Below are 144,179 nucleotides of genomic sequence, written 5' to 3' on the forward strand. Positions count from 1 at the left end.
ATTTGAGTCTTGGATGCCACATAAGAGTGTCTTGGAACCTTCCAAATCACCTACACATATCACCAAACTCATTCCACCTTTAGGTATAAGCAAATACATGTTATTTTTCTAACTTTTAATTATAAATTCACTTTAAATACATAAAATAAATAACTTTGGAAAATGAAAATATTAACCCATATGGTAATGGAAATATAATGATAATGTGATGAAATGAGGTGACAAAATGAGGATAAAAGTGAAAATGGAGTGAAAGTGTATGCTAATTTGGTGGCCCAACATACCCCCCAACTTAAATTATTGCATGTCCTCATGCAATCTATTGCATTGATTTAATTTAATCATGATTTGATATTTTGAATTGTCTTCCTTTTTATGAACTTTGCCCGATGTTAATTCTTCTTTCATCTTTGCATAATCATTTGATAACTTTGTTCCTTTTGCAAATTGTCCTTTTGAAAAATATTTGATTGCAACATATTACTTTGGTTAGTTTTTTTGGGGCAACCAACTTTTATTAGTATTGGTTCTTGTGTAAAAATTCTTTTGTTATTTTTGTGTTGCATCAAAAGACTTTAAAAACATTTAATCAACCATTCATTCTATGATCATCATTTGCAAAACATGTAACGTTTTGAATCATAATGCAATAGTAGTTGTTTGGAAAAGTATGTTGGTTAGGATGGCATGTGTATAAAGGACATATATGACATATGAAAGGCGATAATAGAATATGAATGTGATATATATTACGAAATGTGAATATGAGATATGAACATGAATTCCCCCTCCAACTAGATATATGAAAATGTGAAAAAGGAAGTGAGGAACTTTCCAAAGTTACAAATTTAAACATTTTAAGGAATTCCATGACTAAAAATTAGAAAACCACATACCTTCACTTACCCTCAATGTACATGAGTTGTGGATGTTGAAGAGTGCTGCTGATGTTGTTGGATCATGGAGTATGTAAACAAAGGAATTTTTATCTTCTTTTGTGTTCTCTTTGCTGATGACAAGGTTTGAATCTTTATTGCTGCTATAACAAATTGCTCATGTTAAAATGATATAGTCTTCAATCATTACAATACCCAATGGTGCAATTCTAATCATGCGAATAAATGTGTCGATGTCGAGCATGAAGAGAAGTCATTGGATTATCGACCATTAATGCATGTCGTTAACCAATGTGAGGAAACTCACCATTAATGTCAACGCGTTCCAAGTTATCTAAGTACATCTTGCAAAGGGTGAATAGATGAGTTGATCTCGAGCCACTTGCAAGATCTAACGATCAAGAGACATTGGTGTATTCCCATGATTTCTGGCAAGAGAGCCTTTCATTAAGGCATACAAGCCTCAAGGTACTACTAAGGACTCTAGCCTTGAACCTAGATAATGTGCTTATGTCGATAGGCCAAGACTTGTTAGAAGGGAGGCCTTAAGGAATCCTCCATCATCTAACTCGAGCATGAAACAATAATTTTGAAGGATTATGGATGAGAAATTTTGCAGTGGATCAAGGTTTATTTGGAAAAATGAAAAGAAAATCGAATGAATCAGCTTTGTAGAGGAGCTGAATGTTTTTATTGATGGGTTACAGGTTAGTGAAAGTGAGGCAGGAAAATGACTATGAAGGAAAAATTATTGACTAAAAAAGTGAGAATGCAATGAAGGTTTTATTTACTGAAAAAGGAGGAATACAATGATGAATGTAAAGGGAAATGAGGTAAATGTTTTATTGACTAAAGAAGCATGGATGCAATGGAGACACTGGCATCTGAAAGGCTTGCAAGTGATGGATCTGATCTAACAGCATGTGCTCATGCATTGATGTTTCATATTTGTTGCTTCTTTGATCATTTTCTTATGAAAGAAATGTGTTCTTTGAGAGGCTTTTCAATGATTTGATAGATATGATGACATTCTCCTCCTTGTCTTACTCAAAAGCATGTCCTCATGCTTGAAATGGGGTCTTTAAAAGACAATGTTTTCTTGTGGTAATTTATTTATCTTCCTGGAACTTGCAAAAAATTAGTACTTTTTTCTGCAATGAAATTTAAGTTTATCATAAGAGAGAGGTGATCAATCTCTTTATTATGACATTTACAAAAAAAAACTGATAATTGGTACTAATAAAACAAATTCATGAAAAAAAACCAAAAGAATTTATCCCTGTGTCGAAACTAGTGCCTCATTTTACCTGTTATATCTTGTCAGCAATTTATTCATTATTTAAATGTTTCAAATTATGATTATATATTTCTCATTATGTATATCCCATCGATATCTTTCCAATGACGCTTGAATCGTCGAAATCCGATGTCGTATGAGAAAGTTGTGCGTATTTGAAATTTGGGTGAAATAGTGAAGATTGTCATAAGGTTCCTCAGTTGCAAGATTGTGCCCTTCTTGCATCTAAAAATATTTTCTATCTTCTTTGGCTGAACCATGACATAAAATTTTCTAGTTTGTGATGTCATTGGCTTCTATACCTGCAAGACTCGAAGAAACATGATCATATAAAAATACTTTATGAAACGAAAAAGCATGTCTACAGGATTCAATCTTCCATCTATAGGATTCTTTTCAAGGCATTTTGCAAAACAATAATCCTATAGATGAAGCACCCTTATCATTCTTCTTCTTGATCCATTTTCAATGTTAAAAATTAAGTTGGTAGCTGGAGGGTGACTGTGTAAATAGTGATGTGGCAGTGGGTGACATGAAAATGGATGATGTGACATGTTGATTATTTGACTGATGATGTGGCGATGAATGTGCAATATTGGCCAATGTTGTGATGCCATGTGGTGGTAAAATTGTTTTCTAATTAATGTTGTGTCAAAATTGTAAAATAATTAACAAATTCCAATCCCCACAAAATTTGAACTCATGACCTCCATTATGCAATTTGAATGTTTTACCAATAGATCAAAAGTCACAATGTCTTACCAATAGATCACAAGTCACAAATATGAATTTAATGGAATTTTGGAAATTTTAATTATTCTATAAATGAAAATTGAAACAACAATTTGACAAGTGGCCAATCTAAATCCAAGATTTTTAAGAAAATATGATTCCAAAATCCCCACAAAATTTGAACTCATGACCTCCATTATGCAATTTGAATGTTTTACCAATAGATCACAAGTCACAATGTCTTACCAATAGATCACACGTCACAATTATGAATTTAATGGAATTTTGGAAATTTTAATTATTCTATAAATGAAAATTGAAACAACAATTTGACAAGTGGCCAATCTAAATCCAAGATTTTTAAGAAAATATGATTCCAAAATATTTTCCAAATCATTTTTCATATCTTTTGAATTCACCATTTTCAAGATTTTTAGGAAAATGAGATTCCAAAATATTTGTCAAATTATTTTTCATATATTTTGAACTCATCTTTTTTAGCCAAGAAAGTGGATTTTTTAAACCAATTTTTATTCTATAAAAGCTTGGGAAATATTTATGATTTTTTTATAATCTTTTTTTTTGTTACAGGTTGTAAGCATGGAGAAAATATCATCTGAAAATTTCTGCAGTAAGATTTTTTTTAATAATTAATATTCTTTTTGTTATTTCATTATTAAAATTTTTATTTTTATTAATTTTTTTAAATTTATTGATTGATTTTTTTTCTCTCTGCAGCTTGGCAACACTGCTGGGTGGTTGGCCATGGCCTTAGTTGCTGGCTGCATTTAATTAAAAACCGTTTTTTTCACGCAACCTCGGAAATAAGGCTCTAGAGTACCCTGAAAATCTCTCAAACAGTTATGGATTTTGAGGAAATCTTTCGTGCTAAACATAATTAACCCCGTTCTGAAAAACCCCATGTTTTAGATTTTTGAGATTAGTTTTAATTTGGTCACAAAATACATTTTAAAAATGAAGGTTTTAACCTCTACGAATTTGGCCTTAACTGCTGGCTCAAATTAGTTTTTTTTTTTTTTTTAAATCAATGGAATGCACAACTATCTTTCATTTTTTCAAAACCACGCATAACATTTGCAGCAATTCGTTTCCTTGCATGATTTTTTTTATTTGTTTACTTTATTCTCATTTTCGTTTTTGTGTTTTTATCTATTTATATTATTTCTTCGTTTTTTTTCATGTTGTTTTGGTTTTTTTTATTTATTTCAAATTTGTTTAAATAAGCAAATATCTTTTTTTTTTTTTTTTAAAGAAACAAATAATGAAGAAGAATTTTTTTTTTAACAACAGATATACTAACATGAAATTTTTTATTTTATTTAATTTTATTTATTTTTTAATCCTCCAGGTCACACAAAGCGCAGGAGGAGAGCATACTCAAGTTTTTATTAGTTGATTCCTCTCTTAAAAATTTGGATGCAAGAAAAAAATGAAAAGAATCGATCTCTTACCTGAAACTATCATTATTCCGCCTTCACTTGTGCTTTTTGTTCACAATCTTTGTTTTATAGCAAATTTTTCTTGCCAAGGGTTAGTAAATCAGTGCTTCTTACTACACCATAAAATCGTAAATTTATCCTAAAAATCACAAAAATTTGTTTTTTATTTGTTAGTCCTATTTTATTGAAAAAGAAATCAAACATTCTCTTAAGTATAAGAGAATTTCCAATGCATGCATTTGCGCAACAAAATCATGAGTAGACTCATGTCTAAGTTTGAAAAGTAAGCCCTATTGAGTTCTTGGACATGATCATAAAGACTGACTAGTTGAAACCAAATTTGAATGTGATCTTTAGGTTTTCTATTTTCTTCAACTGTCATAGTACAAAGCTCTTCAGATCTTGTTTCTGCAATTGGATTTTTTTTTTTTTTTTTTTTAATGAATGGGGGTTCTTGATTTTAATGTTCTATGTTTTCTATATGCAAGTGCAAATAAAATGAAAAATGCCTAAATGCATCTAACCCCAAAGGAAAATTACCTTAAAAGAAAATGTTTCTTAAACAATCCTCCTAACTTAGTTACATCTAAGTTTGCTTCCATGACAACAACGCCAAAATGTTCGGTGATTTAATTGTGTGTTAAATCCCTATCATTTAATTTTTTAACCCAAGGGTTTCGTAAACTTAGAAGCAAACCAAAATATATGGGACCTTGGATGATGCTATTGTAGGAGGTTTGTTTAGAATGGAAATAAAGAATGGAAATGCATGTTAAAAATAACTTCTAAAACTAAAAAGGTTCTAGTTCAAGATGCAACGAGCAAAGGAAGAGGCTCCCAATTCGGGAGGTCCTAGTTGTCCTTCCCCACAGTACTTTCCTCAAGAAGAGAAACTAAAGAGAAGCAATATGTGATGTATAGAAAGCAAGAGAAGAGGCTTCTAACTTAGGAGGTCCTGGTTGTCCTTCCTCATAGTTATATTCCAACAACATTACCATTGCATAAACTCAAAAATAAATTGAAATAAAGAAAAGGAAATGAACTTTAATTATCGTTCAGACCAAATAGAAGGAGAGCCTAACTTAGAATCTTGGTTGTCCCCTCATATGTTGATTAGAAACTAAAATTCATTCATAAGCATCAAAAATCAAGAATTCATAAATAACTTGAAACTAGAAAAAGAGAATGAATTTCAATTATTACTCATATCAAATGGAAGAGAGCCTAACTTAGACCCTTGTTTGTCCTTTCATATGCTAATAAGATTTAAACTAAAATTCATTCATTAATAATGAAAAATCTTCAAACATCTAAGTAACTAATTGAAAATAAAATCTATAATGAAATAAAATGTTTCTTTTATCCTTTTAGAGTGAGCTCAATTCTCTTAAGAACAAAGTGAAAAACTATTCCATAAATTCATATACTACATTAGGACAGTTTATATCTAAAATTGTAGAAAGAAAACTTTATTCTATTCCATCATAAGTTAGGATAAATACTCCAAGAGTCCTCCTCTTGGAATGGAGGGGGTACTCCTATTTATACAAAAACATAAGCAACTAACTCATTAATTGAGATCCAGTAATCCCTCCTAGATCCACAAATCCTTCATATGGTTACAACCAATATGAGACACATATTCTTTTATCCATGATTTTTCTCCATGAGATATGCTTGACCCCTATCCCAAATCTCCAAATTTTCAAGAGAATTCGAATTTGAGTCTTGGATGCTACATGAGAGTGTCTTGGAACCTTCCAAATCACCTGCACATGTCACCAAACTCATTCCACCTTTAGGTATAGGAAAATACATGTTATTTTTCTAACTTTTAATCATAAATTCACTTTAGATACATAAACTAAATAAATTTGGAAAATGAATATATGAACCCATATGGTGATGGAAATATAATGATAATGTGATGAAATGAGGATAAAGGTGAAAATGGAGTGAAAGTGTATGCTAATTTGGCAGCCCAACAACACCCCTTCTACTAGCCAGTCAAAAGGTGATTATCAAAAGGAGACTTCTAAAAAACAGGATCTAAATATCAAATAAATAGATAAACCTCAAAAATATTTTATTATTGAAAATGAATTGGCCAAGGTGAAAATTTCTATTCCTCTCACTGAATTAATTAACAAGAATGCATATATATCTCAAGTCATGAAAGCTCTAAAGATAGGGGAAGGGACAGACACAGTGAACTTAACTGATGACCAACCTCAGTTGTAGTTTGGACCTGAAGTTGAAGGGAAGTCTCAGAACTATAGTGTGCCACCTTTTTATATCAATTTAAAAATTCATGACAAAATTATGTACAATGCAATACTTGATTCTGATGCTTCTCACAATCTGATGCCCAGAGCTATCATGGAAAAACTGGGTTTAGACATCACAAGACCTTATAAAGATTTGTACTCTTTTGATTCCAACAAAGTAAGATGCCTAGGTCTCATCAAAGACTTATGTGTCACTCTGGCCCAAATACCAGCAAAGAGTCTAGTCATGGACATTGTAGTAGCAGACATACCTCCCAAGTATGGAATGTTACTATCAAGATCATGGGGAGAAAAGTTACAAGGTACTTTGCAGATGGATATGACCTATGCTACCATTCCCGTTTTTGGTCATCAGAGAAAGTTATATAGGGAATCATTAATGAAATATATTGTTAGTAGTCAATACAAACTAAATAGTTACTCCCCTTACTCTGTGAGTTCAGATATGGACTCCTTTACTTTTTATAATGATGAATGTGTAGAGGAGGAAGTGTCACACTTGGAAGTTGAATTGAGTAAGACAGAGGATATAAAATTAGATACTGAGAAACAAGATGAAGAGGGAGAAGCCCTTTGGAATATGGATTTTGATGGGGTTGTGAGCAAGGAAGGAGTAGGGGCAGGTGTTTTCATCTCAAACACACAAACAAATATAGCAAAGGACATGTTTACAAGCTTAATTTCCAATGTACAAATAATATAGATGAATATGAAGCACTAATTTTGGGACTGCAAATTTTGAAGAGGTTGGGAGCTAAAATAATTTTTGTACATAAGGATTCTAAACTCATCATTAACCAAATTAAAGGCGAGTACTCAACTAAACACCCTAGACTAAGAGCTTACAAAAATGCAATCCTAGATTTTCTGCAATGTTTTCCTGAATATCAATTGTTTGTTATCCCTAGAGGGGAAAATAGCTTAGCTGATGCTTTTGCTACTTCAATGTTGGGTCCCTATAATACTAGTGATTGCCCCATTACTATTGTAGTTGTACCCCTTATTAATATTGTTGTGCCCCTATTGTCCCCATATTGTTATTACTGTTCCCCATAGAATCCCTCTATTGTTATTTTTGTAGCTTTATATTATTATTGTTAGGTCGGATGGGTTATATTGTGACTCCTTAAACTCCTATATATAGAAAGGAGGTTTTGTCATTTGAATCATCCAAGAATTGTTCATTTATGTAATGTGAAGGAGGTTTCCCCCTCGAAGAGGCTGAATTTTAAGGCGTTGATCTATCTTTTATATCTTTTTCTTGAGCTGGTTTCATAACATTTGGTATCAGAGCTTTGGATTCTAGGGTTTCGCTGCTCCAAACAGGTCATCGTGGCATTTCCGCTATAACTTTTTTTCTGCGACGCTTTAGAAGCGAAAATAAAAATCCATTTGAGGCAAAATCGCACTGAACCTTGGGTCTGAATTTCAGAGCTTTTCACGCTATATTTGCGGAGATATGATCTGAGGAAGTTGGTCTTGTTGCAGACTCCTGAATTACATTCCAAACAGGTGACCTCGGGAAAATCATCATAACTTTCTCTCTCAGCATCAGATTGAAATTTTGTAAGAAGGTACAGAAAGAGGACGGACTGTAGTTTCTTGTATATATTTTTCAGAGCCAAAGGTCAAAATAGGGACACGTGGCACGTCGTACAAGTTTGCTCTACTGAATTAGTCTATAATCATGTCACTGTGGGAGATTTGACATAACTCTTCATTGGAGAATCCAATTGGTGTCAGACTGGTGGCATTGGAAAGAGGACACAGAGGGCTACCAAAGGTCGCAATTTCAGAACTGGATGATCTGAAATTATAGAGATACATCAGAGGCAATATCGAGCTCCTTCAAAGTGAAAAAAGGTGTGTGGAGTTTTTAAATTTTTTCTTAAGCTTGGTTTAAAAAATTATTTTGAAGGAATTCAAAGGGCATAGTAGAGCATTAGTATCGGTAACTGATGCCCCAAGGAAAGAAAATGCAAACACCTAGTAAGCAATCAGAAAGCTCTAGCATGACTCATGAAGAAGAGGAAGAAATGCTACATGATATATCAAAATTACGAGACCAAGTGCAAAAAATTTCACTCTCACAAAAGCTAACAGAAGCTACGATAAATGGCGTGGAATCTAAGATAAAGGGCGTGGAAGCCAAGATTGATGATTTGAAGATAGATTTGAAGGCAGATTTGACAAATTTTCTACAAGAAATAATTACTAATAGTGAAAGGGGAGTAAAGGAAACTCATGATGCGAACAAAGGAAATGTTAATCATGATTTCATAGACTCTAATTTTGGATCAAAGATGCACCATATTCCAAAAATAGATATGAGGAAGTTTGATGGCAAGGATCCCGCAACATGGATATTACAGATGGAGCAATTTTTCGATCTCAATAATGTGAAAAACACACAAAAGGTATGTATTGAAACTTTATATTTGGAACCAAATAAGTTTGTATGGTATCAATGGCTTTGCTCTCGTAAACAATTTATCACTTGGGCAATTTTTACGGAAGAATTGATAGCACATTATGAGGATACAAAAAGAAACACTTTTTGTAGCCAATTGATAAGTCTCAAACAAAAGGGTTCAATAATGGAGCACATGAGGAGTTCCAAAAATTGAACATAAGGGTAAAAAATATTCTAGAGGAGCATAGGATTGATGTGTTCATAGGGTCTTTAAAGGATAATATCCAACATTATGTTAGCCTTTGGGAACCTGATTCATTAGAGAAGGCATTTAGGTTAGCAAGAAAAATGGAAAGCAAAATTATGGCAACCAGGAAGCATACCACTCACAACTATAAAGACGAAAGTGTTGTTGCCGCTAGTCTTCCACAACCTATAAGGTTGACACCACAACAATTGGAAGAAAAAAGAGCAAAAGGGCTTTGTTATAGTTGTGATAACAAATACACTAAAGGTCATAAGTGTGCTGAGAAGAAATTATTCTACATAGATTGTGAAGAGGAAGAAGAAAAGGAGCAAGAAAGGTCCAAAGAAGAGGATATACTCTAGGAACAAAGCCTAGATGAAGAACAAATGAATCTGACCATATCTTGTAATGCATTGGCGGGAATTACCACTCCTCAAACCATCAAGATAGAAGGACAAACCAAGAAGAAAAAGGTAATAGTGTTGATTGATTCAGGAAGTAGCCACAATTTTATTCATTGTAAGGTAGCAAAAGAATTGAATTGCTTCTTATATCCAGCACCAGAGTGTCAAGTGATGGTTACAAATGGAGGAACAATAAATTGCTCTGGAAAGTGCCATAATATCAAGCTATCCATGGGAGAATATGCATTGACTAGCCCAATGCTTTCCATTCCAATGGGAGGTGCTAATGTTGTATTAGGAGTCCAATGGCTACAATCCTTGGGTACAATAGCTTTTAATTTTCAAGAACTTTTCATGAAATTTTCTATGGAAGGAAAGGAAGTTGAATTAAGGGGTATTGCAGGGAAACTGGGAAAGATAATCAGCTCTAACGGTATGAAAAACCTTCTAAAAAAGGAACAAAAAGGTGTAATTACACAATTATGTTCGCTAGATGTTTCCACATTGGAATCATCTATTTCTCTAGATCTCCAAAAAGTCTTGGACAATCATTCCAAGGTATTTGAGACTCCCAAAGGTCTCTCACCTATTCGTGATCATGATCATGCTATTCATCTGATTCCAGGAAGTGTTCCTCCAAACATCAGGCTGTACAGATATCCCTATGCCCAAAAGAGTGAAATTGAATGTATGGTTACAGAAATGCTAGAGGCTAGTATAATTCAACCAAGTCAAAGTTCTTTCTCTGCTCCAGTAGTATTGGTGCACAAGAAGGATGGATCATGGCGCATGTGTCCGGATTATAGGGAGCTCAACAAGCTCACTATTAAAGATAAGTTTCCCATTCCTGTCATTAATGAATTACTAGATGAATTGCATGGATCAATTTACTTCACCAAGTTGGATCTTCGTTCAGGATATCATCAAATCAGAATGAAGACTGAAGACATTTCGAAAACAACATTTAGAACTCATGAGGGTCATTATGAATTTTTGGTCATGCCTTTTGGCCTTACCAATGCACCTTCAACATTTCAAGGTTTGATGAATTCAATTTTCAAACCATTCCTAAGAAAATTTGTGTTAGTATTTTTTGATGATATACTAATCTACAACAAGTCTTGGGAGGATCATGTTGAACATGTTGACAGGGTGCTACAACTATTGGAAGAGAAACAATTATATGCAAAAAGATCCAAATGTTTCTTTGGAGTACAAGAGGTGGAATATCTGGGTCATATTGTATCTCATGAAGGAGTTAAGGTAGACCCTAGCAAAATTAAAGCTATTAAGGAATGGAAAATCCCCACATCCATAAAGCATTTGCGAGGGTTTCTTGGGTTGACATGGTATTATCGCAAGTTTGTTAAGAATTATGGGAGAATAGCAGCACCTCTAACAACACTATTGAAGAAAGATGCATTTTCATGGACTCCAGAAGCAACAAAGGCCTTTGAACATCTTAAAGAGGCAATGTGCCAAGCACTTGTCTTAGCTACACCGGACTTCACAAAAACTTTTATTGTGGAATGTGATGCTTCAGGAAATGGAATTGGTGCTGTTTTAATGCAAGATGAAAGACCCATTGCTTTTGAAAGTCGTCCAATCAAGAGAAAGTTTTTACACAAAGCTATTTATGAGAAGGAAATGTTGGCAATACTCCATGCACTTAAGAAATGGCGACCCTACCTAATGGGAAGACACTTCAAGGTAAAAACGGATCATGATATAGTTAAATACTTTTTAGAGCAAAGATTATCCTCTGAAGAGCAACAAAAGTGGGTCACAAAGATGTTGGGTTATGACTTTGAAATAATCTACAAAAAAGGGAAGCAAAATGTGGTGGCAGATGCACTCTCAATAAAGTATGAGTATGTGGAAGCATTGTTGTGCGCCATTTCTATTATCCAACCGGATTGGATAAACGAAGCAAGGGGGGAATGGAAGAATGACGAAGAAGTGTGGGCACTTATTCAAAAGTTACAACAAGATTCCAGTATGTCAGATACATTTAGCTGGAAAAATGATTCGTTATGGTACAAAGATCACTTATACCTCTGTAAGAATTCCCAGCTAAAACAAAAGATTCTTATGGAATTGCACACATCTCCCTTAGGAGGGCACTCAGGATTTTTAAAAACTTACCACAGGGTTAAGAAGGAATTTTTTTGGGATGGCCTTAAATCAGATATTCAAAAGTTTGTGGCGGAATGTTTGGTTTGCCAACAAAATAAAGTTGAAACAATTAAGACACCGGGTCTATTACAACCTTTATCCATTCCCAGCCAACGTTGGGAGGAGGTTTCAATGGATTTTATCACAGGTTTACCCAAGTCTGAGAGAAAGAGTGTCATCATGGTGGTAGTTGGCAGACTTACCAAGTATGCACACTTTTGTGCATTATCACATCCATTCAAAGCCAATATAGTTTCTACTGCATTTATGGAAGCAATTCAAAAGCTACATGGAAACCCAAAGATTATTTTAAGTGACAGAGATCCCATTTTCACTGGAAATTTTTGGACAAAATTATTTTCTTGTCTTGGTACTCAGTTAGCTCATAGCTCATCTTATCATCCTCAATCTGATGGGAAAATTGAGATAGTAAACAAATGTTTGGAAGGATATCTTCGTTGCTTTGTATCTGATAAACAGACATAATGGGTCAAATGGATGCCTCTAGCTGAATGGTGGTATAACACTTCCTTCCATACAGCAACAAAAATGACCCCATTTATGGCACTTTATGGGTATCAGCCACCATCCATCACATCATATTTAAGAGAAAATTCTAAGGTTCAAGCAGTGGAACATCACATTGAACATCAACAAGAAGTCCTCCAACTCTTAAAGGATAACCTCGTGTTGGCACAGAATAGAATGAAACAACAGGCAGATCAACATCGCAGCGAAAGAAGTTTTGATGTAGGTGATTGGGTATTCCTACGGCTACAACCATATAAGCAAATGTCCCTCAAGCAAGCTAAGAAGGATAATAAATTATCACCAAAATATTATGGTCCGTACAAGGTGTTGCAAAGGATTGGTACTATGGCATACAAATTGGAGCTCCCTGCAGCTTCTCGATTGCACCCAGTTTTCCATGTTTCATGTTTAAAGAAGGTTATAGGCAATAAGCTCCCAGTTCAAACAATATTGCCAGAACTTGACGAGGAAGGAAAAATTATATTGGAACCAGAAGTAGTCACAAAAACAAGAACTTGATATCTATGAAATCGATCAATTTCAGAGTATCTTATCAAGCGGAAGAACTTATCTACTGAAGATTCCACATGGGAGGATGAGAATTTTATACAGAAGCATCCAGAACTACTCAAGCATTGAGGACAACACTTTTTTGAAGGAGAGGGGCATGTTGGGTCCCTATAATACTAGTGATTGCCCCATTACTATTGTAGTTGTACCCCTTATTAATATTGTTGTGCCCCTATTGTCCCCATATTGTTATTATTGTGCCCCATAGAATCCCTCTATTGTTATTTTTGTGGCTTTATATTAGTATTGTTAGGTCGGCTGGGTTATATAGTGACTCCTTAGACTCCTATATATAGAAATGAGGTTTTTCATTTGAATCATCCAATAATTGTTCATTTATGTATTGTAAAGGAGGTTTCCCCCTCGAAGAGGCTGAATTTTAAGGCGTTGATCTATCTTTTCTATCTTTTTCTTGAGCTGGTTTCATAACATTCAACCAGTACTTGTAAAATTCCATTCCATCCCAATAGAAAATATGAAGTGGAAGTGAAACATAGGCCAGTTGTTCTAGATAAGGTGAGATATTGGCAGGATTTTGGTAGTGATAAACATGTAGAACTTTTTTTACAGTTGAAAGATGAATTTCAGTATGTACATATTGATTTAGATAATGATGTAGATGAAAGTAAAAAGGAAATAGTGTTAAATGAAACCGATGAAAATCCAAAAGAACTTGAGGTTCTGTAGCTAAAATACAATGTGCTGCCAAGAGGATTGGTGCCATTGGAAGAGATTTTTGATTTTAACGATGTAGCCAAAAATAAAAAAATAGAACCGGTAGGAGCTCAGTGGAGGAATGTAATATAGGTACTGAGGAAAGTCCTAAAATTATAAAGCTATCCACGTCCTTGCCTCCTAAAGAAAAGCATAAATACATTGAGCTATTAAAGGAATTTTCGGATGTGTTTGCTTAGAGCTATGAGGATTTGAAGTCATATGATACTAGTATCATACAACATATCATTCCCATCAAAGACGATTAGAAACGAAAATTGAGGAGAGTAAATCTAGTCCTATTACTTTTGATAGGAGACTATATATATACTATATATATATATATATATATATATATATATATATATATATATATATATATATATATATATATATATACTATATATATATATATATATATATAGTATATATATATATATATATATATATATATATATATATATATATATATATATATATATATATATATATATATATATATATATATATATATATATATATATATATTTTTTTTTTTTAATGCAAAAATCATTGTGCCCCTAAGATTTTCAAAATGGGTCTCTAAACTAGTACCAACACAAAAGAAAACAGGAGAAATAAGGTTCTGTGTAGATTTTAGGAATCTAAATAAAGTTTCTCTCGAGGACAACTACCCTCAGACCAAAATGGATCATATCCTATAGAAAGTAGTTGGTTCCAACATAATTTCTTTGCTGGATGGTTTCTCAGGTTACAACCAAATTCTGGTTCACCCTGATGATCAACATAAAACAACTTTTACTATACCTCGGGGAACCTTTATGTACGTGAAAATTCCCTTTGGCCTTATGAATGCAGAGGCCACTTTCCAGAGAGAAATAGATATTGCATTTTTTGATGAGAAAGATAGGTTCATGGTAATTTACCTACATGATATTACTATATTTTCAAAAACAGATGAAGAGCACCTATTACACTTGAGAAAGGCTTTTGAAAAATGCAGAAAATATGGTATCTACTTGAACCCCAAGTAAACTCTTTTTGGTTTAGAGGAAGGAAAAATATGTGGTCACATTATTTCGAAAGAAGGCATTAGAATAGACCCCAATAGAGTTGAAGCCATAATGAAAATTGACCCTCCCAGGAACAAGAAATAAATTCAATCTTTCATTGGTAGGATAAATTTCCTTAGAAGATTTATTCCAAACCTAGCCGAGATCTTGAGAGCCATTACAAACATGATAAAAAAAGATATTGAAATAAAATGGAATAATGAAGCCAAAAAATATTTTAGTCAAGTAAAGTTAGCTTTGACAACTGCTCCTGTTTTAATTAGCCTTGACTTTACAAAGGATTTCATGATTTTTTCTTTTGCATATGAACATACTATTGCAACAATTTTGTTGCAGAAAAATAGTGAAGGACATGAACAGCCTATAGCTTTCTTCAATAGAGCTTTAAGGGATGCCTCATTAAAGTATAATATCATGGAGAAACAAGCCTTTTCTTTAGTGAAGGCACTGAAAGATTTTAGAGTTTACATTCTGCATTCCCATATTATTGCATTTGTCCCAAGTGTTGTAGTAAAATATATCCTTACACAAACTGATCCAGATGGGAAAAGAGGCAAATGGATTGCAATTATTCTAGAATATGACATTGAGATAAGACCTACTAAGCTCATCAAAGGTTAGGGATTGGCTAAGCTAATGGCTAAGTCCAATTTCCATGCACTAGATATAAATTTCATAGCTACACTTGATGAACAGGAAGAGTTGGCGACTCCACAGGTATCAGAAGCCTTTGCTACTTCTCCTTGGTATGCAGATATTATCTTTGTGTTACAAAATTTACAAGCTCCTCCTGGTTTAACCAAGACAAAATATATATTTCTCAAGTTAAAAGCTATGAAATTTTGCATTTTAGATTAGAATGTGTATTGGAAAGATGTTGGGGGTATTTTGCTAAATTGTTTATTGAAGGATGAAGCAGACAAGGCTATGGAATAATTTCATCAAGGAGACTATGGAGGACATTTGTACTGGAAAACCACAGCTAACAAAATCCTGAGAGCTGGTTTTTACTGGCCTACCTTGTTTGCAGATGTTTATAAGAGAGTTTCAACATGCCATCAATGCCAAATATTTGAAGGCAAGAGAAAACTTTTTCCCTTACCTTTAAAGCCTATTTCAATTGAGGTTCCTTTCCAACAACGGGCCCTAGATTTCATTGGAGAAATCCATCCAAGCTCTTTAGCTCAACATAGATGGATTTTGACAGCCATTGACTACTTCACTAAGTGGATTGAGGATATTCCAACCAGACAAGCTACAAGCACTATAATCATTCAGTTTTTAGAAGGTAATATTCTTTCAAGATTTGGAAGTCCACATAAGATCATCACTGACAATGTTGCTGCTTTCAATTCAAAGAGAATGATTGATTTTTGCCATAAGTATAACATAAAGTTAGGACACTCTACTTATTATCCACAAGGGAATGGGTTACCCGAGTCTTCTAATACGAGTTTATTCAGCATTATTAAGAAACTATTGCAGGAAAATAAAAAATCCTGGCACAAGAAGTTGGTTAATGCTCTGTGAGCTGAAAGAATTAGCACAAAGAATTCTATTGGAATGTATCCTTTCCAATTAGTATATGGAGCGGATGCAATTTCCTGCTTCCCCGGGAATCCTTATGCTAAAATTATTGTAGAAATCACAAGTCAATCCAAATGATGTACATATAAGGATAAATTAAACAATACAGTTGCAACAAACTAAGGAGGAAGTCTACAACAAAACTTAGATAATTCAGGACAAAATAAAAAGATCCATGATAGAAGAACCAAATAAGATGACTTCCAACTAGATGAACTTGTGTTGAGATGGGAAATGAAGAAAAATGTAAACATGGGAAATTTGATAGTTTGTGGAGAGGACCCTATAAAATTGAAGCTTTCCGAGGAAAAAATGCATTCTTTCTGAAAGACTTGACTGGAGAAGGACTACCAGGAGGACTTGTCAATGGCAGACTACTCAAGAACTATTTTCTTCCAAAATAGATAAGTTTCTCATTCAAGTCATTGTAAATATCATTTTACTATTTTAATGCAAGAGTGGGTGGCTAACATCAGGAATTGAAGCCCGAAGAGAAGGCCATAAGCTTCTCGTGAGTTGTTGCCAGTATTTATAATAACAACATGTAATCAATTCATATGCATGATAAAGACAAAATACCCAGTCGATAAAGGCTACTGATCTACAATGTTTTTGACACATCACAAGGAGGAGGTCATCCCCATTGGAGCCACTGTTAGGGTCCTATATTTTATAAGATAAATTGATGATTGTCTGTTGATTTTTATATTAGATATTGTATATAATGTTTCATCCTACAAATTATTTCCAAGAAAAAGAAAAAAGAAAAAATAGAAAAGAAAAAAATAATGAAAGGGCATACAAAAAAAGGATATATATATATATATATATGTGTGTGTGTGTGTGTGTGTGGAAAAATAAAAGAAATAAAAAATAAATATGAAAAAATGAAAATAGCCCCAATAAGTGAGCCAGTTGAAATGCCACTTCATTTCAAAAAATAAAAATATGATGAGAAAAATCTTTAGAAAAATAAAAAAAATAATGTGCATTTAGTTTAAATGCGCATTACATTCAACTAAATAGGTTTAATTATTTAATCACACCATTTAAGTGCGATTAGATTGGTCGAATAAAATGTGTTTAGTTAAATAAGTAAATTAGTATGATCGCACAGTATAAGCACAATTAGATTATCTTTAATAAAGTTATTTAAATTAGTTAATTGCATTGTATAAATTGTGATTAGTGGTGTTAATAAATCTATTTTGATACAACAAATTTTTTGTTTGTAATAAGTGCTGAGCAGCAATGAAGGGTCATGATCTCACCCGCCCATATCAATAATGGGTGATGACTTCGGAACCCCCTCGCCGCCCCTCCGACAGTTAACCAAGCGGGGGGGGGGGAGGGGGGGGGCAGGGGGCAGGGGTCTGAAAAGATGTTTCCCCACATCCCGTTTGTGCAACTTGTCACCCCCAAGCCGACTTTGGAACCCCCCTCTGAAATCCACCTTTTCCACCTCCCACCTAAAATGACCGTTGACCCCGCGCTCCCTCGCTCTACTCCTATGCCGCCAAGTGGCACTTCCCGTCCCCACTCCACTTCATCCCATCCCACCACATGACACCTCCTCATCCACTTCTCGTCCACTCCACTCCCTCCACTGTCACATCCCTTCGCGCTCCACTTCAACTCACTCCCACCACATGGCACGTCTCTGCACTCGTCATATAATTGTTTCATCCTATATTAACAGACATGTTCTATTAAATAGATAAGACATTAATGGTAAGTGATTTTTTTTATAAATAAAGCTGAAAACCATTCTGTTGCTTTACTGTTCAAACACATTTAAAGATGAAACCTCTTATAACAACACATCAACAAGCAAACTGCCATTGTAACTAGTCTTCGTCCACACAATTCCTGGGTAATTTCAATTTTCCAGTTCGTTTCTTTCTAGCATGGCTCCTAAAGTTAAATCTGAATCTACTCAAGAAAACCCCCTTTTTCTCCCCATAATTGAGTTGGACCACTAGCCCCTGGTAGATCAAGAATATAAAATTATTGAAACCAATTGTGAGTTTGACCTCTACGAACTCCACAATTGGTTAAGACAAAAGTTTATTGATCTCAGTGATGAATTGGGTTTGTGGGACTCCTTCCTACCCAAATTCATTTTTCCTCAGACCCACCATTTCCCTGAATTCATTTCATGGTGCCACTTCTGGTGCATTCCCAGTCAGAGGGAAATTGTAGCCCAAAATAATGATATCCTTTTCATAATTACCTCTAATTCCATTTCCCAAATGCTGTAGATTCAGAATTCTGCCTCTCTGAAACCTTTTTTAGTAGATTCCCTCATGGAACTCTACAAGAACCTCACTTTCCCTCATAGAGAAAAGATATTTGAAACATTTCTCCCCGAGGATTCCCAATTGCCTAAGAAAAACCCCCCTTATTCATCCTCCATGTTCCTTGAAATGACAAAGCATATTATCTCCATAGTTTCTTGCTTTCTAGGCTATCAATCTGATCAATGGGTTGATGAGGCCATCATAGTATTTTTATCAGTGTTTTCAATAGGTGAAAAACCCTCAATCATCTTCAACTATAGTGAGTTCCTGGTAGATGCCATCCATGAACAATTCCTAAAGTTTTCTACAGAAGGGACCTTTAAGTATGCTTCAATTCTAGTCTATTTGTTTTTATTCCATCAGGCATACATGTTTCAGTTTCCATTACAAAATTTGGATGAGAAAGGGAATGCCAAATTTGTGATTCATTGGACTTCCTTGGTAAGGAAGCATACCAATGAATTCGACTTTAGTGAGTATATCGACCAATTCTTTTATAAAACTGCATGCATATTGAATAGTGATGCTGAACCAAGGATATGACCCAAGGTAAAAATATTTCTACACCTCAGTGAGCAAACTAAGACAAGTGACTAGTACTTGTATCAAAATTACACTGAGATTAGAGTGTAAGGATGCAAATTTCCTCCATAAAAGTTGCCCAATTTGTTCCTATGAGAATTTTTTCACTAGAATATATTAGACAAATGATTAATGTGGATGAGCGACACTTTGTGTCAGCCAAGAAGAAATATCAATTCAAGATTAAAACACAGGTTGGGCCTTTTATTTGCAATACTAGGACAACAACCAAAGAAGCAGATCTTCTCCTCAAGAAAATGAATTTTAAACTCAACTTCACCTAGTCATATGATCATTTGGAAATAATTTCAATACTAAGAGTATAGCAGAAGACTACTCCCTACACTCACACTTGAGGCCAGAGATAGAAAATTATATGAATAAGGACCATTGACAGGGGAATACTTTCCAGGATGCAGAAGAATAGGTACTCCCAACAACAACATTACTCCAACACCATAAGAGAAGAAGGACAAGAGGCCAAGGGAGGATGTTTCCCCTCCAGTCACAGAAATTTAGGGGAAAGAGTTTTATATTTACAAGAAGAGACAAAAGACCAACCTAACAGAAGAATCCTTTCAAGAGGAAAATATATAGTCCACTATATTGCTGATAGACCCCCATACTTCTACTAGGAGTGAAGATATGTTTATAGGATCTCCATCATCTTTGGCCTACCAAGAGCCACTAGATACATCTAAGTCAGGGTAATTGGTTCATGACCAAGATGAACCAAATATATTTTCCAAGTATAAAGAAATTAAGAAGAAGAATGAGTTGCTAAAAGCTACAACTTATACATAATTTTGGAAGCAGACAACATCCTCATAGCATAGGCTTCTCTTTGCCTTTGACACAGAGAAAGGAAAGATGCGGACAACTTTCCTCCAGGCTGAGGTTCCTTTTCCAAAAACTCCAAATGATTACAAGAAATCTATCTTTTCTTTCATTGTTTATCAAATACATCCCATTGATCAGATGGACTTACATAAACAAACAGGTGAGATGATGTATTCAACCTTAACAAACTCAACAATGGAAGATTCCAGGTTGCAAACTTCGGTCAACAACATTCAGTTCCAACTCAAACTAGAAAATATATCTTCTTTAGCTAAAGACACTAAGATTAAGTCTTTAGAGGATCTAGTAATCAAATTGGGATATGATCCCAGTAATGTGAATGCTGTAGATAAATTTTTTAGAAGAAAGAATGCTAACATTGCAGCTCTAAAGAAGAAACTCAAGCTTCCATCCACTGAAGATCCACAGACCAAGGAAGTTGGACAACTAGAGAAAGAGAAAGAAGACATGTTCAATATTATCGTTGAATAGAATGGGCAAATTAAAGAGATGGAGACTAAAATGGAAAAACTGCTAAAGGAGAAAGAACAATCAACATAGTTAGCAGTCATTCCACTCACAACAGTTCCAATTGTAGGTACATCGACAACAGGAACTTCCACTTCAACAACCATCACAGTAGAGGGACAGTCTATAGACTCATCAACAGATTTATTCGAATCTATGGAGTACTTGTCTATCAGAGGGCAGGAGATTGAAAATATGAAATCTCAGATAAACAATCTCCAAGAACAAAAATTAAAGATTGATAATGTACATAACAGAGCTTCAAATGACTCATAGGTTAACCCAAATAATTGAATAGTTAGAGAATGAATCTGCCATGGTCTAGATAATTTCATAGGCAAAGGATAACATTTGAGTGGAAATCAATGAAGCTATGACTGAAATTTGGCCTTCCATTGAAATAATTTTTGAGTAGGAGGAATTAGTGTAGATATCAAAAGACGTTATTTAAGGAATAAAAGAAAGTGTGGGACATGAACCAGGTGAAGCCACTAGCATAATAAGGATTCTAAATTCAAATACAAAGGAGGAACTAGAAGAATTTGAGATTGCATACAAGACAAAAACAATCCTTGAGGTGAGAAGAGTCCTTACAAAAAGGAACTTTATGTTACATTTGGAGAACAAATGCCATAACTTGGAGGCTAGCATCCATAAATTCCACAGAAAATTCAATGTACTGAATCAAAAGGGTCTGCCATGTTTGAAAGAAATGGGAGATAAGTTGGTAAAGTTAGATGATTATTAGCATAAGTTGTATACCATAGCTAGAGATAAGTTAAGGTTTTCCTCCATCAAGGGAATCATCATAGGAAAATCTTTCATGGAGGGTTTGAAATTCGATTTACTTATCAAACATGAGATAAAACAGTTTTTTGTAATTAAGCCCACCTTCCAGAAGTATACTGAGGTGGATGAAACCTGTAGGAAGCTAATTAATTTCTCCACCGCAGATGAATAAAGATGGGATCAACTATGCCAATTACTTGAGTAAAACAAGTGTTGATCTTCAACAACAAAGCAACAAATTTTCAGGCCAAGTCAGCACTGAAATCCTCGAATATAGTGCCAGAAAGATATAACAATTTCATTTGCCTATATTTCTGTACTATTTTTGTAAACAGACTTTTAGGATATTTTGTAAAAATCTTGATTTTTCAAATCAAGATATTTTGATAATTTTTGTATAAATACTTCATAATTCAAAGTACAAAGGGTTGGAACTTGTACCAAAAAAGAAAACCTTTGATGTAAAGCAGTGTACTGAGCTAAAGTGATCATTTCATTAATATAGAAAGTTGTTTCATGATTCATGTGTCAGGCAAATTGGTGATGTTTTTCCTCTTGTATGTTTGGTATTTCTCTATTTCTCCATATGTTTTTCCTATCTATATTGTTTAAAGAAAATTAAGGGCTGAGCTTGTTTAATTACACTCTTCTCTACCTTATAAACAATATCCGTGTTTTCAAACTGAGATTAAATATAGAATTCATTCTAAAATTCTCTATATTTAATTGAATCTACATATTTTCCTCCCTTTCATTCCACCAAAGCTCCAAAGATCAAATAGCCTACCTACCTTGCCATGTTACAATGTGTTCTGTTATTTATGTATATGATCACCCTAATACCTTTTGACTCCATTTCCCAATGGCCTTTCCTCGCAGCTTCAACCAAACATTTGAAAAAACCAAACTCTAAATCTAATATTGAGCATAAAATCTCAAAACCAAATCTAAATCCAATAGAGAGATTCCTCTCTAAGTTTAGAAGGGCTAGCTTCTAAGCTTACAAGTGGTTTTGTGCTTACCTCTGGATTTCTTTTACAACCTTAGTAAATTACGGAGTGATAACAATTACTTATGAAATCAACACTTCACTTTCACTTTCATCCTCATTCTTGTTATGTGTTCTGTAATATCCTTTTTTCATGTTTACAAATAATTAGATTAGGATTTGAAATGTATGGATTATGCTTTCTTAAAAAAAATATGTGTGTTTTCTTAAGATCATGTTTTTTATATTACTATCAAGAAGATGTACATAAATAAGTATTATAAGTTATTGGTCTACCACTTGGGAAACTAAATCCCTAGCATGAGTTCACAATTTGATAATTTCATATCTCTAGGATATTAGACTATCTTTCAAACTATAAAAAGAACTAAAAAATAAACTAAAACAAAAGATAATATTCATGAAGATGGTAGTGCCATCGTAAAAAATTTGTTTAAAACATATTTCTTTCTTGATCATTATCTTGTGGGAGAATCCACTGAGATTGGTGGTTGTAGCTTGTTGTCATCGTCCAAGGATGAAAAATCAAAGTTTGCCAATTTCTTGGAAAGAACAAAACTTTATTTTCTAATATATCCACTTTGTCCATTAGTTCAACCATATAGCTCGTAATTTCTTGTTGAGTGTGTTAATTTGGTAGCTCAGTGACAAATTCCAACCATGGGATGAGATTCCTATTTTCAAGAGGACTAATTTTGATTCTTGAAGCACTCAATTTGGATAATGGAAAGTGTATTTTGGAATTAAAGCCCACATGTGCACATTTGATCAGGTCGACCCTAAAGAAAATTAGAAACTCTTAGAAGTCTATAAATACAAGTGACCATAACCTCATTTGGAAATGATCATGAAGCATTCTTCTATTCTCTTCTTTTGTTTTGGCTCACACAAGTCTAAGGTAGTTTGAGAATTTTGGCTCGCACAGGTCTGAGGTAGTTCATGAAGATTGGCTCGCATAGGTCTGAAATTGCAAGGTCCAAAGCTCGCATGTGTAATTTAGGGTTTTGGTTTCCGGCCGCAAGCTTGTAACAAACAATTTTTGGTTATAACCATAGGCACACAAGATCATGCATGCGGTTGGAGGGTTTCAACCACACACACATCACTCTTTGCATGTTGTTGGGACCTAGGGTTTGATTTGATCAGTTGACCACAAATTTCCTTAGTTAACCGCATTGTTCAGCTATTGACTGCAGGCTTCTGAAGCTGGGTTTTGATTATTAACTTTGTTGGGTTCATCTCATGAATGTTGTTTAGCTAATTTTACTAGTTAGGACTATGGATGAAGATATGGATCATTGTAATCTCTTTTGCTAAATCATTAAATGATAATCTAATAAGAAGAAAAATTTGAAAGGGTTTTCCCTGTAATGGGTTTTTCCCTAGTCTCTAACAAATCCTAATGTCTCTATTTGTGAATGATTTTCTTCTCTTGTTCCTTTATGTTTCACTTCATTAATGATGATATTGTTCATTCTTTATAATTCAATATGCTATTGAATAATGATGTAAATATGAATAATGTTATGATGCTGTGGGGTGAATATAATATGTAAATAATGAAATGCAATTATCAAAGCAAAGAACAATATAGCCCTAAGAAAATTTAACATGGTATTAGAGCTGGACTGAAGAAAACTCATTGAAGATCACCCCTATGAAGACACCTTTGATGGAAGAAAGAGAAGATGGAGGAGACCTAAAAGAATATTAGGGTTTAAAGGAAACCCTAGGGAATCCAATTATAAGAGTTTGATGTATATTATGAGGTTAGGGTTTGGAAGAAACCCTAGTTTATGACAAAGATTTGAGATATGCAATATAGAAACCATAAAATGATTAGTGTAAATATGTTTTGAGCACTTATGACAGGTTTCATGTAGCCTAAGATGGGATAATCTATATTACATTTGGTTGTTGATAAAGTTGGTTGAAATATTTAAGGAAACAATATTATATGGACAATGGACAGTCAAGACTCTTGAATACTGGTTCAAGAGGGAGATGATCACCTCTCATTGAAGATAAGTACTTTTATATTTATGTTTCTTCTTTATGTATTTACATTTGATTATATTTATTGATATGATCATTGATTATTCTTCCTACATGTTTATTTGAGTATTTGGATACTTCTAATCTCCTGATGAGATGTAATAAGTGGACCCTTCTTGAGGATCATCTGAGGTGCAAGAAAGATGGTTGGTGCAGGAAGGAAAGAGCTATAGTTTCCTGCGACAAGTAAAGTGATACAAATTGCAAAGGTATCTGAATGTTACAAGGCATGATGAGAATATCACCTTCTCAAATGGCTTATGCATCCATATAAAAGTAATTTTGATTTATGGTATATGTGATATATTGGTGCACTTGACATTTGACAAGTATCTTATGTTTTAGACATCATGGATTTCTTGATTTTATGAAGCAAGCTAGATATATTGATTTTTGATATACGGTGACTTGATACTATTGTTAATGCTTGTGATAAGCATGGTAACCTTAATTTTAAAAGTGTAACAATAAGATTATTTCTCAATATCTCCTTGTTGACCTTGGCTTAGTAATTTTGACAATGTAGTAAATCTATATGCCCTCACTTGATGGATTTAATTATGTGATAAAGAAGTGATGTTGTGTTCATGATTATTGAAGTATAATCCCATTAGCTGTTCTAATTATTTGAATTTAACTCTTGATGAAATTTTGTGTGATGATGAAGTAGTTGATGCTGATATGTTTTGACCATGACGAATATATGTGCTAGAACATGATACAATTAGATTTCATGATCTAAGAATTTTGTTGATACATGACATTATTATGATAGAAAGGTTCAAGTTTTGAATGGTGATGACTGAAGTGGCTTCCCATTTAGAGGGAGAAACTCTCCATAATATCCATACACCTATTATCATTTGCATTAAATATATAGAATATTCTTTATTGTTGAAGTAAGATTGTTTACATAAATATATAAATATCTGGTATTTTTGGTTTGCAACAAATTTTGGTATGAGAAGGGAGGGTTTCTCTTAGTCTGAGCCCCAACTATTGGGAGAGAGGCTTAAGAGTGCTATTATAGGCCTCCCAACCACACAAAAGAAGGCCTATGGGTTAGGTTGTGCCTGTAGGACACAAAAACGGAAGCCTTATGCATGAGATCAAGAGTGCACTAGAAGTATGACAGTCCTACGCATGTGGAGCAGACAATTAAAACTCCTATGAGAAAGAAAGTTTGAATGTTTGAATTACTATAGAGAATGTGAATGTGTTGACTAAAACTATCTTTGCAGGGGACCAAAATATGCATATCAGTATGTCATTTTGATTTGATCATTGAAGCTAGTATATGATAGTAATTGATAACAATTGCAAGGATTTGATAAGATTTGGCTTACTAGTTTTGATATAGATGAGCAATATTGGAGTTTTGACATGATGCTTGATAGTTCATAAATATTTTTGGGTTATGGATTGATTGAAATCACAACGATAACAAATTAGGGTTTTGACTTGATAACTAATGATTTGCCTTGATGATAGTGCTATGTGGGCATAATGACATTCAGTGACTAATATTGGTATTCATTAGAGATTTTGTATTAGAATCATTGACTTTGACACATTGGTTGTGACTTATCTGGTATATGCATTTGCATCTAGTGACAAAAATAATTCATATTATGATTATGTGGATGACCTGACGGAATTTGATATTTGCTTAATAAAAATTTGTTGAAATGAAAATAAATGAATTCATGACCTAGAGTTTGGATGTGAGCTCTACTTGACACTTGGTCCAAAGAGTTTTTGATAGGGATATTGGCAGAAACTTCTAGGAGTTTGATATTGGTTTTGATCTGACATCTAAGGCTTGATAAACTGACTTAGTTGATTAAACAATGTTGGTTTATGCAAGGTTGAGTATATTGGTTTGATGAGTATAATGTTTTTTATGGTTTGAAGCAAGCTTCCCGATCCTGGTATGTATACATTGATAGTTACCTGATGAAGCCAGGAAGATGTGCCAATCCAAACCTCTGCTTCAAAAGTGGCCCAAGGTATGACTTTGATTTTGGTTTTATATGCTAATGGTATGCTATTGATAGTAATGAGCCTCTGATGATCAAAGTAGGAGGGGCTTAATCTCTGAAGTTCAAAATTTTGAATCAAGGCATGATGAATTACTTTTTGAAGTTTGGAAAAGAAAATATATACTGTGAAGCAATTGAAAAGATTTTGAAAAGTGGAAATTCAAATCCTCGGACACTCCGATTGAATTTCAAGAAGTTATGAAGAGATATTGTTGAACTTGACTTGGAAAACGATAGTTGATTGAAGCATTGATGTTCTATGTAAACATCCATCCATATATTTATATGTTTTGCATAGAATATGAGTCAATTCATGATTGAGCCTCTTCATACACATTCAGTTTTCATCGAGCACCCTTTGAGGTATTTGCATGGGATGATCAATTTTTGGTTTGGGATATTTTTCTTATGATATGTGAATGATGTACTGATGTTGTTTGGGATCGTTATTGATAAGATGAGAACATCTGGGTGCTACGTTAGTACAAGATTTTCCATGAGAAGTCTGCGTTGGGTGTGGAGACTGATTATCTTCCTAATCATTCAGAGGTTTTTTGTTTCACTTGCATTGGATCCATGTTCCTAATGGGGCGGCAATACTGCCCATTTAATCACCATCAAGGTAGTCCAGGGGGGAAAACGACAAATTTTATGAGCCCCCCTCTAGTAGGGGTTTGGGAGCAGTGCCCCCGAAGCTAAAAACAGATTAAAAATTTCTTGTAAAATATTGTAATTTCGTAGTCAATCTAGGTCGTTCATTAGGCAAATGAAAAGATGGTAGAAGTTATGCTAATTTATGGTTTTTATCCCTATAAGGAAACCCTTGATTTATATGAGGGAATTGTATTGTGAATGTGTATTATTATTCTTAGAGAGAGAGAGAGAGAGAGAGAGAGAGGAGGTTGTGTGAGAGAAAATAGGAAATTATAGTAGATCTGTTGTAGGTTGTATCTCTTCATTTTGATTGATAATATAAAATGAAGGACTGGTTGTTTCTCTGTGGACGTAGCCAAAATTGGGTGAACCACGTATATCTATGTCTCTCTTGTTCTATGCATTTCTGTATTTATGTTTCCGCAATATTTTATGTATTTCCTTGCTCCGTTAATTAATTTCTAACAACTGGTATCAGAGCCAAAGGTTTATTTGGCTGACAAACTCATAGGAGAGAAGGGTTCCTGGTTTGAGTGGGAGTAATGGCAGAATATGGTAGGTTTATGGTCAAGAAATTTAACGGCCAAAACTACCAGATGTGGAAGATGCAAATGGAATATTACATGTATAAGAAATATCTATACCTACCATTATTAGAAGGAAAAAACAAGGAAATGATGAGTATGCCGGGATGCAGAACGGGAGGTTCTTGACAGAAAGGCACTAGGAAAAATATGGTTGTGTCTCGCAATGTTAGTGGCATTCAACATTTCAAAGGCGATGACAAGAGAAGGTTTAATGACGACATTGGAAAAACTATATGAAAAACCCTCAACCTCAAATAAGGTATTTATTATGAAGCATATATTTAATATGAAAACGTCAAAGGGTGGATCTATTGCTAATCATTTAAATGAATTTAACATGGTTACTAGTCAGTTAAGTTTTGTAGGGGTGAATTTTGATGATGAATTTAAGGCTTTGTTGTTTCTATGCTCATTGCTAGAAAGTTAGAATGACTTAGTTATGACTATGAGCAACTCTGTATATGGATCTAGTACTTTAAATTTTGATGTTGTTGTTGGTGCTATCCTTAGCGATGAAATGCGACATAAAAGCTTAGGTGAGACATCAGTTAATTCTTTGACTGTAGAGACTACACGAAGAAAAATGGAAAGAGGAAGGAGCCTAGGAAATTGCAGTTAATCAAGAAAAGGCATAGCCAAATCCAGATTAGGAATAGTGTGCTAGATATGTGGGAAGAAAGGACTCCTAGAGAAAGACTGCAAATCTCATAAGGGAAAAGAAGGGGATGGAAAACAACAGAACAATCACGAAGAAAATGTGACAAGTGATGTGTTTCAAGATTCTTTGATTCTTTCAATAGAGAATATTATTGATTCTTGGGTGGTAGATTCAGGGGTCTCATTCCATGCCACACTTGATAGGAAACATTTTCATGACTATGTTCGTTTGGGTCATGATAAACCCAGTAAAATCTTTAGAATGGGTAAGGTTTTTATAAAGCAACATAATAGAAACCAATGGTTATTGAAAGAGGTAAGGCATGTTTCAAATTTAAAGAAAAATCTAATTTCAACAGAGCAGTTGGGAGGTGAAGGTTGCATTAGGGGAATTTTGAGGTCTAAAATGGGCCTCCTAAGAAAAATGTACAACCAAAATAAAAATTTATAAGAAGAAATAGGATTCAAGATGATGATGTCAACCATGGGGAATGATTCACCATTTTTGGAGATAAAAAGTAAAAAGATTAAAAAATAATAAAATAATAAAACTACTTTTTCAACTCATATTTTCAACTTATGTCCCTAAGGTTTTACTCAAATTTCGAGCGGGAGTACTCATTGGATGCAAAATTTCGTTCCTCATCCAAGGAGTATCCATGTTGTATACTTTCGATGGACCCTATAACATGAAAAATCAAAAATACATGAAAAAACGTGATTGCAATCACACTTTTCAAGTATTTCTCAATTCGTCATGTAGCAGGGTCCATCGAAAGTATGCAACATGGGTACTCCTTGGATGAGGAATTAAATTATGCATCCAATGAGTGTTATCGCTCGAAATTTGAGTAAACCCATAGGGAGATAAGTTGAAAATAAGAATTGAAAAACTAGTTTTTTCTTTTTTCCCTCTAAAATTTGATGATGTAATCTAATCTTATTTTATTATTTCCACTAGTATTTTATAACTTCCTTAGGAGGCCCATTTTAGACCTAAAAATTCCCCTAATGTGTAATTGAAAAACCTAGAAGGTCACTAAAGGAGCCATGGTAATAATAAAAGGAGAAAAGTTAGTACATTGTATCTATTCAATAGTATTTATAATTCTATTAATGCTTTAACCTCCACAGGAGTAGATACGACACTTTGGCATCATAGGCTTGGGCACATGAGTGAGAAGGGGATTTAGATTCTTCACTCAATATTTTTTTTGCAAGGTTTGAAACATGTTGATTTGGATTTCTATGAGAATTGTGTTTACAGAAAACAAAAGATAGTCAGATTGATCAGAGTTGGGAAGGAAAAGAATAAAGAACAATTAGAGCTTATGCATACAAATGTATGGGGACTAGCTTAGGTATAATATCTTGGTGGATATCACTATTATGCTACTTTTATTGATGATGCAACTAGAAAAACCTAGATTTATTGTATTCAGAATAACTATGATGTATTTGATACTTTAAAAAAATGAAAATCTTTGGTTGAGAATGAGATAGGAAAGAAGTTGAAGTGTCTGAGATCAGACAATGGAGGTGAATACTGCAGCAAATATTTTGATAACTACTGTTCAGAACATGGAATTCACAGAGAGAAGATAGTTCCAGGAACACCATAGGAAAATGGTGTGTCAGAAAGGATGAACATGACAATCATGGAACATGCAAGGTGCATGAGATTTCATGTAGGTTTTCCCTTACAATTTTGGGCAGATGTTGTAGATACTATAGTTTATCTAATAAACAGAGGGCCTTTAACTTCCTTGGATGGTGGTATTCTAGAGGAGGCATGGACATGTAAAAAGGTAAACCACTCATTTTTAAAGACTTTTGGTTGTGAAGACTTAGTCCACATTAATAAAGAAAATAGAAAAAAGCCTGAGGAAAAATCAAAGAAATGTACCTTTATTCGATATGGTGTTAACAATTTTGGTTATCGCTTATATGATTATGAAAATCACAAAATAATTAGGATCAGAGATGTCATATTCAATGAAAAGGTCTTGTATAAATATCAAATGCATGAAAAGAAATAGGAAAAGGAAAACAAAGAATATGCAGTGTGTGATGAGATCACAGAAAAAGTAGAGGTTCCTGAAAATCATAATGATCAATAGACACAACAACAATAAGCACAACAAAAAAAACACCTCAAACACCTAAAAGTGGTGTTAGAAGATCTACTGGGACAAGTAGATCCCCTGAATGATACTCTCCTTCATTATATTATGTATTATTGACTGATTCTGGTGAATTAGAAAGATATGAATAAGCAATGCAGGTAGAAACTAGGAAGAAGTGGGAGCAATCCATGGAAGAAGAGATGGACTCCTTGATGCATAAGCAAACTTGGGACTTAGTCAAGTTTCTTGGAGGTAAATTTCAGAATAGATGGGTTGACAGGTTGAAGGAAGAAGATGGAGAATAATAGAGGTATAAGGCTAGAATTGTGGTGAAGGGGTTTTCACAAAAGAAAGGTATATATTTTGATGAAATTTTTTCTCCTGTTGTTAAAATAAATTCAATCAGAAGTATTTTAATTCTAGTGGCGGCAAAATACTTGCATCTTGAGTAGTTAGATGTAAAGACAACGTTTCTCCATGAGGATTTGGAGGAAGAAATATATAAGAAACAACCAAAAGGGTATCAGGTCAAAGGGAAGGAGAAGGTTATAGTGTGCAAATTAAATAAGAGCTTGTATGGCTTAAAATGGGCTCCAAGACAGTGGTATCTAAAATTTGATAGGTTTATGTCTAAACAAGGTTATACTAGATGTCAGTATGACCATTGTGTTTATCTTAAAAAGAAAAATTATGGCAACTATATTATATTGTTATTGTATGTAGATGACATGCTTGTTGCATGGTCTAATATGTAGGAAATAAATGTGCTCAAAGGAAAATTGGCAAATTCATTTGCAATGAAGGACTTGGGCACTGCAAAACAAATCGTTGGTATGCGAATAAGTAAAGATAGGAAAAATTAAAAATTAACATTGTCTCAGAAAAGGTGTTGGAAAGATTTAATCTGAGGAATGAAAAACCAATTAGTACACCTTTGGCTTGCCATGTTGTTGATGGTGCTAGACCCACCAACATTCAGGGGATCACCCTGGTATGAAGTCCCAACTAGACCTCACATCGTTTGGTGTGGGAGTCCCATTTGGTATTATGACTCAGTTGCCATTGTCTCAAGGATTTTCCTCAACTCTTGCTTATCATCACAGGAGAGTGGCCTGCTTTATCTTCGAGAAGTGAGGTTCGCGTGCCTAGTGAGTGTAAGTGTACTTGTGTCAATGGTTCTTTCACTGTGAAGGGGAAGAGGGTGAAGATGAGTTCTAGGTTGGATGGGATCAGTCCCAACTCAGCTAGGAACACACAACACAACAGGACATGCACAACTCCGGTGGAGCAGTCCACATGGATGCGGCCATCACAACATACAAGGTAAGATAACACGTACAACACTCATGGATCAGTCTGAACGAGTGCAACGGTTGTTACAACAAGCTTCATGTTAAAGGTCTGCCTAATGTCTGGGAGAGAAGTCTACATGAACAAGGTAACGTTAAAAAAATATACAACACATTTCCATTAATAGATTATGCATTACAACAAATGAAACAGTTCATATGTAGAACACAGGTTAAAGAAACATGCATTACAAATGTTAAAGATCAGTCTTACAACAAATACAATACATGTGTGAAGACGTGATGGCATATTAGCAGGCTTTTGAATTAAGTGAAAGTTCTAAGACACATCGTTATACCATAGATCACTAACCCCCGAGTGCGGGGCATTGGAGCCACTACTTAGTCCTCAAAGAAAATATTACAGACTCTCTTGGCTATGTGGGAGGAGCTGAGGTGAAAAAGTATTTTGCATGTACAAATGAGGGGGTATTTATAATCAAGGGTGAAACTGACCCTTGTGGTTGTTTGACTACCCTCATGACCATTTGAATTCCATGAATTTTTGACTTACATGACTCTTTGGTCAAAAAGTGGGTCTCTTGGACTTCCATGTTACATCACATTCATTGGCAACAAGCCCATAGTGGAGATGTGGATGACATGACTTGACATGACAATGTTGGTACATTGTGTTGCTGCTAGAGTGCATGCTGAGCTACAGTGCTACTGGGTGATGGATGTCTTCATGGTGTATGATAGCTTCACCTCCGTATGGCGAAGTGCGTAGAGTCTTCGATGGTGCTTGGTTCGCTTGATGAAGCTTTAACATGTTGTTCCTTGTTGCATGCTGGAAGGCTTGATAGGTTCATCTGTTCATGAAGGTGCATGTTCGTTGCATTCATCCGCTTTGCATGCTTTGTTCGTTTGTCTATTGGTGAACCTATCCTTCTGCATGTGCTCCCTTCATTCATCCCATTCGTCGTCTTGCCATGTTTGTTGGCGTACCTGTACCTATAGTCACTCACGATGAGACGACATCAAATCCAAAACCTCCTAGTATACCATGACACATGATCATTTTAGATGCCGGTGACCGAGAGAGGAAGCAAGGTTGTGAAGTGGGATGATGGATCCAGGCACTGTTGATGAAAACTGTGCAAGAGTCACTGAGTGATGGAGACAGGAAATCTGAGTTGACAGTGACTGTTTGCAAGGTCTGGCTTGGCTGGGAGGAAAAGTCTGGGCTGCAGGAAGGCATTCCCTGCGCATTTTTTGGAACGAGTATTCAACAGGGCTAGGTAGTCATATTTGTGCAATTTTCCAGAGGAATGGGTTAGGTTGCATCAAGGGTCAACAGGCAGGTATTACACAATTTTTTGGGGGAACTGCCCGTGAGTCTAGCAACCAAAACTGCGCAATTCCCAGAGGGAACTCCCAGTTGGCTACTGGGGTCACTGGCAGCAGAAACTGCAATTCCCAGAGGGAATTAGCAGTCTGCTATTAGGGGCTGTTGGAAAGCAAAAATGCACTGAGGTCGGGAGGCCGGCTTACTATCATCTTTGTGCAATTTCTGAGCTGAGTTGACTGATGGGTAGTGGAAGGTCTGCTGATGAACACTGCACAATTTTCGAGATGAATGACGGGTCGACTGTCCAGATGACTGATTGGGAAAACTGCACAATTTTCTGAAGGAGACAGGGATGGGCACTTGGTGTCTGTCTGGCCTGTCTGTGCAATTTCCTCAGTTAGTTGAGTGAGTAAGGTTAGTGGCCTCTATGCGATTTTGGAGGGGAGTCAGTCTTGGGGTGATTGCTGGGTCCGACTCTCCAGGTGGCCAACATGAGAGTTGAATGAATTGCTTGTGGACAACGCAACTTGATAATACTAGCTTGGTGCTTCTGCGCTGTTTTGGTTGACAGTCGATCGAGCCGATGGCAAGGTGATGGTTCGGCTGTGAGAGGAGACTCTGGTTGTCAGAACTTTAGCAGAATGACTAAGTGTGTGAACAATCAAAAGATACATAGTTGATCATGCAAACACACACTCACACGACTTGACGAAAAAACGACCGAAACCATCCAGACAAAGATGTTCAACATGATTGATCGACTGTGCAAGTGACAAGCGCGACACTTGTGATTGATCGTTAATTGATCGAGATGATGCTTGCGTGACAGTAAATGTGACTCCATGTGTGAGTGCGACAAATGCTTTCATAGCGAACACAACAAACACATATGAAGCAAAGACTTTGACCATAACCAGAACATGGTCATAAGCATTACTTAGGCGTTAACATGCAGAGACTTGAATGCAATGAACAAGAAAGGCGGATGTAAAGACTCACACGGGCTCACTGTTAAGTTATGGTATGTTCTATGCTTAGAGCAGTTTACTTATCTTTCTTATTATTATCTACTAATTAACAATCACATGTACATTAAGTAAAGTGCAGATAGAACATTTAAACGACCAATAGAAAACAAGGCGAGACAAGAGACACAAGATGTGGTGGCTAGCCAGGGACAAACCCCAATATGGGGAAACCCTTTGATCAAATATTATTTTATCTTCAATAATTCAGCAGAGAGAAATAGTACAAAGATCTGATTTATATCAGCGGCAACAAACCCTAGATCAAACTCGTCAAGTCTTCAATGGTGAGTCGTTCACCATGCACCAGTCAAAGACTTCGCCGTGCACCAGTCCAAGACTTTGCCATGCATCAGTCCAAGACATCGTCGTGCACCAGTCCAAGACTTCGCCATGCACCAGTTCAAGACTTCGTCAAGCACCTGTCCAAGAATTTTCCATGCACTAGTTCAAGACTTCGTCATGCACCAGTTCAAGATTTTTCCGTGCACCAGTCCAAGACTTCGAACGACCTGTTTTGGCTCAGGTGAGAGAGAGAGCGTTTTTGTGCAGGAGAGAGAAGAGACTCTTTTTCTGCACAGCAGAGAGAGAGATATGATGAGAAGTGAGTAACCAAATGAGGAGGAGTCATATTGTATTTATATCCAAATGTTGAAGGTGAACAGAAGTGTCTGTTGGGCGTCTGAGCCTACATAAGTTGCTGGCCGACTTTGATAATTTGTCAATAATTAAAATAAATCCATATCTCCATAAATACTTATCGGAATCGGATGATCTTTAGATCAATCCTACACCTCTTGACGAGAGGAATATATGAATAGTATTATTAGCCATGAATAATGTCGCCCACATGGATTTTGGCCCTAGTTTCCAAATTTAACACTCCCTCTCAACTAGGGAGAATTCCATCTGCAATTGGTCTGACCGTCGCTACTATTCATCCATCAAATGCACTGCCTTGTACAACTTGACCTCTGCTCTGCTTTGGTTTTCTTTGTTCTGTTCTGCTCTGCTTGAACTATGAAGAAGAAGAAGTGATCGAGGATGTCTCATACCATCCTCCACTGACCCAACGTTAGTCTGGAGTGTGTACACCTTTCCTTGGTCCTAGACCAGTCCTCTACTAACCCGAAGTCAATTTCAGAGAGTGTACCACTCTTACTGGTCCCAGACTAGTATCATTGATCCAAGATCAATGGAGGTCATCCTAACATAAGGAGTATGGTAGATACAACGATCCGTCCATTGATAGAACTACTATGGTCCCTATCCTCGTTTCCCTGGTCATTGATCAAATGAGAGGTACTTCCCATGAGTTCCAGACTGCATGGGTAGGATGCCTTGACAGGAGAACTAATCATCCTATCCATAGGAGAACAAATCATCGTGTCCAGTGGATGCCACAGAGAACTAATCATCTTGGCCTACAGGAGAACGAATCATCCTATTCCACAATCGCCATGGAGAATGAATCATCCTGGCCCACAGGAGAACTAATCATCCCGTTCCATAGTCGCCATGGGGTGTCAGGGGAAGGTTGAACCTTTTACCCTATACAAAGTGCACCAATAGGGGATGGTGAGTAACCCTGTGGTCATATGTTGCTCCAAGAAGTACCCCACGCTCCCTTGGAGCTCCTAGAGCTTAGTACATCATACTTGACCCTCAAAAGAGGGTCTCTGAATGACTCCAAGTCGTTCTCAGAAAGTCAGAAATTTGACCTGTCCTAGGGGTTTTGTCAAAATGTCGGCGAACTGTTCATCTGTACTGATATGTTGGAGCCTTATAGCTCCCCGCTTCACCATGTCAAGAATGTAGTGGTACCTGATATTGATATGCTTGGAGTGATCATGGAATACGGGATTCTCTGATAAATGAATCCTTCTCTGGTTGTCACATAGGATCACGGTGGTATCCAATGTAAATCCAAATATCTCACTGAAGAGCTTTCGTAACCCGACTACCTCAAAGGAGGCCATGCTAGTAGCAATTTACTCTGCCTCGGCAATGCTCAAAGACATCGACTTCTACTTCCTGCTCATCCAGGATATCGAAGTAGATCCCAAGGAGAAACAACACCCAGAAGTGCTCTTACGGTCCACCACATTGCCTGCCCAATCAACATCAGTATATCCAAGTAGTCTCACATTTCCGGCAGTGTATCTTAACCCATAAGTAATTGTGCCACAAAGATATCTCAGCAGATTCTTGGCACCAATCCAATGTATGTTGTGAGGTTCAACCATGTGTTGACTCAACGTGTTGACTGCAAAGCATATATCTAGATGGGAGTTCACTAGGAACATCAATGCTCCGATGAGTTGACGATACTCGGTAGTATTTCGTAAAATAGGTCCAGTAGCACTACCACTTAACTCTTGAAGTCAAGCTCCATCGGGGTGGTTACGGGCTTGCAGTCCACCATGCCAAATCTCTCCAATATTTTCACCACATATTTTCCTTGAGATGGGAAAATCTCCCCTGGTTTCTACCAGACTTCCAGTCGTAGGAAATAGTGCATAAGTCCTAGGTCTTTCATCTTGAACTTAGAAGCTAGCCCCCTCTTACATTCGTGAATGAGAGGGTCTGCACCTGTTAGAAATAGGTCATCAACATATAGCACCAGTATGAGAGGCTTGTCATCTATAACCTTAAAGTAAAGGTTGGGGTTGACTTCACTCCTAGTGAATCCCAGCTTCATCAAGTAGCTATCGATCCTCTCATACCATGCTCGAGGTGCTTGTTTTAGCCCATAGAGGGCCTTCTTCAACCTACACACATGAGATTCTCAATCATGAATCTCAAATCCTTCGGGTTGCTCCACATAGACCTATTGTTTGATTGAACCATGTAAGCACGCAGTCTTGACATCCATCTGATGTAGGTTCCATCCTTGCAAAGCAGCAAGGGATATGATCGAGTGGATGGTGGTATATTGGGCAACAAGCGTAAATATCTCGTCATTGTCTATACCTTCCTTCTGGGAGAAGCCATGAGTGACAAAACAAGCCTTATACTTTTCCACACTTTCATCAACTGCATGCTTTATCTTGTAAAGCCATTTTCAAGTGACAATTGCCTTGTCCTGGGGTCTGGGGACTACATCCCAAACATCATTCTTCATAATAAGCTCATATTCTTCGGTCATAGCTTCCTTACATACTTGATTCTTGATGACATCTGTGAATGATGAAGGCTTATTTTGGATGATTATGCTCATGATGGTCAGGTATCCTTGATACCTGTTCGGTTTCTTACTTTCACAGAAGGTTCCTCGAGGTGCTGTGTGTCCTTCAGCATCATCAAGTGTGCCCCTAAGCCATGAAGGCCTCTTCCTTGAAGAGGAGGGCTCAGGCGGAGGAGGATCAATAGGATCCAGGGGTTCTTCCACATCGGGCATTGTCTCCTCTTATTTTTCTTTCGGTTCCCTGGTGTCAGCATCTTGAGTGTTCCTCAAAGTAGGAAGATTTTCCACCTTGCTAAGGGCCATATCTTCATCAAAGGTGACATCATGACTAATCTTGACTTCCCTTTGTCTAGCTACATAGATTCTATAGCCCTTAGTATTTTCACTATAACCCACAAAGATTCCTTTCTTTCCAGATGCACCCAATTTATTCCTTTTCTCTTTCAGCACATCAAAATATATCGGGCTTCCAAAAATTCTAAAATGAGATACATCAGGTTTCTTACTAGTGAACATTTCTTCAGGAGTTTTGGAACCCAATGCTTGATGAGGGCATTGGTTTTGTGCATATACAGCTGTGTTTGTAGCTTCGACCCATAGAAACTTCGGAAGTCTTTGATCATGGAGCATAGCATGGACAGCTTCCACAATTTTAATGGTTCTTCCTTTCCACCACACCATTCTGCTTAGGAGTATAGGGTGTAGTGGTATCCCTCTTAATGCGAGCCTCTTTGTAAAAGTCATGAAACTCATTGGATCCATATTCATCCCAATTATCAATCCTTAGGATCTTGATCTTCTTTTCGGTTTGATTCTTGATCAAGGCTTTGAATAATTCGGACTGAAGAGATGTGTCACAAGTCATGACACCCAACAGACTTCCTTCAACCTGATATAATGAATCAACTCGAAACCCAAGAGTAAAAGCATCTTTAAAGTTCTTTTTCCATACACGTACCTTGCCATCGTTGAAAGCCACCTTGTAGCCTTTGTCTTCCACTGCCAAAATGGACACCAGGTTCTTTTTGAGATCAAGTACATATAATACATCTTGTAAGTAGATGGTATTACCCTAAATTAGTTGAAAAGTGACATTTTCTATGCCTTTCACGGGATATTTTGAATTGTCTCCAAGAACAATTTCCAGGTTGGTTTCTTTCTCTACCAGATTATAGAGAGCTTCTTTGTAACTAGTGAAGTGCCTTAAGGCACCACTATCAATAAGCCAATTTCCCAGTGAGTCCGGGGGAGCAGTAGTAGATAGAGCATCTGGTAGATAATATTCATCTTGCTTATTGTCAATAGTGTTAGATTCATACCTGGAATTTCTTGCCTTCTTAAATGGTTTTCCTCTTCCTTGATTTTCGACACTTCTTTTACCTCTGCCATTTGACTTGCCATTCCTTTGATTGCTTAGAGAGGGATTTTGATCATTGTCTCGATGTGAGTCCCTTTTATTAGGGCACTCCCTTGCATAGTGACCCGATTTATTACAATTGTAACATCGTCCTTTTCTTCCACCCTTTGGTCCAGCCTTTCCTTTGAATTTAGCCCCGGAATTGTTTCTTCTTTTAGTATGAGAAGAAAAGGCAGAGGGATGACCTTTAAGTATGGGTATTTCTTGCTCTTCCATGCTTTTTTCTTCTTTAATGCATCTGGCCATTAACTCCTCAAATCCAGGAATTACGTTATTGTTGAGAACAGTAGTCCTAAATATATACCATTCAGATGGTAGTCCTCTAATAGTGGTGAGTGTCATTTCCTTGTCAGGCATTACTTCCCCAATAGATAGGAGATCGTTCTTGATCTCGGTGACTCTTAATAAGTATGATTGCATACTCTCATATTTTCCCTTAATTTCCTTCAACTTATTTCTAAGAAACAAGACCTGATTTGCATCATTAACTTTAAATAAACTCACCAGTCTATCGTGTATTTCCTTGGAGGTGTTCAGCTCAGAAACATAGGCCACCAAGCATTTGTTGATAGAGTCCTAGATGATCTTCTTTGCTTGGTCCATTTTTTCCTAGCAGCAGCGGATGCATTTGATGGAGGCTCAACAATTCCGCCTCTCACATGGTCCAACACTTCCTGTTCTTCTAACGTTAGATTGAGAGACATCTTCCATCTGTGATAGTCAGACTTCTCACAGAGTTTGTCTTCAGCAGGGAAGTGTGTTGAGGACCCAATGATTTCTTTCATATAGCCTTGCCAACCTTCTCTCAGTGATTGCTCTTTCTCTTACTTGGTTTTTGTCTTCACCTCAACTCTGATACCATGTTAATTTATGGTATGTTCTATGCTTAGAGAAGTTTACTTATCTTTCTTATTATTATCCACTGATTAACAATCACATGTACATTAAGTAAAGTGTAGATAGAACATTTAAACGATCAACAGAAAACAAGCCAAGACAAGAGACACAAGATGTGGCGGCTATCCAGGGACAAACCCCAGTATGTGGAAACCCTTTGATCAAATCTTCTTTTATCTTCAATAATTCAGCAAAGAGAAATAGTAAAAAGATCTGATTTATATCAGCAGCAACAAACCCTAAATCAAACTCGTCAAGTCTCCACCGGTGAGTTGTTCACTGTGCACTAGTCCAAGACTTTGCTGTGCACTAGTCCAAGACTTCGCCGCGCATCAGTCCAAGACTTTGCTGTGCACTAGTCCAAGACTTCGCCGTGCACCAGTCCAAGACTTCATCGTGCACCAGTTCAAGACTTCGCATTGCACCAGTCCAAGACTTTGTTGTGCACCAGTTCAAGACTTCACCGTGCACCAGTTCAAGATTTCACCGTGCACCAGTCCAAGACTTCGAACGACCTGATTTGGCTTAGGTGAGAGAGAGAGCCTTTCTGCGCAAGAGAGAGAAGAGACTCTTTTTCTTCATAGGAGAGAGAGAGAGAGAGAGATATGATGAGAAGTGAGTAACCAAATGAGGAGGAGTCATATTGTATTTATATCCAAATGTTGAAGATGAATAGATGTGTCTGTTGGGCGTCTGAGCCTACATAAGTTGCTGGCCAACTTTGATAATTTGTCAATAATCAAAATAAATTCATATCTCCATAAATACTTATCGGAATCAGATGATATTTAGATCAATCCTACACCTCTCAACGAGAGGAATCTAGGAAAAATATTATCAACCATGAATAAGGTGACCCACATGGAGTTTGGCCCTAGTTGCCAATTTTAACACTCACGGAGTGAACTCGAGTGTGTACAGTCATCAAGTGAAACTCTTTAAGGGAGGCTCTGGAATTGGTGCAAGCCAAAATTTTGGAGGTGGTTGTAGCCGCTACAACACTTGGCGACACACTAGTAGAACTCCAACTTCTCTATTTCGGTTCATTGCTACCATAAGGCATTAGTCTTTCCAAGAGTATTGAATCATTGTGCGGGTTACTTTTGTTTCCCACTTACCCCGTGGACATACATGGTTCAACCTTTTCCAACTCAGTCAAACACAATTGTTGTAGCGGCTACAACTGCCCTCCAAAATTTTTCCTTAGCTTGTTTTGGAGCCTCCCTACCAACCTTCAGATTAGCTTGCCTTGCTTCGTCAAGTCCTCAGGATTTAGTGTCTTTCTCTCTTAAAGGAAGCCTGTCGATCACAGTTTGATCTTTCCCTTCACAGGCTGCTCACCCAGACTTGATCCAACTATAGGCTGAGCAGCTTCCCCTTGAAAGTTGCGCACTTCTAGAGGGAAACCAACCTTCCCTCCAAAAATTGCGTAATCCTCTCTAACAGCTTGTTGGGCTCCAGGATTGCGCAATCTTGCCAGCCAACCCTCCCAGCAGGATTTGCACAAATTTTCCCAGCAAAAATCTGTTCAGCCCAGGATTTACACAAATCTGGGTAGTAGTCAACTGCTCAGACTAGAAATTGTGCAAATCTCCTGGGCAGCCAGCCCAGCTCCCAGCCAGAAATGCGCATTTTTCTCCAGCAGTCAAGTAGTCTCTTGCATGTTCAGCTGAGTTGACCATTTCTCTCCGGGACTGAGAAAAATAGACTTGCATGCATGGGTTGTTTCTCCCAAGGTAGCATGCAAAGTCATCCCTTGTTGCAGGGATCTATGTTTAGTAGTTGGGGGTTACATGCAAGGAACAATTCAGAAACCTCCCACTAAGTGTCACTTCCCCTAGATTTGTGGCATGTGCATCACAACCTCGATGTTATCAAAACTCATCAACTAGATGCTGCAGAGCTCATTCCTCACATCAACCTTGTAGCTCTGGCATCCCACATCACATCTAGGAGTAGTTGGCACATTCAGCTCAGTTGTTTTGGGGTAATCTCGCTTCCCATGCCTTGTGCTACATTTCTGTCACTTTTTGTGTTTTCGCTTGTGGGAGTACTGTTTTCTTGAATTCTTTGAATGCTTGTTGTCTTTTACATGTGTACTAGCTTGTCCTAGCTCTGTTTCAGTTTTCATTGCTATCTCACTGCTATCGCATGCATGAAACTGTTTTACATGGACGTTCCCCCAACTGACAAACTGCCTCACCCACATGCATGATTTATCTGTTTGCCAAATATTTCATTCATGTTTTTCATACACTATTGATCACTTCTTCTATCACTTAGTGTCTACATGCATTCACTCACTTACTTGCTTTCAATTGCCCGTAGGCGAGTCGGTCCAACCTTGGCCCGAGCTCTGCTTTCACCAAGGCTACATTGCGCAATCTGGGAAAGGAAGGCTCGTCTTCCTCTCTAGATTTGCGCATTCCTACCCAAGACTAGCCTCCAGGACTGTTTTGCACATTTCTGGAGGAAAATGACTACTTGGCTCAAGGAATTGTTCAAATATGTCCCTGAGCCAGTAGTCCTTCTGTTATAGACATTTTTGTGCCTTGCAGCTCCAAGCATGAAATGTCCATAAACCAAGGGCTCCTAAGTCCCTAAAAGTGTTGTTCCAACCCCTAAAGGAACAAGGTCAACAAATTACAGCTTCTCCCAGAAGTTCTCCACCAGAAATTACTCAGAATAAGTCAAAACATGATCATTTCAGCTGCTCCACTGGCTAGCTGCGTTGCATAGCACCTAAATACACTAGCTGGGTGCATTGAAACGCACCTAAATGCACTATCAGGGTGCGTTGAGCGGGAAATGACAAATGGCAGTGCCATTCCACGAGGTGGAAAGACAATGGAAGCTTCTAGAATCTTTTCCTATGACACTTGCCTCACTGAATTCGACCAAGGATGAGTAAGAGGCTTTCAGTCTCCAAGTGGAAGCAAGAACTGACAGAGAGAAGACACTAATCAAATCATAAGCTGACTCATCCTCCTTGCATACATCTATATATGGATCCCTCATCCCAGAGATCCAGAGGCTGGAATTTTGTACATTGCAAGGAATTGCTGTTGGTTTTGAGATAGATATCAAAGTATTGGGTGATTTATGCTTTGTTGGAGGTGAAGAAGGGGCTTCTTTGCTGGGAGTTTGATGCTGGGTCAGGAATCATCGGTTGTAACTCCTCCTAGATCTTCTTGTATATCAATAAAAACTACTTGAAATTCTCCTACATGCTTGTGTATCATTGATGCTTGTTACATTTGTATGTTTAGCTTAAATCTGATCCTAAGCTGTTTATGAATATAGATCCATGTCTTTGTATAGTTTTCTTCTTCTGTGATCTTACAGGAACCTGGTGAAGCTGGGAAAGTAAGGAAGCAGGTAGCTGGAAGCTGTCAAAGAAGAGAGGGATTGGATCAAAGGATCAGCGCAAGACACAGGTCGGTTCTTTCTATCCCCCTCTATCTTTAATTCATAAAGGAAATACAAAAGTAGTTTTCTCTGTTTGTTTCTAAGGTAGCTGTCACACCTTAGTGGGATAGAGCAGTTCTAAATAGACACTTTTCCCGGTAACACCTTCCTAGCTGGAATTGCACAATGTGCAATCCCAGCAGTCAGCAACCAGACTAGACTGTGCATTGCGCAGTTCCAATAGTCAGTCTCTCAACAACCTAGAGTATGCCTTATGTAGTCTTAGGAGTCGGTCTCCTGACCTTTTTGGCCCAAATTGTGCAACCTTCATGATCATTCACCTAGGTATGTTGCAAGTCATTTCTCATGTTCATTCTGGTTTTTGACTGACAAATTGCTTGCTATGAGTGTTTCCATGTCTCTAGGTATCATAGGTGTTCATCTGCCTCTCAGCGGTACATGTACAATGTCTTCCAAGAGAGTAGAGATGAAGAAATTGTTCATAGCATGCTTAAAGATGCAGTCGATCAAGTGTCTATGAGATTTCCTACTCACGAAGACATCAAGTTGTTCGTGGACAAGGACATCAAGTAGCAACATCATAGTGAGCAGCATCATGAAAAGCAGTTGAAGGCAGCATACCAAATGCAATGAACGCAACAAATGAAGCAAACACAATGAATGTAAGAGGAAGGTTGTTGAAAACATAAAGGGGGAGAAAACTTGCAAGATCAAGCAAATCCACTGATAATGAAAGGAACTTTGGAGACTTAGGCTATGAAGTGACAGTGTGACATGAAGATCGCGCAAAGGCAGAAGATGGAACAAAGAAGGAGTTGCATGTGCTGAAGTAGCAACTCAAGAAGAACATGAAGCTGCACAGATAGTCCAATGAGTTACAGTAGGAACAGGAACATCAGTGGGCGCAACATGCACTCACGGATGAAATTGTGCTAGTACAAGTTAAGGATCCATCCTAGCAGCTAACATAGAGCAAACATGGTGAGAAGTGTTGTTGATCACATGCAAAGGATCCAACAGCATGCATGTCATTAAGTGCACGCATGCAATCCAACCCATTCAACACACTCACCAAGGCAAATACAAGAAGCAAGTCCAACTGGAGCTAAACATGTACTTCAGCAAGTTGATGCGCATGACCACCAGCACACACTTGAATATTAGCATGGACACTATGCATCAGTGTGTTTCTAGTTCAACCATACCCAAGAAGACCATGCACATGTTAGCAGATGAATTGGATGAAAGGGGCCGAACCAATGCACCAGTTGCAATGGAGGCAAGAGTCCATGACCATGAGGTGCATGCACACCATCACGGACGAGCAAGCTTGGCCTCAGCTCACCACCTTCACTATCACAAGCATGTCAAAGAGTTGGTCTCATCACAGTGGGCCGAGTTTTAGTGATGTCTTGTAAGGCTTGCTCAAGCCATCTTGTCTCACATGAGTACATGTGCATTGTAATGTTGAGTCATGTCAAGTGTAAGTCAAGTGTAAGTCAAGTGTCAATGGTTGGATGTAACAATCATAGAGTAGGTGAAGAGTCATGAGGGTAGTTGAACTGTTAGAAAGGGAAATGTCAAGGGTCACCCCACCCTTGGCTATAAATAGTCCCTCATAACTCATTGTAAGGGCTTTTGGTCAGCTAAGCTTCTACTAAGACTATTTTCAAGTAGGCCTGGACAATATTGTAACACACCTTGGCTTCTCCACTGCATGGAGCTAGTACATCTATTTGGAGGAGCAGGCAGATGTGGCTGTAACATTCCACTGTTGGGGCTAGCAGGTTTACATGCATGATCGAGGAGAATCTCGTCAGATCAATTGCACAGGTTCATTGTCAGTGTTCAGTGTCGTCGTCAACATTTCAGTCCGCTGCCATCAGTTCCACTAGGATTTGGTCATCAACATGTGTTTGTCGTCCTCCTCATAGGATTTGGTGTCGATATGGGTTTGTCGTCGAGTAAGGTTTGGTTGTTGTCATGGTGTTAATGACTAAATGCCATATTGTGACAAAGATGTCTGTAATAAGTGGAACTAAACCTAAGCTAGGTGGCAAGAACTTTTGTAATGGCCCTAAGCCTAACCTAAGACCTAGCACTGAAGCTATGGTGAAAAAATGTTTAAAAACCTAATGCAAACCTAAAACATATAAATCTAACTCATTGTATTAAATCTATGCTAAAAGTCCTATGCAACAAACCATGGTGAAAAATCTAAAGTCTAAACCTAATCCATACACATTAACCTAACACCTAAGCTCTAAAACCTTCAGACCTCATTGCATTGCAAACTATGGCATTAAAACGTAAACCTATGTGTCAAACCCTAAGCAATACTCTCAGACTATTACACATTACAAAACATTGCAAATAAAACAACACAGTCCTAACTGCAGGTTCCTAGCCACATCGGAACCATGGCAATTATAGTGTTCACATTAGCGGATACAAGGATAAACAATCTAGTGTAACCATTGCAGCCTAACCACACGGGCATCTCGACCTCTGTCATGCAACATGTGAACGAGTTTGCAGTTAAACTGCAACCGGGATAGCAGTCAGGCAGAGGCCATTGCGAAATAAGTCGCTAGGCTTGGAAAACACGGGCATGTGAACATGTTAGCAGTTCACCACAACAGTTGAATGTAACCGCAATGGATTGACTGCCGGAACCATAGGGATAAACTATGCATGTGGCTGCCAAGGGTTAGACCGCTTGGTCACATGCCAATGGACCACCCAATTCGCGCTGACAGTAACTGTTAACGGGTTCATAGTTAACCCAAAGTTATTTATGGATTTTTATAATTAAGTTTTGGTTATTCTAATTCAAGGACCTTGTAACGAATGCCTAAGGTGGAAAACTTTGATAAGACCCTAACTCCAAGAACCCATATTAGAACTAATTCATTCCTAAACTCATTGGAGGAAGTTTGAGTGCATCTGGTGGGTGTTAAAAGGAAGTTTTGCTCATTGATGCGGGAAGAGAGTGATTTTGGTTTTTGTACACAGATTCTAGAGGTTAGAGGTTGTTTTTGTTTTCAGTGTAATAGGAGAATTTGGAGTTGGAATTAGGAACCATGATAGGCGTTGGAAAGCTGGTTCAAAGAGCTATCCTTTGACAGTGACCAGAAGTGCCTATGAGCACATTCAATTTGGTCAAATCTCTGTGTAATCGACCTCTTATATTTCAATCCTAATAAAGTGGTCGCCCATCTTGAAATCAGACCCGGAGATGTAGTCCATGAGGGACAAACTCCATAATCAATTTTGTTGTCTGGTATCGCTGTGTTTTTATTTTTTCACTTCTGTTATGCATCTTACTTATGTTTAATCAGCTGTCATAAATTCTTTCTTCTCAAGCAATTCTCTCGATTTCTGCACTTTTAGTTAACAATCAATTCAATAATGGCTAATCAATTCTACATCAGTTTTAACATATGATCATTTCAGATCAATGGATGTATTGTATGATTGTGACTTACACTTCTTTATATAATAAGTGCCAACACATTTTCATGCATATGTTGTTATTGTAGTTGGACTTCTCTGGTTGCTTTAATGATATGTGTTGTTTAACTTACGTACTTGTGTATGAACTGATTCACATGAAATTATATGAATCTTGTTGTTAATGTGTTGCATATGTTGTTAATGTTGTCACCGTCCATGTCGACTGCTCTGCCGGACATCAGATAGACCTTTCACTTGAACATTACTATATAAGCTATCACACTCGTCTCAGACAAATCTGTGAGTTTTGTTCGTGTTATCTTACCTTGTATGTTGTGACTGCTGCATTCGAGTGGACTGCTTCGCCAGAAGTTGTGCATGTCCTTTGTGTGGTGTGTTCCTAGCCGAGCTGGGATTGATCCCTTTCAATCTGGAACTCACTTTCACCTTCCTCTCCTTTTGAAGTGTTGGAACCTCTCATACACTTTCCTTGACTCACTGCATCAGTCACACCCTTGCTACTGACAGAGATATCTTACTTGCCTATGTGAAAAATCGCGGTCAAGGCATTACCTTACGACCCACTGCTACGACTCCTACACTAAATGGTATGAGGTCTAATTGGGACTTCTTACCAGGGAGATCCCCTTGACATGTTAGAGGGTCCAGCGCAGTCAAAATTTATGGCACTAGAAGGAGGGCCTGATGACAAGAAGTGTCCTCTCATCCAGTTTTGAAACTTTGCATAACTTTCATGGAGTCTTTCACTATTCTTCCCCCTAGGTGTTTTTTGAATCGTGAAGATGTCTCCATCTTGGGGAAGCTTTCTAATCTCTTGTCCACTCACACTTATGATGGTGAAGGTGAAGTGGCCTAGCCTAAACACTTACATACCTTTCTTTCCATGATTTATGAGGAAGATGTGTTTACTGACGAACATGTCAGTTTGCTGCTTACATACACACTTCAGGAATCTCCATTTCGTTGGTTGCTCAGCGTACTGGCTGACACCATGCACTCATGTGAGCACTTCTGTGATCTTATTGAAGACATTTTCTATCATTTTGATCCATACCATCTTGATTGGAAACTGTTATAGCAACGGAGGGCTCCGCATGAATCTATTATTGATTTTTGGCAGTGCTTCCGTGACTTGCAGTTTCAAGCTTCGAGGAGCCAAATGAAGTTTTCTTATCTCTGGGACCGGTTCGAGTATTACCTGAAGAAATCTGCCTGTCCCAAGAGGAAGCTTAAGATCAAGCTTCGCTCAACCTTATTCATTGATGGAACTGCGAAATCTCATGTGGGAGAAGGCACTGTCTCAACGGACTGTCCGCCTCCCTCTCATTCAACAGTTCCACCATCGCCCTGTGATGTTGAGGATCATGTTCACACACCTGTTCATCCTTCACACTCTCCCAACATCACTCCACTCAATTTTCACACAGATTTGGTTGTGATTCCTTCAAGTTATCATATGCATTCTTTTCTTTGACCTCCGTCTTTGCACTCGGGTATTCCTCCGGATGATGCTATCTTCCGGACTCTTCACTTGTTGTGAATGAGGAGCAACCCACTGACGGAGTTGGTGTTGCACAACCAACATGCGCTATCATTCATGAAGAGTATGAGTGGGAGCTTGAGGATCAACACTCGGTGAAGGATGACTCCCTTCCGTACAAGCTTCCTCCGTTCTTTCCTAACATCATTGGTGAACTTTCCATCCATGATTTTGCATGTGTGTCTTCATCCACGGATGCACCCATTGTTGATCTTTCGCCGGATACACCGTATGTTACCCCATCATCCAATAATGGAGAGGACCAGTCATTCATTGAAAATCCACTTGGTCTTTCATCTGCTCTTTCCAGAAACATAGAGGGTGAACATCCTTCCTTCTCATCTACCCCTCTGTGTGATTCATCAAACCATGTGGATTCCGACCAACATCCTGAATTTTCTGATCTTGGTTGTTGTGATCTCTTCACCTCATCATCTGATCACGATGTTGATTCACTCGTTGTTAATCTGTCTAAGCTACTGGTCTACAAAGATCCATCTATCAATGAAGTCAAAACCCCACAGACCATTGAGGCAGTTCATCCTGAGCTGATGGTTATGTCAGACCCTCGCTATCTTGAGGTTGGTTTCACTCCCATCAGGAAATTTTTCAATCACCCAAGGCTCCTCATCGCTCATCTGTATGCATTGAATATCCATCTCACACACAGATCACACTTCCTCCACTCGAACTGCATGATCCCATTGCTCATGCATCAGAGGAGTCTTACATTGCGAGAACTCGTGTGCTACACAAATTATCTTTATTTCTTTCATTTTCTTGCTTGTCTCAGTGAAGAGTGTGCTTATGCTTCAAAGTTGCACATAGCGTCACACAACACCACGATAAGTCCTCAGACTACCCGTCATGCACATGCACTCACTTATGTCCCATGGACACTTTGAAACACAAAGTGTGGTTGTCTTCATTGTTATATCTTTCTTGGTTGCTGAACCGCACAATTGGGTTGCTCGTGGACCAAGCCTTCACCAACATGGGTCTACCAATGCGCTAGTGCCTGCATTGGAAGTATCACTTCACGTGATTAGGCCCATGCACTGTTAGTGTAGGAGTAGGATTAGTGTTTGCTTACATTTGTTTGCTTGCATGCTTGTTTTCTTACATGCTTCGTTTTCTTGTTTGTTTACTTGCTTCACCTTCACTTTTGTTTCTACCCTTGCTTTGCTTTGTTGATTTTTAGTTCGTTCGCTTGTTTCGTTCGTAGGTTAGTTTGCATGAAATCATGTATGACTCATGAAATGAGCTTTAGTGACTACTTGGTTATATGTCATCTTGCCTCTGTTTCTTGTTCGTAGGTTAGTTTGCATGAAATCATGTATGACTCATGAAATGAGCTGGGTAAAGTAAAAGAGGGCTTGTACAATTATGACTACTTGGTTATATGTCATCTTGCCTCTGACTTAGACTTTGACTAGTATACTACTTATGCACTTATATACCCCTCAACCCCAATTGAAACAAATGTGTTGCCTTGGCTTGGAATTTGTGTCAATCAACCAAGAGTCTCACAGATGCTACATCTTACAATCAAGCTAATGTGAAGCCAAGAAGAGTTGAGAGTTGAACAATACTTCCGGAGGTGTTAGACTTTCTTTTCACGAACAAGGTCCATTCAGAGAGCTGGAGTTCTACCATTGTGTCGCCAAGTGTTGTAGCGGCTACAACCACCCTCCAAAACTTTTCCTTAGCCTGTTTTGGACCCTACTTACCAACCTTCAAAGTAGCTTGCCTTTCTTCGTCAAGTCTTCAAGCTTTAGTGTCTTTCTCTCTCAAAGGAAGCTTGTCGATCACAGTTTGATCTTTTCCCTTCACAGGTTGCTCACCCGGACTTGGTCCAGTTGTAGGTTGAGTAGCTTCCCCTTGAAAATTGCGCATTTTTGGTGGGAAACCAACCTTCCCTCCAAAAATTGTGAAATCCTCTCTCATAGCCTGCTAGGCTGCAGGATTGCACATTCCTGCAGCCAACCCTCCTAGCAGGATTTGTGCAAATTTTCCCAGTAGCAGGCTATTCAGCCCAGGATTTGCGCAAATCTAGGTAGCAGTTAGCTTCTCAGCCCATAAATTGTGCAAATATGCTAGGGAACTAGACCAACTCCCAGCCAGAAATGCACATTTTTCTGCAGCAATCAAGTAGTCTCTTGCATGTGCAGCTGAGTTGACCAGTTCCCTCCGGGACTGAGAAAAACAAACTTGCATGCATGGGTTGTTTCTCCTAAGGCAACATGCAAAGGCATCCCTTTTTTTAGGGATCTATGTTTAGCAGTTGGAGGTTACATGTAAGGAACAATTCAGAAACCTCCCTCCAAGTGTCACTTCCCCTAGATTTGTGGCATGCGGGTCATAACCTCGATGTTATCAAAACTCATCAACCGGACATTGCAAAGCTCATTCCTCACATCAACCTTGTAGCTCTGACATCCCACATCACATTTAGGAGTAGTCGGCACATTCAACTCAGCTTTTTTGCGGTAAGCTCGCTTCCCATGCCTTATGTTGCATTTCTGTCGCTTTTTGTGTTTTCGCTTGTGGGAGCACTGTTGCTTGATTTCTTTGAACACTTGTTGTAGTTTACATGTATACTAGCTTGTCCTAGCTCTTTTTCAATTTTCGTTACTATCTCACTATTGTTGCATGCATGAAATTGTTTTGCACGGACGTTCGCCCAACCGACGAGCTGTCTCACCCACATGCATGATTAATATGTTTGCTGAATCTTTCATTCATGTTTTTCGTACACTATTGATCACTTCTGATATCACTTAGTGTCGCCATGCATTCACTGACTTACTTGCTTTCAGTTTCCCATTGGCAAGTCGAGCCAACCGTGGCCTGGGCTCTGCTTTCACCAAGGCTTCATTGCGCAATCTGGGAAAGGAAGACTCACTTTCCTCTCCACATTTGCACATTCCTACCCAACACTGGCCTTTAAGACTATTTTGTGCATTTTTGGAGGACAGTGGCTGCTTGGCTCAAGAAATTGCGCAAATCTGTCCCTGGGCCAGCAGTCCCTCCCAGCTGGAATTGTGTAATGCGCAATCCCAGCAGTCAACAGCTAGACTAAATTGTGCATTGCATAGTTCCAAAAGTCAATCAGTCTCTTAGCAACCCGGACTGTGTCTTGTGCAGTCTTGGGAGTCGATCTCCCGACCTCCCGGCTGAAATTGCACAACCTTCATGATCATTCACCCAGGTTTGTTACAAGTCAGTTCTCATGTTCATTCTAGTTTTTGATTGACAAATTTCTTGCTATGAGTGTTTCCATGTCTCTAGGTATCACAGGTGTTCATTTGCCTCTTAGCAGTACAGGTACAATGGCTTCTAGGAGAGCAGAGACAAAGAAACCATTCAGAGCACACCTGGGGATGCAGTCGATCAAGTGTCTATGAGCTTGCCTACTCACAAAGACATCAAGTTGTTCATGGACAAGGATATCAAGAAACAACATCACAATGAGAAGCATCATGAACAACGACTAAAGGCATCATACTGAATGCAGCGAACGCAACAAATGAAGCGAATGTAGCAAATGCAAGAGGAAGTTTGTTGACAACATAGAGGTGGAGCAAAGTTGCAAGGTCAAGCAGATCCACTGATAATGAAAGAAACTTTGGAGACTCAGGCTATGAAGTGACGGTGCGACATGAAGATCACACGAAGGTAGAAGATGGAACAAAGAAGGAGTTGGATGTGCTAAAGCAGAAACTCAGGAAGAATAGAGGAACATGAAGCTGCATAGACAGTCCAATGAGTTGCAGCAGGAATAAGAACAACAGTGAGCGCCACATGCACTCATAGATGAAACTGTGCCAGTACAAGTTAAGGATCCATCCCAGCAACTGACATAGAGCAAACATGGTGAGAAATGTTGTTGATCACATGCAAAGGATCCAACAACATGAATGTCATTAAGCGCACACATGCAATCCAACCCATTCAACACAATCGCCAAGGCGAAGACAAGAAGCAAGTCCAACTGGGGCTAAACATGTACTTCGGCAAGTTGATGTGCATGACCACCAACACACACTTGAAGATCAACATAGATACTATGCATCAGTGTGTTTCTGGTTCAACCGTACTGTTGGACCTTAGAATTACTCTCTCCTTGACAACTTTTCTCACTTCTTTCTCTTGTTTTCCATAAAAGACAAATCCCCATTACTGATAAATGATAGATTTTGTCTCAAGGAGGACATTAAATGATTGACATGTTATACTTTTATGTTTTTGCTATTTGAAATAATTTTTTGCAAATTAGATATGGAACACAGCCTATTCTATAGCTAACTATGTGTTCTATAGCTACTTCCATGGTTGAACAGGTTATAGGTGTCAAATGAAGAAACCGACCACATGGGCATGTCTGCAACCGTCTCGACATGGATCATATCCTAGTCACCCAGCCTAGATCGATAAAAAAGCCAGCTCAAGACCATAGTCAAAGGTGGAGTCAAACGTATGAAACCCAGAAGCAATAGGACTCTTTGTCTACCCTTTCGTGGTTAATTAATAAATCCAACAAATTTGTTGAAGCATTAACTCGGATCTGCCACCTATGTCAACGGTTATGTGCAACCACCTTGTTTGAATTCAAGTCACCTGTAGCTGATCAAACATTTACGCAGATTGGTTGTAATACATGTAGACCACCTGTAGCTAATTTTCCTCAAAACACAGTTATGAATATTTTCTTTTAAATACCAGCTGAACAAAACCGGAGGGAGTTCGAAGCTTTTGATATATTAAGTTTAACCTTATCAGCTCTGTAGTTTTGGACTTTTGTTCCTGTTTTATAATACAAAACCGTGTGTTGACTGATGATCATTTGAAGGAGCATTTTGAATTAACTTAGCAGCTCAACCTAGTCAGTTGTAGAGGGCCCCTGCGCTGAATGAGGTTTTCTTTTCATTTGTTTTCTTCTTTCTGTTCAGTTTTAAATTCCTCATTTACTTTTAGCAGTGTTTATAACTTAGGTTGATTTCTTGTAGTTTGATTTCTTTTAGTTTTAATCAATAGCATAATGTTAGAATTCAATTGTGCAGTCTTGTTTCCCCAATCCATTTCATAAAGGAAATGACTTTGTTTCTAAATAGAGTAAGATTGAAAGTAATGAGGATGCACTGTTGATTAGCTTACTCACTGTTCTTGTTATTTATTTCTTAGTTCAGGTTGTCAATGCACTGTATTAATGAATGTTTTTGGTCACCATTTCAAGCTGATATCCATCCTAAACTAAATGGTTGAGCATTCACTTTACATAAGGGTTGAAACCAATCAGTTACCTTCTACATGTTTTTATTTAGTTTTTACTAGATCATGAAGTACAAAAGTTGCTTGAATTCCATCTCAAGGAGGTTATCTTTCAAAATTGAAGGTTAGAGTAACTAGAAGTACTTTAGTTAATTTCATTCTCTGTATTTATTCCAACATGACTTACAACTTTACCTTCTAGTTTTAAGAATTATTCATGAATTAGGATTAGATGAGAAGATAGGACAGATGCTCTGTTTTTCCTTCTTTTAACTTAGATTTTGACTAGTTTTAAGCTCTTGGTTCACCTTTAGGAAATTTAGATTTAGTTTCTCATAGTTCAAATTGTACATCATTAGGAATCAAAGAACAGAAACCCCCAAAACAATATAAAATACAAAACAACGAAGTAAGAAGGGTTAACTAGCACATACAATGCACTACACTTCATCAGCTTACGAGCCTCAGTTGATAATTTATGCAAAGCAATTTAGGACACTAAATTGACTAAACATTTTGGCATCGTTGCCGAGGAAGTGTAACTATGTAACCTTATCTCTTATATTAAAAAAAAATGATATGCATAGAGAAAGAAACTCTAGGGGTAGATTTATAGCTAGAGGCAGGAGTTCAATTCCTACAACACCACCTACTCCACCAAGAACAAGAAAAGATACACCTCCACCTCAAGCTCATACACCTAGACATAGAACTCCTGAAATTATAGGGGCAGAAATCCAATCAAAAGAATCTCCTACTTCATCTACCAAGGCAATCCTAGAGGAGAAAAATCTTGGGTCTCCAACAGCAGGAGTAGCCTTTTTCACCTCCACAGGGGAGCACATTTTAGTTGAAGAATTAGGAATACTTGGTGAGGAAGAAGAAGTAGAACCTCTCTCCCATATCCAATTAATAGAAGAACCAGAGGAAGAAAAATTAACCTTGCATGTTGAACCTTATACTGACTTTGAAGAAACTATAATGGAAGAAGAAGGTGAGGATGGAGAATTCACACTGTTTGGGGAGGTTGTAGAGGAAGAGGTAGACGAAATAATGGAGGAGGTAGAGGAAATAATGGAGGAGGCAGAGGCAATCGGGAATAGATAATTCTTTTGGATTCCCTATAGTGGATGAAGACACAAATGCCACAATGAAAAATATCTCACCTTCTGTCTTCCCAACTTTCCATGGGTTAAAAAGTGAGGATCCTAAAACAATTTTATTTGAGTTTGAAGTGTTGTGTAGAAGCTATGATTATCTGGAAGACTCTCAAAAACTTAAGTTGTTCCCTTCAACACTGAAAGGAGCTGCTTTGAAGTGGTTCATGGGGTTAGTCATTCAGTCCATTAGAACATGGAATGACATGAAAAAACTGTTTTTGGAAAGGTATTTGGATTATTGCATTCCTACCAATCACAAAGATGAAGTTTTCAAAAAGGATGCAAAGAAAGGATGAAAATTTAGAGGATTTGATTGAGAGATTTAACCATAATTTGAAAAGAGAAAAGATGGACAATTTAGATGAAGATAATTTAAAATCTCTTTTATTAAAATCCATTAGAGATGAGTGGATAGATATACTTAACATGATGGGGAAGGGAGATATCTCTCAACTCCCATTAAATGACATAGGAGAATTATGTGTTCATCTCTCAAGAGGGAAATCCGAAACTGGGAAATTTCCAAGAGATCCTTCTTTTGTTAGAGTAAATAAATCTACAACTGGATTAGTGAGTAGGGAAAAAATTGGTAATATGCTTGAAGAATTCAAAACAAATATTCTAGGGAGTCTTAATGAGCAAATAGACACCCTTAAGTTGCAAAACAAGCAGAAAACCGAGGCTGATGCTTTAGCTATTTTTTGTCCAAAATGCAGAAAAAAAACATGCTCTAAGAGAATGCCCTTTGGATGCAAAAATTATAGAGACTTTTATTATTTGCTCAAAGGATCATGAGACCAAAGGTTGTCCTTCGATTCTAGGTCTTAAGGTTGTTTTTCAAGAAGAAACAGTTCCAAATTTAACAGAACCTCTTTGCTTTGTCTCTAGAAGGGCCACAAAATCAAGGATTTAACAATCAAATGTATCTTCAGCCCCCACCAAATTGGAATTCTTGGCAGCAACCTTTGCCTCAACCTCATCTCAACCTTGGCCTCAACGTCAATCTCAATCTCAACCTTGGGCACAAGGAGTACAAAATCCATATGGATATTTTCTCAATATTATCAATATCCTCCATGATATCAAAATTATCCTCCCTCACACATTTCACAACAAAATCAATAGCCACAACTTCAAAATCAGAACCCTCAACTTTCATTACCATTTCCACAACAAAGTCCACAACAAAACCAAAATCCTCAACTCTTACTGCCATTTCAACAGAGACCAAATCAACTACCTGCCCAACCATTACCAAACCCCAACAATAAAAATCCTCAGAATACTTACATGGTGGAAGGACAATAATTTCCAACTTATATGATCACTCCTCTAGATCTCAATGATTTTCAACTAAGATCTCGTAGGGTATTAGAAAAGGAAAGGCCTTATGTAGTTATTCAGGAACAAGACAATTCCGAGGAAGATTCTCTACAGCCCAATAAAAGTTTGAGGGAACATCTCTCCAAAACCAAAATACTGAAAATGAAAAATAGAAAGAACCAGTGAACTCAATTCCTATCATTGAGCAGCTAGTATCTACTTCTGCACCTCCTTTTCCTGAAAGATTACAAGTTGATAGAGGAGTAGAAAAGCAGATCATGTTGCCTAATTATGATTTTCTAGATGAATTAAAAAATGTCTGTATCAAAATTCCTTTGTTACAAGCCATTAAGGAGATTCCAATCCTAGCTAAAACAATAAAGGAGTTGAGCATAAAGAAACTAGGAAGAAAAACAAAAGAAACAAAAAGAATTCACCTGGTGGAAAAAATAGCAGATATAATGATGGGAAAAATTGGCATACAAAAATATGTAGATCCAGGAAGTCCAATTGTGAAAACGCATATCAATGGAGTTGAAATTCCAAATACATTGATTGATTTAGGGGAAGCAATAAACATCACGAACAAACAAACCATGGAACACCTTAAGCTTCATAATCTTCTTTACACACCTACATTACTGCAATTAGTGGATAGATCTGTAATCAAACTAGATGGAGTGTTAGAAGACATTTCAGTATCCTTAGATTCTTGGGAATATCCTGTTGATTTTATGATCTTGACCCCCAAGAACAATCTAGGAGGACATCCACTCATATTAGGAAGACCTTGGATGGCCACAACTAATGCCTTCATTAGTTGTAGATTTGGTGATATGTATATTTCTGATGGGAATTCAACAAGAAATTCACTCTATATCCTCCAGCAAGAACAATCACAGAAATAGATGACAAAAAATGGATTGATGATGAAAATGACATTCAGCCTCTCTTTACTATTTCAGATATTAGTGAAGATAGTCAAATCTTAAATACAATGGAAAATTTTGAATCATCTCCAGAATATGAACATGATCAATTTCAAGAAAAATCCAATATTGAATATTTGTCATCTAGGCAGATGTCTCTTTATTCTATGGCAGAGTTTGGTAGCTATACAATTGAAATCTTTCCAGGGAGAACATTGAACATAAACAATAACTTGGAGAAATTACAACAGGAAAAGCTAATCAAGACATTACAACAACATTCTGCTGCATATGCATGGGAATATACTGACATGAAAGGAATTAGTCCTAAGACTTGTATACATCACATCTACATTGAGGAAAATTGTAGACCTATCAGACAACCTCAGAGAAGGATGAATCCAAATCTTAGGGAAATTGTGAAAGAAGAGCTGCAAAAACTGTTGAATGTAAACTTCATTTACCCAATTTCAGACAGTCAATGGGTTCCCCTTTAGTGATTGTGCCTAAAAATAATGGGAAATGGAGGGTGTGCATTGATTATCGAGAATTGAATAAAGCTACACTCAAAGATCATTTTCCTTTACCCTTTATAGATCAAGTGTTAGATATATTAGCAAGTAAGAAGTATTTCTCATTCTTGGATGGTTTTAGTGGTTATAATCAGATTCAGGTGGCACCTAAAGATCAAGATAAAACCACATTTACTTGTCCATGGGGAACCTATGCCTACCAAGTACTTCCTTTTGGGTTATGTAATGCACCTACAACATTCCAAAGAGCAGTACTAGGAATTTTTTCTGATCTAATACATGATTGTGTAGAGGTATATATGGATGACTTTACAGTCTATGGGAATACATTTGAAGAAGCTTTGGAAAATTTGGAAAAAGTTCTTAAAAGATGTAAGGAAGCAAACCTTTCATTAAGACATGAAAAATGTTTTATGATGTTTACAGAAGGCATTGTTTTAGGGCATCACATTTCAGGAGATGGGATTAAAGTCGATAAATCTAAAGTTGAAGTCATCTCTAAATTATCAATTCCAAATTGCCAAAAGGATGTTCCAAGTTTTTGATGTATTAAGTTTAAGCTTATCAGCTCTGTAATTTTGGACTTTTGTTCCTGTTTTACAATACAAAGCCATGTGTTGATTGATGATCATTTGAAGGAGCATTTTTAATTAAGTTAGCAACTCAACCTAGTCAGTTGTAGAGGGCCCCTGCACTGAAGGAGGTTTTCTTTTCATTTGTTTTCTTCTTTCTGTTCAGTTTTAAATTCCTCATTTACTTTTAGCAGTGTTTATAACTTAGGTTGATTTCTTGTAGTTTGATTTCTTTTAGTTTTAATCAATAGCATAATGTTAGAATTAAATTGTGCAGTCTTGTTTCCCCAATCCATTTCATAAAGGAAACGAATTTGTTTCTAAACAGAGTAAGATTGAAAGTAATGAGGATGCACTGTTGATTAGCTTACTCACTGTTCTTGTTATTTATTTCTTAGTTCAGGTTGTCAATGCACTGTATTAATGAATGTTTTTGGTCACCATTTCAAGCTGATATCCATCCTAAACTAAATGGTTGAGCATTCACTTTACATAAGGGTTGAAACCAATCAGTTACCTTCTGCATGTTTTTATTTAGTTTTTACTAGATCATGAAGTACAGAAGTTGCTTGAATTCCATCTCAAGGAGGTTATCTTTCAAAATTGAAGGTTAGAGTAACTAGAAGTACTTCGGTTAATTTCATTCTCTGTATTTATTCTAACATGACTTAGAACTTTACCTTCTAGTTTTGAAAATTATTCATGGATTAGGATTAGATGAGAAGATAGGACAAATGCTCTGTTTTTCCTTCTTTTAACTTAGATTTTGACTAGTTTTAAGCTGTCGGTTCACCTTTAGGAAATTTAGATTTAGTTTCTCATAGTTCAAATTGTACATCATTAGGAATCAAAGAACAGAAACCACCAAAACAATATAAAATACAAAACAACGAAGTAAGAAGGGTTAACTAGCACATACAGTGCACTACACTTCATCAGATTATGAGCCTCGGTTGATAATTTATGCAAAGCAATTTAGGACACTAAATTGATGAAACACGTACCCAAGAAGACCATGTGAATGTTGGCAGACGAGTTGGATGAAAGGGGCCGATCCAATGCACCGGTTGCAACAGAGGTGTAGTGTAATGTCCCTTAATAATAAATGACAAATAATAAATAATAAAAATAATAAATATTAAATAATAAATAATAAACAATAAATAAAACAATAAATAATAAATAAATAAATAAAATAAATAAATAATAATAAATTAATTACATGCTTTAAATAAATAAAACAAGAAAAATAGTAAAAATCAGTAAAACTATAAAAAAGTAAAAACAAAAGAATAAAACAAGAAAGTAGTAAGTTGCATGTTGACACATGGAGTGTGTGCATGTGGTTCCCCTTCTAATGTTTGCTCTATTTAAAAGATGCTGAGGAAGATGAGAGGCATTCCATCATTCCAAGACTCTATCATTCATTCTCTTGGGAGAATAGTGTTCTAAGACAGAGGAGTCATTGGCAGTAGTACGTTGAATGAGGGCTTGGGGGTGGCTAGTTGTAACAAGTCCTTGCGCAATTGAACCTACGATTGGGTGGAGAGTCGTCCCCAAAAACCTTGTTGTGGTAAGCAGACTTCAACCACAGGTAAGTGCTACTCATAATTTGAACTTGATGTTAATTAATTGATCAATTACATGTTTATTTTGGGCTGTTACATATGGCATCAGAGCTTAGGTTCAACCCTTAGGGCTATGGGCATCTTGAAAAAAAAAAAAATTATTTTGTTTTGTGTTGGGATTTTTAACTCGACTTGTTTTGAAAGTCACAGGATCTTTACTTCTAGGAGGCCGCATGTCTTTTATGGTTATTCCATTCCTCTTTTTTGGTATTTTAACCTTTTTCCAAGCTATGGTTTTATTGAGATGGACGTTTCATAACTATCAGATTATCTCAAATTTTTAAAGAAGGTAATGCTTGTTCTATTTTCAGCCTAATTGTATTTTGTCAGGAAATTGTGTGTGTGTATAAAAAGATTATATCTGCTGAGAAACAACGCAGGAAGAAACGCCTTACTTTGCAATTTAATTTGTATTTGTCAAGTTACTTGATCAGGCCATATTTTCTTTTATCAAACTAATGGGACAGCAAGGGTTTTAGAGCATTCAAGTTTATTTTGTGAAACCGTCCCGTCCTTTCAAGGCCGCAGGGTTTTCTGGCATTCACTTAGTAGGCCGCAAGAAATTTTGGGCCGCTCCTTTGAATTTTGCATTTAATACACTAACCCTTGTATTTTTCTAGAGATCATAGTTGTATTTGCAGGGGTTTACATCTTGGAAATTGCCAAGGAGTTACAAATTGAAGCATTGATCTGAAAAGTGATTTTTTTAAGCAATGCCGAAAGGGTTTTGGATTTTTTTTCCTAACCGAGAGCCTGAAAGAAGTCGTCCTCTTCTCTGGTGTGAAATCCCTCTGCTAGCTTGGATGTCTTGGGTTGGGGTTTAAAATTTAAAGAAGTTAATCATAAAAAAATTTGCGTAAAATTCAAATTTAATTTCTTGCGCAGAATTTAGCAGTCCCTTGATGAATTTCTCATCCAGAATCTAGCATTCTGTTTATTAATGGTTTTTTTTTACCTCATTCCCATCTACCGGGCAATCCTCCATTACATCCACTTCTCAAGCTGCTGGCTGCATTGCAGGCTCCATATATTTTCCCTCTATTTCAAATTTTTTTGGTTGATTGTTGTTGGTATTCGATTGCTGTCCATGACTACTACTTTTTGCCTATATAACAATAGTCTCCTTACTGTTTCTAATTCTATTGGATAAGGCTCTATTTCAGCTAACATAATATCATATGGAGTGCAATTTTTTTAATCCTCAGGAACCCTGTTCTCATTTGCCGATTCTACTCTCTCTAGCTGAGACCATCTGTTCTTCATTGTAGTGGGGCCATACTTGATAACCGTAAAGGAGTATGTGTATGGTTAGTGCTTGGAGTAATGTGCATAGCATGTTCCAGTTCCATATCTCCGCTGCTCTACATCTCGTCTAAAATAAGAGGGCTCCTCTCCAATCCCTTGGAGCCTTTTCCTTATGCACATATCCCAACTTATAGAATTCCAAAGTAAGATATTGCTATTGGGGTCAGTGAGGCTGGAACCCTTGACCATGTAAACCAAATTTCTGCACTCACCATTAAGCCAACAACTCATGGTTCATTCATGCTCCTAGTTATCTCATGAGTATGATTGATTCAAGTATCTGTGGAGTCGTTTGTCACTTCTTCAGCTTTGTCAACTTGTCATTTGAAACGTGGATTTCGAGCGAACTATAATCATTTGTAAGACACTTGGGCATTTTAAAATTGTACTCATTACCGCAAATCGAAAGTTCAACCTTTATGTCGATTTTTCAAATTTTCATTTACAGTTCAGATTATAATTTTGGTTCATGGCAGAATCTACCTAAATTCTGAGCGATCTCAAATTTAGGTATAAGATTGCTATATTCTGTTGTGTATTATATTATATAAAACACACTTGGTGATTTAATAGATGCATCCTTACAATTGACGTCAATTGCTTGAGTTTTTTTTATTTTTTTATTTAGAGGAAAATCAATTTCCTTTGGGAGAAAGGTTATCATTTTAATTTTTATAAAATCATTGTAAATAATTTTTCTCATTAATATTTTGAGGGGTATTTAGAGAAGATGTTTCTTTGCTAATATGCTATCCTCTTAAAACAAGAATACTGAAAATTTGACATGTCCTGAGATGAAGATGCTTCTCTCTCTGCGTGCCAGTCTTAGAATCAACTCCAGATCCAATTTTCATTGAATTTTAGTGACAATAAAATCTCGGTCAATTACCTTTCTTTCATTATACTTGGTATAGGGTGGATTACAATCACTACTGTTATAAATTAATTATAGAAAGTATGTATATCACACAGAAGGTGAATCAAAATTTGAGGGTTCATGGTAATTACCGTGATAAAGCTGCCAAGATCATGCACTTTTATGCTTGAATGCAACAAAACGAAAATGTTCAAGGCATTTTCCTAAACATCATTTCCAATCTAAACAATAGTGCATGTATTATGCATGTAAATCAAATTCTCCTAGAAGATTGATGTGTAGTTAAATTTAATCCAGCCGTACAATGTTTTAAGTTCGAATGGCAGTTGGGACTCGCGAGTCTTTGTGTTCTTTAAAGTCGATAACTAGATCGAAGATCCTGCATAACAGGTGCCAAGATAAAATGATCATAAGCACAATGAAGAAAACAAGTGGCGTGAAATACAGATATAGTTCCTTGAAGCAAGAACGACCATTGATTATGCAAAAGAGCATACTGAGTTCTTTAATACAAAAGTTCATATGTTGTGTAATTTTTTCAGGCATATTCACACCTGCCTGATGTGAGAAGAGTGTTTGAATAATGAAATGAAGTCTCCATTGGCTTTTAAAAGCGGTTTGCATGATCTTGCTGGGTGTTTAGCTTCATGGAATATTTCACCCGGTGGGAAAAGCTTTGGAATTTAGGTTTTGTGAATCTCCTTGTGTAGCATCCAGGTTACAACCATTTGCAGATAAATATGATCCACAAGGTTACCTCAAATGAAGTGCATATCTGTTCAAAGTCCAAGCACCAAAAGAAGCTCCTTCTCTCATCAAGAATTCAAAGCGCTAAAATCATTATAGCTAAAATGTATTGTAGCCAATAGGTTTATTCAGAGTTTCCTGGTTTTGTTTCGATCTTTATGTTGTAATTAATTAATGTAAAACCCGGTAGCTATTAAAGCTTTGCTAAGGGTTTGATATGGTGTTGCCTTCGCGGGTGCGCTTGCAGGCGGGCCATCTTATTAATAAAATGATTTTATTTTGTGTTTTGGGGAGGGATAACCTTCCCAGTCATCCGATCCGGTTTTGGGTTGGGTGGTGGTGTCTCTTCTTGTTTATGGTGTGTTTCTGTTGGAATATTTCTTTGGTTGTTTGATTTCTTAAAACCCTTAGAGTAATCATTTAATGGCCATAAGAATCTCAAGATACATAAATTTGTTAATGATTTATTTTGTTAAAGGCATTCCATTTAATTTTTATAACATCTTTCTTCTAACATAAGTTATGATTGCTTAAACAGATACTCAAAATATTTCACTCTACAACACAGAATTTCAATTTATCCTAGCACATAAGGTCATGAATCTGTAGACTTAATATTGGTGTGACATATAATTTCAAAAGTCATGGTGAATAAATTTTCTTTCAGAATTCAAGTACCTTCTTAAAACAATAATGCCACCAACATTCTTAAGCTTTACTCATTTGAATTTTGATTTTATGTTGAGACAATTCTCTAAGTTTTATTCAGACATCATTATTACTTTCCAACTCATGTTTTCCATGATTTAATACTACAAAATTAGTGATTATTAATAATTTGCATGATCAATCAAACAGTTTCAAATTTGGCAATGGTCTGATTGCATGCCGTGCAGTAGGGGAAAAATATACAAAACAGTAGATTGAAATGAATCAAGAATCTTCAAAACTTTGTTAGGGTTAATACATATCTGGTTAAAAATTCACTGCATAATTATCACAACAATAATCTAAGTATCTTGGCTCTTATTTAATGGTTCTTCAGTGATGAATATTGTTATTGAGTGATTGATAATATTATTACAATGTTTGGTTGCATTATTCCAGTGGTGTTTTTATTTCTCATACAAGGTCTCTATATCAACCTTCTTTTCTTTTTTTACAGTTCATCAACTTTCTTTTTCATCACATTTTGATAATTGATCTGGCTTTGGTAGACTGATATACTTGTTAAACTAGCTACAACCAGCTTATTTCTTTAGAATCATTACAAAAGTTTGATATTAAATTATGGAAGTGAGACCTGAAATTCCAGGGGTATCACCATTTGTTTTGGAGGATCAACTGTAAGTGTTTGGCTGGTATAAGTTAAAGTTTGGTGCACTCATTAGTTCCTCATTGGTTTTCTCATGCATCATTATAGACAACAGATTGATATTTTCATTAGTATTGGAATGAGCCTCCTTTCTTATTTCTTCTTTGGTTTGGATACCAACCCTTTCCTCTGTGGTTCTCTGCTCTCATTAGAATCTCATTGCATGGTGAAACCACTGATAGAAATCTCATTTTCTTGAGTTGTTTGTGCTTGCATCCTCTTACCATTTTCTAAATGCTATCTCATAAAATGAAAAGTGCTATAATCAACTACAACAGTTAAAGGTGTGACAGTGCTTCACTAATCTAAAAGTTTATTAATCCAAGGTGTTGTTCACATAGCTCTCTCCATTACAACCATATAACAAAGCGAAATTCTAAATGAGTCACATGATTAAAGGTATATAGTTTTGTTATGACTCATTGATTCATTGGAAAAGTTTTTTTTGTAATCTAGTAATCTTGGATGGTGATAATCTACCCATAATTGATGATGTATCCTAAACATTCATTTCTTGTGATTGAACAATACGCCAACTAACATGATTCGATCCACATTGGATGGCATCTTCTTTAAAAATTTTGAGCACTATTGATATGGTATACTGGCATGTTTTTGTGGAGGAACAAATCTTTAATGTTGGTGTAACTACTCACCACTAGTTCATTTTACAACACAGTTTACATAGCGCTTGAAGTATTTGGATAATTGATGTTGAAATTTGTCACCAATTGAAGTGCTTTAAAATAGTGAAATCTGTTCCAATTCACAATGGATAAACTCTAATATCTTATTACCTTTAGATGATCATTGTTCACTTGCATCTATTCATTATTTTATGGTTCAATCTGATCTAAAAACATAGAGATAACATTCCTTGAATGCTGATCATATTATTCACTAATTATTTGGGTTGGATTGTTGTTCTCATTGTCCTTTAGCGATAACAGTTGCTTGGCATTTCTCTGGTCTATTATTGCAAGAACACAACTCTTTGAATATGATCTTCTAACGATGACAACAAATCCTTGATGATTAAGATGTTGTGAACTAATTAGGAGTGCTTACTTAGCTAAGACAGACTAAATCATGTTTTATTGTTTGAACATTATGATCATACACTATGATTTCAATTTAGTTTAATTAACTATTATGATGTTGAGTATAATGTTACATGAGGTTTTGTGATTCAAGGTTAATTGCATATAGTGGATAAAGTTGTCTAAGAAGAAATGGAAAGGAGAAACTTGCAAATTTTCTAATGATGATAACTAATGATAGCTCATGTGATTATGGCCAACTTGGATCAGATGCTTAAGGTGGTAGAGAAGAAGTGTCACAACAAGGGTAAGAAATCAGTAAGAAGAGGCAACCTATTTTAGAACATAATGGAAGAGTTTGGTATAATCATAACTTGGTACTCTAAAGGTATCACTATAAGGTCTATCTAAGGATGATGCACATAAAGAAGAAAATATTGGCAATCAACTAATGAAGTTGAAAAATCATGGTAATAATGAAGGTCATAGAATGATTGGAGAAGATAAGTTGTGTGCATAACAACATCTATAACAATGGGAGAGCCACATTGTAAAGTTTTCCATAGGTGACTAACTATATGAATGAATTATGGATAACAAGATGAAGGATCAGGCAATTTTATTATGTTGATGTCTTAAAACAGGAAATGATAAGCGAATTACATTTGGTAGCCATCATAATGAATTTATTTATCAGGTATTACCCAAGTTGGAAAATAGTAACAACATTTCCAAAGTATATCAGTGCTATGTTTTTAAGAGAGGAGAAATTAAAGTCAATTTAATAAAATAGAATGAAGTGAAGAAACTTCCATTTTTGAAGCTAGTAGACATGGAATAGTAGGAAATTAAGACTAGGAGAAAAATAAAAATATATCTATGAATATCTGGTAGGAGGAAATGAAGGGATGTTCTATCAAGAAGAAAGTTCTTTTAAGGGTATTGATGAGCAGAGCAAGAAACATGATTGCTAATGGTCATAATGATGATCTACATATTTTAAAAATGTGAAGATATGAAGTTGAGAATGTTTCTAGAAATTTTATAAGGATACCTTGAGAAGGATTGTGTACATAGTGACAAAAGAAGTGAAAGTCAATTAATAGAGGTTGTACTTCACTGATTTGCACTCATTGTTTCATGAGTAGGACTTCCCACAACGTTAAAAAAGGTTGTTTCCACATAACACCTCACATTTAAATTTTTCATGGACAATGATGGTAGTAGTGTTTCCAACTATTTCAAAATCTAAAATAATCATACTATTTAATGAGAAAGAGTCTTTTGTCCAACTTGATGAAGGGTGAATTTATGATAAGGCAATCAAGTGGTATTGAGATAGGAACTTGACGAGATAAGAAAATATTTTGGTGGATGAAAATGATAATTATTAAGTGATGTATGTATAAGTCAACATGGATCAACAAACCCTCGTGCAAGTAAATTAAGCATGATATAAAATTAAATCATGATGGCCTATTGTTTGCATATAGTGATATTGGAATTGGTAAGCCAAAGGGTAAATGGATGTAAAACCAAGGGATTTTAAGTTTGATATAGATGATTTAAATAATGATTGTATAACTAGTAATATCTTAACAATGAATTTCACGAGAATTTTCTTGGGGAAGGAAGAATATATAACGTGAGATTAAGACTCAAGATGATGAGGCTCATGTGAAATTTAATGATGTACTTAGATGATTATACCTATGGTGTAAATGGTCAACTTCCAAGTGAAAGAAGTGGAAATGATTATTGAAAAAGTAATTGGTATCTTGGTGAAAACATAACACTAATAACATTGATCGATGTTGAATAATCTTAATTCATAGTGGAATGTTTGTAAAGTAAACGAAATTGATTTTTCTGATGAATCATGATAGAGTATTATTCTATATTTGATAAGTATTGAGATGCTTCTCATATTGATGATGTTTAATGATATGATGGTATGAGGGTGATCATGCACATGTGGTTCATATTTATATAGTTGTTTCAATAGTGATGATGTATCCTTATGATGATGATGATATGCATAGGCATTATGATGTTATGTCAAGGTATATTGACATATTCATCTACTATGTGATAGGTATTTTTTAACTCATGATGGATATGATATGCATAATGTGGCATATGAATTATGATGCTATAATATGAGGTTTATTGACATGTGGTTCATTTATTATGTGAAGTCATGATATGTCTATGATGCAAATATGTTGATGGTATTTCATGAGGTGAAGCATGTGATAGTTGCGTACAAATTTATGACATGCATGAGCATGCAGTTCGTTATTATTCATAATGTTGAGGTTAACAATGACGAATGTTACATAATGACATGCAAGACTTGGCATGTGGATTATTTTCTATGATACTATGATGGTATAACTAATGCATAGGTTGCATGTTGAGGTGTGATGATTCACAGGACCCCACAAATGGGTCGAGAGGGCCGGTTTATTTGATGATCTCGTACGAGCCCATACACACAAAGGAGAATAAGTAACACCATATGGGTTGGGGACAAACTCAATCAACACTACATATGCCAATGGTTCCTTTGTCTTGTATAGCTCTTGATGGATAGATCTTGTAGGGCTATGGGACCATCTTAAGGAGGCCAAGTGCCTGATGTTCTAGGCTAGGTGCCTAGTATTGTATTGGGATGCTAAAGTCTAGTTGGGGTGTAAGGACTTCAATGCCTGGGGTTGTGCACCTTAGTGAGTTGTGGAGGGAGTGGGCCAACCTTGCGAGATGCCCCGTGACATTGAGCACTGTACCGAATGCCTGCCTTGGGGCAGATGAGGTCTGAGTCAGGCGCGAGCCTTGGGGCTAGCCTTGGACTAGGATACAAACTGAGGAGGCTTATGCCTGATTTGGAAAGTGGGAAAAAGGACAGAGATTCCTTGGGATTTCCCAGGTGTTGTGAAACTTTCAGTGCCTGCTGGTTATACTAGTTCAGCAGAGGGTGCCGGGACCGTTACATGACGTAATAAATAACAAAATAAATGTAATGTCCCTTAATAATAATTAATAAATAATAAAAATAATAAATAATAATAATAAATAAATAATAAAATAATAAATAATAATATAATAAATAATAAATAATAATAATATAATAAATAAAATAATAATAAATTAATTACATGATTTAAATAAATAAAAGAAATAAAACAAGAAAAATAGTAAAAATTAGTAAAACTATCAAAAAGTAAAAACAAAAGAATAAAATAAGAAAGCAGTAAGTTGCATGTTGACACATGGAGTGTGTGCATGTGGTTCCCCTTCTAATGTTTGCTCTATTTAATAGATGGTGAGGAAGATGAGAGGTATTCCATCATTCCAAGACTCTATCATTCATTCTCTTGGGAGAATAGTGTTCTAAGACAGAGGAGTCACTGGCAATAGTACGTTGATTGAGGGCTTGGGGGTGGCTAGTTGTAGCAAGTCCTTGCATAATTGAGCCTATGGTTGGGTGGAGAGTCGTCGTAAAAAACCTTGTTGCGATAAGAAGACTTCAACCACAGGTAAGTGCTACTCATAGTTTGAACTTAATGTTAATTAGTTGATTAATTACATGTTTATTTTAGGTTGTTACAAGAGGCAAGAGTTTGCTTCAGCAAGATGTCACCATGAGGTGCATGCACACCATCACAGACGAGCAAGCTTGGCATCAACTCACCACCTTCACTATCACAAGCATGTCAAAGAGTTGGTCTCATCACAATGGACCGAGTGTTAGTTATGTCTTGCAAGGCTTGCTCAAGCCATGTTGTCTCACATGAGTACATGTGTATTGTAATGTTAAGTCATGTCAAGTGTAAGTCAAGTGTCAATGGTTGGATGTAACAGTCATAGAGTAGGTGAAGAGTCATGAGGGTAATTGAACTGCCATAAATGGGAATGTCAAGGGTCACCCCACCCTTTGCTATAAATAGTCCCTCATAACTCATTGTAAGGGCTTTTAGTCAGCCAAGCTTCTACTAAAACTATTTTGAAGAAGGCTTGGACTATATTGTAATGTGCCTTGGCTTCTCCACTGCACGAAGCTAGTACATCTCTTTGGAGGATCAGGCGGATGTGGCTGTAGTGTTCTACCACTGGGGCTAGCCGATTTACATGGATGTATTGTATGATTGTGACTTACACTTCTTTATATAATAAGAGCCAACACATTTTCATCCATATGTTGTTATTGTAGTTGGACTACTCTGGTTGCTTTAATGATATGTGCTGTTTAACTAATTACGTACTTGTGTATGAATTGATTCACATGAAATTATATGAATCTTGTTGTTAATGTGTTGCATATGTTGTTAATGTTGTCACCATCTGTTGTGGGGAAAAGTATCCAACACGGAATGACCCTATCCCACTCTAAGGGTGATAGTTCCTTAGCAACAGCTGAAGCAAAGCTATCTAAAGTTACTTCTTTATGACATGCAAGAGATGAAAGGAAGAGATCCACTTACCGATGTCTTGCGCAAATGGTCGATCCAATCTCCTCTATTTGCCGCTCGCTCCCAGCTCCAAGTCTTCTCACGGGCCCAGCTACACGAGATCCTGCGAACAAGACAAGAAAAGGAAACTACAAGAAGCATGCATTCATAATTGATTCAAGGATTAGCATAAATCAAATACGCAAGTAAGACAATACACCATTGAAACACATGCGAATAGAAGAACCTCAAATGCTTTATTAATATAAGGAAGTAAGGTTCAGGCGGTGATACAACCGTGAGAGGTCCAATCCAGCATCACCTTCCCGACGGAAAGAAATCTCCTCTTCACCTCCCTCAAGCAATCATCCAATACTCACAACTGTAAACCAACAGCAATTCTTTGCACAAAATTCCGGCCTCCAGATCCCATGGGATGAGATCCTTATATAGAGTTTTGGAGTGAAGATAAGTCAGCTTGATGTGTGACTTGTTGTCCTCTTCAACTCCAGTTGTTCTTCAGTCCTTGAGTCCACTCGGAGTTTCTACCTTCCACTTGGAGTTTTAGAACCTCTTTACTCATCATTAGGCGAATCTTCTGATCCAAGTGTCATTTTGGAAGCTTCCTGGGCACTGGCACATTGAGAAAAGATTCCTCCACATGTCAAAGTACGCCCAGCGCAGGTAGCCTTTGTTGCACTTGCTATGCAGCGCAGGTACACCATAGAGCTTTTGACATTCAGCGCAGATGCTTAGTGGAGCAGCTGCTTTGATCCAAAATTGACCTGTTTTTGAGTGTTTTTCAGTGGAGAACTGATTTGCAGTGCTGTGGTTTGCTGACCTTGTTCCTCTAAGGGTAAGAACAACATGTTTAGGGACTTTGGATCCCTCAGATTATTGACATTTCATGCTCCATGCTGTAAGGCACAAAAATGTCTATAACAGTTGCCCCCTAAAGTATGAGGTCATTTATCGGGTGAAATGCTTTATTAGGAGGATCCGAAGTTCATTCAATCGTCGGGAGGTGACCTGTAACAAAATACAATACAATACATTATCTTTTCATACTTTCTTTTCATGATCTAGCTGATGCGGGCATTTCCCATGCTCAGCTTTATAAATACATTTGCTGTACATAAACAGACGATCGTCTGATAATAGACTGATAATTCTCTGCTTTTAATTATCATCCTTTTAGTAGGATGATCATCTGCTGCACATGTCTATGTTTTTATCTCCTGAATATATATCGCAGCCCGGATGGATGAAACTAGATCCGGGGTCTTCAAAATTGTCCGATCTTCACTCTAGTACAAGTCGATCCATGTGAGAATTTCTTGAAGTCGAACATGGAAAGACATCGCTTGATTACCAGTCAATAATGTAAACTGTTAACAAGCGCGAGAGGAATCACCGATAATGATGATGACCCTCAAGGTACTGCAGCACAATTCACGTGGCGTGAATATAGGATCTGACGTCGAACACCACGCAAAGTCTCCTGGTCGAAGGTCATTAATGTATACCTATTGCCGGAAGTGAGAAACTTGCCATTGAGGCATGCAAGCTTCAAAGTACTGAGGGGGTGTTCCTAGATCAACTTCTTGGATAGTGAGCTGATGTCGACAAGAAGCGATCCGTCAAAGGAGGGCCTTAATGAATCCCACATCAGTGACACGGAACGGAGCTAGTGATGATGGTGAAAACGATCTGTGAAATATGATTCAGGGTGGCGGTCATGGAAGGACGAAAGATGATGTATGGTAGTGGATGGGACCCGGTTGACACTTTCTGAATGACATCTCTTGAACATATAACGACACTGATGTGATGGATCGGTAGCATTACCCCATGTATGGATGGTATGGCGAGACCATGGTGAAGGGACCGGTGAATGATAATAACCCAACCCGATATTTACGGAGGCAAAAGTGTCATGTTCAAGAGCGACTTGCTACCATTAAGCTTTGAGGTTCTTCCCAATTTTTCCCCAGTCATTTCTGACCAGTACCTCTTTATTTTTGTCAAGCTTGAGGAGGATAACATATGCTTGTTCTATAACCTACCCTTCGGGCAAGCCCATCGCTATGTTTTAACGAGCCTAGCGATAGGGAAACTCGTTCTCGTCTAAAGACAAGTTTGTCGCTAGTTAATATTTTTAACGAGCCCAGCGAAAAAGACAACTCGGTCCTTTTCATCTTTAGAGAGTCTGAAAAGGGTACATAAAGTGGACTCCAGGGGTCCTTTTTCGTCATCTAATCCCTTAAGTCCGAAAAAGTATAAAACAATACAGAAGGGATGAATGTTCGATATCTTTATCGAGCCGAACTAGACAAGCGCTCGATCTTTTTGTGCAATAATCCCTCAGGTCCAAAAAGATTAAAATCTAGAGGAGGGATAGCTCTTCCGGTCCTTTTAACGAGCTGGAAGGCCAAAACTCGGCAAACTTTTCATATTTTACGAGTCAGTGAAAAGAGCTCAAAGAAGACTCATATTTTGAGGAACGAGTGATAAACAAGGATAGCAGCAGATTCCAGGTACAGGTTGGAATTTTCCAATCATGGCAGTGTCATAAGGATGGCTAGGTGAAATCACTCTTCACAGCTGTTCCTCAAAATAGGTAAACAATCAAGTGGAGGTGAATGATCGGCCAAATGAAAAGTGGAGGTGACGGTGCAAACACGACCAAGGCTTTTATGGCTGATGGATTTACGGTCTCAAATGGTCATTTACCGGTTCATTTTTTCTGGATGAGCTTGAACTCTGGGGGAAGCTTGCTCACGGGTTATGTTTATTTTTTAACGAGCATGAACTATGCGCTAAAACTGCTCGGTTTTGCGTTTATTTTTTAACGAGCATGAACTTTGCCAAAACTGCTCGTTTTTGCATGCCCCCAGCATCATAATAACGCATGTCAAAGGAGGGTGCCCCCCAAGCTTCACTGCATTCAACTTGGTGGTTGGAATGAAGGTTTACCTTTGAATTTTGAAAAGGGGATTTGTTTCATTTTTTAATGAGGTTGACACAGTAAAAGAACTATCCTCATGACTCCTTGTTTCATTTTTTAACGAGGTTGACACGAGATAAGAACCGTCCTCGGGGCCCACTATATTTACAGTATTTCCATTAGGGCGATGATCCATGTTGACAAAATATTTAGGAATCTTCCGAATCCGTTGGATATAGAAGATTTCATATTGTAGGTTTCCACTGTGGCTACTTCCGCCAGATTACCCGCCGGCGGCAGGGCAAAAGTACCCATTAAGGCAGGGTCTTTTAGGAGACCTACTCCAATATTTTGGAGCGACTGATTACTTTCATGGATCATTGTGCTGCTTCCCGTAACTTGGGAACTGTTGGGGAGAAATGTTTGTTGGTCGACGATTGTAATTTTTCCTTGAAAAGGAAATACAATCCTCCTGAAGTAGGTCGACACAACTGCAGCCATGGCATATATCCAAGGCCTTCCCAGTAGGATGTTGTAATCGAGGTTTCCGTCGATTACTTCAACATCAACTTCTACTGTTTTGCCCCCCAGTTCAACTTGCAAGTTACTTAAAATCCCGTATGGAGTGTATGATCGTCCATCAAATGCTTTTAAGGTCGTTGACGATTTCGACAAGGGTGGTGAGCCTAAACTTTTCCAGCAACTTCTCGACATAAGGCATGTAGATGCCCCCTCATCAATAATTGTTCGATGAACAGTTTTGTTGAGGGCTTTCACTAGAATAAGGAAAGCTAGTTGAGCTGGTAACTGAGGGTCATATCCTTTATGATCAAAGGCCACAAGATTGGAATCCATTGGGCCAATCCCACTTATCGCTGCTAGTAAAGCTTGCTCTTGGGAGGGGCAATTTTGCGGTACCTCAAGTGTCGACATAGCGGACGGCGATTGGGCCAGGTCCTCTATTATATTATAATTCTGTGCTATTTTTGCACGAGGATTAAATGTCGATTTGTGTACTACTCCCTTTGGCGACTTTATCATTGGTTTAGGAATGATGGGTGGCATGACTTTGGTCAAAGTTGTTGTTGAACTACTAGGTTGTTTATTTGCCTTTTTGTTCAACTGCTTTGGATTCCTGTAATCTTTATTCCTTGTCAAAGCATTATTCTGCTGTTTTGAGGTAGACAACATAAGCACTTGGGATCGGGAAGCATTTTGATTAGCAACCAGATTTTGTCTTGGATTAGGAAACGGATCAGTCAATACTGCTGGGGTTTTTGAACTCTTGAAGAGTTTCTTAACTTCAGCTATATGTGGACAATCTTTCGTGCAATGATCCTCATCGCATATATGACACCCTGTCGGGGGTTTCCCTTTCCTTTTCTTTTTCTTCTTGCCCCCTGGTTGCTTCAGTTGTTTGCTCTTGTCGGTCGACATGGCATTTACTTCTGAGGCAAGAAGTTCCTCATTTGCATTTTGACTAGAGATTTTGCGTTTGCCAGTCACGCCATTACTGGCGTGAGAGTTAGTATTCGATTTAGGAGGGGGAGGAATTGAAAATTTAGGTCTAGGGGCATCAGGTATTTTGTCGTAGAGCGTGCCGGACTGAGTATATACTAAGTCTAAATATTGAGCGCGAGCAATGACTTGCTCCTCTGTTACGACTCCTCCCTTGGCCACATCTTCCGTTATAGCCGGAAGTAACGACTTTATAAACCATTCAGCTAATAGCTGATCAGGAACGTATGTTTTCACCATCCTACGACGACGACGCCACTCATGTATATGATCGGATATGTGAGTAGCTGTCGTCTGTTTGAAGTTGGTCAATATTTCGGTTCCTGTTTCATACCTGATTGGTAATTGAAAATGGGTTAAGAAAGTCGTGGCTAAGGAGCTGAAATTGTCGAAAGAGGCTCTTGGCAATTCAATGTACCATTTAGCCGCTGGACCTGTCAATGTCCTCTGGAAGAGGCGAAGTCTTATCGAATCATCGTTTAGAGTGTTCGATGAACACCACAGATGAAAAGTCATGACGTGATTCGACGGGTCTTCACCCGGATTTCCATTGAATTTAGGAATGTCCGACGGAAGTTTATGCGGAATCGCTGGCCACCAAGGGGCATAAGCAATTGGATCATTCGTCAGCCGGTTTAGATCTGGTAATTCTAGAGTTGCTACAAAAGGCAACTGTTGGTTCAGATTAGGCGAAGCATACCCAGGATAAGATGGGATCGCCTGAGCAATGGGTCTTTGTAAACCAGCATAATGCTGGCAACTTTGACAAGGTTGATGGGCATAGCCACTATAGTATGGTTGCCCATTACTTACAAAGACTTGTTGCTCAGGTCCTTGATATGATTGCTGGAATGGCGGTTGTTGAGATTGAACCAGCTCTGGTTGTTGGACCATTTGCTGTTGACCAATACTGGATGATTGACCAAGATGAGGAGTCACAATACTTGTTTGAGCCTGAGTCGCTCCAGATAAGGAGGCACTACCCTGAGATTGTGATTGAGCTGCTGAGACAAGAGGTTGTTGTATTACAACAGGTAGCGCTTGTACTTGCGACGCATTCGCCATAGCAGGTGTGGTGGTAATATTCGACGCAGGGTGTACTGGTTGTATTGAATATACAACTCCTGGTTGTTGGGGCAATATTGGTACCCAACCGCTGGACGTAATTCCAGTTTGACCTGAACCTTGTTGTAAACTCCCATATGGTTGTTCTCCGGGAGGGAACAATGAAAGAGCATACTGCCCTCCATATGGTGGAAATCCAGTACTTAAAGGGTAAATTGGCCTTTGAAGACACATTGGATCAGTTTGTTGAGTTTCAACATAAGAAGTACCAGATGATAATCCGGATGAAGAAATAGGAACTAACCATATTGTCGCCCCCGATTGGACTCCGGCTTGTTGTTGACAATTTGCCGGGACAGATGGTATACCAGCGAACATCGTTGGAGTAGCAGCAGGAGGTTCTGCTGTTGCTGTGTCAGACGACACAGTCCTAGATGTCGACGGTTGTTCAGACATATCTAGTCTATCCAAAAGATTTCTTAGCGATTCTACAAGAACTTACAATGCCAAAAGACTAACTTCGAAGATCAACGCAGGAATAGGGGTGATTATGTTCCATTTAGAATGAATTTTATATGACGACGCTTTAGACACAACTTGCTTTTTCACTTTTTAAGAGTCGAGAAAAAGCTAAAGATGACTCTAGTCTCCTTCGATGTATTAACGAGCCCGAAGTGACAAATGCTCGGATGGACTTTTTCAGTTATAGAGTTTGAAAAAGGCCAAAAGAAACTACTCTAGAGTTCTAGGCAGAGGGTGTGCCAAACCTTTCGCGAAACCACAGAATACGTTTTACGGTACGAGTGGTCGATCTTCGTGAATGCTGTGTTCACTGCATCGCGATCAGTAGGGCGGCCGACACGACTTCCTATGGATAAAGGCTTTGTTCCTATAGGGGTCCCCCAATATACGCGACGGTACGCGGGGGCACAAGTCCGTATTAGTGCTATCGTCCCTCAGGAGGAATCACCCACCTTCGTAGAGATCGACGGTCACTATGTTTAACGACGCCGGAACACGTCTCTACCTAGACCTCTACTGTGTTTCGTTATGTTTCAAAGTGTTGTTAGATAAATTCAGTTCTTTTTAGGTTGATCTTGCTTAGCAGTTTGCCTTTATGGATCACCACGTGATGTATGATACAACTCCTAAATGCAGTCTAAGAATGATAAGCAAGCTTTTTCAATTCTTTCAACTTATGAAAATCTTAACTACTGAGGGAAAAGAAAGACATCATCTTTTCAAACAGATCGTAGAGCACACACTGATGCACTTTTCCTAAATCGACATGCAAACTGTCAAAATGCACATGCACAATGCAAGTATTTCTTTTCTTCTTCCTTAATGTTGATGTATTACAAAAAGAAAGCTGTTGTATAATTTCGAATTCAATTTCAAGTGAAAGAAAACAAGTTTTTGTCCAATAATCAAAAGAACACCTTAAGATTCACTCGTTTCAACACAAGAAATACTGAAATTCGAACCATATAACGAAAGCAAATGTTCAAGCAGCTATGAACAGTAATAAACTAGCTCTTAGAATCACAACGACACTTTCTTACAGGCCTAGATCCAAGAGGTCACAGCAAGACTAGTTCACTTTCGCTACGGGAAACTGTGAATGAAAGCAAGAAATACAATAAGAACAATCACGGTTTCTTCATACAACTGAGGCGGAATGAAGGCAAAGAAAGGTAGTTTCAGCTGGGTATACAGGTTGACAACAGGCTGCAAAAACAATATTGAAAACTGGGCAATAGACAGTAGGGAACCCCAGTTGCACAAGGCAAGACTGGATCAGTGCAGGTACTGCACTGTCAATCTGACATGCAGCGCGGGTAGCCCCTTCGGGACCTGCGTTGCAGCGCAGGTAGCCTTTGCTGCAGCTGCACTGAAGAGACAACTCTCGTCTCTCTCAGATTCCGGGTCACAGTTTTCTCAAAAATCAATGGTTTTTGGCCAAATCAGAGACTATCAGCCAAGTATACACTAGAGGATGATTAAGGAAGATGAACACTATCACAAAGAGCTAAAAAGAGTCCTTGTGGATCAGCTCTTCAAATCATAAACATGCCCAGCACTGAGCTAGAGTAGCTGCCCTCTACTTTGCATTCGAAGGATTCGAATGCAGTTCGATTCGGTACTCCCTTTGTTTAGGAAATGAATAGCAAGAAACACAAGCTACCAACAAGACACGGCCCCCAGCGGAGTCGCCAGTCTGTTGTGGGGAAAAGTATCCAACACGGAATGACCCTATCCCACTCTAAGGGTGATAATTCCTTTGCAACAGCTGAAGCAAAGCTATCTAAAGTTACTTCTTTATGACATGCAAGAGATGAAAGGAAGAGATCCACTTACCGATGTCTTGCGCAAATGGTCAATCCAATCTCCTCTATTTGCCGCTCGCTCCCAGCTCCAAGTCTTCTCACGGGCCCAGCTACACGAGATCCTACGAACAAGACAAGAAAAGGAAACTACAAGAAACATGCATTCATAATTGATTCAAGGATTAGCATAAATCAAATACGCAAGTAAGACAATACACCATTGAAACACATGCGAATAGAAGAACCTCAAATGCTTTATTAATATAAGGAAGTAAGGTTCAGGCGGTGATACAACCGTGAGAGGTCCAATCCAGCATCACCTTCCCGACGGAAAGAAATCTCCTCTTCATCTCCCTCAAGCAATCATCCAATACTCACAACTGTAAACCAACAGCAATTCTTTGCACAAAATTCCGGCCTCCAGATCCCATGGGATGAGATCCTTATATAGAGTTTTGGAGTGAAGATAAGTCAGCTTGATGTGTGACTTGTTGTCCTCTTCAACTCCAGTTGTTCTTCAGTCCTTGAGTCCACTCGGAGTTTCTACCTTCCACTTGGAGTTTTAGAACCTCTTTACTCATCATTAGGCGAATCTTCTGATCCAAGTGTCATTTTGGAAGCTTCCTGGGCACTGGCACATTGAGAAAAGATTCCTCCACATGTCAAAGTACGCCCAGCGCAGGTAGCCTTTGTTGCACTTGCTATGCAACGCAGGTACACCATAGAGCTTTTGACATTCAGCGCAGATGCTTAGTGGAGCAGCTGCTTTGATCCAAAATTGACCTGTTTTTGAGTGTTTTTCAGTGGAGAACTGATTTGCAGTGCTGTGGTTTGCTGACCTTGTTCCTCTAAGGGTAAGAAAAACATGTTTAGGGACTTTGGATCCCTCAGATTATTGACATTTCATGCTCCATGCTGTAAGGCACAAAAATGTCTATAACACCATCCGTGTTAACTTCTTTGTCGGACATCATACATATATTTCACTTGAATGTTTCTATATAAACTATCACACTCGTCTCAGACTGATCCATAAGTGTTGTTTGTGTTATCTTACCTTGCATGTTGTGTCTGCCACATCTGAGTGGACTGCTCCACCGAAAGTTGTGCATGTCCTTTGTGTGTTGTGTTCCTAGCCGAGTTGGGACTGATCCCTTTCAACTTCGAACTCACTTTCACCTTGCTCTCCCTTCGAAGTGTTGGAACCTCTCATACACCTTCCTTGACTCACTGCATCAGTCACAACCTTGCTAATGACAGAGTTATCTTACTTGCCTCTATGCGACATCATGGTCAAGGCATTACCTTACGACCCACTACTGGGACTCCTACACCAAACGGTCTGAGGTTTAATCGGGACTTCTTTCCGAGGAGATCCCCTTGACATGTTGGCGGGTCCAACACCGTTAACAATAATCAAAATTTCAGCTTAGATCTTGTTGTTTCGAATCTGGAAAGGGTAGTTTAGCTCGTGAGTTGAAGATTTTCAAAGTATAATTTTTCATCTTTGGTGTTGCTCTGATGCCAACAGGCCTAAAAAGTACCCTGGTGGACTCACGTAGGATCACACACATTGCTCCATTGCCAACGAGCTTGGTCAGTACCCCGGTGGAGTTGCATGCTTCACCTCTCTGCGCAGGAAGCCTTTCTCTTCTTTTTCCTTTGTATTTTTCAATAGGACTATGCATAAACACTTATTTACTTTTGGGGCAGAAGAGGGATCCTGACTTATTGAGAGCATAAGAGGTTGTTCCTTTGGAGAAGCATGTAAGAGCTCTGACATATGTTTTCTCATTTAGATTTTCCACTTCTCTATTTCAACTAGTTGGATGATCTTGAACACACAAAGTAGAAGGCTGAGTATAGGCATGGGGCTTCCTAGTGTGGACACAGGTTCATGGTTGGACTGAAACTTCCCTTGCAGACGGTTCATATTTTTCGTCAGGACTTCATCGACCAAAATTTATAACCAAGCATAGAGAAGGCGGACATAAGATTGGCCAAGCGCTCTAGTGTCATGAGTTTCCTCAAATTTCAGCCACATACTCTATTCAAAATCCAAGGCTTAATAGCTAGCAGCACTTATTTCCGGAAACAAAAATAGTAAGCAGAATCAAGCAAAGCAAAAACAAAAGCTAATAATAAAAACTAACACAATGAAAACAACAAGTAGCAAGAAGACTATGTACATGGCACAAGTGCGCCCGTCCTACTGAAAATAATTCTTGAGATCTTGGTCATTGACAAGAAGGTTGTTAATCCTCTTGTCGAGTGATCACAAATGATATGTGTATGGGCCAAACTTCTCATGAACGGTGTATGAGCCAATCCAAAGGGACTAGAACTTCATATGTTTGCCTTTGTCTTCATGGGGCTTATCCCATTTCAGAACTAAGTCACCCATATCGAAGCTAGCTTTCCTTGAAGACTTCTCATTGAAACACCTCTTGATGTGGTTCTGGTGGAGTGTGAATTTTTCTTTTGCTTTCATCCTTTCTTCCTGAAGCTTATGGAGAGCATCCATCCTACACCGAACTAGCTGGCAAGGCTCGCCTTGGGATTCCTGGGAAAGTTGAAGAGCAGGCAAGTAGATATTTGGCAAGAGGCTGGCTTCTTTACCATAAACTAGGAAGTACATTGAGGTATTCAGAGAGGGTTTAGGTGTTACATGGTCAGCCCATAGTGCATTTGTCAGGGCGGTATGCCAATTACACTACTCAGAGAAAACCGTCTTCTTGATTATACAGATGAGGTTTTTATTCGTAGACTCTGAAAGACCGTTTCCTTGCGGATAGTAATTTGATGAATGCTTTAGCACAATACCATTATGTAATGTGAAGTCATAGAGTTTCAAGGATGAAAAATAACTTTCATTATTAAAAACAAGTGATACTGGAACGCCGAAGCATGAGATGATATTCTGTTGGAGGACGCTAATGACCTCCTGGTCATTCACTTGTTTTAGCAAAACTGCTTTTGTCCATCGTGTAAAGTAGTCAATTATTGTTAGGATATAGCGGTGTTGTTTTGACGAATGAGATAAAATTTCCCCAACAATGTCCAGGTCCCACTGTTGGAATGGTTTAGTCACTGCAACAAGGTGTAGTGGGGTTGCTGATCTTCGTTTTCTATCGGCACATTGTTGACAGACCGAGCACTTGCGGGCATAGGCATGCGCATCTTTGAACAACGTGGGCTAGTAAAAATCGGCTCGCATAACCTTGTGTGCAGTGGTATTTCCCGCAAAGTGACCCCCGACAAGTCCGTCATGCAGATATTGAAGTACCTTCTTTGATTCCTGTGCCTCCAGGAACCTGAGAAACACTCCATTACTGTGCTTTCTGTAAAGCACTCCATGCACCAACTGATATGCTAAGGCTTTTAGGAACGATGCCCTCTTCTGTCTAATATAAAATTGAGAGGGTATGGTGCCATGCTCAAGGTACTGGCATACATCTGTGTACAAAGAGGTTTCGTTTTCCATGGGTGTTGCCCACCTTATGTCATACAGTTCAATCTCTTGCTCCCAACCAGCAAGCTCTTCTTCATTCTCTGGAGCATGCACTGCTTCAGCTACATGTCTACAGAGCCCATGTCCTTTGATCATGTGCACTAGATTGATTTCAAGATCATATTCATGCAAACCTATAATCTAGTTTGCATGTCATTCTCCCATCTCTTGTTGTACTAGCAATGTACGGACTGCTGGGTGGGGGATGAAGACTATGCAATGGTTCTTCAGCAAGTAGGGCCTGAAGTGTTTTACCACCTTGTAAACTGCATAAGCTTGTTTGTTAATGGTGGGATAGTTAAGCTCTGGTCCCTACATGCTTGCACTCATGAAAGAGATGGGACATTCATCATTAGCTTTGTCTTTCTGAGTGAGTACTGCAGCTAGTGCGTTATCGGAAGCAAAGGTGTATAGCAGGAAATCCTTTTTGAAGTCTAGGCTGTAAAGTGCAGGCACTTCAACAATGGCCTGCTTAATCTGGGCAAGTGCATGCTTTTCTTTCTTACCCCAGGTGTACACTACATCTTTCTTGACATGTCCTGCATGGGCTTGACTATTTGCGCATAATCCAAGATGAATTTCTGGAGGAATTTTATCTTGCCCAAAAAGGAATGCATGGCCTTCTTATGGACTGGGTGAGGAATCTGTGTGATGGCTTGGACCCTGTTTGGATCCACCTTGATCCCACTCTTGGAAACGATGTGTCCGAGGAGGTTCCCCTCCGACATGGCAAATACGCTCTTGTTGGGATTCAAGGAAATCCCGTATCTGTGGCATCACTAATTTTTTTTCTTTAGATGGCATATGTGGTCTTCTCGTCTTCTGGAGAAAATAGTCACATCATCGAGGTATACCACCACACTCTACCCAATGAGTTCGCGAAAGGTGATGCCCATAGTGCACTGAAATGTTGTGTGTGCGTTTACAAGCCCAAATGACATTCGTCTGTAAGCGAATGTACCCCATTTGGTACTGAAAGTGGTTTTGAGTCTTTTAGTTTCTGCTACCAGAACCTGATTGTATCCTGAGAAATCGTCAAGGAGAGAGAACATTTTTGCCCTAGATGTTGTTTGCAAAATATGGTCCATAGACGACACAAGGTAGTTTTCTTTGTCCGAGGATTCCGGAAATCGACACACAAGCGGATTTCCCCAGGCTTCTTTCGTACAGGCATAAGGCTGGAGACCCAAGTGGAATACCGAACTTTATATATGATCCATGCATCCAACAATTTAGTAAGCTCTTTTTGTATGAGGGGTTCAAGCAACAGATGTACCTTTCTCAACTTTTGTTGATATGACTTGACCCTTCCTTGATTGGAATGATATGTTGGATGATGCGCACGTCATAAGTTTTCAGGTCATTGTACGTCCACGCGAACACATATCGGTACTGTTTAAACAAGAAGATGAAGGCTTGTTGTTCTTGTTGTGCACAACATGTACCAATATTGACAAACTTCATATCCTTTTCTGTTACCAGGTTTATCAGTTCATGTCTCATGGTGGAATTGTGGGTCTTGATGTTCCTTGGCCCTTGGAACCATTCTTGCAAGTCATATAGCTTTTCTAGTGATGCCACACCTTTTGTGATAATGTGGCCTTTCATGTCACCAGTTTCTTCTTGCAGAGAGTGCTCGTGCTCATCATAGTCTATTAGTGCATCTTTGAAAGCGTCAACGTTGGTTTTAAAATGTAGTATCTGTTGATCATCATTAAACACGCATAAGTTAGTTATGTTGTCCGGGATAGATGGTTTGTACAAAATTTCAATAGTAAATCTATCCCTAATTGGTGACATTCTTGAGGCTGCATTTGCCAGTGCATTGGTAGTTGCATTACGCATACATGGTACAACAATGATATTAAATGCTTGGAAGTTTGAGATTAGTTGCCATACCTCTTCTTGGTAACTTTTGAGATGCGGTGATAAGCAGTGAATGGCGTTACATACCTGATGTACCATTATCTTTGAATCACCTACCACTTTGAGCATTACCACATTGAGGCTGATGGCTTTCTGCAAGCCCAATATGAGTGCTTCATATTCTGCTACATTGTTCGTGCACTCAAACTCCAAGCGTCTTCACACCAGATGCTTCCTGTTGCAAGGGTCGATCAGAACACACCCAGCTCCAGAGCCATCTTGTGTTTTTGATCCGTCGAAGTACGTAGTCCACAACTCATCTATACATGGACCGCTTGATGTGCTAGTACTGTTGCTACTACTGTCGCTTCTAATACTACTACTATTAGTACAGTTGTCCAAGTTTCAGTACCATCAGTTGGGCAAGGAAGGAGTCCCAACTGTGCATCTAGTGGGGTTGGAGCTGGCCATGCAGGATAACACCCCAACGTTGTCTCAAGGAAGCAGTTTCTGAACATGAGTTCTGCGAGAGCCAACGGTTCATTCTCACCATTGATGGGAGTGACATTATGCTTCATGTACCTCTCAGATTCTACCCAGATTTGGTTGCACTTGCCCTTGTGTGGAAGCCACATGTGAGACCAATCTGTAGAAAAATATCCATCCAACTTGCTGGACCAATCCCTACTGAGTAATAGACCATATGCTTCCAGGATGTCCACAACCACTATGTTGATGCATTGGTGGACTTGATGGTCATGAGATAGTCAAATGATCATGTCTCGTAATTCACCAACGGCTGGTACCGATTTTCGATCAAGTTGGATGATTCATGCAGACGTCTCGCTCCACTGTGCATTGATCCTTTTAGTGGTGGAGAGTAGCATGATGTTGGTTGCCACATCGAAGTCAACCAAACAGTTTTGAACATTGTAGTTGAAAATTTCAAAAGGTAGCAGGAATGGAGGGCAACCTGAGTTTTCTTCTTCCATCCGGAGTGTATTTAGCACAGTTGAAAGTGATCGAGGAGGTGTGTTTGCTCCCTTGCTAGTAGAGGCTACGTTGTCTATCGTTGTCTATCTCAATGCGCGTAGCAGGATATCTCGCTGACTCTGGATCTTAGCCAACTTGAGCAGACTAATGTTTGCTCCAGTTTTCTTCATGTCATCAACAATGTTGTAATCCAGAGGCGGCAGAATCACGGAGTTGTCTGGGGTGAAATGAGCATATGTATTATCCGACGGAGTGTTTTGCAGCTTGCTGCTCATGGATGTGTTTTTGTCCGCTGCTGTCCTCCCAGACTTGCTTTGTGTTTTCTACTTTGGGTCGGCCAGTGGATCAGTCTTCCTTATCAGTAGCTTGATCTTTTCTTGCATATCCCCAAGTGTGGGGGGAGTCCCTTTACTTCTAATATTATAATAGTCAGTTTGCTTTCGAGGTTGCTTCTCGGTGTTCATATTTTCCATTGTTTATGAGCACTGATACATGTTCACCACATGCTTAGAGCTTGATGGCTCATCAGGTGCAACCTCTTCGTCATTGTCCATGTCTTCTGGTTGCTCCTGCATATTGCTCCCCGCCTTGAGTGTATGACTACAAAAATAATTTGTGACTTTCTTCCAGCCCGAACAAGAGTTCTTGGGATAATGTTCTTTGTGGAAAAAGCATAATTTTGGATCTGCACACTGTTCGAGCTGGAACACAGGCTTCTGCACAGTTTTTGGAATGAACTGGCTGCTTCTTGATGCGTTGCTTACCTGTCTCTGCCTAGGTGGGTGACTACTTGCAAATGTGTCTGATCTACATTGTTTGAGTTCAGGCATTTCAGTGGACAAGCTCTTGACAAGACGAGTGAGGGGCTCAATGTGAGTTGCTTCCTTGTCTCTACCCTTGTTCGCCATTTCTTGGGACTTCCTGCTCACATCCTTGGAGTGCTTCATCGATTTACCATCCTTGATGACTCCTATTGAATGCAAGTCTTTCTCAATAGTGATAGCCTCTTCATAGTTTTCCAATAGTGTTGGTTTTGCAGCTCGCTTGAAAAACTGCGCGATGTTGGTTGGTAGTGCGGACATGTAGTAATCAGTGGTGATGGAGTCATGAGGCTTAGTGTCTGCTGTGAACTTGTTCAAGATACGTGTAAACCTCTGATTGAAATATTTTACTTTCTCTTTTCGCTCCATATTGAGGCTTCCCAACTCTTTGAGTAGCATGGCTGTGGTCTTGTCATCAACGAACTTCTCAAGGAACATGCATTTGAATGCAACCCAATTGTGTATAGAGTTTGGTGGAAGGTTGTGATACCAAGCAGCTGCGTGACCAACCAAGGTACATGGGAACAATCTACATGTGACATCATCATAACGTACCTCAAGGGTCTGCAGCTGTAGGTAGAAGTTATCTAAGTGGTCTTCCGCCTTTACCGTGTTGTTAGGGTCAAAGTTGACATTCATTCTCTCTGCTCGCCTCGGCATCTTGTGAAAGATGGCCAGGAGAGCCAATGGTCCCTGAGTCATCCATTCAAGTTTTGGGTCAGCCATTTATTCATCTTCTTTGTCCTCTTCCTCTCCTTCGAAGTCTGATGGTTTTGACTCTGAGTCTGTTGGTTCTTCTCTGCCTCCACCTCCTCCATTGCCTCCCCTTTGCCTCCTACACCAAAGTCTGATCCCAAGATCACAAGAGTACCTTGTTCACCTTGCCAAAGGATTGAAGGTTCCTTTCCATCTTCAATAGCTTCTTCCAAGCCTTCAAGAGTAGCAAGGACTGCTTCTTCCATCGATGATACAAAAACTCTTGTGGGAGTGGATTTTGGCTTCCTTGCTGTGCGTGGAAGATGTTGTCTGTCAAGGATCAGTCTGACTACTTTCGCGAGCTGGTGAGTGATGGGACGAATGGAGCGAAGGTGTTGATATGAAATCTCATGCTTAGCACTGGGAGTTGAGGAGCAAACAACCGCAGAGTTACGTGTGGGTGAAAGGGAGTGAAAATTACTGCCTTAACTAGATGTTTGTTGAATGAGTGTGAGAGGAATTTTAGCCATGTACAACTGGCTTCCCTCCTTCTAGCGCCATAAATGTTAACAATGCTGGACCCGCCAAAATTCAGGGGATCACCTCGGTATGAATTCCCAACTAGACCTCACACAGTTTGGTGTGGGAGTCCCATCCGGTATGATGGCCTAGTTGCCATTGTTTTAAGGATTTGCCTCAACTCTTGCTTGTCAGCACGGGAGAGTGGTTTGCTTTGTCTTCGGGAAGTGAGGTTCGCTTGCCTCATGAATGTAAGTGTACTTTTGTCAATTATTCTTTCACTATGAAGGGGAGGAGGGTGAAGGTGAGTTCCAGGTTGGATGGGATCAGTCCCAACTCGGCTAGGAACACACAACACAACATGACATGCATAACTACCAGTGGAACAGTCCACACAGATGTGGCAATCACAACAAACAAGGTAAGATAACATGCACAACACTCACAGATCAGTCCAAATGAGTGCAATGGTTTTTACAACAAGCTTCATGTGAAAGGTTTGCCTGATGTCTGGGAAAGCAGTCTACATTGGTGAGGCAGCGTTAACAAGATATACAACACATTTCCATTAACATATTATTTATTACAACAAATGAAATAGTTCAGATGTAGAACACAGGTTAAAGAAACATGCATTACAAATGTTAAAGATCAGTCTTACAACAGATACAATACATGTGTGAAAATGTGTTGGCCTGTTAGCAAGCTTCTGAATTAAGCAAAAGTTCCAAGACACATCGTTACACCATACATCACTAACCTCGAGTGTGGGGCATTGGAGCCACTGCGTACTCCTCAAAGAAAATATTACAGACTCTCTTGGCTATGTGGGAGGAGCTGAGGTGAAAAAGTATTTTGCATGTACAAACGAGGGGATATTTATAGCCAAGGGTGAAACTGACCCTTGTGGCTATTCGAATACCCTCATGACCATTTGACTTCCATGACTTTTCGATTTACATGACTCTTTGTTCAACAAGTGGGTTTCTTGGACTTCCACGTTACATCACATTGATTGATAACAAGCCCATAGTGGAGATGTGGGTGACATGACTCATGACATGAATCGACATGACTTGACATGACAATGCTAGTACATTTAGGTTGCTCCTAGAGTGCATGTCAAGCAACAGTGCTGCTAGGTGATGTATGTATTCATGGTGTATCATAGCTTCACCTCCGGATGGCAAAGTGTGCGGAGTCTTCGATGGTGCTTGGTTCGCTTGATGAAGCTATATCATGTTGCTCCTTACTTGCATACCGGAAGGCTTGCCAGACTCATCTGTTCGTGAAGGTACATGTTCGTCACGTTTGTTTGCTTCACATGTGTAGTGTTCCGCTCTAGTTGACTGACAGTGATATGAGATTAACATTTATTTAGCCCTAAGGCCCACACTTTATTACTTGAGGACCTCATGTTGAGGATCCGGACACATGATTCTATTATTATCGGTTGTGATTTTAGTGGTTGTGATGTTTATGTATGATCTCCATTGATATTATGATGAAGATAACATTAAGGGTTATGCATGTTCTCTATTGATATTATCATTATTGTGGCATAAATGGTTATGTTTGTTATCTATTTGATGTTGTGATGTTGATAGCTTTGATGGATATGTATGCTTCAATTGATGTTATGATGATGATAGCCATGATGGATGTGTCCCCTATGTTACCTACTTGCATTAGTTCTGGTTCACAATGAACAATGATGTGAATGACTAGGTGATGGTAATGATGCTATTATGACGATGACCAACATTGAGAAACCTTGTTACTGATTATTATTGAGTATGGAAGGAAACCACCAGAGGCACTCACACATGACGAGTTGACAACACTTGGTTTGATGAGAAATTTATATTATTTCATCTTTGAAATTCTAAGCCAATTTTGAAACATGCTATATATGTCTATCTATATTCTGATGATATGTTAGTGGTTGCAGGCATAGATTAGTTGCTTGGCTGAATGACTCACATATGGGTGATGGGGTTGTACAATTGGATGGAACTGCATGGGAGGGGTGGGACAGTGTCCCTGATCTCTCCCACTAGCACTCTCACTGTGACTTGGGCTGGAAAGGTTGAAACACCTTCAACTTGAAGATCACGATATCATGAGGGCAGGTCCCAAATTTGGGTCGCTCATGAGGATTTTAGCGGGGGGCATGCATCAAGGCAGATTCCTTAATCCCTGACACCATTAGTCTCACTATAGCAGGCAACATAAGCGATGATAGTGGTCTCTGTCATTGCACCTATACCTTCCCCTCATAGCCGTTGAATGCTTGAATGGCAAGTGGTGTGGCACCCTTGGAACTTCAAGGAAATTTATTGAAGGGCACGAACAACTTGGCACCCTTGGCATCACAAATAAACTATTAGGAATGGCACCCTCGCAACTTCAACGAAAGTTCCTGAAGGGCACGACCAAACATGGCACCCTTGGAAACATTAAAAATAAAAAAATTAATAAATATAAAAAATAATAGAAAACCAAGTAAATTCACATTAAAGGTAAATGATGTTAGAAATCGAGGTAATTAAATTGAGAATAAAACTTGGGTTAAGAGGATCATAGGAAGAAATAAAATATTTTACCTTAAAAACTCTACCCTTCCCATGTTGGAAAATATTAGGTAAATAATGTAGTTTAATTAGGTAAAAAGGGGAAAGAGGGACATAAATGTAAGAATAAATATTAAACCTAAAATAGTTAAAACTAATTAAGAGAAGATGATGGTGAATTAAAACAAGATTAATAAATTAAAGTTTAGAGAAATATAGAAAACCTCCATGTGGCAACAACCAACATAAGAATATCCATCTAAGAGATAACTTGAGTTAAATTAGGGAGTATATAGGGGATCAAATCTTGACTCATCAATTGACTTTAGTAATGAACACAAATTAAGGATTAAGAAAGGGGGATCAAGAGACAACTAGGAGAAGAAATAGGAATCGTGTTGAGGTGAGGAAAAATATTATTTTTAAATTAAAATTTAAGTAAATAATATTGGAGATCCTTGATGAGAGAGTAACACACGGGTGGGTGAATAATAAAACTATTGAATTATCAAAAATAATTAACGATCCATGAAATGCCAAGTGTCACCTATGAGGACTCCTATAAAAGAAGGGGCAAGCCATGGGAGAAGGGACTTTTTGGACCCTAATGTTGGATGGATGAGACTATGCCAGAGTAGTGACTACGAGCTATAGTGAATTTGGTGAGGTAGAGGACTTTAGAGAGGGGACTCTTGAGCCAAGGAGTGCTCTCCTCTAACAGTTAATTACATTCCTCCATTGTAAAACCCCATTGTAGCTCGGGGGCCTGTGGGGAAGGAGAGTACCCAACGAATAGACTGGGAGGTCAACCGGTGGGTCATTGCATTTGGATTAAGCACGTCGACATTCACACTTGGAGGTGACCGACAACGAAGGAAGGAAAATAGTGGTAAGTGAAGTTTGAATCTCATCTCCTGGTGAACGGTACTTATGTTGTTATAGTATTCTTTTGTATGAATTCATTATGGTCTTAGTTAACAACATGTAAATTTAATGATATGTTCAATAAAGAGAATTTCCGGAAAGTTTTACATATTGTTTAAATCATTTTTGAATTCCTAATGCTATATCTCTTATGGATGTATTTTAGTATTAAAAAAAAACAATTATAGGGTGGTCCCTACACTTGGTATTAGAGCTATGTTGAACCCTTGAGACCTATGGGCCCATGCATGCATGACTAGTTTTGTTAAATATCTAATACATTCTACATAAAGGGATTTGGAGAAATGACCAAAAGTGGAGGAAGCTTTATAAAGTTAGAGACGAGAAGAAGCCTGCCAAGTTAGTGAAGTTTATCGGAAAAGGTGAAGTAGGAAAAACAGCCTGTACCTTGATTATTGCTCAGGTTCCCCATTCCGCCTTCTCTTCCATTGTCATTTTAAATATGAGGGAAATTTGTTTTTTTGTTTTTCATTTTTCACTGATGGTGACATAGGCATCTCTGATAAAATGCATATATTTCGTCTAAACTTGTAGTAGCATGTAGTTTGGTCTGTTCGGATTGGAAATATATTTTAGATAATATGCATTTCCTGTCATCTTTGTTCAGCCATTGTCAGTGGGCACTCTTGTGTATTTGGCTCAAGTCTTTAATTCCATTAAAAAGGGGTACAAATGGTAGTACAAAAATTGAATATCAGATAGGATGTTGGCACAGACACTGTTCAAGAGTTAAAGCACTACGCTAAAAATCGAAAATGAGACTCCTATGAACCACCCTCCCGTAGATCCCCGTGACAAACAAGATATGGGGGAACAAAAGAGATACAAAATAGATTTACTTCCCTTTATTAATCTGTCGACCTTCATTCAAGTGCGCTGCATGAGCCTCGAAAATCCACCATAGAGCATGATTTTCAAGCAACTTGGAAGACCAAGAAATCTGTCCAATTTAAAATCCATGCTGGTCAAAAATATTTTCCTAAATTATTATTTATGAATATATTTGTGGATATACTGGTTTTCCACTCTTGAAGACGATCCAAATCCATGATGTGGTTTCGTTTTATTTTAATTGTGGTTTGATTGCTCTAAGATTCACAGTATGTCTATTGATTATGTTTTCGTCATTCCTGTGGCTCGATTATACACCTGAAGCTTGCAATTTTATGGCATGGTATATAATTTGCGTTGGTTGGGGTTCAGATATCCTGTAGCTCAGATCTTCCATTTGTACTCTTGTTCAGTTGCTCAATTATAATTTGTACTCTTGTTTAGTAGCTCAGTTCTAATTTCAGTTGTTTGTATACGGCTCGCTTTCTGTTCTATGCAGCAATATATCACTTGTTGAATTGAGGCTTCTGTGATCCATATCAAGTATAAAAGAGTTTCTTCGGCGTAAATCACAAGAAATTTCATTTGACGACACGTTTCGAACCAACAAGTGTGGTTCATCATAAGGACAAGCTGAATGAGCAGATCAGGCTTAGAATGATTAAATAGATAGAGCAGAAACTCAAATGGCTGTATTCAAAGACCAGATAATGGCTATAATGACAACGACTAGATTTGACTGGATTAGGGGAATAACCAATATTTAAAAAATTGACTTGGTTAGTTAGATTCTTAAAAGTGAATGGACACTTATCAATTAAAATAAACCCAAATTAATTTATATTAGTAATTAGTTATCAAAGATTTTGTATCTAAAAAATTAGAGTAATTAATAGTTAAGTACTCTAGCTTTTTAGATACAAAATATTTGATAACTAATTACTAATGTAAATTAATTTGGGTTTATTTTAATTGATAAGGGTCTATTCACTTTTAAGAATCTAACTAACCAAGTCAATTTTTTAAATATTGGTTATTCCCTTAATCCAGTCAATTCTAGCCGTTATCATTATAGCCGTTACCTGGTCTTTGAATACAACCGTTGGAGTTTCTGCTCTATGTATTTAATCATTCTAAGCCTAATCTGCTCATTCAACTTGTCCTGATGATGAACCACACTTGTTGGTTCGAAACGCGTCAACAAATGAAATTTCTTGTGATTTACGCCGAAGAAACTCTCTTATACAAGATATCACTTATAATCTTTGACATTGTATTTTTCTGAAGAGTGGCATCGATATATCATATGGTATATATTCAATGGCTATTCGATATTTACTGACATTGTTTCCAATGGTATCACTATGTTACCTTTTAAATGGCTTGCAATTGTTTCTTATTTGGATTGTTCTACTATTTGTACTGATCTGTGATCTTGGATCGTTAAGGGATCCTTCTAACTCAACCATCACAAAATCGATTTTCTTGAAGGGTTTCAAGGTATAGACGTGAGGGTTTTGAAGATAGCTGTGAAGATTAGATTTTTCTTCTTTGTGGGTTTTCCCATCATTTTCTGGCCAAAAGAATTGACCATTTGAAACATATTTTCTTAAGATAAACTCAAGCGAATTTCTGAAGAATTTGAAATACGAAATTCTACATTTTTCATAGACGTCTACTTTGGGGGCTCAATTTTTTTTTAGGGCTGAAAACGCCACAGGGCTGCTCTAGCTTCATACTGAGGGTTTCACAAGTTTTTTTTTATTTTCATTTTGTGGCACATTAATATATTCATTGAAGGCTCTTTCTCTCTGGAAGATTTATGAGATAGCTGCAAGGCCATAGAGAAATTGTTTTTCTTTTATTAAAAAAAAATCATCTAATCCTCCACGGCAATTTCTTCCAATCACCTAGAAAGATTGCGCTCGATCTCTGCAATGCCTCAACGGGCTTCGTCCAAAACCTCGTGATCCGACCGATCTCCAAGGCACTGTAGAATGGATTTGGTCTGCGCAACATCGGAAACAGTGTCGGTTATTTTAGCCACAAGCTTCGGCTGTAGAAGCTTAGGCATCTCTCTAACTAGAGCCTCGCCATGCCGCTCATTGGCTTCTAGATCCACTTCAATGGCATTCGAATTTTCTTTTTGCAATTAATCCATTTCATTATGTTTTCCGCCTTCAGTGTCTTTCATTTATTTTGATGTCATCTTTTTTCTTTATAACTTTGCCTCTACAAAATGTTGTCCACTACTGAAGCCTAATATTGTCAATATAACAATGGAAATTTCCTTCAAATTGAAAAGCATAAATAATACTTTTCTTCAAGCTGGAGAAAGATAATTTTGTTATGAACCAAATTGTTGTTATAAAAAGCCATCATAAATAAAAGGACACGTAGCACGTCTAATCCACAAGGATAAAAATATATATATACATTAATTAGGCCGATAGGCCTTTCTTTGAAAGGGACCCTTTCATCGTTCCTTTCACTGTAAGGTTGACACCTGGCTACTTTTGAATCAGTTGGTTGCCTACGGTCGTCTACGCTTTTGTTTTCCACGGTACATCTGTCACTACTGCTTTAATTTTCCACCGTTAACTTGTCACTACTACTTTGGTTTTCCGCCGTTAACTTGTCAAACAACGTGCGGGAAAACCTCCGAGATGGCTCTGCCAGAATTGTCGACACCCTCTCTCCATCATCGGGGCAGAGTCCTACGCAGAAAAGTTTGGAGCAGAGCCCACAAAATCAGGGTAGGTTTTTAATATTAATTAATCTTTTGATAATTTGTCTCTCTTCGATCTTCTGAAATCCACCGATTGGGCAGAACGTTGTGCGATCATGGCATATAACGCTTGTTTTGCTCGGCCAAATTTCAATAACGGAGGTGGTGGGAGATTTTAACGGAGGTATATAGTCGTTATCTGGAATGAATGACCGTAATGTTTGAATAATGAATGTCGAAGTGGGCAGGGCAGTTGGTGGCACTTATAACACCAACCACCATGCATGGAATTGAAGATACTACAATTTTTTCGCAAACTCGGGATCTACCTACATCCCACTATATAAATCATCGCATCCCGTCTTTCTCTAGCTACCGTTCTTTCCACCCAAATCTTGTCACAGTTTTAACCAGTCAGGGCGATCTGGTAAAAACGTAATTTTGTCACTGTTCTACCCAGTCAGAGTGATCTGGTAAAAATCTGATTCTGTTAGTGCGATCTGGTAAAATTTTATGTGTGTTATTGATTGCTCTGGTTCTGTACCGCAAAATGGCCGAGGGAGGAGGCAGTGTGGCGCTTTTCACAATGGGAATGCTGCCCCTTTGTTTGATGATTTAGTCTGCACTTCTTGTTGAAGGCGCCACCTACGCGGTTGGGGATCGCATGGGTGGGGTTTTCAAACCGACCCGTCTCGCTGGGTTGGCGGGAAGAAATTCAAGGCCAGTGACACTCTCTGTAAGTTTAATGTGTTTTGAAGGCATGCATCTGGTTGATGAACAAGGCTGTTTTATGTGGCTGATGGGGCCATCTTTATCATTGTCCATTTCTGGAATATTTTGAGTTTTGTTTCTGATGGTTAATGAACCTTCTTTATTATTGTAAATGTATAGAATATTTCCTTAGTAAAACAATCTTTATTATTGTAAATTTCCAGAATATTTGGTAGAGAGGTAGTGAATTCAATTTATTCATCTCACTCCGGTTATCCTATTTTAAAATATTTTTGAAATTGATAATGCAATTAGGTTTAGCTAGAGAGAAGTGAAAGAGTTTAATTTCTTGACCTCACTCTTTTAAATCCCATTTTAAAATATTCTTGAAATCCATTGAATTAAATTCAAGTAATTATACGTGCAATATTCAACTATTACCTGAGATTTCATTGCCTGGTGGTGGCAGACGCGAACGGTTATAAAACCCGTACTGCAGGGAATTCAAAACGCTACGACACTGGCAACGACATGGTTACTCTGAATAAGGGTCCTAACTACTTTATTTGCAGTTTTCCTCGGCACTTCTCTCTGGCTGGGAAAAGACTCGCAGTCACCGCCGATTAGACATACGTGTGATAATTGTCACTCGCATCTGATCGAATATACATCGCTGCGCTCTGGCCGTTTCTCCAAGGATGTAATCCTCATTTTTTGGTCCCTATATATGATTATATAACCATATCTATATATCTATATATTTATTTATAGCTGCTACTTATGTTTTGTTCATTATGTTTGCGATGATCAGCACTACTTGTTTGTATTCCCTGAATATAAATATTGTAAAGCTGAGCATCTCGCTTATCTATGTTTATAACGCAAGCAAATGATGATAGATATCAGCACTACTTCTTCTTATTCCCTGAATAGAAATATTGTAAAGCTGAGCATCTCCCTTATCTATGTTTATAACCCAAGGAAATGATTATAGAACCGGATAGTCGCTGTAAATCACAGTTACCAAGATTCGCTTGAATTGGGGTAAAAAGTTTGGAAATATATTAATTCGATTGGAACAACGAATGGTTCGATTTGGTTCATTTATTTGAGCCCGTCTTTAAAGAGAGCAATATTTTAACATAATAGTGTTTTCAAGGAGTTAGGATGCCATGCAAGTTAGGAGGGTTGGCTTTGACTTTTTGTTAGGAAATAAAATTGTGTGGCTGTATGATTTGTAGACATATAATAAGATTTTACCACATAAATAATTGTATTTTTACAAAAAGAAAACTAGAGAAAAGAGAAATAATTGTGAAATTAAGAAAATTTTTATTTTTCAATTTCATTATTAGTTTGAAGAGTTGGAAAGCCAGATAAAAAAAATGTAAACATATAATGTCAAGGTTCCAATACATATATATAATTGTGTGTATTTAGAAAAAGAAAAGGAAGGAAAATAAAAACAATTGTCAAATTGGAAAAATTTCATTTTTCAAAATATTCTTTCTTTGGTGGGCGCGAAAGCCAATAAAACAAGAAAAAAAAGAATGTACATTGTGACTCATTTTCTAAATATATTTTTATTTTGAACTCTACATAAATCAGTTTAAAATGGTGATTTTCTAAATATGTATTTATTTATTGGATAAGAATTTTTGACAAATAAGTTAAAAGTCTAATGAGTGAAAGTACATTATTACTCATTTTCTAAATATATTTTTTGGATAATAATTTTTGACTTGAAAATTTTCATGGGAAATTTATAGATTCGAATTCAAAATTGGTAACTATGTTGTAAATTAAGATGAAAATAATAATGGTTTTTCAAGAAAAACTTTTAAAATTGTTTAATAAGTTGATTTATACTAAGCAGGCTTGTGAAGGTGCAAGAATTGCAGGAGTTGCTCGAATAATTGGAATCGATTTCAATAATGAGAGATATGAACGAGGTAATTGTATATTTCCCACTTCCATTATTGGAAAACCTGTGTACATATGTTGATATGTTGACTTGTAGAATTGCCTTTTTAACCCTTTTTTGTAATCTTTCCTTTCTCAGCAAAACAATTTGGAGTAACGGAATTTATAAACCCTAAAGAGTACGAAAAACCTATTCAGCAGGTACGTTGAGCTGCCCAAAATGATCATCAAACTCTCTCCCAGATCAGAGTATTGGTTGCTTTTGACTAGTGTGGTACTTTAGTACTTAGGTGGGGGAGATTTTAAGTTTTCGCATGGAGTGCACTCATTCACCATCCATTCAAAGCAGTGTAGACTCTTAATTTCCAAACACTTATAAAAAATGTTTACAGGTAATTGCGGAAAAAATTGATGGAGGGGTGGACTGCAGCGTCGAATGCACAGGGAGTATTGAGGCCATGGTTCAAGCTTTGGAATGCTGCCATGATGTACTAGCTCTTGGTTTCCTTTGGTTTAAGATACATCAATCATTTCAATTCTAAGCTGTAGCTTTAAAGTTTAAACTGATTGCTTCGATTTAATTAAGAAAATGCAGGCAATGCATATGTTTGATATTAGAGTTCTGTTTTTGCAGGGTTGGGGTGTAGCCGTTTTAACAGGGGTCCCTCGTTCAGACGCATTCTTTAAAACGAATCCTGTAAACTTTCTGAGCGAGAAAACGTTGAAAGGAACCTTCTTTGGAAATTACAAGTCTCGAACTGATTTGCCAGGCCTTGTAGAGATGTATTTGAATGGGGTAAGACTTCATAACATAGTTGTAACAGCTTATTCAAACCATAATTGTAGATAATACTGTGTGGTCATATTTCCCAGTTGTTTTTTTTTTGTCCGTACCATGCCGGGAGCAATCTATGCTTATCATATCTAATTAGAGTTATAATTACGGTTTTAATCTTTCCTTCCTTGATTGTTAAATTTGCAGGAGCTTGAACTGGATAAATTTGTTACAGACAAGGTTTCTTTTGCTGACATCAACAAGGCATTTGATCACATGCTTAAAGGAGAGGGTCTGAGAACTGTAATTAAAGTCATCCAGGATTAGTGACAAATATGAACACAGTTGGAATATCTCCAATGTTATGAAGGCATGCTGAACTATTTCAAACTGTTATGTGATTAATGTCGTGGCTTTTATGTGTAACTATGGTATGCAATTAAAGTCCTGGAAAGCATGTAAACAGTTATAATAATTTTAGGGTAAGTATGATGTTTAAGTTTTGACACTGCTTCCAAAACAGCCATCCAAAAGGTCATTACTATAATAGCTTGATTAGAAATAGATTGAATGAGAAGGTCCAGATGGGGTATTCAATCATCTCCATCCATCTGTTCTGCATCCTCAGTGCTTACTTGAACAATATATCAGCCTTCATATTTATCCTTTGCAGACATGCTGAAAAGATAATGACATGGAATTTTTCCTTGCTTCTCTGATTCCGTCCAATGATGGGCCAGCTGCAAATTTTCCTGATTGAAATTTCCATTTGACCTCTCTGCAATGTGTTTGGAATCTCTTATCACATGTAGACAATCTAAACCTTTCTCTATTGCTATTTTCAGAATCTACCAAAAAGCATAAAGTTCTGCTCTGTTGTTTGATCCATCTCCTACAGCTCTGCTTTGAAACTGATCTCGTAATTGTCTCTTAAAGTAATGCCTCATGATCCACAATAGCTGGGATTACCTTGACAAGCCTCGTTGAAATAACTCCACACTATTGTTATATATATATCTGGGGATCTTAGTATTATTTGTTTCTTTTCCTTTAAAAGTGGTTGTGTACCTTAATATGCATATCTATTCTTGTGTCAAACTTGATTAGGAATAACATCTTTGTTTTGAATTCTTTTCATTTCTTGCTATCCAAATAGATTAAGTCACTATACAAGGACAGTCTGATGCCCACATGTAGCTAATACAGAATGTATTTTGAAAACTAGGATTTAACTTTGTAGTGCTTGAATCATCATTTCATGTTGGTTTTCATTTGTTAGTAGCCAGATCATTTCTCTTACAATATGATTGTAATATCTTTTGTTTCTCTTACAATATGATTGTAATATCTTTTGTTTCTCTTCTGTGGGAAATTTTGTACAGGAGTTCAAACAATGTATATAAATAGAAAGATGCATAAAATGATAGTCAAATTTTGTACTCAGAATTATGACAAGAAAGCCCCTGCTGGGTTTGTGAGGAAAGAGAGCTTCAACAACAGTTCTGTCTCCAACCGCCAAGATGATCAGTACGCTACTAACATGTTTAGTGAAGAATTTATGCTATTCTCTTGTAATCTATAGGCCCCCAAAGCTCCTCATAGATGAGAATATTTGCAGGATGTTAATATTGTTGTAAGTTTGTAGTAGTTGTGGAATGACTTACTTTTGTGCTGCTTCTCATCTTCAACAACAAGAGCTTCTGTGGTGAATAAGCAGAATCCATGTCCTGCCTTGTGAAGCAGCTCTCCACTGTGATAGCGTTCTTTGTAATGTCTCTGATAAATCCTTTAGACTTCTATTTCATTCTGTAATATGATGGGATTCACTCTACAAGATTAGGGGATTCACTCTACAGAGTCCATGTCATACCTTCTGAATCAACTCTCCACTTATGTTAATTTTCTCTGTAATGACCCTAATAAATCCTATATAATGAGATTTCATTTTGTAATATGATGGGATTTCACTCTACAAGATTGGTTTCAGTTTTACTTGTATTGTGGTATATGAAATTTCTTAGTTTTACTTGTAATAGGATGGGATTTCATTCTATAATATCATGGAATTTCCCTCTGCAATATTTGCTACTAAATTTTACAATTCCAAATTAATAATCCTATCGGCCTATGCCACACCAACCCTTAACATGGATAGATTTTTCCCACCGAGTACCGATGACCTTCACATCACAAAGTGCCTTAACAATACTCTCCATCACCATCTATTCTACGTCCCATCGAGAAAGACTAGACAATTTTAGTTCATGTTAATATTGAATATTTTCTTTCAAAATGATTAGTAAAAAATTCTCTCTCTATATATAAATGTAATATTTTAACAACACTATTAGTTAGATTTATCTTAGACCATTAAGAAAAATGATTACTATGCTCTCCACCCAAATTCAATACATACAAGCCACATATTAAATTTTATTATAATAGCTTAAAACCTTATTATTGAAACTAACCCATCCATCAAAACCGAAACATGTATACTCCATATATATATCTTAACCCAAAATCTATCAAGCGTTGAGAGGGATCCAATCTCTCAAGGTGCAAACCTATGTTTTGAGTGCGAAACTTCAGAAAGGATTGCATCTCGAGAGATTTGATCCCTCTCGATGCTTGATAGATCTGGGGTTAAGATGGATCTAGGATGGTTATATAGTATAATATAATATCTATATTTGTATCTATGTGTCTCTTTCTTATTCCCTCTCTCTATCTCGCCACCCAAACATACACATTCTCTCTCTATATTTATTTATCTCTCCCTCTCTCTCTCTTCCTTTCTGCTCTCCTCTATCACTCTCTCTCCACTACTCCATTGTCACTCCCTCTCTCTGTCCACCTTTCTCCCTATATGTATTTTTTCTTCCTTGTCTCTCTCTCCCCCTCCAACTCTGGATCTCTCTCCTTTTCTCTCTCTCTTCCTTCCTCTCTCTCCCTTTCTCTTCCACCTCCCTCTATCTCTCCCCCCATATCTCTCTTTTCCCTTCAATTCTGTCACTATCTCCCTCTCTCTCTCTTTCTCTCTCTCCCCTCCATCTTTGTGTCTCCCTCTCTCTCTCTTCCCTCCAACTCTGTCACTATCTCCCCATCTCTCTCTTCCCTCCATCTTTGTGCATCCCTCTCTCTTCCCCTTCTCTCCCTATCTCTTTCCTCTCCCCTTCCTTGTCTCTCCCCCTCTCCTCTCTACCTCACTCTCTCTCCATCTCTCCCTTTTCACTCCCTCTCTCTATATCATGCCACCCCCCATCCCCCCCTCCCCCTGCCCTTAAATTTGATCCCATTATATTGTGTTTAGGAAAGTATCTAAAAAAAAAAAAAAAACTTAATTGGTTGTAAAATATTGAACCTATATTTTGGATCAATCATGACAACTAAAATACAATAATGAAATACTTAAAAAAAGCATGCGCTCTCTTTCCTCTATTATCATTAGTCACTTTGCTTGCTCTCATCACTCCCTTAAATTTGATCCCATTGTATTGTGTTTAGGAAAGTATCTAAAAAAAAAAAATTAATTTGTTGTAAAATATTGAACCTATATTTTGGATCAATCATGTAAACTAAAATACAATAATGAAATACCTAAAAAAATCATGTGCTTTCTTTCCTCTATTATCATTAGTCACTTTGCTTGCTCTCATCAATCCATTAAATTTGATTCCATTGTATTGTGTTTAGGAAAGTATCTATAAAAAAAAAAACCTAATTGGTTGTAAAATATTGAACCTATATTTTGGATCAATCATGTCATCTAAAATACAATAATGAAATACTTAAAAAAATCGTCCCCTCTTTCCTCTATTATCATTAGTCACTTTGCTTGCTCTCATCACTTAGATCGTTAGTTAGGATGGATTTACACTAGTTTTTAATAATTTTGTTTATATTATATAAATTTCACGTCTTTATATATAAAAGTATTCTCATTTTTAAATTTATTAAAAATGTAATTTAATTTCTATGGGAATAATTTTAGTAGTCGTGAGGATACAAGGTTTAGATATATCTCAAAAGTAATTATAACTTTTCCTTTTTAAATTCAATTTAAAAAATGTTATAAAATTAACTTAAAAGAAATAATAATAATAATAATAATAATTATTATTATTATTATTATTTATTGTGAAATCGTTAGAATTGGATATCAAAGAAACCTGTTAACCTATTGCGAATGAGTGATGCATAAGCAGTGTTAAGTGGGGGCAATTGGTGTGTGACCAATGTTCTGTGTGAACTGGCGATCATTGGGAGTTGTTATCTGGAGACACAGATTAAAGTATAACTGAAAATTTTGGTTGAGACTATTTCCATTTTTGGAAAGCCAAATTGTAAAATGCCCTTTAAAGGAAGGATGTGTATAACACTGGGGGCAATTGGTGTGTGACCAATGTTTTGTGTGAACTGGCGATCATTGGGAGTTGTTATCTGGAGACACAGATTAAAGTATAATTGAAAATTTTGGTTGAGACTGTTTCCATTTTTGGAAAGCCAAATTGTAAAATGCCCTTTAAAGGAAGGATGTGTAGGGATTGCAGAAATTTCCAGAATCAAATTCTTGATGTAAATTTTTAAAAATTCACCTTATATTAAAGGTTTCTAATTTTTTTGAGAGCGCTCTTTCTTCTTTTTAAACCCCTTAAAGGTGGGGTGGGGATGTAAGATATATATTTTATTTGTAGAAATTCAGACAAGTAAATAGAACATTTAAAATATTTGCACTGTTTTGCCTCTTAAAATGCTTGAAAATGAAAGTTTGAATTGTATCTTGGACAGAGCATAGATTAATAAGTGTTAAAAGCTTGCTTTGAGGGCCAGAGAAATACATATTGTTTTGAATGGTGGGTTTGCCAAAATGGAATCTAAAACCACTATATTTGAGGACTTAAGTATGTAAAACAAAATACTTTGAAAAATACAATACATGAATTTAAAATCGGTTTCAATTTTGAATGGTGGGTTTGCCAAAATGGAATCTAAAACCACTATATTTGAGGACTTAAGTATGTAAAACAAAATACTTTGAAAATAGCAACAACCAAAATTTTCAGTTATACTTTAATCTGTGTCTCCAGATAACAACTCCCAATGATCGCCAGTTCACACAGAACATTGGTCACACACCAATTGCCCCCACTTAACACTGCTTATGCATCACTCATTCGCAATAGGTTAACAGGTTTCTTTGATATCCAATTCTAACAATAGTTTTAGACCATATTTGTGTTTTGCTTCCTCACATAATCTATGTCTCCAGATATTTTTCCTTCTACACTCCCATACTCCCATACACTCGTTTTCTTTGTACTCGGACCAATCATCTTCAACTTTGATTTCAAACCAAGAAAGGGGTTCAAGGTTTCTACAATTTCAAATTCAATTAAAATGATTTCAGTTTCTTGGAATTTTCTCGGGAGCAATCTTTGCTGCCTCAAAACTGTTTATACCCTTTTCCATAAGTAGGATACATACACAACGACATTTTTCACTCAAACCCTGAAAAAGAACAAGCCTTCAGGGAATTTCGTCTGGATCTTTTATCATTAATGTAAACGAAGAAACACAATCTATAAATTCCCACTGTTTTCTTGACTATTTACCTTTATATATGCTTGACTATCTATAGAACTTTCTTCCTTTCACTATTTACCTTTATATATGCTTGACTATCTATAGAACTTTCTTCCTTTCACTAATCCTATCGGCCTCTCTTTGTACCTTTTGGGACAATTGCTAGTTGATATTAATGAATGATGATTACATGTGAACACTGTGATCACTTTATATTAGTGCTGAAAAGATTAGTCATGCTGAATGGTCGTAATTAATAATAATTATGAATTATATATATTATATAGATAAGATTCATTACATGTCACCCTTCCTTGAAATGCTTCATCCTCGAGCAATTGAAGAAAGGAGAAGAAGAGATCTTCTGAGTTTTGAATAATTTTGTTGCATTGTAGAAGGACCAATCCATCCTTGGTCAATTTTGTCTAGGATTCTCTTTTGATAAGACTCTTAAATGAAACTTCTTTCATTATGAATCTAAGCATGTTTTTATTTTGACTCCATGTTATATTGAAATTTTGATTCTTCAGATTGTAAATAGAGTGTCATATTTTGTTAGATAAATGTAAACGCTAATAAATTCATTGGTTATTGGGACTGTTTTTGTGATAAGGACAATGATAAAGTGCCTTTATGGATTGTTGCTTCTTGATCTCCACTTGTCATTCTCGAATCACTTTTTGGTATTTAAGTTTTTGTTAGATACTCAAATTATCTGTTGATTGATAAAAAAATTCGATAATTCCAAAATGATTTTTAATTTGACTTGATTATGTTTCTTGTGATCAATAAAGTTTTTGTCCACAACTTGCAGTTAAATTTTTGAAAACATATTTAACTTAGTTTGGTTGGCAGATGTCTCTTGGTAGACAACTTGAACTTTGACTTTTGGAAGTAACATTTCCTTTGAATTTAGTAGTTTGACTTTGGTAAGCAAGGTTTGCCTTTGATGTATTGGATGAGTAATTTCCTTGTCTTTTATAATAATAATAAAAAAATTATTGATATTTCTCCATTTGTTTTCATGAACCACTTATTTTTGCTTATCTTCTTGTTGTGATTCCTGTCCATATTGGAGCATCACATCTTTTAGAATTGGTGTTTGATCCTTAAATTGGAAATTATAAAACATTGCCTTGATCCTCATGATTATATTTTAAATCTATTTAATTTGAATTTATGATGAGTTGTAGTTACATTCTTCTTTGGTAATATTGAATAGGCATTGGACATGCCTTAAGGAGTTATTGTTGTAGAAAATTATGCTCTGCTGTAGCCTAAGCCAGTTTTCAAGTTTTTCATGGTTTAATGCCCAAACCTATCATAAAACATGACTGATACATCTATTAATTTTGCATTTAGCTTGAAACAAAAATGGCTACTCTACCATTTTACTTTTCCAAAAAAACTGATACAAGAGAAAAATTGTAAGCACACACATAAATTTAACAACCTTGTCTTTGGTCCAATGGCTCTGGAAAATCCCACAAGGGGAAACCAGTCTTCAAGGAGAATTTTATTTGCTTCTTTAGAAAATTTCTACAAAAAAAGTACCAACTTATCTCTTCCCCTGAAGAAGCACCTCAAAGGTCCTCTTTCAAGTAAGTTCTGAACTGATATTTTAACACACAGTTAGCTCTCCTTTAGCAGAAATGTCGACCTCATTTAACAAATCCTTTGGAAATGACCTCTGTGTAGAAATTCCATAAAATTCTGCAACTGCTTATGTGAACAATCTGAAATCTAACTTATTTTCATAAAGACACATAATGTCTGTACTAATTGCAATGGAATAGGAACACATAACACATACACGCAATATAAAAAACACAATTTTTCTAGGGAACCCAACAAGTAAAACCTCCCTACACTTCTTGTTCTTTGTTTAGAGCTCGGTAATGGGGCTTGCTGTCTTCGAAAACCCTTCGACAGATCTATGATGATACCCTGTCATGCCCATGAAACTTTGTATTTCATGGACATTTGTTGGTGTTGGCCATTCCATGATGGCCTCGATCTTTACCGGGTCTATTGCGATAACATCCCTAGAGATAATGTGTCCAAGATAATGAATCTTGGTTTGGTAAAAGGAACACTTTGACAACTTCCCGTATAACTGGTTTTCTCTAAGACATTGAAGAACTATCCTCAAGTGTTTGTCATGCCCTTCTGGGGTCTTTGAGTAGATCAAAATGTCATCGATAAAGACTTGTAAAAACTTGTCAAAGTACTCTTGAAATATTTCGTTCCTCAAACTCATGAAAACACCCGGGGCATTTGTCATTCCAAAGGGTAAAACTGCAAATTCATTTGGACTAAAAAATGTGAAGAGGCATTCCAAAGGTTAAAGGTGTTATTAATGACAACACCAACTTTGAAGGTGCCGGATATGGAACAAGAATTTTTGGGTTGCACTGATGCCTCCAAGGAAGGGCTAGGTTGTGTGTTGATGCAAGAAGGAAGAGTAATAGCTTATGCAACAAGGAAACTTAAAACCCACGAAGAAAACTACGCAACCCATGATCTAGAAATGGTAGCAATTATTTATGCACTAAAGATTTGGAGACACTACCTTCTTGGAAGGAAGTTTGATCTTAGGACTGATCATTGTGGGATACAACACATATTCACTCAAGACCACTTAAATGCAAGACAAAGATGATGGTCTGAGCTAATTAGTGAATATGATTTTGATCTCACTTACATAAAAGGAATAGTAAATAGGGTGGCTGATGCTTTAAGTAGGATGTCTATGATATTTTCAGTGAGTCCCTTAAAGACAAATTTGAGGGAGAAACTGCTTGATTTTACAATCTAAGGACACCTGGTTTCAAGAGGTTAGAAAAGGTTTGAGAGAGGATGAAATGCAGATCCCAAAATATGAAGAATACTCCCTTGATAACGATGGGCTACTACGATTTCAAGGAAGGATATATGTACCACCGAATGAAGATATACACCAGTTAATCTTGAATGAAACACATCATGTAGTATACATGGCACACCCTAGTGTTAAGAAGATGAGTGTGGACCTGAAACCACTCTTCTTTTGGAAAGGGATGAAGAAGGACATCGTAAACTTGGTAGCAAGATGCTTAGAGTGTCAACGAGTAAAAGCTGAACACAGACATCTAGCAACATTATTGCAACCCCATGAGATACCAAAATCAAAATGGGAAGTTATGTCAATGGAATTCATTTTGGGACTACCAATGACCTCAAGAAGACATGATTCCATATTTGTAGTGGTGGACACATTGACCAAGAGCACCCATTTCATACCAGTTAAGACTACATATAAGGCACCAGAAATAACCATAGTTTTTGTTGATGAGATTATGAGATTACATGGATTGCCTAGGAAGATCATATCTGATAGGGGAGCAGTGTTTACAGGAAGGTTTTGGACCAGTTTCCAAGAAACATTGGGAACCCAGTTGAACTTCAAAACTACTTTTCACCCTGAGATAGATGGGCAGACACATAAAGGACTAATCAAATCCTCGAAGACATGCTTCGGAGGTATGTGATGGACCAACAAAAGAGATGGGAGGAGTTTTTACCCTCGTGGAATTTGCTTACAATAATAGTTATCAGAGTTCCATTTAGATGGATCCATTTGAGTTCTTATACGGAAGACCTTGCAGAACATCTCTTAGTTGGGACCGACTAGAGGACTGAGTATTAATAGGACAGAAAGTGGTGCAAGAGATGGAAGAACAAATGACTATGATTAGAGGAAGGCTAAAAGAAGCACAAGACCGACAAAAGAGCTATGTTGATGCTCATCGGGTAGACTGAAGTTATGAAGTGGGAGATAGGGTATTCCTGAGAGTAAGCCCCCCCAAAAAAAAGATCTACAAGATTCGGAAAGGGAGAAAAATTGTCTCCACAGTTTGTGGGACCTTTTGAAATCTTAAAAAAGAAAGGGCCAATGGCATATAGGCTTGCCTTACCTCCATCTTTAGCATGTGTGCATGATATGTTTCATATTTATGTTTTGCGTCATTATATTTCAGATCCTTCGCATGTTATTGACTTTGGTCATTTGCAGGTTTTGGTAGAGGGAAGAGTAATGGTCGAACCAGTTCGCATACTGGACCAGCGAACTTTGCAAATTAGATGATGGTTAGTGGACCAAGTTAAGGTCTAGTGGCACAATTATAGTCGTAGTTTAGCTATTTTGGAGGACGGCGAGGAGATGCGTCACCATTTTCCTTAACTATTCCAAGGACTTTGAGATGAATTCTATTATTAAGAAGGGGTGTATGTAGTGCCCCGCTCTAGTTGACTGACAGTGATATGAGACTAGCATTTATTTAGCCCTAAGGCCCACACTTTATTACTTGAGGACCTCAGGTTGAGGATCCGGATACATGACTCTGTTATTATTGGTTGTGATATTAGTGGTTGTTATGTTTATGTATGATCTCCATTGATATTATGACGAAGATAACATTAATGGTTATGCATGTTCTCTATTGATATTATGATGATTGTGGCATAAATGGTTATGTTTGTTATCTATTTGATGTTATGATGTTGATATCTTTAATGGATATGTATGCTTCCATGGATGTTATGGTGATGATAGCCATGATGGATGTGTCCCCTATGTTACCTACTTGCATTAGTTTTGGTTCACAATGAACAATGATGTGAATGACCGAGTGATGGTAATGATGCTATTATGACGATGACTAACAATGAGAAATCTTGTTACTGATTACTATTGAGCATGGTAGGAAACCGCTAGAGGCAATCACACATGAAGAGTTGACGACACCTGGTTTGATGAAAATTTATATTATTTTATCTTTGAAATTCTAATTCGATTTTAAAACCTGCTATATATGTCTATCTATATTTTGATGATATGTTAGTGTTTGCAGGCACATATTAGTTGCTTGGCCGAATGACTCACATATGGGTGATGGGGTTGTACAATTGGATGGAACTAAATGGGAGGGGTGGGACAGTGTTCTTGATCTCACCCACTAGCACGCTCGCTGTGACTTGGGCTGGAAAGGTTGAAACACCTTCGCCTTGAAGATCACGATGTCATGAGGGCACGTCCCAAAGTTGGGTCTCTCATGAGGATTTTACCAAGGGGCGCGCACCCTTGGAACTTCAAGGGAGGTTCATGAGGGCACGACCAAACATGGCACCCTTGGAATCATTAAAAATAAATAAATTAATAAATATAATTAAGAAATGAAAACCAGGTAAATTCACATCAAGGGTAAATGATGTTAGAAACCGAGGTAATTAAATCAAGAATAAATCTTGGGTTAAGAGGATCATAGGAAGAAATAAAATATTTTACCTTAAAAAATCTACCCTTCCCATGTTGGAAAACATTAGCTAGATAATGTAGTTTAATTAGGTAAAAAGGGGAAAGAGGGACATAAATGTAAGAATAAATATTAATCCTAAAATAGTTAAACCTAATTAAGAGAAGAGGATGGTGAATTAAAATAATATTAATAAATTAAATTTTAGAGAAATATAGGAAACCTCCATGTGGCAACAACCAACATAAGAATATCCATCTAAGAGATAACTTGAGTTAAATTAGGGAGTATATAGGGGATCAATTCTTGAGTCATCAATTGACTTTAGTAATGAACACAAATTAAGGATTAAAAAAGGGGGATCAAGAGACAAATAGGAGAAGAAATAGGAATCGTGTTGAGATGAGGAAAAATATTATTTTTAAATTAAAATTTAAGTAAATAATCTTGGAGATCCTTGATGAGAGAGTGTTGTGGGGAAAAGTATCCAACACGGAATGACCCTATCCCACTCTAAGGGTGATAGTTCCTTAGCAACAGCTGAAGCAAAGCTATCTAAAGTTACTTCTTTATGACATGCAAGAGATGAAAGGAAGAGATCCACTTACCGATGTCTTGCGCAAATGGTCGATCCAATCTCCTCTATTTTCCGCTCGCTCCCAGCTCCAAGTCTTCTCACGGGCCCAGCTACACGAGATCCTGCGAACAAGACAAGAAAAGGAAACTACAAGAAGCATGCATTCATAATTGATTCAAGGATTAGCATAAATCAAATACGCAAGTAAGACAATACACCATTGAAACACATGCGAATAGAAGAACCTCAAATGCTTTATTAATATAAGGAAGTAAGGTTCAGGCGGTGATACAACCGTGAGAGGTCCAATCCAGCATCACCTTCCCGACGGAAAGAAATCTCCTCTTCACCTCCCTCAAGCAATCACCCAATACTCACAACTGTAAACCAACAGCAATTCTTTGCACAAAATTCCGACCTCTTGATCCCATGGGATGAGATCCTTATATAGAGTTTTGGAGTGAAGATAAGTCAGCTTGATGTGTGACTTGTTGTCCTCTTCAACTCCAGTTGTTCTTCAGTCCTTGAGTCCACTCGGAGTTTCTACCTTCCACTTGGAGTTTTAGAACCTCTTTACTCATCATTAGGCGAATCTTCTGATCCAAGTGTCATTTTGGAAGCTTCCTGGGCACTGGCACATTGAGAAAAGATTCCTCCACATGTCAAAGTACGCCCAGCGCAGGTAGCCTTTGTTGCACTTGCTATGCAGCGCAGGTACACCATGGAGCTTTTGACATTCAGCGCAGATGCTTAGTGGAGCAGCTGCTTTGATCCAAAATTGACCTGTTTTTGAGTGTTTTTCAGTGGAGAACTGATCTGAAGTGCTGTGGTTTGCTGACCTTGTTCCTCTAGGGGTAGGAACAACATGTTTAGGGACTTTGGATCCCTCAGATTATTGACATTTCATGCTCCATTCTGTAAGGCACAAAAATGTCTATAACAGTTGCCCCCTAAAGTATGAGGTCGTTTATCGGGTGAAATGCTTTATTAGGAGGATCCGAAGTTCATTCAATCGTCGGGAGGTGACCTGTAACAAAATACAATACAATACATTATCTTTTCATACTTTCTTTTCATGATCTAGCTGATGCGGGCATTTCCCATGCTCAGCTTTATAAATACATTTGCTGTACATAAACAGACGATCGTCTGATAATAGACTGATAATTCTCTGCTTTTAATTATCATCCTTTTAGTAGGATGATCATCTGCTGCACATGTCTATGTTTTTATCTCCTGAATATATATCGCAGCCCGGATGGATGAAACTAGATCCGGGGTCTTCAAACTTGTCCGATCTTCACTCTAGTACAAGTCGATCCATGTGAGAATTTCTTGAAGTCGAACATGGAAAGACATCGCTTGATTACCAGTCAATAATGTAAACTGTTAACAAGCGCGAGAGGAATCACCGATAATGATGATGACCCTCAAGGTACTGCAGCACAATTCACGTGGCGTGAATATAGGATCTGACGTCGAACACCACGCAAAGTCTCCCGGTCGAAGGTCATTAATGTATACCTATCGCCGGAAGTGAGAAACTTGCCATTGAGGCATGCAAGCTTCAAAGTACTGAGGGGGTGTTCCTAGATCAACTTCTTGGATAATGAGCTGATGTCGACAAGAAGTGATCCGTCAAAGGAGGGCCTTAATGAATCCCACATCAGTGACACGGAACGGAGCTAGTGATGATGGTGAAAACGATCTGTGAAATATGATTCAGGGTGGCGGTCATGGAAGGATGAAAGATGATGTATGGTAGTGGATGGGACCCGGTTGACACTTTCTGAATGACATCTCTTGAACATATAACGACACTGATGTGATGGATCGGTAGCATTACCCCATGTATGGATGGTATGGCGAGACCATGGTGAAGGGACCGGTGAATGATAATAACCCAACCCGATATTTACGGAGGCAAAAGTGTCATGTTCAAGAGCGACTTGCTACCATTAAGCTTTGAGGTTCTTCCCAATTTTTCCCCAGTCATTTCTGACCAGTACCTCTTTATTTTTGTCAAGCTTGAGGAGGATAACATATGCTTGTTCTATAACCTGCCCTTCGGGCAAGCCCATCGCTATGTTTTAACGAGCTTAACGATAGGGAAACTCGTTCTCGTCTAAAGACAAGTTTGTCGCTATCTAATATTTTTAACGAGCCCAGCGACAAAGACAACTCGGTCCTTTTCATCTTTAGAGAGTCTGAAAAGGGTACATAAAGTGGACTCCAGGGGTCCTTTTTCGTCATCTAATCCCTTAAGTCCGAAAAAGTATAAAACAATACAGAAGGGATGAATGTTCGATATCTTTATCGAGCCGAACTAGACAAGCGCTCGATCTTTTTGTGCAATAATCCCTCAGGTCCAAAAAGATTAAAATCTAGAGGAGGGATAGCTCTTCCGGTCCTTTTAACGAGCTGGAAGGCCAAAACTCGGCAAACTTTTCATATTTTACGAGTCAGTGAAAAGAGCTCAAAGAAGACTCGTATTTTGAGGAACGAGTGATAAACAGGGATAGCAGCAGATTCCAGGTACAGGTTGGAATTTTCCAATCACGGCAGTGTCACAAGGATGGCTAGGTGAAATCACTCTTCGCAGCTGTTCCTCAAAATAGGTAAACAATCAAGTGGATGTGAATGATCGGCCAAATGAAAAGTGGAGGTGACGGTGCACAAACACGACCAAGGCTTTTATGGCTGATGAATTTACGGTCTCAAATGGTTATTTACCAGTTCATTTTTTCTGGATGAGCTTGAACTCTGGGGGGAAGCCTGCTCACATGCTTATGTTTATTTTTTAACGAGCATGAAGTCCGCGTTAAAACTGCTCGGATCTTGCGTTTATTTTTTAACGAGCATGAACTTTGCCAAAACTGCTCGTGTTTGATAAGGTCAAATTCATATTTTACCATGACTAGTTTTTCTTTTCCAGAGATAGTACTGTTTCATCAATTGCTGCAACAAACTTGTTAGAAACGGATAACATGAAGTAAAAATACTAATATTTCACTTTGAACTACGTAAAAAGCAATTAAAAGATGTTTTTACCTCTCATTTTACCATTTCATGTGCATTTGGTTTGTTGGAGCTTTGGAGGTGCCTCTTCCTCTCGATTTTTCACCAGCTGATTTCGGGAGATTCTGTGGACGATTTTCAGCGCCGTTTCCACCAGGTAGGAGCTAAACCCTAGCTCTATCTTTTCATGGTCTTATTTCTCAGTTTTATGCTTGTTTTCCTGCCCCCATGAGCCCCTGGGGTTTCACTAGGGCGCTCTGCCATCAGCGCAGGTGCCCCATTCGAAACCTGCGTTGGGGTTCTCATTTTCAAAGGCAGTTTGTCTCCCAACGCAGGTGAGACCCTTCCCCACCTGCGTTGGGCGCAGAAAACTTCTTGGTTGCACTCTTTTTCATGAGAATTTTGCCATTTTCTTTACCGAGTCAGGGATCTTACTCCTCCTCTTGTTTGTTTTGCAGAGTTTATTGGAGCAGAATGACTCTTACGTGGCGAGAACGAGAGCATGAAGAGGAGGACATGATTGCCCTCCATGATCCTGTTACCGTGAGCGCGTTGCGGAACTGTGGCTTGCTAAAATTCTTCCGCATATCTAGCATGAGGGCACAGATACGTTTACTGCAGTACCTGCTTGATGCTTGGGATCCTGTTAACCAAGTGTTCCAGATTAGGGGCAAGTCCATCCCTTTGACCATAGTGGACATTTACTTCTTGACTGGGTTGTCAAGGCGGGGTGCCCCCATTTCCTTGTCCGGTTCGGCCCGAGGGAGCGATTCCGTGAAAGATTATATCCGTCAGTATTGTAGGGAGGGATCCCAGCCGAGCAGAGACGGCAAGGTTTCTATCCGTGATATCACTGACAGGTCTCTCAGGTCTATTCTGTACACGATTTGTAGGATGGCCGGCAGCGCATCCCCTCATGTTGCCAACAGGTCTTATGTGCAGCACGCCCTGGAGTGTCTTCAGCCGAAAGTTTTTAACTGGTGTGATGCAGTACTGGTTCAGATGAAAAACCAGTTGACCAAAGTAAAGGACGGGAAACTGAAGAATTTTGGCTTCGGTTCAGTTTTGACTGCCTTCGCTTTGGAGAAGATACCCCTGATGCAACCTCAGTATATTGTTCTCGACTTGCCATCTCCTACTGAGCCACGCATGCAGAGGTGGGTTGACCACATGTCCAGACATGCAGGTCAATCTCAGATTACTTTTACTGATGCCTTCTTTAGGTGGTTCGAGCGGCAGGATATGGCTTTTTCCGAGTATCCATATATTGGCATGGATTTCCGAGGTGATCCGGATTTGGTGCTACCGGATGGCGAGCAGTGGGGTGATCTTGGTAAATATTTTGACCTTATCACTGTTTACTGTCTTTTATTTATAATGTCCTTGTGCTTTACTCTTTCAAGACTCTAATCAAACTCATGTGTGCATGCAGATGTGGGCCCCGTCCGTCCAGCAGTTCGTCCGAGAGTTCCGGCCGCTGCCCCAGCAGGGGAGGCTCCTGGGAGAGCTATTCTCCGTGACCTTGACTTGGCCGAGACTCTTGCAGCTGTGCAGGAACAGGTCGAGGGTCTTACCCTTGGGATTCCGGATGTACGGATCGATGAGTTGCCTCTACGATTGCAGCGACATACTGCTGGTGTTCCTAGACGATGGTCTCGTCTTCTGCGCATGATCGCACAGGCCGTGGCATGTTATCATGAGCATCACTAGGCTAGGGTGCCCCCCAGCCATTTTTGAGTTTTGGGGTCGTATGACCGATTTTGTCTTGGTTACAGAACATTATATGTAAACCGTAAACAGTTATATATATTTTTGATTTTCGGGGTTTATTCCAGTTTTTATGTGATCCATGTATGAAACATCGATGATGCTTCTCTTTTTATCAATTTTGCAAATGTCTATCTAACACATAGTTTGCTAATGAGTCGGTTAATGTGTTTAAGTTTCTGGAAATGTGTTGATATTGGATAAAATCAAACTGTCTTTCCAAGATTTTAACTCTTAGGAACTTGCGATAAATAGCTGGATTTCGGACAGAGTAGGTACCATTGAGCTGTAGTACCACGAGCTGTGAGTCTAGCCTGACGACTAGCCGGCGTATGCCATGGGTGATGGCATCAGAGAGGAGCTCTATCAACGCGCTATACTCAGCGATATTATTTGTTGATTGACCAATACATACCCCCCTGAAACTCACTAACTCGCCGCTTGGGTCAAAAATGGCCCATGCTGCAGAGGATAGGTTCCTCGAACTACGACTCGCTCCGTCAGCATATCCAACCCACGGTTCCAATGGATTTGACATCTGCAATAAGTGTAAAAAGCGGATTACTTAAACCGGAACAAACGCTTTAGCGAAAACAAAAATGTAACAAAAGCATACAGGTTACTATTAGGCATAGTAACGCTTAAGGTACAACCCGTTGCGGGGTTGCGCCAGTGGAACTCCGTCATAATCTACCAACTCGTAGGCACCTTTTGCTAACACACTTTTAACAATATAAGGGCCCATCCATAAGGACTTGAATTTCCCAGCTCCCAATTTATCGGATTCTTGGTCATAAAGCAAGACCAAATCACCTTCCGAGAAGACACGGGGTTTGACATTTTTGTCGAACTGCGCTTTGACTCGTTTCTTATGGGCTTCGTTGGCCAAGGCGGCATCACGACGGGTTTCATCCAACTGGATTAATTCCAAGAAACGAGCTTCTTCTTCCGAGGTTCCGGGGAGGAGATCAATTGCGAGTTTAAGGGACGAAATTTCACACTGGATTGGTAGGATCGCCTCTAGGCCATACACCAGTTGAAACGGTGTGAACCCAGTGGCATTCCTTACCGATGTTCGGTAGGCCCACAAAGCCGAGTACAGGATCAAATGCCATCTTCTTTTGTGAACCCCCACCATCCTTTGCAGCATGCGCTTCAGGACCTTGTTGATCGCTTCAACTTGTCCGTTAGCTTGCGGATAGTACGGAGTAGAGCTGTCGTGAGACAATGTGATTGCGAAAATGCGATCCATGATCTGTTACTATGGCCTGTGGTACGCCGAATCTAGCGAATACATGATTAAAAAAGAATAGGGCTGCTGTTTCACCAGTGTTATCCAATGTAGGCATCGCCTCGGCCCATTTGGTAAAATAGTCAACTGCGACTATAATATACCCATGCCCCCGGTCGAGGTGGGGTTACATTGCATGAAATCGATGCCCCACTTGGCGAAAGGCCCCACAGCTATTATTGGCTGTAAAGGAGCGGGGGGTCTTCTGGTTTTGCTATCAAAAATCTGACATGCATGGCAACTTCTAACTGCGGTTATGCAATCTTTGAACATGGTTGGCCAGAAGTATCCTGCTCGTAAGATTCTTTGTGCTGTAGCATATCCAGATTGATGCCCCCCACAGGTGCCTGAATGACATTCATTCAGGGCTTTTTCGGCCTCCTCATGGGTGACACCTTCTCAGACCGTATCGACACCACGACGGTAAAGCGTATCACCGACGATCATGTAGTCTTTTGCTTGGTATCGAATGCGTTTTTGTTCTGAGTGAGAGGTGTCTGGCCGAAACTTTTGGGTTTGGAGATAAACTATTATATCTCCATACCACTCATCACTTGCTGATATCAGAAACAAACTTTCGTCCACGATCGATTCTTTGGACGTTTCATCGTTGGACGATGATGGGAGATCGCATAATAATTCTGCGAAAACTAAAGCTTTCTTTGATTTGGATTTCACAAATTCCAGATCAAACTCTTGAAGGATAGCTATCCACTTTGAATATTTGCCCCCAAGCAACTGTCGCGACAGTATATAAGTCATGGGGTTGCAATCTGACAATACGGTGGTCTTCCTGAAGAGGACATAATGCCGAAATCTTTGTATCGCTTGAACAGCAGCAAGTGCTAGCTTTTCAACATGAGAATATTTACTTTCTGTATCATTTAAGTTTTTACTTAAATAATATATAGGGTGTTCAATTCCGTCGACTTCTTGAACTAAAACCATTGCAATGGTCGTATCTGCTGCAGCCAGATACAGGTTAAAGTCTCTTTGATAGTCCGGGGCGTACATTAATGATGCTTTTACTAGCGCTTCTTTCAGAGCATCAAAGGAAGCTTGCGCAACCTGGTCCCAGACGAAAGGTACATCCTTTTTCAAGAGACGGGTATAACCTTTAGCAAGTTCTGCGTAATTTGGAATGAACCTCCTCAGAAAGTTTGCTTTCCCTTGGAGTTTCTGAATCTGAAGCAAGTTCGAAGGTGGAGGCAAATTAATGATTGCCTGCACCTTGCAAGGGTCGAGACGAATTCCATCCTTGGAGACTATAAAGCCAAGTAAACGACCAGAACCGACGCAAAACACACATTTGTGCGGATTGAGTCTTATCTTGTAGTGTCGGCAACGTAGAAATATCGCTCTTAAATGCTGCGGATGATCAGTCCGCTTTTGCGAATGAGCCGGAAGATCGTCGAGATAAGGTTGAACGATGTTCTTGATGTCATGGAAAGCATAATTCATTGCTCTCTGAAACGTCGCTCCTGCGTTCTTTAAACCAAAGGGTAATTTTCGATAAGCGAATGTGCCCCACGGACAAATAAATGCAGTCTTTGACTGGTCCTGTGGGCGGATATTAATTTGATTATACCCCGAAAATCCGTCCATAAACGAAAAGATTTCACATCCGGCGCATTCATCAATTATCTGGTCGATGAAGGGTGTAGGGTAGTTGTCCTTTGGACAGGCTTGATTTACATCCCTATAATCGACGCACACTCGTATTGTTCCTTGTTTTTTCATAACAGGGACAATATTCGATACCCAATCGGTTAGAGGAACCGGGTAGATGAAACCAGCATGGAGAAGTTTCTCAACTTCCGCTTTAATGGCAGCGGCCTTCTTGGGGTGTACCTGCCGAAGCCGTTGTCTTACTGGTTTGACATCAGGATACATCTTAATTTCATGTTCAACGATACTCGAGTCAATGCCTGGCATTTCATCATATGACCAGGCAAAGACATCTCTAAATTCGCGGAAAAGAGCTTTATATATTTCTTGTTCTGAAGGGGAACAACCTTTGCCGACATAAATATTCTCTACAATGTCTGTTTTGGTCGAGATATTTATGGCTATAGTTTCTTCTATATTGGATAGGTTTCTCTCGGAGTCCACCGTATTTACAGTATTCGTTAGGAATTCAAATACTGAGGGGTGATACAGGTCGCCTTGAGTATCTTCCTTAGGAAGGGAACGATGGTGGTTATCATCCCATGGTGCCCCCTCAATCCACATTGATTGCAGGATTCCTTCGTCACTTGCATGCACTCGTGACCAAGGATCCAAAGGGGTACCACATTCTCCTGACCTATCTACCCAAACGCTTGACGAGCATTGATTTGGGCTCGCCTCCCATGCCTGAAACATTGATTGCTACAATATTTCGATTGGGCTCGGGTGCAAGACCATTGCCCGATCCATGATGACTTTGTCTTTTGCGACCTTCGTGGAAGATATCATGTTGCAGGTAGCCACCAATGGTACATTTCCTATGTACATATGATTTGGTAGCGAGAAAGTCCCCATCATCGTGGGGTCTTTCAACAGGCCTACTCCTATATCTTGAATTGAATGGTCGCTTTCATGGATCATGGGAATGCTTCCCGTAACTTGTGAACCATTAAGGAGGAAGTTCTGTTGGTCGACGACCGTAATCCCTCCTTCAAACGGGAATGCGATCTTCCTAAAATAAGTCGACACGACAGCTGCCATGGCATAAATCCATGGTCTTCCCAGTAGGATGTTGTAATCCAGATTTCCATCTATGACTTCAACATCAATCTCTACTGTTTTTCCACCTAGTTCAACTTTCAAGTTACTTAGGATACCGTAGGGGGTATATGTCCTACCGTCGAAAGCCTTTAGTGTTGTCGAAGATCTCGACAAGGTTGGTGACCCTAGCGTTTTCCAGCAGCTCATCGACATAATACATGTAGATGCCCCCTCGTCAATAATTGTTCTGTGAACAGTTTTGTTGAGGGCCTTCACTTGAATAAGGAAAGCTAGTTGAGCTGGTAACTGAGGGTCATACCCTTTGTGATCAAAGGACACAAGATTGGAATCCTTAGGATCAACCCCCCTATTGCCGATAACAATGCCTGCCTTTGGGATGGACAATTTTGTAGTACTTCTAGAGTCGACATAGCGGATGGCGATTGAGCCAAATCTTCTACTATGTTATAATGCTGCGCCGCTCTGGCACGAGGATTAAAAGTCGACTTGTGTACTACACCCTTAGGTGGTTTTATCGTTAATTCTGGCATTATGGGTGGGACAACTTCTGTCGAAGTTGTTGTCGAACTACTAGGTTGATCTTTACCTTTTTCGTTTGACAGTTGCGGATTCCCGTAATCTTTGTTCCTTGTCGAAATCAAAGCATCATTCTGCTGCTTGGAGATCGATAACATCAGCACTTGCGACGGGGAAGCATTTCCACTATCAACCATATTTTGACCTGGATTGGGAAATGGATCTGTCAACACAGCTGGGTTCTTTGGACTTTTAAAGAATCTCTTGAGCTCAGCTTTGTATGGACAATCTGATGTCTTGTGATCTTCGTCACATATCATACAGGGCCATTTCTTTTTCCCTTTCTCAGGAGAGTTCGAAGAAGTTTTTTCAGGTGACGGATCATCCTGTTGCTTCTTCTTCCCTTTGTTTTGCTTCTTCTTGCTTCCTGGTTGATTGGTTTCTTTGCCTTTATCTGCTGATATGGCATTTACTTCCGAAGCAAGAATCTCTTCATGGGCATTTCGATCTGAAGTCTTACGGGCTTTCTGAGGTGAAGCCTTTTTCGACTTCGCGCTTGCAGTGCCAATCACGCCATCTCCGGCATGAGAGTCAATATTCGATTTAGGAGGGGGAGGAATTGAAAATTCAGGTCTGGGGGCATCAGGTATTTTGTCGTAGAGCGTGCCAGACTGAGTATATACCAAGTCTAAATATTGAGCACGAGCAATCACTTGCTCCTCTGTTACGACCCCCCCCTTGGCCACATCTTCCGTTATAGCCGGAAGTAATGACTTTATAAACCATTCGGCTAATAGCTGATCAGGAACGTATGTTTTCACCATCCTACGACGGCGACGCCACTCATGTATGTGATCAGATATGTGAGTAGCTGTCGTCTGTTTGAAGTTGGTCAGTATCTCGGTTCCTGTTTCATACCTAATAGGTAATTGAAAATGGGTTAGGAAAGTCGTGGCTAAGGAGCTGAAATTGTCGAAAGAGGTTCTTGGCAATTCTATATACCATTTAGCCGCCGGACCTGTCAATGTCCTCTGGAAGAGGCGAAGTCTTATCGAATCATCGTTCAGAGTGTTCGATGAACACCATAGATGAAAGGTCATGACGTGATTCGACGGGTCTTCACCTGGATTTCCATTGAATTTAGGAATGTCGGAGGGAAGTTTGTGAGGAATCGCTGGCCACCAAGGGGCATAAGCAATCGGATCGTTCGTCAACCGATGTAAATCGGGTAACTCTAGAGTTGCCACGAATGGCAGCTGTTGACTCAGATTAGGCGAAGCGTACCCAGGATACGAAGGGATCGCCTGAGCAGTTGGTCTTTGCATACCGGCATAATGTATTTGATGCTGGTATGATTGATACGGTTGGTGGACTACCCCACTGTAAAGTGGTTGGTTTTGACCGTATTGTAGGTACGGTTGTCCATTGTTCGCAAAAATCTGCTGCTCGGTACCTTGGTACACTTGCTGGAACTGCGGTTGTTGATACTGCACCAACCATGGTTGTGATACCATTGGTTGTTGTGCGATGCTTACCACTGGGCCAAGATGAGGGGTAAGGGTACCCGTTTGTGCTTGTGTCGCCCTGCCAGTCGGCGATTGTGGTTGGGTTGCAGGGTCAAAGGGTTGTTGCATTACAACCTGAGAAAACTGAGGTTGACATGCAACAGGTATTGTTTGAACTTGCGACACAGTCACAATTGCTGGTGTCGTCGGGATGTTCGTCACAGGCATCTGTTGTTGCATAGAATACACAACTCTTGGTTGCTGGGGTAGCATAGGTATCCAACCACTTGTAGTTATTCCAGTATAACCTGAGTATGGTTGTGAGCTCCCGTATGGGTAACCTCCCGGAGGGGGTAATGAAAAAGCATATTGCCCCCCATACGGTGGTGGTCCGGAACCGAGAGGATTTATTACACCTCGAGGACCGGATTGCCCAAACTGATTTCCGAAAGGATCAATTTGTTGAGTTCCAACATAGGAGTTACCGGGTATTATCCCGGGAGAACAAACAGGAACAGACCATACTGTCGTCATGGCCCCCGAAGGGACCCCCTCCAGCTGTTGAGAGTTAGGGACAGATGGTATGCCGGCGAACATTGTCGGAATGACTGCAGGGAGTTCTGCTGTCGCTGTGTCATTTGGCACAGTCCTAGATGTTGACGGTTGTTCAGACATTTTGAGTCTATCCAGTAGATTGCCTAGTGATTCTTCAGGAACTTCTCTGGGTGATAGGCTAGCTTCTGATGCAGTAGGAAGTAGAGTGATCCCTGCTCCAAAATGTGTTGGAGTAGTTGCTTGCGGATCTTCTACAATTTCTTCTATTGCGATCAGAACGGGTGGAAGAGGAAGACCGTCAGGTCCGTAGAATATTTCTGGTGCCGAAGAAGGGGTTGTTTCGACAGCGACAGTTGTTTGAGGAGCAAGACTCTCTGAACCGATCACTGATGGAACTGATTCAGTAACACAAGTATTTGCTCTCAGACTAGGATCAGTGTTACTGTCCTTCTGGGGCTGTTGAACTTCTTCAATAGGGGCAGGGTTTCCAGAAATGTTTGGAGTAACCGGAACCTCAGATGTCGTCGGAACACTTGTTCTAACTTTGACAGGAGATTTGGAACCAGTTGAACGAGATCGCTTTGCCCGGGTTGTTTTCGATTCCGGAGACAAAGACGGTTGACTCGTACGCCTCCGCGAACGACGGTTCATCGATTGACTTTCTTCCACGGTTGCGGATTACTTGATCAACCAACAATGCACAGGGTAAAATGTGTTTTCGAATTGAATTAATTTTAGACGCTTTTTAAGACACAACTTGCTTTTTCATGTTTTAAGAGTCGAGAAAAAGCTAAAGATGACTCTAGTCTCCTTCGATGTATTAACGAGCCCGAAGTGACAAATGCTCGGATGGACTTTTTCAGTTATAGAGTTTGAAAAAGGCCAAAAGAAACTACTCTGGAGTTCTAGGCAGAGGGTGTGCCAAACCTTTCGCGAAACCACAGAATACGTTTTACGGTACGAGTGGTCGATCTTCGTGAATGCTGTGTTCACTGCATCGCGATCAGTAGGGTGGCCGACACGGCTTCCTATGGATAAAGGCTTTGTTCCTATAGGGGTCCCCCAATATACGCGACGGTACGCGGGGGCACAAGTCCGTATTAGTGCTATCGTCCCTCAGGAGGAATCACCCACCTTCGTAGAGATCGACGGTCACTATGTTTAACGACGCCGGAACACGTCTCTACCTAGACCTCTACTGTGTTTCGTTATGTTTCAAAGCGTTGTTAGATAAATTCAGTTCTTTTTAGGTTGATCTTGCTTAGCAGTTTGCCTTTATGGATCACCACGTGATGTATGATACAACTCCTAAATGCAGTCTAAGAATGATAAGCAAGCTTTTTCAATTCTTTCAACTTATGAAAATCTTAACTACTGAGGAAAAGAAAGACATCATCTTTTCAAACAGATCATAGAGCACACACTGATGCACTTTTCCTAAATCGACATGCAAACTGTCAAAATGCACATGCACAATGCAAGTATTTCTTTTCTTCTTCCTTAATGTTGATGTATTACAAAAAGAAAGCTGTTGTATAATTTCGAATTCAATTTCAAGTGAAAGAAAACAAGTTTTTGTCCAATAATCAAAAGAAAACCTTAAGATTCACTCGTTTCAACACAAGAAATACTGAAATTCGAACCATATAACGAAAGCAAATGTTCAAGCAGCTATGAACAGTAATAAACTAGCTCTTAGAATCACAACGACACTTTCTTACAGGCCTAGATCCAAGAGGTCACAGCAAGACTAGTTCACTTTCGCTACGGGAAACTGTGAATGAAAGAAAGAAATACAATAAGAACAATCACGGTTTCTTCATACAACTGAGGCGGAATGAAGGCAAAGAAAGGTAGTTTCAGCTGGGTATACAGGTTGACAACAGGCTGCAAAAACAATATTGAAAACTGGGCAACAGACAGTAGGGAACCCCAGTTGCACAAGGCAAAACTGGATCAGCGCAGGTACTGCACTGTCAATCTGACATGCAGCGCAGGTAGCCCCTTCGGGACCTGCGTTGCAGCGCAGGTAGCCTTTGCTGCAGCTGCACTGAAGAGACAACTCTCGTCTCTCTCAGATTCCGGGTCACAGTTTGCTCAAAAATCAATGGTTTTTGGCCAAATCAGAGGCTATCAGCCAAGTATACACTAGAGGATGATTAAGGAAGATGAACACTATCACAAAGAGCTAAAAAGAGTCCTTGTGGATCATCTCTTCAAATCATAAACATGCCCAGCACTGAGCTAGAGTAGCTGCCCTCTACTTTGCATTCGAAGGATTCAAATGCAGTTCGATTCGGTACTCCCTTTGTTTAGGAAATGAATAGCAAGAAACACAAGCTACCAACAAGACACGATCCCCAGTGGAGTCACCAGTCTGTTGTGGGGAAAAGTATCCAACACGGAATGACCCTATCCCACTCTAAGGGTGATGGTTCCTTAGCAACAGCTGAAGCAAAGCTATCTAAAGTTACTTCTTTATGACATGCAAGAGATGAAAGGAAGAGATCCACTTACCGATGTCTTGCGCAAATGGTCGATCCAATCTCCTCTATTTTCCGCTCGCTCCCAGCTCCAAGTCTTCTCACGGGCCCAGCTACACGAGATCCTGCGAACAAGACAAGAAAAGGAAACTACAAGAAGCATGCATTCATAATTGATTCAAGGATTAGCATAAATCAAATACGCAAGTAAGACAATACACCATTGAAACACATGCGAATAGAAGAACCTCAAATGCTTTATTAATATAAGGAAGTAAGGTTCAGGCGGTGATACAACCGTGAGAGGTCCAATCCAGCATCACCTTCCCGACGGAAAGAAATCTCCTCTTCACCTCCCTCAAGCAATCACCCAATACTCACAACTGTAAACCAACATCAATTCTTTGCACAAAATTCCGGCCTCTTGATCCCATGGGATGAGATCCTTATATAGAGTTTTGGAGTGAAGATAAGTCAGCTTGATGTGTGACTTGTTGTCCTCTTCAACTCCAGTTGTTCTTCAGTCCTTGAGTCCACTCGGAGTTTCTACCTTCCACTTGGAGTTTTAGAACCTCTTTACTCATCATTAGGCGAATCTTCTGATCCAAGTGTCATTTTGGAAGCTTCCTGGGCACTGGCACATTGAGAAAAGATTCCTCCACATGTCAAAGTACGCCCAGCGCAGGTAGCCTTTGTTGCACTTGCTATGCAGTGCAGGTACACCATGGAGCTTTTGACATTCAGCGCAGATGCTTAGTGGAGCAGCTGCTTTGATCCAAAATTGACCTGGTTTTGAGTGTTTTTCAGTGGAGAACTGATCTGAAGTGCTGTGGTTTGCTGACCTTGTTCCTCTAGGGGTAGGAACAACATGTTTAGGGACTTTGGATCCCTCAGATTATTGACATTTCATGCTCCATGCTGTAAGGCACAAAAATGTCTATAACAGAGAGTAACACATGGGTGGTGAATAATAAAACTTTTGAATTATCAAAAAAATTAACGATGCATGAAATGCCAAGTGTCACCTATGAGGAATCCTATAAAAGAAGGGGCAAGCCATGGGAGAAGGGACTTTTTGGACCCTAATGTTGGATGGATGAGACTATGCTAGAGTAGTGACTACGAGCTATAGTGAGTTTGGTGAGGTAGAGGTTTTTAGAGAGGGGACTCTTGAGCCAAGGAGTGCTCTCCTCTAACAACTAATTACATTCCTCCATTGTACAACCCCATTGCAGCTTTGGGGTCTGCGGGGAAGGAGAGTACCCAAGGAGTAGGGTGGGAGGTCAACCGGTGGGTCATTGCGTTTAGATTAAGCACGTCGACATTCACACTTGGAGGCGACCGACAACGAAGGAAGGAAAATAGCGGTAAGTGAAGTTTGAATCTCATCTCCTGGTGAACGGTACCTATGTTGTTATAGTATACTTTTGTATGAATTCATTATGGTTTTAGTTAACAACATGTAAATTTAATGACATGTTCAATAAAGAGAATTTCCTGAAAGTTTTATATATTGCTTAAATCATTTTTGAATTCCTAATGCTATTTTTCTTATGGATGTATTTTAGTATTAAAAAAAAAAACAATTATAGGGTGGTCCCTACACTTGGTATCAGAGCTATGTTGAACCCTTGAGACCTATGGGCCCATGCATGCATGACTAGTTTTGTCAAATATCTAATACATTCTACATAAAGGGATTTGGAGAAATGACCAAAAGTGGAGGAAGTTTTATTAATTTAGAGACGAGAAGAAGCCTGCCAAGTTGGTGACGTTTATCGGAAAAGGTGAAGTAGGAAAAGCAGCCTGTACCCTGATTGTTGCTCAGGTTCCGCATTTCACCTTCTCTTCCATTATCATTTTAGATATGAGGGAAATTTGTTTTTTTTGTTTTTCATTTTTCACTGATGGTGACATGGGCATCTATGATAAAATTCATATATTTCGTCTAAACTTGTAGTAGCGTGTAGTTTGGTCTATTCGGATTGGAAATATTTTTGAGATAATATGCATTTCCTATCATCTTTGTTGAGCCATTGTCAATGGGCACTCTTATGTATTTGGATCAAGTATTTAGTTCCATTAAAGAGGGGTACAAATGGTAGTACAAAAATTTAATACCAGATAGGATGTTGGCACAGACACTATTCAAGAGTTAAAGCACTACGCTGAGAATCGAAAATGAGACTCCTATGAACCACCCTCCTGCAGATCCCCGTGACAAACAAGATAGGGGGGAACAAAAGAGATACAGAATAGATTTACTTACCTTTATTAATCTATCGACTTTCATTCAAGTGAGCTGCATGAGCCTCGAAAATCCACCATAGAGCTTGATTTTTAGGCAACTTGGAAGAGCAGGAAATCTATCCAATTTAAAATCCATGCTGGTCAAAAATATTTTCCTAAATTATTATTTATGAATATATTTGTGGATATACTGGTTTTCCACTCTTGAAGACGATCCAAATCCATGATGCGGTTTCGTTTTATTTAAATTGTGGTTCGATTGCTCTAAGATTCACAGTATGTCTATTGATTATGTTTTCGTCATTCATGTGGCTCAATATACACCTGAATCTTGCAATTTTATGGCACGCTATATAATTTGCATTGGTTGGGGTTCAGATGTCCTATAGCTCAGATCTTCCATTTGTACTCTTGTTCAATTGCTCAATTCCAATTTGTACTCTTGTTCAGTAGCTCAGTTCTAATTTCAGTGGTTTGTATATGGCTTGCTTTCTGTTCTATGCAACAAGATATCACATGTTGAATTGAGGCTTCTGTGATCCATATCAAGTATAAGAGAGTTTCTTCGGCGTAAATCACAAGAAATTTAATTTTTCAACGCGTTTCGAACCAAAAAGTGTGGTTCATCGTCAGTACAAGTTGAATGAGCAGATCAGGCTTAGAATGATTAAATAGATAGAGCAGAAACTCCAACAGCTGTATTCAAAGACCAGCTAACGGATATAATGACAACAACTGGATTTGACTGGATTAGGGCAATAACCAATATTTAAAAAATTGACTTGGTTAGTTAGATTCTTAAAAGTGAACGGACCCTTATCAATTAAAATAAACCCAAATTGATTTACATTAGTAATTAGTTATCAAATATTTTGTATCTAAAAAGTTAGAGTAATTAATAGTTAATTACCTTAAATTTTTAGATAAAAAATATTTGATAACTAATTACTAATGTAAATTAATTTGGGTTTATTTTAATTGATAAGGGCCCATTCACTTTTAGGAATCTAACTAACCAAGTCAATTTTTTAAATATTGGTTATTCGCCTAATCCAGTCAAATCTAGCCGTTGCCATTATAGCCGTTTCCTGGTCTTTGAATACAACCATTGGAGTTTCTGCTCTATCTATTTAATCATTCTAAGCCTAATATGCTCATTCAACTTGTCCTGACGATGAACCACACTTGTTGGTTCAAAACGCGTCGACAAATGAAATTTATTGTGATTTACGCCGAAGAAACTCTCTTATACAAGATATCACTTGTAATCTTTGGCATCATATTTTTCTGAAGAGTGGCATCGATATATCATATGGTATATATTCAGTGGCTATTCGATATTTACTGACAATGTTCCCAATGGTATCACTATGTTACCTTTTAAATGGCTTACAATTGTTTCTTATTTGGATTGTTCTACTATTTGTACTGATCTGTGATCTTGGATCGTTAAGGGAGCCTTCTAACTCAACCATCACAAAATCGATTTTCTTGAAGGGTTTCAAGGTATAGCTGTGAGGGTTTGGAAGATAGCTGCGAAGATTAGATTTTTCTTCTTTGTGGGTTTTCCCATCATTTTCTGGGCTAAAGAATTGACCCTTTGAAACATATTTTCTTAAGATAAAATCAAGTGAATTTCTGAAGAATTTGAAATACGAAATTGTACATTTTTTATAGCCGTCTACTTTGTGGGCTCAATTTTTTTTTAGGACTGCAAACGCCACAGCGCTGCTCTAGCTTCATACTCAGGGTTTCAAAAGTCTTTTTTATTTTTTTATTTTTTGGCACATTAATACATTCATTGAAGGCTCTTTCTCTTTTGTAGATTTATGAGATAGTCGCAAGGCCATAGAGAAATTGTTTTTCTCTTATAAAAAATCATCTAATCCTCCATGGCAATTTCTTCCAATCACCCAGAAAGATTGCGCTCGATCTCTGCAATGCATTAACGAGCTTCATTCACAACCTCATGATCCGACTGATCTCCAAGGCACTGTAGAATGGATTTGGTCTGCGCAACATCGGAAACAGTGTCGGTTATTTTAGCCACAAGCTCCGGGTGTAGAAGCTTAGGCATCTCTCTAACCAGAGCCTCACCATGCCACTCATTGGCTTCTAGATCCACTTCAATGGCATTCGAATTTCTTTTTGCAATTAATCCATTTCATTATGATTTCCACCTTCAGTATCTTACATTTATTTTGATGTCATCTTTGGTCTTTATAACTTTTCCTCTACAAAATGTTGTCCACTACTGAAGCCTAATATTGTCAATATAACAATGGAAATCTCCAAATTGAAAAACATAAATAATACTTTGCTTCAAGTTGGAGAAAGATAATTTTGTTATGAACTAAATTGTTGTTATACAAAGCCATCATAAATAAAAGGACACATAGGACGTATAATCCACAAGGATAAAAAATATATATATATATACATAAATTGATATTAATGAATGATGATTACAGGTGAACACTGTGATCACTTTATATTAGTGCTAAGAAGATTAGTCATGCTGAATGGTCGTAATTAATAATAATTATGAATTATATATATTATATAGATAGGATTCATTACATGTCACCCTTCCTTGAAATGCTTTATCCTTGAGCAATTGAAGAGAGGAGGTGAAGAGGTCTTCTGAGTTTTGAATAATTTTGTTGCATTGTAGAAGGACCAATCTATCGTTGGTCGATTTTGTCTAGGATTCTCTTTTGATAAGACTCTTAAATGAAACTTCTTTCATTATGAATCTAAGCATGTTTTTATTTTGACTCCATGTATATTGAAATTTTGATTCTTCAGATTGTAAATAGAGTGTCATATTTTGTTCGATAAATGTCAACGCTGATAAATTCATTGGTTATTGGGACTGCTTTTGTGATAAGGACAATGATAAAGTGCCTTTATGGATTGTTGCTTCTTGATCTCCACTTTTTATTCTCGAATCACTTTTTGGTATTTAAGTTTTTGTTAGATACTCAAATTATCTATTGATAAAATAATTCAATAATTCCAAAATGATTTTTAATTTGACTTGACTATGTTTCTTATGATCAATAAAGTTTTTTTCCACAACTTGCAGTTAAATTTTTGAAAACATATTTAACTTAGTTTGGTTGGCATATGTCTCTTGGTAGACAACTTGAACTCTGACTTATGGAAGTAACATTTCCTTTGACTTTAGTAGTTTGACTTTGGTAAGCAAGGTTTGCCTTTGATGTATTGGATGAGTAATTTCCTTGTCTTTTATAATAATAATAAAATAATTATTGATATTTCTCCATTTGTTTTCATGAACCACTTATTTTTTCTTATCTTCTTGTTGTGATTCCTATCCATATTGGAGCATCACATCTTCTAGAATTGGTGTTTGATCCTTGAATTGGAAATTATAAAACATTGCCTTAATCCTCATGATTATATTTTGAATCTATTTAATTTGAATTTATGATGAATTGTAGTTACATTCTTCGTTGGTAATATTGAATAGGCATTGGACATGCCTTAAGGAATTAGTTATTGCTGTAGAAAATTATGCTCTGCTGTAGCCTAAGCCAATTTTCAAGTTTTGCATAGTTTAATTCCCAAACCTATCATAAAACATGACTGATACATTTATTGATTTTGCATTTAGCTTGAAACAAAAATGGCTACTCTACCATTTTACTTTTCCAAAAAAACTGATACAAGAGAAAAATTGTAAGCACACACATAAATTTAACAACCTTGTCTTTGGTCCAATGGCTTTGGAAAATCCCACAAGGGGAAAACCAATCTTCAAGGAGAATTTTATTTGCTTCTTTAGAAAATTTCTACAACCAAAGTACCAACTTATCTCTTCCCTTGAAGAAGCACCTCAGAGGTCCTCTTTCAGGTAAGTTCTGAACTGATATTTTAACACATAGTTAGCTCTCCTTTAGAAGAAATGTCGACCTCATTTAACTACTCCTTTGGAAATGACCTCTGTGTAGAAATTCCATAAAATTCTGCAACTGCTTATATGAACAATCTGAAATCTAACTTATTTTCATAAAGACACATAATCTCTGTACTAATTGCAATGGAATAGGAACACATAACACATACACACAATATTAAAAACACAATTTTTCTAGGGAACACAACAAGGAAAACCTCCCTACACTTCTTGTTCTTTCTTTAGAGCTCAGTAATGGGGCTTGCTATCTTCGAAAACCCTTCGACAGATCTACAATGATACCCTACCATGCCCATGAAGCTTTGTATTTCATGAACATTTGTTGGCGTTGGCCATTCCATGATGGCCTCGATCTTTACCGGGTCTATTGCGATACCATCCCTAGAGATAATGTGTCCAAGATAATGAATCTTGGTTTGGTAAAAGGAACACTTTGACAACTTCCCGTATAACTGGTTTTCTCCAAGACATTGAAGAACTACCCTCAAGTGTTCGTCATGCTCTTCTGGGGTCTTTGAGTAGATCAAAATGTCATTGATAAAGACTTGTACAAACTTGTCACAGTACTCCTGAAATATTTCGTTCCTCAAACTCATGAAAACACCCGGGGCATTTGTCATTCCAAAGGGTAAAACTGCAAATTCATTTGGATTGAAAAATGTGAAGAGCCATTCCAAAGGTTAAAGGTGTTATTAATGACAACACCAATTTTGAAGGTGCTGGATATGGAACAAGAATTTTTGGGTTGCACTGATGCCTCCAAGGAAGGGCTGGGTTGTGTGTTGATGCAAGAAGGAAGAGTAATAGCTTATGCAACAAGGAAACTTAGAACCCACGAAGAAAACTATGCAACCCATGATCTAGAAATGGCAGCAATTATTTATGCACTAAAGATTTGGAGACACTACCTTCTTGGAAGGAAGTTTGATCTTAGGACTGATCATTGTGGGCTACAACACATATTCACTCAAGACCACTTAAATGCAAGACAAAGATGATGGTCTGAGCTAATTAGTGAATATGATTTTGATCTCACTTACATAAAAGGAACAGTAAATAGGGTGGCTGATGCTTTAAGTAGGATGTCTCGGATATTTTCAGTGAGTCCCTTAAAGACAAATTTGAGGGAGAAACTGCTTGATTTTACAATTTAAGGACACCTGGTATCAAGAGGTTAGAAAAGGTTTGAGGGAGTATGAAATGACGATCCCAAAATATGAAGAATACTCCCTTGATAATGATGGGCTACTATGATTTCAAGGAAGGATATATGTACCACCGAATGAAGATATACACCAGTTAATCTTGAATGAAACACATCATGTAGTATACATGGCACACCCTAGTGTTAAGAAGATGAGTGCGGACCTGAAACCACTCCTCTTTTGGAAAGGGATGAAGAAGGACATCATAAACTTGGTAGCAAGATGCCTAGAGTGTCAGCGAGTAAAAGCTGAACACAGACATCCAGCAATATTATTGCAACCCCAAGAGATACCAAAATCAAAATGGGAAGTTATATCAATGGAATTCATTATGGGCTACCAATGACCTCAAGAAGACATGATTCTATATTTGTAGTGGTGGACACATTAACCAAAAGCACCCATTTGATACCATTTAAGACTACATATAAGGCACTAGAAATAACCATAGTTTTTATTGATGAGATTATGAGATTACATGGATTGCCTAGAAAGATCATATCTGATAGGGGAGCAGTGTTTACAAGAAGGTTTTGGACCAGTTTCCAAGAAGCATTGGGAACCCAGTTGAACTTCAACACTGCTTTTCACCCTGAGATAGATGGGCAAACATAGAAAGGACTAATCAAATCCTCGAAGACATGCTTCGAAGATATGTGATGGACCAACAAAAGAGATGGGAGGATTTTTTACCCTCATGGAATTTGCTTACAATAATAGTTATCAAAGTTCCATTTAGATGGAGCCATTTGAGTTCTTATATGGAAGACCTTGCAGAACATCTCTTAGTTGGGACCCACTAGAGGATTGAGTATTAATAGAACCAAAAGTGGTGCAAGAGATGGAAGAACAAATTACTATGATTAGAGGAAGGCTAAAAGAAGCACAAGACCGACAAAAGAGCTATGTTGATGCTCATCGGGTAGACTGAAGTTATGAAGTGGGAGATAGGGTATTCCTGAGAGTAAGGCCCCCCCAAAAAAAGCTCTATAAGATTCGGAAAGGGAGAAAAATTGTCTCCACAGTTTGTGGGACATTTTGAAATCTTAGAAAAGAAAGGGCCAGTGGCATATAGGCCTCCCTTACCTCCATCTTTAGCGTGTATGCATGATGTGTTTCATATTTATGTTTTGCGTCATTATATTTCAGATCCTTCGCATGTTATTGACTTTGGTCATTTGCAGGTTTTGGTCGAGGGAAAAGTAATGGTCGAACCAGTTCGCATACTAGACTAGCAAACTTTGCAAATTAGATGATGGTTAGTGGACCAAGTTAAGGTCCAGTGGCACAATTATAGTCATAGTTTAGCTACTTGGGAGGACGCTGAGGAGATGCGTCACCATTTTCCTTAACTATTCCAAGGACTTCGAGATGAAGTCTATTATTAAGAGGGGGTGTATGTAGTGCCCCGCTCTGGTTGACTGACAGTGATATGAGATTAACATTTATTAGCCCTAAGGCCCACACTTTATTACTTGAGGACCTCAGGTTGAGGATCCGGATACATGACTCTGTTATTATTGGTTGTGATATTAGTGGTTGTGATGTTTATGTATGATCTCCATTGATATTATGACGAAGATAACATTAATGGTTATGCATGTTCTCTATTGATATTATGATGATTGTGGCATAAATGGCTACGGTTGTTATCTATTTGATGTTATGATGTTGATATCTTTAATGGATATGTATGCTTCCATGGATGTTATGATGATGATAGCCATGATGGATGTGTCCCCTATGTTACCTACTTGCATTAGTTTTGGTTCACAATGAACAATGATTTGAATGACCAAGTGATGGTAATGATGCTATTATGACAATGACTAACACTGAGAAACCTTGTTACTGATTATTATTGAGCATGGCAGGAAACCACTAGAGGCACTCGCACATGACGAGTTGACGACACCTACTTTGATGAAAATTTATATTATTTTATCTTGGAAACCTGCTATATATGTCTATCTATATTCTGATGATATGTTAGTGGTTGCGGGCACATATTAGTTGCTTGGCCGAATGACTCACATATGGGTGATGGGGTTGTACAATTGGATGGAACTGCATGGGAGGGGTGGGACAGTGTTCCTAATCTCACCCACTAGCACGCTCGCTGTGACTTGGGCTGGAAAGGTTGAAACACCTTTGCCTTGAAGATCACGATGTCATGAGGGCAAGTCCCAAAGTTGGGTTGCTCATGAGGATTTTACCAGGGGGCGCGCATCAAGGCAGATTCCTTGATCCCCGACACCATTAGTCTCACTATAACAGACAACATAAGTGATGATAGTGGTCTCTGTCGTTGCACCTATACCTTCCCCTGACAACAATTGAATGCTTGAAGGACAAGTGGCGTGGAACCCTTGGAACTTCAAGGGAATTTATTGAAGGGCATGACCAACTTGGCACCCTTGGCATCACAAATAAAATATTAGGTATGGCACCCTTGGGACTTCAAGGGAGGTTCATGAAGGGCACGACCAAACATGGCACCCTTGGAATCATTAAAAATAAATAAATTAATAAATATAATCAAGAAATGAAAACTAGGTAAATTCACATCAAGGGTAAATGATGTTAAGAACCGAGGTAATTAAATCAAGAATAAAACCTGGGTTAAGAGGATCATAGGAAGAAATAAAATATTTTACCTTAAAAACTCTACCCTTCCCATGTTGGAAATATTAGGTAGATAATGTAGTTTAATTAGGTAAAAAGGGGAAAGAGGGACATAAATGTAAAAATAAATATTAATCCTAAAATAGTTAAACCTAATTAAGAGAAGAGGATGGTGAATTAAAATAAGATTAATAAATTAAATTTTAGAGAAATATAGATAACCTCCATGTGGCAACAACCAACATAAGAATATCCATCTAAGAGATAACTTGAGTTAAATTAGGGAGTATATAGGGGATCAAATCTTGACTCATCAATTAACTTTAGTAATGAACACAAATTAAGGAGTAAAAAAGGGGGATCAAGAGAAAACTAGGAGAAGAAATAGGAATCTTGTTGAGGTGAGGAAAAATATTATTTTTAAATTAAAATTTAAGTAAATAATCTTGGAGATCCTTGATGAGAGATTAACACACGGGTGGGTGAATAATAAAACTATTGAATTATCAAAAATAATTAACGATACATGAAATTCCAAGTGTCACCTATGAGGACTCCTATAAAAGAAGGGGCAAGCCATGGGAGAAGGGACTTTTTGGAGCTTCATGACCCGGATTATCCACAGTTTCTTGTTCATTTTGCCAACGTTTCAAACCCCAAAGGGGGTCCATCATCAGGACGAAACAGAAAGAATATGAATGAGAAATTATTATTGAGAGAAGAGAGCAAGCGACTCAAGGTCTTTCCTCAAATTTGAGAATGGGACTCAAGGTCTTTCCTCAAACGACAGGGAAGTATTAATACAGGAATGTTCCCTAGCTTTGTTGAAGTCTAAATGCCCAAAGAGTAACTTGAGTAAAGAGGGGCGAGAGGCTCTTAGATCTCTCCGGAATAATGATAAGATAGTTGTTCTTAAAGCTGATAAAGGTGGCGCCACCGTTGTGATGAATAAGGAGGATTACATACAAAAAATGAATGAGCATTTGGGTTGTGGTAGTTACAGAAGAGTCAACTCCAACCCTATTCCCAAGGTGATAAAGCAGGTCAAGAAAGCTATCATGGAAACCAACCTGGAGGATAAACTAAAAAAGAAGCTGATTCCCTCCTGTGAGGTTATTCCTAGAATCTATGGATTACCAAAAATCCATAAGGAAGGGGTTCCCCTTAGACCAATTGTTAACACCATTGGTTCCCCTACCTATGAATTAGCCAAGTATGTAGCTAAGATCCTAAAACCTTTGGTTGGTAACACTGACTCTTTTATAAAAGACTCAAGTGATTTTGTAAAGCTCATTAAGAATAAAAGAGTGCATAAGGATGATATTCTTGTAAGCTTTGATGTCGTATCTTTGTTCACAAAGATTCCTCTTGATGAAGCTGTTCAAGTTATAAAGATGGCCACCGATCCTGAAACAACGAAGCTTGCAGAAATCTGTTTGCGGTCCACTTTTTTCAGTTTCCAAGATCACTATTATGAACAAATTTCTGGAGTCGCCATGGGTTCCCCGCTCTCACCTATCGTGGCCAACCTATACATGGAGTACTTTGAAAGAAAAGCCCTTGACTCATTCCACCTGAAGCCAGCATGGTGGAAAAGATTTGTCGATGACACCAACCTGAATTGGACTCATGGTAGGGCAGAGCTTGAGAAGTTCTTCAATCACCTTAACTCTATATCTTCCGAAATCAAATTTACGATGGAGCTTGAGGAGAATGGTAAGATCCCCTTTCTGGACGTTCTGATCAGTAGAAAAGAGGATGGTACTTTGGGACACCAGGTCTACAGGAAGAAAACTCATACTGATAGCTATCTTCATGCTGACTCTTACCATCATCCCTCCCAAAAATCCGGCGTCTTAAATACCCTGGCTGTGAGGGCTTTCAGGATTTCTGACCCTGATCACATAAAGGATGAGATTGAACACTTAACCTCTGTCTTCAAAAACATTGGATACAAGGAGTGGAGCATTAAGAAGGCTATAAGAAGGGCTCAGGATAGGGCCCTCTCTGAGCATCCCCCTCGAGGCAAGAAGGAATATCAAGGGAAAGTTTACCTTCCATTCATCCAAGGAATTACAGATAAGATTGCGAAAATTTTAAAGAAGAAGAACATAGACACTCAATTTACAACATGTGGAACGATAAGGCAAATGATGAGGTCAGTTAAGGATAACATTGATCGACAGCAACTCAAGGGAGTATACAAGATCGATTGCTCATGTGGCAAGTGTTATATTGGGGAAACAGGTCGGTCTCTGAAAATAAGACTTAAAGAGCATGCCGCTGACATAAAGAATGAAAGATCCTGCTCATCGGCCCTTGCGGAGCACTCGTCCAAGACCAAACATCATGTGTGTTTGGAAGACGCAAGGGTAATTGCAAGAGAAGACAACTATCATAAAAGGAAAATCAGAGAGGCCATTGAAATTATGAAGTTTCCTCAGAACCTCAACAGGGACAATGGGAGTGAAATCAGTGGAAATTGGCTTCCTCTGATCAAGCAAATAAACCCCCCCGGACCCTTGGAAGCATAAGATCAAAATAAGGGGTCGTTCATTCAGTAAGTTTAATTAATTAATTTAAACAATTATATAAAATTAATCTAATTAATTTAATTTAATTTAATTTAATTAATTATATTAATTAAATTAATTAAATTAATGGTTTAATTAATTAAATTAAATTAAATTAAATTAAATTAATCTAATTAATTTAATTTAATTTAATTAATTTAATTTAATTTAATTAATTTAATCTAATTTAATTTAATTAATTAATTATATTAATTTAATTAAATTAATTATATCTAATTTAATTAAATTAATAAAATTAATAAAATTAATTCTTAAATAAAAAGAAATGAATTTGAAGTTAATCTTATGTATAATAATTTTAACTATATTCAAATATCAAAATCTTTTAATCAATCAAATTAATAAATTAAATTAATTTAATTTAATTTGATTTAATCTATTAAATAATTTTTTTTTATTTTAATGAAAGTGAAAAATTTAATGAAATTGAAATTAAATTAAAAAAAAAAAAAAAAATTATTATTTTTAAATGAAATAATAATTTTAATCAAATAAAAATTCAATTTTAAATAATTTTAATCAATTAAAAATAAAAATTAAATAATTTTAATCAATTAAAAATAAAAATTCAATTGGTATGAAAAATTTTAAATAAATTAAAATAATTTTTTTTTAAAAGAAATAATAATTTTAATCAAACAAAAAATTCATTTGGATAAAAAATTTTAAATTAAAATTAAAGGGAAATAAGAAAGTCTTATTAATTGATAATAAACAAATTTATTTTATTAATTAAAAACAAAAATTTACTAACAAACCAATTGAAAAATAAAATAATAATAAAATTAATAAATAAACTAATTTAATTAATAAAAAGAATTAATCAATTAAGATTTATATAAATTAAATTAAAATAAAATTATATCATGTGTCGGCCATTATATAAAATTAGGGTTCTTAGTTTATTTATATCCAGGTCGCTTGCTCTCTTCTCTCAATAATAATTTCTCATTCATATTCTTTCTGTTTCGTCCTGATGATGGACCCCCTTTGGGGTTTGAAACGTTGGCAAAATGAACAAGAAACTGTGGATAATCCGGGTCATGAAGCTACAAGAAACCTCCACAGAAGCCTAAAATCTAACAGGACTTTTTGGACCCTAATGTTGGATGGATGAGACTATGACAGAGTACTCACTACGAGCTATAGTGAGTTTGGTGAGGTAGAGGACTTTAGAGAGGGGACTCTTGAGCCAAGGAGTGCTCTCCTCTAACAACTAATTACATTCCTCCATTGTACAACCCCATTGCATCTCGGGGGTCTATGGGGAAGGAGAGTACCTAAGGAGTAGGATGGGAGGTCAATCGGTGGGTCATTGCATTCGGATTAAGCACGTCGACATTCACACTTGGAGGCGACCGACAACGAAGGAAGGAAAATAGCGGTAAGTGAAGTTTGAATCTCGTCTCCTGGTGAACGATACCTATGTTGTTATAGTATTATTTTGTATGACTTCAATATGGTTTTAGTTAACAACATGTAAATTTAATGATATGTTCAATAAGGAGAATTTCCTAAAGGTTTTATATATTGCTTAAATCATTTTTGAATTCCTAATGCTATTTTTCTTATGGATGTATTTTAGTACTAACAAAAAAAAAACAATTATAGGGCGGTCCCTACACTTGGTATCAGAGCTATGTTGAACCCTTCAGACCTATGGGCCCATGCATGCATGAATAGTTTTGTTAAATATATAACACATTCTACATAAAGGGATTTGGAGAAATGACCAAAAGTGGAGGAAGCTTTATAAAGTTAGAGACGAGAAGAAGCTTGCCAAGTTGGTGATGTTTATTGGAAAAGGTGAAGCAGGAAAAATAGCCTGTACCCAGATTGTTGCTCAGGTTCCCCATTTCGCCTTCTCTTCCATTATCATTTTAGATATGAGGGCAATCAGGTTTTTTGTTTTTAATTTTTCACTGATGGTGACATGGCCATCTCTGATAAAATTCGTATATTTCGTCTAAACTGGTAGTAGCGTGTAGTTTGGGCTGTTTGGATTGGAAATATATTTGAGATAATATGCATTTCCTATCATCTTTGTTCAACCATTGTCAATTGGCACTCTTATGTATTTGGGTCAAGTCTTTAGTTCCATTAAAAAGGGGTACAAATCGTAGTACAAAAATTGAATATTAGATAGGATGTTGGCACAGACACTGTTCAAGAGTTAAAGCACTACGCTGAAAATCGAAAATGAGACTCCTATGAACCACCCTCCCGCAGATCCCCATGACAAACAAGATAGAGGGGAACAAAAGAGATACAGAATAGATTTACTTCCCTTTATTAATCTGTAGAACTTCATTCAAGTGAGCTGCATGAGCCTCGCAAATCCACCATAGAGCATGATTTTTAGACAACTTGGAAGAGCAGGAAATCTATCCAATTTAAAATCCATGCTGGTCAAAAATATTTTCCTAAATTATTATTTATGAATATATTTGTGGATATACTGGTTTTCCACTCTTGAAGATGATCCAAATCCATGATGTGGTTTCGCTTTATTTAAATTGTGGTTTGATTGCTCTAAGATTCACAGTATGTCTATTGATTATGTTTTTGTCATTCGTGTGGCTCGATTATACACCTGAAGCTTGAAATTTTATGGCACGCTATATAATTTGCGTTGGTTGGGGTTCAGATGCCTGTAGCTTAGATCTTCCATTTGTACTCTTGTTCAGTTGCTCAGTTCTAATTTGTACTCTTGTCAAGTTGCTCAGTTCTAATTTCAATGGTTTGTATATGGCTCGCTTTCTGTTCTATGCAGTAAGATATCACTTGTTGAATTGAGGCTTCTGTGATCCATATCAAGTATAACAGAGTTTCTTCGGTGTAAATCACAAGCAATTACATTTGTCGACGCGTTTCGAAGCAACAAGTGTGGTTCATTGCCAGGACAAGTTGAATGAGCAGACTTTTTAGATGCAAAATCTTTGATAACTAATTACTAATTTAAATTAATTTGGGTTTATTTTAATTGATAAGGGTTCGTTCACTTTTAGGAATCTAACTAACCAAGTCAGTTTTTTAAATATTGGTTATTCCCCTAATCCAGTCAAATCTAGCCGTTGTCATTATAGCCGTTACCTGGTCTTTGAATACAGTCATTGGAGTTTCTGATCTATCTATTTAATCATTCTAAGCTTGATCTTCTCATTCAACTTGTCTTGATGATGAACCACACTTGTTGGTTCAAAACGCGTCGACAAACGAAATTTCTTGTGATTTACGCCGAAGAAACTCTCTTATACAAGATATCACTTATAATCTTTGGCATCATATTTTTCTGAAGAGTGGCATCGATATATCATATGGTATATATTCAATGGCTATTCCATATTTACTGACATTGTTTCCAATGGTATCACTATGTTACCTTTTAAATGGCTTGCAATTGTTTCTTATTTGGATTGTTATACTATTTGTACTGATATGTGATCTTGGATCGTTAAGGGAGCCTTCTAACTCAACCATCACAAAATCGATTTTCTTGAAGGGTTTCAAGGTATAGCCGTGAGGGTTTGGAAGATAGCTGCGAAGATTAGATTTTTCTTCTTTGTGGGTTTTCCCATCATTTTCTGGGCAAAAGAATTGACCCTTTGAAACATATTTTCTTAAGATAAACTCAAGCGAATTTCTGAAGAATTTGAAATATGAAATTCTACATTTTTCATAGCCGTCTACTTTCTGGGCTCAATTTTTTTTTAGGGCTGCAAATGCCACAGGGCTGCTCTAGCTTCATACTGAGGGTTTCACAAGTTTTTATTTTTATTTTTATTTTGTGGCACATTAATATATTCATTGAAGGCTCTTTCTCTCTGGCAGATTTATGAGATAGCTGCAAGGCCATAGAGAAATTGTTTTTCTTTTAAAAAAAAAAAAAATCATCTAATCCTCCATGGCAATTTCTTCCAATCGCCTAGAAAGATTACACTCGATCTCTGCAATGCCTCAACAGGCTTCGTCCACAACCTCGTGATTCGACCGATCTCGAAGGCACTATAGAATGGATCTAGTCTGCGCAACATCGGAAACAGTGTCGGTTATTTTAGCCACAAGCTCTGGCTGTAGAAGCTTAGGCATCTCTCTAACCAGAGCCTCACCATGCCGCTCATTGGCTTCTAGATCCACTTCAATGGCATTCAAATTTTATTTTTGCAATTAATCCATTTCATTATGTTTTCCGCCTTCAGTATCTTACATTTATTTTGACGGCATCTTTGGTCTTTATAACTTTGCCTCTACAAAATGTTGTCCACTACTGAAGCCTAATATTGTCAATATAACAATGGAAATTTCCTTCAAATTGAAAAACATAAATAATACTTTGCTTCAAGTTGGAGAAAGATAATTTTGTTATGAACCAAATTGTTGTTACACGAAGCCATCATAAATAAAAGGACACATAGCATGTATAATCCACAAGGATAAAAAAATATATATACATAAATTGATATTAATGAATGATGATTGCAGGTGAACACTGTGATCACTTTATATTGGTGCTGAAAATATTGGTCATGTTGAATGGTCGTAATTAATAATAATTATGAATTATATATATTATATAGATAGGATTCATTACATGTCACCCTTCCTTGAAATGCTTCATCCTCAAGCAATTGAAGAAAGGAGGTGAAGGTATCTTCTGAGTTTTGAATAATTTTGTTGCATTGTAGAAGGACCAATCCATCCTTGGTCGATTTTGTCTAGGATTCTCTTTTGATAAGACTTTTAAATGAAACTTCTTTCATTATGAATCTAAGTATGTTTTTATTTTGACTCCACGTTATATTGAAATTTTGATTCTTCAGATTGTAAATAGAGTGTCATATTTTGTTAGATAAATGTCAACGCTGATAAATTCATTGGTTATTGGGACTGCTTTTGTGATAAGGACAATGATAAAGTGCCTTTATGGATTGTTGCTTCTTGATCTCCACTTGTTATTCTCGAATCACTTTTTGGTATTTAAGTTTTTGTTAGATACTCAAATTATATGTTGATTGATAAAAAAATTCAATAATTCCAAAATGATTTTTAATTTGACTTGATTATGTTTCTTGTGATCAATAAAGTTTTTGTCCACAACTTGCAGTTAAATTTTTGAAAACATATTTAACTTAGTTTGGTTGGAAGATGTCGCTTGGTAGACAACATGAACTTTGACTTTTGGAAGTAACATTTCCTTTCACTTTAGTAGTTTGACTTTGGTAAGCAAGGTTTGTCTTTGATGTATTGGATGAGTAATTTCCTTGTCTTTTATAATAATAATAAAAAAATTATTGATATTTCTCCATTTGTTTTCATGAACCACTTATTTTTGCTTATCTTCTTGTTGTGATTCCTATCCATATTGGAGCATCACATCTTCTAGAATTGGTGTTTGATCCCTGAATTGGAAATTATAAAACATTGCCTTGATCCTCATGATTATATTTTGGATCTATTTAATTTGAATTTATGATGAGTTGTAGTTACATTCTTCATTGGTAATATTGAATAGGCATTGGACATGCCTTAAGGAATTGGTTATTGCTGTAGAAAATTATGCTCTGTTGTAGCCTAAGCCAGTTTTCAAGTTTTGCATGGTTTAATGCCCAAACCTATCATAAAACATGACTGATACATTTATTAATTTTGCATTTAGCTTGAAACAAAAATGGCTACTCTAACATTTTACTTTTCCAAAAAAACTGATACAAGAGAAAACTTGTAAGCACACACATAAATTTAACAACCTTGTCTTTGGTCTAATGGCTCTGGAAAATCCCACAAGGGGAAAACCAGTCTTCAAGGAGAATTTTATTTGCTTCTTTAGAAAATTTCTACAACAAAAGTACAAACTTATCTCTTCCCTTGAAGAAGCACCTCAGAGGTCCTCTTTTAGGTAAGTTCTGAACTGATATTTTAACACACAGTTAGCTCTCCTTTAGCAGAAATGTCGACCTCATTTAACAACTCCTTCTTTGGAAATGACCTCTGTGTAGAAATTCCATAAAATTCTGCAACTGCTTATATGAACAATCTGAAATCTAACTTATTTTCATAAAGACACATAATGTCTCTACTAATTGCAATGGAATAGGAACACATAACACAGACACACAATATAAAAAACACAATTTTTCTAGGGAACCCAACAAGGAAAACCTCCCTACACTTCTTGTTCTTTCTTTAGAGCTCGGTAATGGGGCTTGCTATCTTCAAAAACCCTTCGACAGATCTACGATGATACCCTACCATGCCCATGAAACTTTGTATTTCATGAACATTTGTTGGTGTTGGCCATTCCATGATGGCCTCGATCTTTACCGGGTCTATTGCGATACCATCCCTAGAGATAATGTGTCTAAGATAATGAATCTTGGTTTGGTAAAAGGAACACTTTGACAACTTCCCGTATAACTGGTTTTCTCTAAGACATTGAAGAACTACCCTCAAGTGTTCGTCATGCTCTTCTGGGGTCTTTGAGTAGATCAAAATGTCATCCATAAAGAAGCATTGGGAACTCATTTGAACTTCAACACTGCTCTTCACCCTGAGACAGATGGGCAGACACAGAAAGGACTAATCAAATCCTCGAAGACATGCTTTCGAGGTATGTGATGGACCAACAAAAGAGATGGGAGGAGTTTTTACCCTCGTGGGATTTTATTACAATAATAGTTATCAGAGTTCCATTTAGATGGAGCCATTTGAGTTCTTATACGGAAGACCTTAGAACATCTCTTAGTTGGGACCGACTAGAGGACTGAGTATTAATAGGACCAAAAGTGGTGCAAGAGATGGAAGAACAAATGACTATGATTAGAGGAAGGCTAAAAGAAGCACAAGACCGACAAAAGAGCTATGTTGATGCTCATCGGGTAGACTAAAGTTATGAAGTGGGAGATAGGGTATTCCTGAGAGTAAGGCCCCCAAAAAAGAAATCTCTATAAGATTCAGAAAGGGAGAAAAATTGTCTCCACGGTTTGTGGGACCTTTTGAAATCTTAGAAAAGAAAGGGCCAGTGGCATATAGACTTGCCTTACCTCCATCTTTAGCGTGTATGCATGATGTGTTTCATATTTATGTTTTGCATCATTATATTTCAGATCCTTCGCATGTTATTGACATTGGTCATTTGCAGGTTTTGGTCGAGGGAAAAGTAATGGTCGAACTAGTTCGCATACTAGGCCAACGAACTTTGCAAATTAGATGATGGTTAGTGGACCAAGTTAAGGTCCAGTGGCACAATTATAGTCGTAGTTTAGCTACGTGGGAGGATGCCGAGGAGATGTGACACCATTTTCCTTAACTATTCCAAGGACTTTGATATGAAGTCTATTATTAAGAGGGGGTGTATGTAGTGCCCCGCTCTAGTTGACTGACAGCGATACGAGATTAACATTTATTTAGCCCTAAGGCCCACACTTTATTACTTGAGGACCTTAGGTTGAGGATCCGGATACATGACTCTGTTATTATTGGTTGTGATATTAGTGGTTGTGATGTTAATGTATGATCTCCATTGATATTATGACAAAGATAACATTAATGGTTATGCATGTTCTCTATTGATATTATGATGATTGTGGCATAAATGGTTATGTTTGTTATCTATTTGATGTTATGATGTTGATATCTTTAATGGATATGTATGCTTCCATGGATGTTATGATGATGATAGCCATGATGGATGCGTCCCATATGTTTCCTACTTGCATTAGTTTTGGTTCACAACGAACAATGATGTGAATGACCAAGCGATGGTAATGATGCTATTATGACGATGACTAACACTAAGAAACCTTGTTACTGATTATTATTGAGCATGGCAGGAAACCACCAGAGGCACTCGCACATGATGAGTTGACGACACCTAGTTTGATGAAAATTTATATTATTTTATCTTTGAAATTCTAAGTCGATTTTGAAACCTGTTATATATGTCTATCTATATTCTGATGATATGTTAGTGGTTGCAGGCACATATTACTTGCTTGGCTGAATGACTCACATATGGGTTACGGGGTTGTACAATTGGATGGAATTGCATGGGAGGGGTGGGACAGTGTTGCTGATCTCACCCACTAGCACTCTCACTATGACTTGGGCTAGAAAGGTTGAAACACCTTCGCCTTGAAGATCACGATGTCATGAGGGCAGGTCCCAAAGTTGGGTCGCTCATGAGGATTTTACCAAGGGGTGCGCATCAAGGTGGATTCCTTGATCCCCGACACCATTAGTCTCACTATAGCAGGCAACATAAGAGATGATAGTGGTCTTTGTCGTTGCACCTATACCTTCCCCTTATAGCCATTGAATGCTTGAAGGACAAGTGGCGTGGAACCCTTGGAACTTCAACGAAATTTATTGAAGGGCACAACCAACTTGGCACCCTTGGCATCACAAATAAACTGTTAGGCATGGCTCCCTTAGAACTTCAAGGGAGGTTCATGAAGGGCACGACCAAACATGGCACCCTTGGGATCATTAAAAATAAATAAATTAATAAATATAATCAAGAAATGAAAACCAAGTAAATTCACATCAAGGGTAAATGATGTTAGAAATCGAGGTAATTAAATCAAGAATAAAACTTGGGTTAAGAGGATCATAGGAAGAAATAAAATATTTTACCAAAAAAACTCTACCCTTCCCATGTTGGAAAATATTAGGTAGATAATGTAGTTTAATTAGGTAAAAAGGGGAAAGATGGACATCAATGTAAGGATAAATATTAATCCTAAAATAGTTAAACCTAATTAAGAGAAGAGGATGGTGAATTCAAATAAGATTAATAAATTAAATTTTAGAGAAATATAGAGAACCTCCATGTGGCAACAACCAACACAAGAATATCCATCTAAGAGATAACTTGAGTTAAATTAGGGAGTAGATAGGGGATCAAATCTTGACTCATCAATTAACTTTAGTAATGAAGACAAATTGAGTAAAAAAGGGGGATTAAGAGACAACTAGAAGAAGAAATAGGAATCGTGTTGAGGTGAGGAAAAATATTATTTTTAAATCAAAATTGAAGTAAATAATCTTGGAGATCCTTGATGAGAGAGTGACACACGGGTGGGTGAATAATAAAACTATTGAATTATCAAAAATAATTAACTATGTATGAAATTCCAAGTGTCACCTATGATGACTCCTATAAAAGAAGGGGAAAGCCATGGGAGAAGGGACTTTTTGGACCCTAATGTTGGATGGATGAGACTATGCCAGAGTAGTGACTACGAGCTATAGTGAGTTTGGTGAGGTAGAGGACTTTAGAGAGGGGACTCTTGAGCCAAGGAGTGCTCTCCTCTACCAACTAATTACATTCCTCCATTGTACAACCCCATTGCAGCTCGTGGGTCCGCGGGGAAGGAGAGTACCCAAAGAGTAGGCTGGGAGGTCAACTGGTGGGTCATTGCATCCGGATTAAGCACGTCGACATTCACACTTGGAGGCGACTGACAATGGTGGGTCATTGCATTCGGATTAAGCACGTCGACATTCACACTTGGAGGCGACCGACAAAGAAGGAAGGCAAATAGCGGCAAGTGAAGTTTGAATCTCGTCTCCTGGTGAACGGTACATATGTTGTTATAGTATTTTTTTGTATGCCTTCATTATGGTTTTAGTTAGCAACATGTAAATTTAATGATATGTTCAATAAAGAGAATTTCCGGAAAGTTTTATATATTGCTTAAATGATTTTTGAATTCCCAATGCTATTTTTCTTATGGATGTATTTTAGTATTAAAAAAAAAACAATTATAGGGTTGGTCCCTACAACATGCTTCATTCATTCATCGTTGGTGAACCTGTCCTTCTGCATGTGCTCCCTTTGTTCATGTCATTTTTCGTCTTGCCATGTTTGTTGGCTTACCTATACCTGCAGTCACTCATGACGAGGCGACATCAAATCCAAAACCTCCTAGTCTACCATGACACATGTTCATTTCGGATGAAAGTGACCAGGAGAGGCAGCAAGGTTGTGAAGCGGGATGATGGCTTCGGGCACTTCTAATGAAAACTGTGAAAAAGTCACTAAGTGATGGATACAGGAAATCTGAGATGACAGTGATTGTCTGCGAGGTCTATCTCGATTGGGAGGGAAAATT

General features: G+C 37.9%; 1 long non-coding RNA gene across 1 annotated transcript; it reads left to right on the forward strand.

Annotated features, from left to right (window-relative positions):
- Positions 1-96,106: 96,106 nt before the first annotated feature.
- On the forward strand, positions 96,107-96,791 carry LOC149151508 (uncharacterized). The gene is made up of 2 exons (XR_016262895.1): positions 96,107-96,149; positions 96,336-96,791. It is a non-coding gene; the product is annotated as an uncharacterized LOC149151508 (long non-coding RNA).
- Positions 96,792-144,179: the final 47,388 nt, after the last annotated feature.

Source organism: Pinus tabuliformis, chromosome 9 (assembly GCF_031772625.1).
Source record: "Pinus tabuliformis cultivar Carrire ecotype Pingquan chromosome 9, CPIR1, whole genome shotgun sequence".
Taxonomy (NCBI): Eukaryota; Viridiplantae; Streptophyta; class Pinopsida; order Pinales; family Pinaceae; genus Pinus; species Pinus tabuliformis.